Source organism: Calonectris borealis, chromosome 3, assembly GCF_964195595.1.
Source record: "Calonectris borealis chromosome 3, bCalBor7.hap1.2, whole genome shotgun sequence".
Classification (NCBI taxonomy): Eukaryota; Metazoa; Chordata; class Aves; order Procellariiformes; family Procellariidae; genus Calonectris; species Calonectris borealis.
In genome coordinates, this window is record NC_134314.1 from 108,250,423 (window position 1) to 108,393,583 (window position 143,161).

General features: G+C 39.3%; 6 protein-coding genes and 1 long non-coding RNA gene across 29 annotated transcripts; 4 read left to right on the top strand and 3 right to left on the bottom strand.

Moving 5' to 3' along the window:
- Positions 1–11,154: 11,154 nt before the first annotated feature.
- FBXO28 (F-box protein 28) lies at positions 11,155–25,042 on the top strand. 7 transcript variants are annotated; one of them, XM_075147209.1, is made up of 8 exons: positions 11,340–11,413; positions 11,873–12,013; positions 18,309–18,418; positions 18,676–18,819; positions 19,441–19,579; positions 22,109–22,304; positions 23,503–23,610; positions 24,115–25,042. In XM_075147209.1, the coding sequence occupies exons 2-8, from the start codon at positions 11,939–11,941 to the stop codon at positions 24,507–24,509; spliced, it is 1,167 nt and encodes a 388-aa protein (XP_075003310.1). In that variant the 5' UTR covers positions 11,340–11,413; positions 11,873–11,938; the 3' UTR covers positions 24,510–25,042. The 7 variants fall into 7 exon arrangements, with proteins under 7 accessions (XP_075003309.1, XP_075003311.1, XP_075003314.1 ...); XM_075147208.1 differs by lacking the exon at positions 11,873–12,013 and having other exon boundaries at positions 11,155–11,413; XM_075147214.1 differs by lacking the exon at positions 11,873–12,013 and having other exon boundaries at positions 11,242–11,413; positions 18,676–18,874.
- Positions 25,043–25,941: 899 nt separating this feature from the next.
- Positions 25,942–30,794, bottom strand: LOC142080930 (uncharacterized). 3 transcript variants are annotated; one of them, XR_012673170.1, is made up of 3 exons: positions 30,439–30,794; positions 29,909–30,047; positions 25,942–28,936 (listed from the first exon to the last, which is right to left on the bottom strand). It is a non-coding gene; the product is annotated as an uncharacterized LOC142080930 (long non-coding RNA). The 3 variants fall into 3 exon arrangements; XR_012673171.1 differs by having other exon boundaries at positions 30,161–30,794; XR_012673172.1 differs by having other exon boundaries at positions 30,368–30,444.
- A 44-nt stretch (positions 30,795–30,838) lies between these two features.
- DEGS1 (delta 4-desaturase, sphingolipid 1) lies at positions 30,839–43,434 on the top strand. Of its 2 annotated transcripts, XM_075147216.1 has the most exons (4): positions 30,839–31,105; positions 32,066–32,808; positions 34,965–40,533; positions 41,057–43,434. In XM_075147216.1, the coding sequence occupies exons 1-3, from the start codon at positions 31,024–31,026 to the stop codon at positions 35,109–35,111; spliced, it is 972 nt and encodes a 323-aa protein (XP_075003317.1). In that variant the 5' UTR covers positions 30,839–31,023; the 3' UTR covers positions 35,112–40,533; positions 41,057–43,434. The 2 variants fall into 2 exon arrangements, with proteins under 2 accessions (XP_075003317.1, XP_075003318.1); XM_075147217.1 differs by lacking the exons at positions 30,839–31,105; positions 41,057–43,434 and adding an exon at positions 31,131–31,304 and having other exon boundaries at positions 34,965–36,859.
- On the bottom strand, positions 42,384–85,199 carry NVL (nuclear VCP like). Of its 11 annotated transcripts, none has more exons than XM_075147204.1 (24): positions 84,740–85,199; positions 83,735–83,827; positions 83,085–83,158; positions 81,880–81,932; positions 81,695–81,791; positions 80,742–80,796; positions 79,990–80,256; positions 78,336–78,462; positions 77,969–78,045; positions 77,546–77,680; positions 75,818–75,919; positions 73,773–73,890; positions 73,145–73,289; positions 70,316–70,586; positions 67,785–68,003; positions 67,045–67,149; positions 66,179–66,241; positions 64,680–64,799; positions 62,758–62,857; positions 54,824–54,930; positions 50,539–50,615; positions 48,971–49,059; positions 44,377–44,447; positions 42,384–43,284 (listed from the first exon to the last, which is right to left on the bottom strand). In XM_075147204.1, exons 7-24 carry the CDS (start codon positions 80,242–80,244, stop codon positions 43,240–43,242), a joined length of 2,226 nt encoding a protein of 741 aa, XP_075003305.1. In that variant the 5' UTR covers positions 80,245–80,256; positions 80,742–80,796; positions 81,695–81,791; positions 81,880–81,932; positions 83,085–83,158; positions 83,735–83,827; positions 84,740–85,199; the 3' UTR covers positions 42,384–43,239. The 11 variants fall into 11 exon arrangements, 9 of the variants coding, with proteins under 9 accessions (XP_075003305.1, XP_075003299.1, XP_075003298.1 ...); XM_075147198.1 differs by having other exon boundaries at positions 79,990–80,236; positions 83,735–84,178; XM_075147197.1 differs by having other exon boundaries at positions 79,990–80,236; positions 83,735–84,226; positions 84,740–84,782.
- A 16-nt stretch (positions 85,200–85,215) lies between these two features.
- CNIH4 (cornichon family member 4) lies at positions 85,216–92,389 on the top strand. Its single transcript, XM_075147220.1, has 5 exons — positions 85,216–85,363; positions 86,822–86,890; positions 87,954–88,066; positions 91,451–91,591; positions 92,188–92,389. The coding sequence occupies exons 1-5, from the start codon at positions 85,295–85,297 to the stop codon at positions 92,213–92,215; spliced, it is 420 nt and encodes a 139-aa protein (XP_075003321.1). The 5' UTR covers positions 85,216–85,294; the 3' UTR covers positions 92,216–92,389.
- Positions 92,390–97,102: 4,713 nt separating this feature from the next.
- WDR26 (WD repeat domain 26) lies at positions 97,103–129,195 on the bottom strand. 2 transcript variants are annotated; one of them, XM_075147206.1, is made up of 15 exons: positions 128,834–129,195; positions 127,140–127,239; positions 126,950–127,006; positions 120,147–120,283; positions 119,457–119,554; positions 118,480–118,636; positions 116,683–116,739; positions 113,586–113,724; positions 110,329–110,469; positions 108,862–108,981; positions 107,955–108,100; positions 107,344–107,422; positions 106,629–106,758; positions 105,109–105,211; positions 103,700–103,832 (listed from the first exon to the last, which is right to left on the bottom strand). In XM_075147206.1, exons 1-14 carry the CDS (start codon positions 129,193–129,195, stop codon positions 105,141–105,143), a joined length of 1,794 nt encoding a protein of 597 aa, XP_075003307.1. In that variant the 3' UTR covers positions 103,700–103,832; positions 105,109–105,140. The 2 variants fall into 2 exon arrangements, with proteins under 2 accessions (XP_075003308.1, XP_075003307.1); XM_075147207.1 differs by lacking the exons at positions 105,109–105,211; positions 116,683–116,739 and adding an exon at positions 97,103–102,100 and having other exon boundaries at positions 103,647–103,832.
- LOC142080928 (uncharacterized) lies at positions 129,194–139,262 on the top strand. Of its 3 annotated transcripts, XR_012673169.1 has the most exons (4): positions 129,818–130,215; positions 130,754–130,925; positions 136,624–136,708; positions 136,965–139,262. XR_012673169.1 is itself a non-coding variant. In XM_075147219.1 (3 exons), the coding sequence occupies exons 1-3, from the start codon at positions 129,194–129,196 to the stop codon at positions 137,225–137,227; spliced, it is 603 nt and encodes a 200-aa protein (XP_075003320.1). In that variant the 3' UTR covers positions 137,228–139,262. The 3 variants fall into 3 exon arrangements, 1 of the variants encoding a protein (XP_075003320.1); XM_075147219.1 differs by lacking the exons at positions 129,818–130,215; positions 130,754–130,925 and adding an exon at positions 129,194–129,448; XR_012673168.1 differs by lacking the exons at positions 129,818–130,215; positions 136,624–136,708; positions 136,965–139,262 and adding an exon at positions 129,379–129,448 and having other exon boundaries at positions 130,759–130,926.
- The last annotated feature ends 3,899 nt before the right edge of the window (positions 139,263–143,161 follow it).

The following is a 143,161-nucleotide window of genomic DNA, read 5'->3' on the forward strand; positions in this document are numbered from 1 at the left end:
ACAAAATCTTAGAGACCCATATTAAGGTTGGGCTGTCCAAAAAACAACCCCACAAATCTTTTAGACCCACTTAAGAGGGGGGAAAAAAAAGTTTTCACTTCCCTGGACCAGAGTGCGGGATACATAGTTCAAACCAAGGTACTTTGCTAGCAGCACTTCAAAAGCTCAAGGAAGGCTTGGAAGGAAAGTATGCTAAATCAGCACCGTTACAGGGCTCGCTCTCTGCAGCAAAACCAGCTCCATCTATTTTTCCTACTCGTATTAAAATCTTCCCAGTAATTAAAAAGGATAAAAGGGAAGTGGATTATAAGTTCCCAGATGAAGGGAGAACAAAACTCGGACCTAATTTGTATATAAAAATTATTTTTCTAAAGCAGTAAAGAGACTTTAACAGTGCTGATAAAAACCCAGGGAACTCCTATGCAATGATCCAGTATTGTTTAATACAATACTGTTGCAGCTGGGGAGGGGGGAAGCTGAAAAAAGATCAAAAAGCTATTTTTGTAGTTGTTTAGTTACAGCAAAGAAGAACAAAAGACACTTTTTTTGCTACAGCGCTTTGAAATACAGCAATATTTAAAACGTGTCCCAGAAGTGTCTCGCATCTGCTTAAAAGTGCTGTACAAAGTCTCCCCGCCCCCGGCTCCCACCGACGGGAGCCCTTCGGTTTCGGAAGAACAACCCGCAGAGGCGGCGGGGGCCGAGCCGGGGGGTCTAGCCCGGCCGTTTCCCTACGGCCGTGACCAGCTTTAACTTCCCGCCCCCCGGTATTTTTTCTTCCAAGCGAGGCGGCTGCTCCGGCCGCGTACGCCCCTGCGCAGCCCGAAGCCGCTCTCCCGCCGTGTGGGGCCCCACGCCCCCGGGGGCCGCTCCCGCCTCTCTCTCCGCGGACCTCGCCCCACCCCCGGCCGGTCCCCGCCCCGCCGCCAGGGCCGACCAATGAGGAGGCGCCGCCGGCGGCATGACATCACCTCCCCCGACGCCTATTGGGCACCTGGCGAAAACAGCGCGCCGTCTCCCGGCAACGCCGTGGCGTCACGGCACCGCCCCGTAACCCTTCGCGCCCCGCGGCCCTCCGCCGGCTGAGCTGCGGCTGGCCCCGGTCGCCTCCCGGCCCGGCAGCCACGCTGCACCCGCAGGCGTGCTCCTACAGCGCTGCCTATATATTGCCGGTAGAATATACACTGTAAATACCAGCTCTTCCTCATGGCCCCCGCTCACGTGCGGCTCGCTTCTCCACTGCCCGGACATATTGGCCAACCTACCCACAGAAGGTTTATAACTCCAGTTTTCATTTGGTAGTGGTTTGTTTTGGGTTTGTTTTTTTTTTTTTAACTCGGACTTTGAATTTATTTTACAACATAAAAATGTTACAGGCCAAAACACGTGGCAATGGAGAACCCAAATTCTTCTGCAAATCTCTGCTGAATTTTTAGGAGCATCTAGCTGGTAAGGGATAAAGTAAGGGGTATGATCTTTTAATGTATGCCCCAAATACAGGTACAAATTATTTCTAATAATAATAAGAATATTAGAATAAAAATTTCTAAGCCTGTAAAATAAACCTGGAATTGTTTAGATAAAAAAATCAACGAGAAAAGAGGTTTCAGGTGTGTCTATGCGCGTGGTACCTGTATTTTGCTAGTGCATGCCTCCTGCAGGTCAATCCACGAAGTCTCTGTTGGCACAACTTCTAATTTTTACATCTTCCACACAAAACTACAACCCCATCCCTGCTAAGGAAATGAAGCTTCAAGGGGTGCACGTATTTTTTCCCAGTTTTTGTCCAGGCTCTGTGACTCATACGCTGTGGTGGAGGCTCTCGATGCCATCTGGCCACGCACTTTAGATCACAGCTTCACTCCCACAGAGGAGACAACACTCGCCAGGTTTGCAGGTAAAGCAGGGTCAAAACCACGTGCATCCGTGCATATCTCAGCAGCATTTCTTGCCTTCCCTGTGGACTTCTTACTTTCCCTACAGCATCACACATTTCTGCCTCTTACAGCAAATCGGACATGATTTCACTAGATAAGCATGAGATGAATTACCCACAACAGGTTATTAATTATAGGAAGGATTTTTGTTTTTACGAGTGGGGAGTAGATGGTTCCCCCCCACAGCAGGAAGAAACACGTGAGGGTTTCTGACCACAGGTTCAGCCTCCAGAGTGTCAACAGTTGGAGGTAACCAGGTCATGCGCAGGGAGATTGGCAAGGGGCAACGGTTCTCAGTCCTGCATATGCAGAGCTATCACAAAAAGGGAAGATGAGATCTGCAGGATCTGGAGCCAACAGCACAGACAGCTGAAGCTCTGCATCTCTTCCCTGGTTCTCACTACTCTTGGCGGCCTGTCCGGAGCATGCCGCAGTTGACTAAGACTACATGCAGTTCCCTAGAAGCAGTCACAGCAAGGGTCCAGGGGAAGTTAATACTCATGGAATTGCTTGAAAAGCATCCAAGAAAAGGAAAAAAAAAAGTCACCAAACAAAAATGTAGCAGAATCATTCTTCTTGTCTCCACGAGAGATCTATTTGATCTGAACCACAGAAACTTGCAGTAGCAGAAAGACATTACAGGCAAGAGTGCTAATGACAGTCAGCAATCATATTTTCTTGCCATTAGTCTTGTCATACAACGGGATCGGGAGGAGGGGGGCAGGGAAGACACTGCTGTATTTCATGCCTTCAGCACACTACTTACAACTCCAGAACTTCAGTTAATTCTTTCAGTGCTATATCTAAGTAATTTTAACAGTAACTTCTCATTCTCTTCTCTACCAGCCTGCCTAAAACTGCCTCCACACCAGCCAAGTCTTCTTTTACAGTCCTGACACAATTAGGAGGATTATCAGGCAACAGGCATCAGGCAACATCTCTTTTGCAATACCTTGTAATAATTAAAAAAAAAGCTGTACGTGCCAGTCTTTTATATTTTAATAACCCTTTAATTCTTCAGCAAAAAGATGGTGAACCCGATTCTTAGACTGTTTCTAAGACAGTAATTTCAGAGGCAGTTTGTCAGAAATCAACACAACAGCATCAATGTAAGAGGAGCAGGAGGCCAGCTGGTTTAGATTTGCTGTCCGCTGCCACCTACTGTTAAAACTCCACCAAGTCAAACTTCTGAGCCCTAGTTTGTGAGGGATATGGCTTAAGAGTGCAGAAAGAAGGGAAAGCTTTCCTATTGAGATTGCTGGGGAGGAAAAAAAAAAAGAAGAGAACACGCCAAGAGAATTGGTCACCTAAACTCACTGGGCTGGGGCACGGCACAGCAGCTTCACAAGTTTGGATTCTTTCCAGCAATGTTGAATTTCTGGCACCTAATTTATACAGCTAGTCTCCAACTCAAGATAAGGCTTTTCCAGACAGTGATTCAAAGCAAAGGCCTCAACTAGTCAGTGTTGTTGAATTTCCTCACAAAGAAAAAAAGCAGCTATAGAAAAGCAAACTTATGGTTTTATACCTTCACCACCTTCATACGGTTCCACTAATGCACCAGCTGTCCTCCAGTGGTTGGTAAATTAATTGTCACTATTTAACACTGCATTTTTAGTATTTAATTTGTTTTAAAATGTCAGATCACAGGACTTGTAGTGGAAACAATTTTGGCGAAAACGTGCAGCAACGACTGAGTCTACCTCCCACGTGGAAAAAAGAAGTTCTCTAGTTCCAAAGTCTGCAGCTGCGATTCATGACATCCTTAAAGGAATCTGCTAAGCACACCAGCTAGGACATCCCATATTATCCCAGTGGCTGCTTCCAAACCAAAAGCCTTTGCTATATGCCACATTCAAAACACTACACGAAGAAGCGTTTAGCAGGTGTAAATTTTAAATTATGACATGGTGGCTTGCTACAACTTCTGTCAAGTCCAATTCTTTAAGTGGAAAGCTTTTCCTAGGCATTGAGGAGTGATATAATACGCATACCTTCCTCCTGGTGATAAGCTATTTCTTTCTAAAACAGATTCTGAGTCTGGCAACTGAAATGACTCTCTTCAGCTGTAATCCCCTTCTGGGAGTTTATCACATCAGTGCGTGCTTAATGAACAACATCACCAGGCCCCTACTTGAATGGTGTGTGTTTTGTTGAAAGGTATGTTTTGTTGTCAGATGAAGTGCATTTTGGTTATGATGTATATGTCCTATTCACACACAGGTGACCCTAATTTAAAATCTAAACAAAAAGATTGTATTTTGTGACATTCCTGTGCCACAGCTCAAACAAAAACTAAATTTGCCTAACATGAGGAACAGCTGAGTTACATTTACCTCACTCAAAGGAATGAAAGCCAGTCTCTTGCCTTGTGAAAGCATTTACTTTTGTACAAAGTGAATATAAACTTCGTTGGTCACTGTATACATGAACTGGTAACGCATGTAAGCAACTACATGAGACAACAGAGGTTCAGGTCCAGATTCTGTAACCTTAAAGTTAATTAAAAACTATTTCTTGCTTAACTTGCATCCTCTCTATAAACTAATCCCATTATCTAAGTTGTGAGAGTCACACATGCACCCACTGCACAAACTACATATCAATCACATTACTCAGTAAGCTTAATAATTATACAGAGCCAACAACACCCAGAAACCAGCAGCACTCAGAAACTACTTTAGAAATTTGCATCAATTTTGCTGCAGTCTATTCAGCTCTTAAGCTGATAATTTAACAACAGTTTCAAAGTTTTCTATAAAAGTAGAAAGTGACATCAATACCACTGTACGCAAGCATCACTCACAGTAAACAAGTCTTCCACTTATTCCAGATCAACCAGGAATTATTTAACTTCAGTAAACTAAGGCTTCTCCAACTTCTCAAGTTACTTGCTAGAAGAAAATTCTAATTTTCTCACTCAAAATTCTTTTCCATGTAATTTAAATTCAGATTTTTTTTTTCCACAAGTAATTTAACAACCAGCCAGCTAAAGCAAGTCTGCACTGTGTCTTAAAAGAGAGGAGAAATAAACTTCCTCTTCCATTAGTCTCCAGCATATTTGAACAAAACGTAGGCTGGCACAAATTAGTGTTCTGTATGCATCATACACAGCTGCCATTCTTCTCAATAACTAAATTATATTCACGAGACTCACTCTCGATCCCTGTCAATTTATCTCAGCACAGATCCTGCCAGAAGACCCTCTGTAACAAAACGTCTGTTTAAGGCAATTACAGCAATGCGAGAAAGCCATATCTGCCTGCAGCCACTCACCCAGCCCCATAAGGGAGTTGGTCAGTGAGGAAGAACAGGGAAGAACTAAAAAATATGCTCATTAAGCACATATACATTCAGCTTTTGCAAACAGCAATTCTGTGATCACAACCCCATTCCTTACCAGAAACCTTAAGACACTGATTGGCCACACAGTGCTGAACCTTCATCCCAGCTGGATGTTTAGAGAATGTGGAGAGTTAAATTAACACTGCCATTTTACTGTTGCCTCGTCCCTATTTCTCAGCTGCCAAGAAGCCAGCCTTAGCTCATGCTAGCAGTCCCTCTGGAGTCAAGAAAGAATGAAACCAGAAGGATTTAAGAAAATACAAAATTATTTCAAGATCAGGACCCCACAATTTCTTTCTTTTTGTAAATAGACTGCAGGACTGAGCAGCCCACTTTGTTAACGTATCCTCCTGGTCAATTTAGCTATTTCCTTTGCACATTCTCACACAGAGCTATAATCCCGTGCCTCAGCAAATCAAACTCTGCTTTCGATAACCCTGGCAAACACAGGTACATGGTCTGTAAGAGACAACAAACACTTCGGGAGCTCTCTTTTTCTTACACATAAACATTAGTGGTGCAGTTTATCATGTCAGTGGTGTTTCACTGAGCTGAACTGATGAGACACAGAGAGACATTACAGATATCTTCACCAAGTTCTCTTTATCATACTGTAAATATACGGTAATATACTAACATCAAAGGAATTCCTTAGAACTTACATCAAAGTAACCAGCAGCGAAGCTGAGACCCTCCCTATGGTGGAAACTGATTCTCCATCCTAGGGCTTGCAAACATCCTATAAGAAAATAATACAGAGAATTAGCAAAAGTCATGTAATCTAATTAAAACCACCTTTTTATTTATAAAAGCTTTTTCACTGAGCTTACTTCTGAGTACAACTGTGTGAGGGTATGTAACCTGACCAAGAGAACATGCTAGCCAGTACTTGATCCTGCAGTCCTCTTTCAGGGAAGACATTTTGACTCCAAGAAAATAGAAAGGTTATTTTTCTGAACCCTTGTCCTTTTTATCCCCCAAGTACATCAGTTTACCTAATAATTACATTATATGTCTATAAACTCTTACTTTCTTATGGAGTTGAAAATACCTTTAGTTAAATATTTTTTTAAATTTAAGGCAGAAAACTATATTTAATGAAAGCTTGACTGTGCAACATGCCTAGCCTACAAAAGCTACTCGAGACTAGTCCGGTCCCCATACTTTTAGCTGAGAAAAATCTGCAGAGATTGTATTGTCTTTCATCTTGTCTTTTACCTGTTCTCCTTTTGCCACTTCCTCTAATTTCCCAGGGAGCATCCCATGCTTCTGCCTCTCAACTTTAGCTTAGGATTACTATCAGATATCTTATGCTCGGTATTACAAATAAATTATGAGGTAGATGTACATTTTAGAGGTGGTTTCTTAACCAACTTTTTGTGCAATATGTAGCACTACTGGGCCCAAAACTGGTTAAACTACAAAGGATCCGTTTAAATATTTCTATCAATTTAATTAAACTGGGATTGCATTCATATCTGAAGCTATGACTCCACAAGACAATAAATATTAAGTTACCTATTAATGGATCAAAAGTCTCAGCTACAAAACATGAATCTGTGCAAATTTACATTCCTGAATACATTTGTTAAGAACATTTTAACAGGAAATTTTAGTATGGCTTTTTTTTCCTATTTCTTTTTTAATGCCTCTCAAAAAAAGACTTTTGAGCAAGCTGGAGACGATTCACAGGGACAAGAGCGCAGACTCTCTGTGCATCTCCCCCAGCTTGCTTACAGGTCTCTCCTTCTTTTCTGGCTCAAAAGTCATGGTCCCTGGACATGCCCAGATGTAACTGCTCTCCTGTATGAGCAAATCCGGGCCGTGTGTTTTGTCTGGATCTGGCCTTGCACCAAACTTCTGCATTAGATTTAGCCTTAGACTTTACTTCTCCTCAATGTCTAGCAGCCTGAATGAAAATATGGCTGTGTGAAGAGTTCTTTCAAATGTAGCACCTCTTTAAAAAACCCTTAATAGCCATAAAGTGAGCAAACTGCCGCCGCCCCAGAGAAGAAAACATGCCATGTGGGAAGGCATTTTCTATTTTTCTATTGATTATACTAACTTAATAAAACAAATCTGTTCTCCTCCCACCCAACTTCTGCTCTTATCCCCAGTTTTTGAGCACAACTCCTCTTTGCTCTTATATTCCTCATTAACATGGCAGGTTTTGACCTAGTTACACACCTTCCTTCATCTCCAACTCCTGCTGCAAGATTTCTTCCCCTCATCCCTATCCTCCCAGACGTCTGCTTGTTAGCTCCTGCTTCTCACTGTCTTTCTCCCCTTCCCTGAATTTCTTCTCCTTTCTCACATTTGATATTTACAACTTTCCTTGTATTTGAGCCAGGCTCCTTCCTCTTCATCACGCCTCTTGGCATTGCGAGTCGCCACACAAAGCCCAAATAAAATACTCTACGTACTTCCAGTAAAATGTCACAGTCCTCAACAGACCACAGTCCAATCAGTTTGGAACACGATATATATACGGTCTTATAAGCACATAGTAAGCTGTGAGAGGCTGAATCTGCTCAGTATAGATATATCTAAGAATTTCACTGACAAATTTTAAGACAAGTAATGAGATTTTACAAGGATTTATGACATCAAAAAATTTTGCAGATTACCACTAAGAAAGCAAAACAGATATCCTTGGCCCAAGTGGCCTTCCTTTTAAACCTCATATTCCTAGTCCAAAGTACAGAGGCATCAAAATTTCACCACCACCACCCCCCATAAAAAAGATCATGAAAATTTTTGCCTCAGTGGCAAAACAATACATTTCCCCTAACATCTTCCTTGTGAGTCGTTTAGATGTTCCCCAAAAAATTCAGTCCAACTATACTTATCATTCTAACATGGTATAAACAAAACCAAGGCTATTTCAAGATTTGTTTTAAATCTTAGCAGCATTGCAGAAATCTAAGTGGGTAGTAACCCAAATAAGGCAAATGAGGTATGTATCCTGCATGAGCTGTAAAGTATTGACAACAGAGTTTGCACGTTACTTGACATGCAATAGACTCTACATAACTTTATTTCATCCCTTTCAGGAAGTATTATCAAGTTACCCGGCTTCACACTATCCCATAGTAACTGAAAAGTCAAGCCACCAGAGAGTCTGTGATGGGGATTTTGTGAAAGTGTATGTGGTCTGTGTTTTCGCAAATTAATGTGAAGTGATGCATGTTCAGAAAAATCACACAAGATACATTGGGGAAGGATGTGAATCAGAACCTGGAAGGCGGCAGAATTAGCCTACTTACCGAAGCAGACTTATTAACTATAAAGCTATTTATATAGTTGTAGTTAATAATATAAAATATGTATTGTGCATATTATTAATATATTCTACTCAGTAATATAATAAACATACAGAACATATAGCTTATATTTATTAAACAAAAACTCAGATTGTTCAAAACTGTATCTTAAAAACTCAAATTGTTCAAATTATATGACAAAACAAAAAAGCATTCTTGAAACTATCTTAAATTATATATGCTTATGTAGGATGAGAAAAACGACTTGCTTTTAAAGCATTAATGGACTGCCAGCCCAAACTTTGTGTGCCAAGTCACAAGTTTATAAAGAATTCTCCTGAGTGTGATTTAAACTGCTGAGTGTGCATGTGAAAGGAGATCAGGTCCTAAAATCATGCACAAGAATAAAACCCTTGTTCTAAGATAGCCAGATCATTTTACAGTGGCATCGATGAGTTGAGGGGCGGGGGGAGCAAAACACTTCCAAATCCGTACAAGGCACACAGTGTTCTGCTCCCAAAAAGGAAATATTAATTTCAGTGCACATTTTTGGAGTGCCATTAGGATGACACACATAAAGGCTTACCCTTGCATTTGCCCTGTTCCCAAGTTAATTCTTTTCCAGTTGCAATTTTTTTTCTTTTAAGAAAGAGGTTGCAGGTGGGTTTCCGAGGAAAGAGAAAAGTTGCACATGAAAGAAATGGGTTAAGATAAACCTTCAAAGAGAAGAAGCATGGCTGAAAAACATGTACAGAGATGCTGCAGGCAGCTCATGCTTTAGTCCTGTAATATTTTAAGCTGTGCTACCTTGGTGCAGGTACTGCAAGAAGTGGTCCCATTCTCCCCAAACATTTTATGGCTTTTTCCTATACACCTTGCTACCGTCACTTCTGGCATTCACCAAAATGTGATTTTCTTTGGCAAGTCAGTCTTCAGCAGCACCAGTTCCCCAATCAAGCACACACGCTCAACGCTACTGACGTGAAAAAAGCAGCAGCAGCAGCAGCAGCTGAAGGCAGAGGATACTGGCACCATACTTTTCAACGGCTGTGCCAAGTTCTGTCGGGCTGAAATGGTTGTGAAACTGCAGTGTAAGTGTCTGCGACCATGCTCAGAAGCACCAGGGAATGTTCTAGAAACAGCCCTTCGTCCCATCCCTTTGCTGCCCCAGCTATTACATCCAAGAAACCTCCCTAATATACACGATTAAAGGCAAATAAAGGAGCAGAGTTTGTTTTATTCTGGATGTTTCGCCTCCTCGATGATGTCTGGTTCCAAGCAGCGGTATGCGGGCAGCTGTAGTTTTTGCCAACAGGCTCTGACCCCTAAAGGCCGACAGCAGACCTGCACACCCACTGCTCACCCCAGGCTGCTGGGGCTCACCCTGCCCGTCCTGGCCAAGGGGGTGCAGGCCCAGGTTGGACACAAAAGGGGGGTGCTCACCCGTCTATACAAAGAATAGAAAGGCCTGGATTACATTTTTAAGTATGTAGCTGCGCCTCACTTATGAGGACGTGGGTATTTTTCCATCCTGTAGCTGCCTCACTGTAATTCAACCATATTTTCCTGGAGGGCCACTGTGCCCGTGCAGCCAGCGCTGTGCCTGCTGTGGGGCGGGACCACTTCCATACTCCTGAACAACAGGGATGAAGTTTTTGGCAGCCCTTCTCGCACAATTACCTCAGGAGGGAGCATGGAGAGGGAGGCACTGATCTCTCCTCTCCGGTGTCCGGCCACAGGACGTGAGGGGATGGTGTAAAGCTGCCTCAGGGGAAGTTCAGGTTGGGTATTAGGGAAAAGCTCCTCACAGAGAGTGGTCAGGCACGCAAATGGGCTCCCCATCGAAGGGGTCATGGCCCCAAGCCAGTTGGCGTTTAAGGAGCATTTGTATATATATACACACAGTTTAACTTCTAGGTTTAACTTCTAGGTTGCCCTGCGTGGAGTGAGGAGCGGGCCTGGATGATCCTCGTCGGTCCCTTCCAGCTCACGATAGCCTATGTCTCGTGAGCTTCTCCTTGGCCGCCTTACTCTTGCATCTCTTTTTCCCGAGAGTGGGAAGAAAAAAGCCCTGTAGCTTCACAACTAAGACTAACATGCAAATACCCATGTGTGCGGAGTTGGACTGCTGGTGTGGGGAGCTCAGGGTGCCATTTCCAACCACAGCCAGTGGCGCTGGCTTGTGTACCTCATGTAAGGAACGCACCAGGCACACGGTGGTATTTCCCAGTGCATGCTGGGACACCCTTATCAAACCCTGCTTGTGCTTTTATCCTCCATCGCGTTCGTCCACAGTGAGTCTCACGCTTTCGTTACACACGGTAGGAAAGATTTATTGCCAGTCGCTTGTTTTAAATCTGCCCCTGGTGGGGTGCGCAGCACCTGGGGGAATTTCGCGCAGCCTTCCCCCGGCCTCGGGGCCCTCCCTCGGTCGGCAGAAGGCTCTCCCACAGCGCAGTCCCCCTCGGCCGCCCCACACCGCCCCTGCGGCCGCCCCGGTGCCAACGGCCGCGCCCTCTCCCGCGCGCTGCCGCCCCCAAGCGGCCGGGCGGGGCGGGGCGGGGCGGGGCGCCCCGTCCGCTACAAACGGGGGCGGAAGTGTCGTCATACGAGGGCTCATTCCCCTCCCTCAGTGGAGGAAGGACGGGCTCCAAGATGGCGGCGCCGGAGGAGCGGCTCCTGTCGGACGGGGAAGGCGGCGCCCTGGGCTCGGCGCGGCTCTCCCCGCCCCCGGTCTCGGAGTCTCCCGAGGCTCTGGCGCCCTTGGAGCCGCCGCCTCAGAGCAACACGCTCATGGGGCTGCCCATCGTGGCGATCGAGAGCATCCTCAGCTTCCTGTCCTACGATGAGACGAGCCAGCTCCGCCTGGTAGGGGCCGGGGAGGGGAGGGAAGGCGGCGGGGCGGGCCGGCGAGGAGCCCTGCTGCGGCCGGGACCCGGGCCCGCCGGGGGAAGCCCGCCTGGCTGGCCGGACGCCGCCGGCCCTGGGGCGCGAGTAGCGCTGGGAGGAGGTGGGGAGGTGTCAGTGGTCCCGGCCGCCCCCCGCCGGGCTGCTGCTCTCGCCGGGGAAAAGGCAGGATGGAGTGGGGTGGGGTGGGATGGGGCTTTCTCCCTTCTCCCCAACAGCCCCCGAGCCTCGGTACGGGCGTGTGGGTGTGTGCCTCCGTACACGCATTCCTAAAGGTCTTTTACCATCTTTTACTTCTTTCATTCCGTTTGTCCTCTGTGAGAAATTACTGGGTTGCTGGAGGCTTATTTCTCCTAGTGACTGCTTTTCTTGGGGGACTAGTCTATTGTGTCTCGTGTGTGTATTTATTTTTACTTACAGAGCTTAAGCCTACAAGTGTAGGAGGTGAGCCTGCTGTTCCAAGGACCCTACCCTATCTAGAAATAAATGTGGGGCAAAATAAGAAGATGTAAGAAAGCCCTTGTCTGCCTGAAAGGCTACCTGCTTCTTCCAGTCATAGTAGTAGGTCTAATAAAAGATATTATCTCTAGCTCTGAACTTCATAATGCCAAAAAAAAAGCGCAGCTGTCAGTGAGGAGATCAGTGTATATCAATCTTTAACTGCCTGCATAAGGAGCCTGATGTAAACTATGACATAATATGATAAGCTGCTGTCTTACTGAATTTCTTATGAGGTTGTAAATGGAATAGTAGTGAGGGAATTAATGCATAGCTTATGTAACCCTCAGTAAACTTGCAGGTACTGTACTGTTTCTATTTTAAGAACTCTATTAGCCTAAACTGGATAATATTACAAGCATATTTCTGCAGCAAATTAGACTGCATGTGTCCTGGATCAGCAAACCTGAAGTGTTGCATCCTGACTGTAACTTTAAACTGAAAGCTCGTCAAGCAGAAAATCTGTTCTTACTCATAGTGCACCTAGTACACCAGTACCTAGATATTTCTAGCATGCTGTCAGTCCACTAAAGACTTATGCTTCTTCTGTGAGAGTAGGTAGTGGATCTGTGAAAAAGATGTAGTACTCCCTTTTTGGATTGCAGCCTCTGCTTTTGATTACTTACTGTTTGCGTGAAGGGAAGAGAAGTACGTATACTGTTTGGGTATGCTTAGTGTTGCATGGTCTGTATTGCAACGCTAGACATAGCCCTTTGCAACTTCTCTGTTGCATTTTATAAATGGTAGTACCCGTGGGATCTATCAGTAGTCAATAGAAGGTTTTTTCTTTCTGTAGGGCTAAGTTAATGTTTGTAAGCAATGCTTTGTCAGCAGTGAAGTTGAGAATAGGAAAGATGGTGGTGTAAGGACTAAACCAGCTGTTTAACTCTCAGTGCTACTTAAGAAAAATGTAAAATGTAACACTTTTATGCTCTTTGCTCTCTCCCCTTCAAGTTCATTTTTCCAGAAGATGACTGCCCCTTTCAGAAGTTTCAGAAATCTGCAAAACCAGACTGGATAAATATCAACTTTGACACACACATGGAACAATACTAGATGTAAAATGAAGGAAACTTTTCAGTTGGTCTTTCCCTGTTTTTAATTTTTGAGTCAGTGACAGCCAAGAAATTTAATCTCCATCATATTCCTTACTGTTCCCTTAAGCACATCAGAAGGCATTATAAGCGTTCTTCTGAGAAGAAAGTACGCTTGTCTTTGTAAGCAGTAATGTAAAGAATCAAAGCCTTTCTGGTTTGACCTAGTGCAGCTCATAACTACATAAGCTTGATCAGCTAGGTCTTTCAGATGGCCATTCAGAACTAAAGGTGTTCTTTTGGCAATGCACTGAGAGGAAGAGACTGGATGTTTTATATAACTCCAGATGCTGTTGACAGAGAATTAAGGTAGCCTTTAAAAATAACAATGCCTAGGCATAAATTCATAACGGAATTTCATCACTTTCAGATTTTTAAAGGCTACAAGTATCCTTGGGAGACACTTGTATACTCCTGCTCTAAGATCTGTCTTGCACAAACAGTAAATCTTTCTTCTCTATGAGAACTGACTTGAGCTGCTTATCAAAGATGAATGGGTGTATCTTATAATGAGTAGTATTCTGCTAAAGATACATTGCAGAACCACTTTAATTGAATGACAGGGATTAAATTGCTTAGGTCTCATGCATATTAAAAATGTGCCCAAAAGCAGCCTCATTAACCCCTTAGAATGTGGCATTCCATGGGATAAAGCATCTTGAGGAAGATAGGAAGATATGATCCAGGACATCAGTCAACCTAAACGAAGTTTGATCAAAATGTGGATTCCCTAAACTGATCACTTTGATGCATTCTCTGGATCCCAGCATTGAAGGAAATGGATGCCCTAATCCCTTTTTCTGGATCACTTTAGCTCACTGATCAAAAAAAAAAAACCCACCTTTGAGTTGAACTGGTGTTGGATCTAGAGTGTGTACAAGACAGACTAAGGAGTTGGCTGGGTGGGAAGACATAGAACATCAGCAAGTTTTCAGATTAAAACAGAGATAGGGACCTGTATTGTTTATATAGAGCATAATGAGGAGCATAATCTATGGCTTAAGATCCATAAGTCTCTTTCTGTCACCAAAGGATGAGCTAAAGAACGTTTCCTGCTTACGGTGATTGCCATCAGGCAGGGCAAGACCACGGGCCCCTCATTGTGCAAAGAAGCACTTGCTTTCCTGAGCATAATGCCTTCTGCTATTCCTGGTGATACTGCATTTAAAAGCATAAATGAAGCACCTACTGGTTAAGCAGTGAAGTATATCTAAAGTAATGGAGACTAAACAATAGGTATTCAGAATGCAGTCATGTCTGAAATTATACATCAGTGCAAATCTTGAGTTATCAAACTTTTGTTTGGATAAAGTAAATGAGAGGAAAAGCAGCAGTATCTTGCTTTCAGCCCTTTTGAGTATTTACTTCATCTACTTCCTCTGATATGTCATCATAAGAGAAACACAGAAAACCCAAAAGATCGTTATGTCTGAAGCTGTAATGTTCTGGACAAGCTGCAGCCGGGTACGGAAGCTGGCATATCTTCTGGTTTTTGAAGGCTGCTTTTACTGTCATGACTTAGAGCAGCTCTGGAATTTTTACCTGAGTGGGATAATAATGAAATTCTTTTCACTCACATGTCTGAGCTTAGAAATGCACTTCCATTCAGGCTATTACTACAGCAAGCATGATTAAAAACAATCAATCTGTAACCTCCTTCCATGAACACTCTGAGGAGAAGGTTATCTTAGATTCTGACACATGTCAGAAGTGTCTTAAATTCTGCAGCAAACTTGTGCTTATTTTCAGCACAGCACAAATAAGGACTGATAGCCTTTGGATAGCACAACTTTAATTTTCCCATAGTTTCAGTAAATCTGTATTTACAGGAATTTCTATTTTAAAGTTTCTTGCTGAAATCATCAATGTTTTCTCACTTACTTATACTTCACCCTAGAAAGACATTATGAAACATGGCGTAGCCTCTAAGAAAAATAACATGTATTGAATCTAAATACTTTAGGATATTTTTATCTCTGTTTTTATATTGGTTGTCTGTTAGTGAAGCTTCGAAAAAATAAGACATGCTTGAGGAAGAGGAAGCTGGTAGTAGTCCTCTAGCAGATTGTGCCAGTTTAGTTTGTTTACAAATGAAGTGGAAAATTAGTTCTTTCATAGAAGCTGTTGCCGCATATAAGTCAGCATGCTAAGAAGCAGCCACCTTTTCATTCTGCTTTTCGCATGGATTTGGAATAACTTTCTAACACTGAAATTTGAACAGAGTGTCTGGTTGGACTTGACACTTGAGGAAACTTGGGCTCTTTCTGCTTTATGGCTAGAATAAGACAATGTTCACAAAAATTTGCAAATACAAATATGAGCAAATTTAATTTTTTACCTTCTTATGGTCCATTGAATAGCTAGTATCAAACTGTCTTGGACTAATATGAACACGTAGAAGTGTAATAATGCGACTTTGCATATGACTGCTGACTACGCAGTCTAAAAGAGGATATTGTTCCTATAACTTCAGGTGCCATATGGTTTAAATGGTGACATCAGAAGCCAGCTGAGAATTAAGAGGTGATTGGTCAAATAAGTTGCAAACACTTTTGGTTTCTGGTGGTACCTGTTATCTGTTCGGTGTTTGGGTTCTAGACTGATTATTGGCACAAATATGGGTCATGTCCAGAAACTGCAGCAAATAATTCTTCATGCTGCGTGGTGGAAGCAAATGAGTAAGATTAAAAAATCCAGTGTTTAAGAAATGTAGTGTTACCCATTGCGGTCTACTCTCTTGGGTATGGCAGGGCTTCAGCACACTGAAAGGTCCTTGCTGCCACCAGGTGTCAGTAGGCACATGGCTAAAATCGCTCTTTCTGTGCTTCCTCTGAATTTCTACCTAATAATGTATCTAGGATTGGTTTTCTTTTGTGCTGAATAATTGCATAGCTAACAAAGCCCTTGTGGAGGTACTAGTTCCTAGTTCAGGGATTTGGTGGCATTAGAACTACAAGTAAGCTGTTAAGTCTTGTACTCAAAAATGGTATCAGATCTAGGCATCCCTAATGCAGCTAATGTCTTAAAGAAATGTGATAATTTCCTCTTTCCTGGAGTTGAAGGGCCAGCATTATTTTTTTTATACACTAGAAATGATTTACCTGATTCTAGTGAAGTGTACTGAGACTGTACCTCTGTAGTTAGCCCATCTGATCATTCTCCTTTGACTGTTAACGAGGAAGATACAAACGAGCACTGACAGATCGACAGCAGTTACTTAATGGTCTGTTAATACAGATTCGTTTGAAAATGGTCAGTTCTTACTTGCAGAACTTAAACTAGCTGTGACTAGAGGAGGACTCACAGAAAGTAGAACTTCTTTAAGTAGTGCCTTCCATATAAACAGAAAGTAATTGCAGGCTTTTCTAGGAGAAGTGAGAATCTTCTTCCTCAAGGTATAAATTTACATAGACTTCAAAGTTATTAAATGAGTATAGTGTAGGGAAGGGAGGAATGTTTATTTTTTAAAAAAAAAAAAGCAAAGCTAATCCATTGGAAGGTGGGGTCACAGTGGGACATTGTGCACTTTAGTACAAAAAAATAACAATTTCAAAGGACAGTTGATTCACAACACTCTTGCATCTTCACAACTGAATTAAGGCCATTGATGAATAATATCTTCATCAATGACAGACAGTGGGATCAAGTGCACCCTCAGCAAGTTTGCAGATGACACCAAGCTGAGTGGTGTGGTCGACACATCTGAGGGACGGGATGCCATCCAGAGGGACCTGGACAAGCTCAAAAAGTGGGCCCCTGCGAACCTTGTAAGGTTCAACAAGGCCAAGTGCAAGGTCCTGCACCTGGGTTGGGGCAACCCCTGGTATCAATACAGGCTGGGGATGAAGGGATTGAGAGCAGCCCTGCTGAGAAGGACTTGGGGATACTGGTGGATGAAAAGCTGGACATGAGCCAGCAATGTGCGCTCACAGCCCAGAAGGCCAACCATGTCCTGGGCTGCATCAAAAGAAGCGTGGCCAGCAGGTCGAGGGAGGTGATTCTGCCCCTCTACTCTGCTCTGGTGAGACCCCCACCTGCAGTGCTGCATCCAGCTCTGGAGTCCTCAGCACAGGACAGACATGGAGCTGTTGGAGCGGGTCCAGAGGAGGGCCACAAAAATGATCAGGGGGGTGGAACGCCTCTCCTATGAAGAAAGACTGAGAGAGTTTGGTTTGTTCAGCCTGGAAAAGAGAAGGCTTTGGGGAGACCTTATTGCAGCCTTTCAGTACTTAAAGGGGGCTTATAAGAAAGATGGGGAGAGACTTTTTAGCAGGGCCTGTTGCAATAGGACAAGGGGGAATGGTTTTAAACTAAAAGAGGGTAGATTTAGACTAGATACAAGGAAGACATTTTTTACGGTGAGGGTGGTGAAACACTGGGAAGGTTGCCCAGAGAGGTGGTAGATGCCCCATCCCTGGAAACATTCAAGGTCAGGCTGGACGGGGCTCTGAGCAACTAGATCTAGTTGAAGATGTCCTTGCCCATGGCAGAGGGGTTGGACTAGAGGACCTTTAAAGGTCCCTTCCAACCCAAACTATTCTATGATTCTATGAGTTGCAACTGCTTTAAACTTTTGTACAAGTTAGCTTTGTCTTGTAACTGGTTACTTTGTGAAGGTTTAAATTTAGCAGTTTATTATGTCTTCTGCAGCTATTAATGTCCTTTCTCCCTAAATCTGTGAAAAAATTGAGGCTATTGGTATCCAACACTGCAAATAAAGGAATCTGTTAATCAAAGAAGAAAAGACTATTTTATATGAAAGGGAGTCTTGCTTCACATGCACTGTATTGCATTAATTTTTAAATTTAATTTTGGCCGTCTTCAAAAACATAAGCCTTAAATGCTGAAGGAAAACCATCATGATTTCTTGTTTTTAAAGGCTTCTTTTACAAAATATTAACTTAGTCTACCAGGATCACTCTGGAGGCCAAGTTAAAAGCCAGGCACAGACATTTGCAACTTCCATTAAAATCAGAGGAAATTGTATCTGCTTATATATGAGTGGAATTCAGCCTCCTGTCTCTTGTTAGGCAGTATCAGGAGATTAATTTTTGAACTGTGTGGAACATAGCTGCTCCTTGTTGGAGTATCGTGATCATTGTTAGAGATGATGATGCTTTAAGTTCAACTGCAGTTTCTGCTTTTTGAAATGGAGCAAAAACTGATACAAGAATCTTTTACTATCCAGCAAGTATGGATAAGATAATAAGAAGTGACATGTGGCCTTAATTGAGTCTTAAGTTTTTCTTTTTACTTAAATACAGGTTTGTAAGCGAATGGACTTGGTTTGCCAGCGAATGTTAAATCAGGGATTTCTGAAAGTGGAAAGATACCACAACTTGTGTCAAAAGCAAGTTAAAGCTCAACTTCCAAGGTATGTACCTGTTAAAACTGTATTAAGTAAACTTAAATGTGCTAGATTCTTTCAAATAGAATACTGAAAAGGAATTTCTTGCTAGCTAATTCAACTTACGTATCTTGAAAATTTGAATCACATTTGGTTTAGTTTCACTTTTTTTCCAAAAGCACCTTGAACATAAGATCTAATTACAAAATAATGGTGTGGATGAATGTAAGTTGTTGTATACTAGGAACTGGAATATTGGAAAGTGTCTCTGGTATTTTAAACAGAGAAAAGAAGAGTGGGTCCAGTATTACTCAATTCTTCTGGCAAATCACGCAAGGACTCCTAGGAATGAATAAATGCCATTCCTTTTCAAGACTGACTGCCTTCACTGATGATTTATCTACGACTCTGCTTAAAAAACAAGCAAGGTTTTTCAGTGCCAAGGATTAAACAGGGGAAGGGGGCGGGAGCCGGGGTTGACACGTGAGTGTTACTGGGAGCTAGTTTCTCATTAAAGCGATGTCTTTTCTCCTCTTTCCAGTGAATAAGTGCAGCTGCTGCTGTGTCCTATTAGATTTCCCAGTCAGAGTGAAGAAACTTAATGCTACTTACTGTAGAGATACTTTGTCAAAAGAGCTTATATCTCAACTTAAACTTTGTAGCAAGCACTAATAACACATTAAATTTATGTCAGTTGCATTGAAGTACTAACTGTAGGAATATGCAGGGGGGGGTAAAAATATTCACGCTGACTCCGTGTCTACTGCTAGTTAGTACTGAAAGCTTGTTTTAAATAGTCCTAAATTACATACAGAGTTTATGGATGTAGCAATTATTTGGAGAACAAATTTTGTCTAAGAAAGTCTAGTATGCTATTACTAGCTGGTTATCAATCTGTATCAGTTTTTTTCCATAAAGACAGAACTAATGTTAGTGGTTACATTTTCAAACCTCATAGGGTTTTAAGGGTGAAATTAACTTGAGCGATTGTGAGTTTCGTTTTGTTGACTCATTGGTAAATCAGTGTCACTTAATGGTCTGTCTTCTAGACGGGAGTCAGAAAGAAGAAACCATTCATTAGCTCGTCATGCAGACATCCTTGCTGCTGTAGAAACGAGACTCTCTCTGTTAAATATGACTTTCATGAAGTATGTGGATTCCAATCTCTGTTGCTTCATACCTGGCAAGGTAAAATGTAGACTATATTATGTGAATGTATATCTGTGTTTAAAAAATATGATTGTGTAACTTTACTTGGGACAGCTGGGACAAATTTATATAATGTGTGTATATATATACTGAAACTGTGTTTCAGATACTTGGAAACAAACACACAAGCCGATACTCTGCTATAACAGGCAGTCTGAAATGAATGCACCAGACTATATCTAAATATTAATTATTTTAAACTTGATTTCCATTTTCCCTTAGATTCTCTCTTAATTCTGACATTTGACTTGTGGCATATACCTCCTATACAACCTTTTACAAGAAACACATGATACGTAGGGTTTAATTTTGAATTTTAGTTGTACAAAACAGCTGAAGGCCAGGTCATCAGAAGATGTAGTAATTTAGACTACGTATAAGCTTAAGCACTCAGTTGATCAGGAAGATTTTAGGCACCTTTCTTAAGGGTTTGAGTACTTCAGATTAATTAAATTAAGATATTTAGTATGTGGTAACACTGTTCAGTATTACAGCGGATGGGGTATTTTTGTACAGTAGGTGGAATTAGTTTTAAATGTAGATAAAGTGTCTTAAATATTAATACTACTGAACAATTCTGGTGTTTCAGAATACTCCCCTAACATAAAATATAAATTATTCAAGCGAGATGTACATTGGAGAAGCCACTGTTTTATAAGCTGTGAAAACAGAAGTGCACAGGAGAATTGACAAAATCATGATCTGAGGAAGACTGGTACAGCTCAGGGTTGAAACAAGATCTGTGAACATTAGCCTAATGCTCTATACATTGATTTTTCCATGTGAGGTTTGGGTATATTGGTATTAATTTTTCGTGGACAGATAACTAAACTGCACTGGGATGAATGGAAAAGTTAGCTGTTGGATTCAGGTGAAGCCTGGCAGGCATTTTTAGGATAGGCTGTCAGCATGAAATGTATTTTTATCTTGAATAGGTAACTTGATTTCTGTACATTCTTGTTGACTTGATATTTAATTAATTTTAAATTAAATCATAGTTTAATGTATTTATGCTGATTTGACTTTATATTATATTTTTATATATACCATGCATTTTAAAAAATGTAATATAACATAAAGTCAAATAAACATAAGTCCTTGATACTCACATAGTGAATGGAATACTTAAAAGAAATACTGCCATACTTTTTTGAAGAGTAGACGGGAAGGCAATACTCAATCTAGACCTGGGGCATGTAGGAGCTGGGCAAGTGAGCTTGTCAGCCATTTTCCTTGTGGGCACTGAGTCATAAGGACCTTGTTTGTATTCTGCTATAACAGCTAAAAAGTCTTTTTAAATTATTTACTTAGCGTATGAGCTCTGCTTTCTCAGCACGGTTACCAATTCACCAGAAAACCCTATCTTGGTTGGGCAGATTCAAGGCTTAGTGTTCACTTACAGTCTGTGGTTTCCCCCCGCACACCTGCCCTGCTTCCCTCAGGAAATTTCGTTTGAATGAAGCTGCCACAGAATTGTCAGGAAGTGAATTTGTGTTAGAATATGCGAATCCTGATTTGAGGTTTGGCATACTGTGTGAGGGTTCCTGGTGATAGCAGATTGCTGCTGCAGGATTTTATATTGAGGATGGCAGGAGAATGCGTTGAGGACGTTGTTGCTAACAGGATATAATGTGGGTAAAATTAGAGAAGTCTTTTGTAAGCTTGTTGTGTGATGAGACACTTCAGTCTTGTCTAGCTTTTGCAACTTTTCAGCTAACCTTCCTTTATTAAAACATAAAATGCAACTGTATTGTCTTATCTATGATTCTGAGTCCTTGAGATCTGTGTTTTTCAGGAGACTTGTGCAAACCACCTGTGTCAGTAGTTTTGGTAATAAGAGACCAGCACTCCTATCTTGACCTGCCTCAGATTATAATTCATAGATTAGCGAGACACCTTTCATCTCTCTGTATCGCTCCTAACCAAAGGGTTTGTTTGTCAAACCTGTTAAGAGGGTGCTTATGTTCTCTGTCAGTAGTGGATTGATGTTTTATAAATTAGTATATTTCAGACTTAATCTGAATTTGCAATATTTTGGGTGTATGCAAGTGGACTTAAGTAAATATTTACAGCTCTTCAGATTGACATAACGATAATTCTTGCTGTTCCATTCATGTGTTTTATATGCCTCGTGACTGGCTGGGGGAGTGACTGCTCTGCAGTGTGGCTTAGAGTATCTGGCTTCAGGTTCTCCAAAAAGAAATGATTATGCTCTGCTGAGTATAGGTTATATAACTTAGAAGTCAAGTATGGATGTAGTAAAACAAAATTTCACACAGTGAGCATTGTTTCATGAGTTTGAAGAGAGTTGTTGTGATAAATCAAGTGAATAGCTTCTCTGATGTATCACAAACAGCACTTCATTTCAAAAAGCTGATCTAGAACTAAAGTACACAATGGTATGCGATAGTTATGTAGTAAAAGCCCCTGAATACGCCAGCACTTCTAGAATGATCTGAAATAATCTTGCCTTTATCAGAAAATCCTAATTCTTCTTAAATGTTTTAGGTAATAGATGAAATTTATCGTGTGCTAAGGTATGTAAACTCTACAAGAGCTCCTCAGAGAGCTCATGAAGTTCTTCAAGAACTAAGAGACATTTCCTCCATGGCTATGGAATATTTTGATGAGAAGATTGTTCCAATACTGAAAAGAAAGATGCCTGGGTCAGATGTATCGGGACGTCTGATAGGAACTGCCCCAGGTATTAATTCCAACATATAGTTAAGTTTTATTAAGTTTTTCTGTAAAAAAAAAAATCTTTTTAAAGCTCCCTCCCTTAAATGTGAGCTTTATTACATAAATATTGATGATACTTGTTTCTTAAGTATGCTAACTGAAATTCATTTGCTTTGAAATTTAAGGAGCCTTTGTACTACTAAAAGAACAGTCACTTGAATGTATGTTAGAATTATGCATAGTGTGTATTCATGAAACAAACGCTTTTGTGCCACCAATGAATGAGACTTTATCATTGCACTTGGTTGAAATTTGGCACGAGATGGCAACTCGATGCCTTTTATTTTTAGGATGATGAGCAATGAATTAGCCTAAGATGTTGTAGTGCATAGACAGCTAGAACATACTTGTATGTGCTTTTTTTACTTTCCTGGGGCACTAATGTATACGCTAACAAGCAAAATACTTATGGGTATTAGTGAAAAGGCAATTAAAATAACAGTCTATAAATGAACAATTAAACTGGTCTTTCATATACTCTGTCAGACTTCCCAGAACTTTTGTGAAGCAAAGTCTAAGGTAGTTGCCTTATATAATGGCCAAAAGCAAAAGGTTAGTAGAACTGTAGTGTTCTCCCTGTGCTGAACATCTTAACACTTCTTAGGAACTGTGAGATTCACTCTCTGAAAGGATAACTTAATAAAAAAAAATTTTAAAAAATTACATCTTAAGCAAAAATGATAGGCCTAACCGTAGGAGCTGCTTGTTGTTTCTGGTATGTCCTGTCTATCCTTTTAGCCATAAGTGTGTATACCACTTCTCAATTATATCCTGTTAATTATACCTCAGTTCCATTGAGTCTCTCAGTTGGGGAAGTACTGCCCAAAACCATAGTTAATGTCCGTTGGCTTTTCAAGGCCAAGGCTTTTTGTGGCATAAAAATGCCTATCTTGTGTTGAGGGAGGAGCATAACCTCTCTAATGGCAACCCTTTAGTGTCACATAACTGTAGCTATGCTGGCATCTTAAAGGGGGAAAAAAAGAGGAGGAGGATGACTGTTCTAGGCTGTTCCAGACTGTTCTGTCTTTGTAGCGCTTAAAAGTTGCATCTTAATTGCACAGCATTGCTAGAAGAGTAAAATGATGGGAAAAGTGATAGATATCTTTTATGATAGAAAAAGTGAAAGAAATTATACAGTAGCTGTTAGTCTCCTTGATTTGCAGGAACTTTATTAAAATCAACATTCCCAAGCTCAAATTCCAGTATGGTTTTAGTACTTAGGAAGAGTGATTCTAAAGAAGCATGGAAAATAAATTCCTTTCTTCTAAAAAGTAAGTTAAACTGAAATATCTTGTTAAGCCCCAAACCACAAAATTTTAGAACTTTAGCTGTCTACAACTAATGACAGCAGAGTTGTACTGCTCTATTGAAATATACTTATTTAATATAACTATTCTGTAATAAGTAATTTATAGACATGTTGTGGGTTTTTGACTTAACATCTGTGACACTAAATCTAGATGACAACATAATATCTCTACATAATTTTTGATACAGCAAAAGGAGGGGGGCTTATATACAGAAAATGAATGATGAGCTGTTTTCCAGACTACTGAAGATCTAAGTATTTTAAATTAAACTAGTTGTGCTCTGAGATGCCATATGCTCTAGTTAGACACTTAAACGACTGTAAATCTGTTTACATGTTCACATAACTTGCAACCAGTATTCAGAGTCACGTTTGGGGAGTAGGGATAAGCAAAATATGAGAACTGGGACACAATTTCTACCTTTGTCTTAAAGTTGTAGAGGATTAATCACAGTTTTCTCTGAAGTTCCAGGGCCTTCTGCAGCACTGACAACAATGCAGCTGTTCTCCAAGCAGAACCCTTCCAGACAGGAAGTCACCAAACTCCAGCAGCAAGTAAAAGCGAATGGCTCGGGCTTGACAGCGCTAAAGCGGGAAATCTCAGAGCTTCGCATCAAAGTGCAAGAGCAACAGAAACAACTCCAAGATCAAGATCAGAAACTGCTAGAGCAAACCCAAATCATAGGTGAACAGAATGCCCGATTGGCTGAGCTTGAACGCAAGCTGCGAGAGGTGATGGAGAGTACAGTAGGAAATTCTTCAGGTTCTGGCTCAAATGAACAGTCTCCTAGAAAACGGAGGAAGGCGGTTGAATCCACAGACTGTCCTAGGAAATCTAAACGCCTTCGAAACAGAAAATAACTTGGGAGTAAATGACACCTTCAGGAGGATACACTGCTTTAGTAGCCCAAGCAGGTCTGCTTGTTCGGATACTGTGACTAGCTTCATGGTGTCACTTAGGCTGCTGGCTCTTCAAAACACCACTTAGACTTGAACAGTAATTTTCTTTCATTGAGACTTTTCCCCTGCTTTCTGTATGGGTGGGCCTAATGCACAGAATCTTTAAGATTTGCAATAGATACATACTAACCAGACCTGCTCTGTTATGTTTTGAAGGGTTAATCTTTTTTTCTGTGCAGATGTGTTTAAAGTAAACTTATTTGTGTTTATGCATATGTTCACATAAAATCTTAAATAAATTCAGTCTTAACTGACTAAAAAGTTAAGTGTAAAAACGGATGTCCTGTTCACTTGAAGGAAAGATCCACTTTTAAAATCTTGTTTTAGAGAACTTGACCTTTTTTGTTACAAGTGACCTTGTCTGGAATGTCTGAAAAGTAGTTAATACTTTTTGGGGATCTCTGTAATGAGTAAAACTGACTTCTTAAGCTACAGTATTGGCTATATATTTTTGTAAACTTACAAGGAAGGGCCTTCTATCCAGTCTTCACATGCACACACCCTGGTTCTAGGTCTTGGGAGCCATATTCTACATTTGCATGGATAGATGCATGTACAGCTTAGTCAGCCTGCTAAAAGCACTTGCCTGAAATTGTTCTTAACTCTGGGAGAGAGTACAGAGACCTGTAAAGCAATTTCTTTGTTCCTCAGCCATAACTTAGCATCTGCTTTCAGCACAACTGCTTTCTTACAATGAGGTGGTCTTATGAAGCTAGTTGCAGGAGGGTTTGAACCCAGGCTATCTGCCACTTTCACTGCCTGTAAATTGCAGGTATTGTTAGCCAAAGCTGGAGAATTGAGAAGCTGCCTATGCATTACTCGATTCATAGGCCAACATCTAATAAGTGTCAGACAATTGTCCCTACAGTAACCAAGCTCAGGGGGACACCATTTGAATGAAATGCTGTATTATGGAAAAACTTAAACTATTTTGTGTGTATGTGTTGGGGGTGGGGTGGGTGGGATGGAGATTTCTCTGTAACACTGATGACAATATTCTAAGCTTTCCTTATCCTAACAGGTAAATCACTTCAGACAAAGCTTTAATTTCTTTTGCACTTCTGTTTTGAGCTTGTAACTGGAAAAGCATGTCTTGCACTGTTCAGTCTCTCTGGTCACTTTAACAACCTCAGAGTTGTGTACAGTGATTTTTTTTTTCCCCTCCATCTGTATATTTTTGGAACCTTATACAAATACATTGTCCTTGTTTTTGTTTTAATGTACTAAACTATGTAGCTTTATCATTTGACTTATGTTTTCTTTTTTTAATCAGCTGCTGCTTTGGGTTTAGGTGGCACTGAATTCAACTTGGTGTGGCACTGAAAATGCAAATGCTGCATTTGTAGCTGTTCAAAATCTTGGTATTATTACCATGGGTTAAAGTGCAAGTTACTCTTACATTTTGTATGGCTGTCAGCATAATGTAGTGGTTGTATTTAAACCACCACACAAATGAGAAACTGTCTGGTCAAATGTTACATAATTGTGGGAAAACTGACACTTTTCCTGAAACTTCAGCTACAATTTTTACTTCTAAAACATATTAGCTCATATCAGATGTAACATTGCAAATGCCTGATTTTTGGCAAACACTTAATTTTCAAATAAACTTGTTGGGTAGTTTGAGTCTTTTAAAAAGAAAAGGCATGTTTCTTAAGAAAAGCATCAAGGAAGTGATAAAAGGTTATCTGGGGGAAAGGTTAAACTTTTAAAGGAGCATTTGCTATTACTGGTCTTCCATGGCTCAATTTTTTTACTGTTAAAGATCTCTGTACGATACAGAAGATATCTGCTGTTCAGTGCCATATACTTTATCTTATAAAAAATAATAATATTGAAACAAAGGGTCAGCATGATAGCTATAATTATTGTGTATCATTTGATACAAATTCATTTAATGGTCATTCATTATGACAAATTCATGTAATGGTCTCATTACCAGATATTTGTGGTTAAATACTTATAAACAAGTATAAACCTGTGAATTGCATTTACTGAAAAGGTTTATTCATACATCTCTTAATATCTTTCACTTTAGTTTCTTTATTCGTTTCTAGAAGATGCAAACAATTTCCCCCCCCTTCACAATATACAAATAGTTTCAGGTTATTTGAGAGGACCATTTATTTGTATGTTGGTGAATCTCTAGCTGTGCGTAAACTGAGCTGGAAAAAACAACAACAGCCTGTTGTTATGTGAAACGTTCTCTGTGAACGGTGCCAACTTGGCACCTTCAACTCCAGGAAGCATCACATGCTGCAAGTTTGCAGGTGCATCCTGATCCTCTGCGTGCTACCAAGTATAGTGAAATTGAACAAGGCCCACCAGACTTAAGGGGCAGAGGGGATGGTTACAAGCAAGCGCTGAGAAATGCCACAACGAAGGTACACCACTATTTCGTTTTCACTTCCTGGGGAGGGAGGGAGACATTAGGCTGGAATATATACCAGTGGTAGAGTTAGAATGTAGAAAACAAATAATAGTTTAGAGAAAAGAGCTGGAACATTAACTTCTGACACTATACTGTCCCTTATGAAATAAAAAAGGATGCATTTTGCAATATATGAACAAGCTGATAAATAGCCTGAAGTAAAACTAAATCACTTCTGACTAAATTTCTATGCAAGTTTATGTAAGTTAGTATATGGACCTCAAAGTACAGTGTTAGTAGTGATTGGTGATTGTATAATCTGTTCAAGGGAGAATCTCAAACTAATGAGACTAAGATGTAGTTTACAAAGTTACATGAAAAATCATTTTTTTTGCAGCCAACTATCAGATTGTAGCGTTCAGCTTTAGTGCTTATAGCAAGGGCTGAAACTGAACAGCTCAGGGTTGAAACAGAAAGCAATAATACCTGTCTTTTATAGTTAGTTTCTTAAAATAGCTTCAAATTACTGAGGCAAGCTTTCCTTCTTTTTGAGCTTTACTTTTTTCCTAAAAACAGCAGCTTGCTTTGTAAACTGCTTTTTGTTTCATAGTAAGGTTGGGGATTTTTTACATATTTGTCTATCTAGTGAACATGGTGAAAATGGTATCAGAAGATACCACAATAGTACTTTTTTGAGGGAAAAGCTGTTTGCAACCAGGTCTTTCTCCCCAAACTGAACAATTTGTATGTAAATGCAATATGCAAACACCTTCTAAACAAGGGCTAATGGATGCAATAGGTGGAAGCCCTGAAGGAAGAAAGACTACTTGCTTAACAAGATAAATTTCTCAGATTAAAGAACAGATAGAAAACAAATGTTAACTTCTTCAATCTCTGACACACTCTCAGCACAGTAAATTAACCTCAATAGTTCATTAATGTTACGAGGATGCCGTCACATAATTTCTTAACGTAAAAGATAAGACCTTATTGAACAGCAACTTAGTTGCTCTCACTGAGATCTTCTAACAGTGAATTGTGGGAAGCACTAAGATTGCCTAATTTTTAACATCGAGGGCCTCTTGAAAATAGGATGACATAGGATGTAGTTAAATGTGTCTTCAGGAGGACTACCTGATTTCTTGGTGTTCCTGATGGTTTTAAGAAGGTAACTGGCAAATGACAGTGACAGATTATTATTTCATTCATCAGTAAATTCAGTTTGGAGTATTTTGTAGTAACATGTCTATTAGTTGTGAACTGTTCTGATACTTCCCAATTCCATTCCTGTACTACTTTGCACCGTACCTGTACCAGCTCACTTGTCCATATGCTCTCTGCTCTTGCAGTTGTGCTTACTGGATCTCACTTTCCTGGCTGGACGGGGCTGTGCTGCCAACTTTGGTTTACGTGTAACTGAACACTCTAGGATTTTTGTTCTAGCCTTGTGCCAGCTCAAGACATGCTAGGTACTGGATCTCTTTGTCTTCGGAAGGGAAAATATCAGATACAAAAACTGTTACCTTGCTGAAGACCTAATATACCTGGATTTGTTATATGGGCTGCTTAAACCAGAAAGACTCAGTGATTAAATAGGAAAAACACTTTGCACCCCAGAGCACTTGGACAATTACATTTTCCAAAACTTTTCTATTTAATATTTTTCTTAGTTGTTTAAGCCTTGTTTGGCTGCTGTGGAATGTTTAGTTTATAAATCTGGGATCTTCTATTTAATTACCCTGCTGAAACTTTCGACCATTTACAAACCTATATACATTTGCAGTGCCGTAAACCTGCCTCTGTGTACTCAACTCTTGATACTATGTCTCTCCTCCAATGCTCCTGTCGACAGCTGCAGCCTTTCTTATCAGCAGACGCATTCGTTCTTTTGGCAGGATCCTTCCCATGGGAGAGAAGATCTTTAGCGCAATGATGGATAGCAGTGCTAATATTTGAACTACAACAAGAAGGGAACATTTTCAGAAACGTTACGTACAGTGTTTAGAGTGCAGCTGAGTGAAACACTTGTGATCCTGGCAATTTTGCTTCTGCACTGGTAACTCAAAAGCACTTCCTGGTTTATTGTGAAGCGGTCACTGAGCAAAAAGTAAAACTGAACATCCCTTGCAAGGACAAAATGCCTTGATGAAATCTAAACATCTGTTTTACCTCTTATGCTGCACAAGTCCTCACAAAGTCTACAAAATTCAGATCGTGTAACTAAGGAGGGAAAAGCTGTGAATAAACTTTTCCATCTCTCCTCTACTTGCTCACTTTTTCACTTCTAATTCACATCGTAATACACACAGATTAAAAATGCATGTAAACAAAAATATTTGCGAAGCTGTTACGTTTTATAGATCCTGTGCTTTGTCCATTACTTTAGATTGTAAACATTTTCAAGTAGGGATTGTGTTTCCCCTACATTTGCACAGCTGCATATGGGGCTTTAGCAGCTAGTATGTATTAGCCTTTTTTATTCATTATTACTAATAAATTTTAAGTGATGCATCATAACCTTGAGATATTCATATTACATTAATAGATAAGGTATAATGTACTTTGTGATAACTTCCTCTGTTGTTTTTATCACTATTATTGATTTAGGTTATTTTAATTTGAGAGGATTTATGGACAACTAAAATTCCAAGCAAGTAGTCATTCAACTTCTACATAAAGTAATCTTTGTAACTGAACTGCCCACAGTCAGTATTATACAAGAAATAGATGCAGGGACAGATTAAATGGAGTTTAGTTCTTACAGAGGAGTTTGTCAAAGAAGTTCTTAAAATATCTTACCACAAAAAGTGAAGAAAACAGAGACCTTGGCACAGGCGTTTTGAGTTGTAGTTAAATATCTTTAGGTAGCTTATAGAAATTTAGGTTTTGGACAAATGATAGCTAGTCCTTTCAACCACACATCTCTTACCTTTGGAAAAGAAAAAGTGTTCTTTAAAAAGCCGCTGTAAGACGCTGTTTCTGTTTCCAGTCTCAAGAAAGCGAGTCGGGTGAGACTGCACGGCCGTCCCGGCCGTCTGCAGTGGCTTCTGGGCGGGCTGTCCCAACAACTGGGAAGGACAGAAATCTCAGAGTCAGTTACGGCTGTATTAACATCATTAAAGGCAGCAGGAAGGACGGCAGGGGTGGCGGGTGGGCGAACACAAAGCTGGTGAGGCTTCACCTGTCCAGCTTCCTGCAGGACAGGTCGTCCTCGCTACCACGGTGAACGCTGCAGGAGCTGCTTCGGGTTCCCTAAGCGCCTCGGCGCGGGAAGGCTCCCGGAGGCAGGGCCAGCGCTACAAGCCGAGAATTTTCTCTCCCTCCTTAAACATTAGTTATGCAGACGGCGCGTTACTAAAGGCGCCCACAGCGCAGGCAGCCGCGTTACCGGTCTGAGAGGCTCGCTCCCTCCCCGCGCTCTGCTCCCCTGAGGCGGCAGCGCACCGCGGCCCTTCTCACCCGACACCCCTGCGGCCGCCAAGGACGCGGAGGGCGGCTGGCGCCAGCTGCAAGCCTGCCACGCCGCGGCAGGCGCGGTCTGACTCAGTCCCGCCGCCTCCAGCGGGAAGGCCGGGAAGCCGCACCGGGCGGTCCCGGGGCAGAGCAGTGGGACCTCTCCCCTGAAGAGGGGGACACACGCGACTGCCCTCCGGCAGAAGCGGGGCCTGAGGGGCAGCCCGTGCCTTCCCGGCCGCCACCGCCCCACCACCGGGCAGCAACGCGGCTCCGCCCGGCGGAGCCGCCAGGGGCCGAGGGGAGCCAGCACCCGGCCCCTCAGGCGACGGCTTCGCCGGGCGCCTCGCCCCGCCCGGCCAGGCCCCCGCCGGCGGGCGGGGGGCGAGACGCTCTGGCGGGGGCGGGGCCTGTCAGCCTTGACAGGCGACAGTAGCGAATGGGGAGAGAGGACGGGGTGATGGGCGGGACGCCCGCCGAGCCGCCTCCGCGGCGCTATAAAGTGCGGTGCCGGGGGGCGCGACAAGCTGGGTGGTGCGTAGCGGAGGCGAGAGGACGGACTGGGCGGTCGGGGGGCGCTGGGCTGCCGGGATGGGTAACACCGTCGCCAGAGAGGATTTCGAGTGGGTCTACACGGACCAGCCTCATGCCGACCGCCGCAAGGAGATCCTGGGTGAGGAGGAGGGGTGGCGACGGTGCCGCCGCTCCTTGCCCGCCGGCTGCGTGGCGGGGGGGGGGACGACCCCACAAAATGGCTGCCAGCCGCCCGTGTCGGGGGGCGCCACGGGCAGGCACCGCGGCGGAGGGCCGGTCCCTCGCCGCCAGCCGTTAGAGTCGGCCCGGTCCCGCGTGAGGGGAGCGGCGCTGGTCGCGTACGTGGAGTCGGCAGCCGCCGCCTTGGCGGCGCTGGCGGGGGAGGGGCAGGGAAGGAGCGGGGGAGCGGCTCGCCGCCTGCGGGGGCAGAGCCCGGGCCCCGAAACGTGGGGCGGGCGGCCTGGGCTTCCATTTTGAGCTACGAAGCGAGCGCTGAGCAGCTGCGGAGCGGCGCTGGGGTGCGCCTCGCTGCCGGACAGCGGTGCGGGCGGCGCGGTTACCCCTCCCTGCGGGGGCTGCGGGCCGCTCCCCGCCCGCTGCCGGAGCCGCCCGCTTCCGCAGAGCCCTTCGTGCGGGTAGGAAACGAGCTGAGTAGTTGATAAAGTGTCTGCTGGTCGGTATAAATAGATCGTGTGTCGTGCGTAGAGGTCATCGCGGTACTGGTGGTAAATAACCGCGTTTCAAGTAAGACGCCTAAATCGGACTTGAGCTTACTCGAGCCCTTCTGAATTAGTGGTGGGTTGTCAGTTCAAAGCCATTTCCTTCCTGGGTAGGCTGGAGGTGGTACTGGTGCTTGCCATATACGTGTCTAGTTGCTGAGCAACAGAAAAATGTTAAAATGATTTAATTCTAGAAGATTTATTACAGCAATAAACGTCGCAAGTGGAAAGATGGTGCGTTTTCATTATCTTTGCAGACAAATCCTAATTGGGAGGAAGAGAAGAAATGACTATATCTGCTTTTGTAATCTAATTTGGATAGTTGGCTGTGAGGAGAGCTTCTAAATAATTCCTTTTTCATTTAATTCTTTCCCATCTAGCTAAACATCCAGAGATAAAAGCGTTGATGAAGCCAGACTACAACTTGATCTGGGTGGTTGTGCTGATGGTTCTTGCGCAGTTGACTGCATTTTATCTAGTTAAAGACTTGGACTGGAAATGGGTAATCTTCTGGGCATATGTTTTTGGAAGCTGTATTAGCCACTCCATGACTCTGGCTATTCATGAGATCTCTCACAATAGTGCTTTTGGCAACAGCAAAGCAATGTGGAATCGATGGTTTGGAATATTTGCCAACCTCCCTATTGGTCTCCCATACTCCATATCCTTCAAGAGATACCACATGGATCATCATCGTTACTTAGGAGGCGATGGAATTGATGTGGACATTCCTACCAACTTTGAAGGCTGGTTTTTCTGCACCCGTTTTAGGAAGTTCATATGGATTGTTCTTCAGCCTTTTTTCTATGCTATTAGACCTCTCTGCATCAATCCCAAACCCATTACTCGACTTGAAATAATCAATTTGCTGGCTCAACTTTCCTTTGATGTCGTGATATATTATTTATGGGGAGTCAAATCCACTTTTTACATGCTTGCTGGTTCAGTACTTGGACTTGGGTTGCACCCAATTTCAGGACACTTCATAGCTGAACATTACATGTTTTTGAAAGGACATGAGACTTATTCCTACTATGGGCCACTTAACTTGCTCACTTTTAATGTTGGCTATCACAATGAACATCATGACTTCCCCAATATTCCTGGCAAGAGCCTTCCACTGGTAAGTTTATTTCCAAGTTTATTACTTTTTCTTAAAATAAGCCCTACTTTAACTTGAAAATCAGGTAGAACACCGATAGAAGAACGGAAGTTGGGAGATGTAAAAAAAACCAAAAAACCCAAACCAACCAAAACAAACAAAAAACCAGAACAATATCTAAGTTGAGTGATGAAGGGGGTAATCACTTACCATTTTAGTGGTATCCTGAACAAGGATGCTGGTTGCTCAAGCCTCTTCCATAAAAGGAGAGGGGAGGAAATGCATGTCATGCTTTGCACTAACTTTAGTTTTCTGTAATTACAACCAGCCTTCTGTCTTCTTCGGTTTCTAAATATGCAGAAAACTAGTTAAGAAGTTGCAGATACCTTCAGAGACTTGTCGGCTCTGTCTTTGAAATCTTAAGGACAGTATTGTAATGCATGCTTATGCTTAAGTCTCTTCTATCACTGACGTTCTCTGATGTGGAAAAGAGACAGTCTGAGGTACTGCTAATGTTTGTTGTACTGTTGACAAGTGTTTAATAGCTTTCTATTTTGGAGCAGCTCAGTTTCCTATAGTGAGAACCTTTGAACCCTAAATATCAGCTGTACATTGACAGAATTAAGGCTTCAAAGCTAAAACTTAGATCTGTCACATCTGCATGAGTAGCAGCTGTGAATTTTCAAACTGGTTTCTCCCCACTTCAATCTTTGCTGGTTTCTTTTTAGCAGGAGCTTAATTCACATTGTATGTGTGTTTCCCAATTGGAGCATGGGAACACAGGCTTCCAGGGTTACACCTAAAATGCATCTTCAGCGAAAAGCGTTTTTCATCTGACACTAAATTTGCAATTTGACAGCAGCTGTGGTGTTGGTCTTGTAGCTTTGTTACTGCACTCAGTAATAGTAAGACCTTGTAAGCTTGTGCCTTTCGTGGAGTCTAAACTTGATTGTTATTTCTGTTGTCAGTGGTGGAACTGTAGATGAAATAAATACTCCAGCACTTTAGCAGGGCAGTTAAATTCTGCGATTGGTTTGTTGAGACTTTTTGAGGTTTTTTATTTTGTTTTTGAAAAAAGACAGATCATTTATTGTATTCATAGATTTTATCTTTCAAATACAGCTGAAGTTGCTTTAACTCACCTTTGATACCTAGATCTGTGCTGGTGAACCAGCATTTCACTTCTTGCAGCAGTACTTGAGTTTTAAATAGGAAATAATTTTTTTCAAGTATTTAATTGCAGAGGTAGATACCTAGCTCTGCTACAGGACTCTTAATCCACAGCTCTGATAAGAAAACAAAGCCTTCTTTTAGAACAGTGTAGTTAATTTGATTGGACTCTGCTATGCTGTGTGCTAAAGATCACTGAAGTACTGAACACTTGATTCCAGCTGGGCTACTGGTGAGCTGAGGATAAAAGTAGACTGGCTAGATGCGGTATTCTGTAAGTGTGATGACAGATCAAAATGATCTTCAGCTCCAAACCAGGCATGCAAATATCTTGGGTTTGTTTGTTGCTTATACAGATTACTATTTTTCTTCTGTCAAAAGCTATGGAATTTAGTTCTGTTCAGGTTTTTAAGGCTTTAAGTGGTTGGCCTTAAATATCAGTAAGGATATCTAACTGAAACTAGCTCTCTTAGTTTAAAATAGTGGTCTAGTCAGCATGTACATCTGAGAATAAAGTCTTTGGAAGCAGTTTATCTTCATTCTTTAACGTCTGTCCTCAGAAACAATATGTTCCTCAGAAATAAGATTTTTTTTTTTTCCGAGTGCTGAGGTTTGAAACTACATGTAAAAATAGCTGTGTTAAAATCTCTTCCTAGAACTTACAACATCCTTTTTAGTGATACTCATCTACCTATGAGCCAGCACTGAACTGAGTCACCGAGTTCCACTAGTAACCAAACCGCTTGCTTTTGTGAGCTACATCATTCTGTAGGTAGCACAGTGAATGGACTTCAGAGTGTTAGCAGAGTTTGTTCTGCTTAGCTTCAATATAAAAGTTTCACATGTTGTTTACTTAACAACGAGGGAGTTGCTTTTTCCTTCAAGAAAGAATCTAACATCTAAAATGGAACTTCTAGTGCTCTACATTAAGTCACAGGTTGAGGATTGTAAAGTTGTCATGATTGTTGCTAATATAAATAGTAATAAACCTCGTATCTCCTCTTTAGGTGAAGAAAATAGCAGCTGAATACTATGATAACCTGCCACAATATAACTCTTGGATAAAAGTACTGTATGACTTCGTGATGGATGACACAATCAGCCCATATTCACGCATGAAAAGGCAATTAAAGGGTGAAGTGAAGCAAGATTAAACTTCTGGCAACCAAAAAACTTGGAAATGTCTGCTTGCTTTGAAGTGGCTGTTATAAGGTTTCTTGCTAAAGATGTTCACCAGTGTCCTGAATTAAGACCTACAGCAACATAGCAATGCATCCTTAAGGATTTTGTAGCAGCTATAACATTCCTCGCAGTCCTCAGATTCATTGGTTTAATGTGTATATGTTTGCCTAAGGATCAGTGTTATATGCGTAATGCTAAATCACTTTGTTACAGAATTTACTTTAGCAGGTGTTAAATCTATATAAAATCTCTCTGACTCTTAATATTTTAAAAGTTTTCAATGTAGTACACTGCTCACAACATGCTATTTAGATGACTGTAGTGTTAAAATGCTGTACTTAACCTGTTAATTCTAAACTAACATGATTTGTTAACTTAAACCTTCTGTCAAATCTGTTTCCTAACTTATGGGTGGAAGAACTAAATTTGCACAGAAATGTTACAGAATGCTTTTGTTTAAATATGTAACATGTCATTTGAAGCACTGCTTTAAAGTTCTATCTTTTCTACTGAAAGTACCTTAAAGGACCAATCTATCTGAATGAAATCGGCATCTTTGAGATGGCTGTGTGACTTCCTTGTAAAATGGTGGGGAACTTCCAACTTTATGGGTCCCCACCTACTGCCTAAGCTGCTTGTGTTAGCATGTAGCTTGAGCAGCTATAGCATTTAGAATTGTATTGTGTAAGCCATTAGGTAATATAACTGATAGTGTTTTTTTTTCATATTTGAAAAATCTTGTTACAGTTTGGTTTTTTTCTGATCTGCAAAGAAAAATGATTAGGCTTGTCCTAGTTGGTTCTGCTGGTACCATGGTTTTAAATGCTAACTAATATTTACACTCATTTGGAAATTTGGCTTATATGGAAAACGGAATCAATAGAAGCAGATACTGTTCTGGCAAACAAAGCTAGCTACAACCCCTGACAGCTTTACCTATTAAGCATATTAGTCATTTGTGTACACAGAAAGGTGTTGCTAAATTATCTTGATTTCCCATTCCTTCCCCCAACCTACAGTACCCTACATAAACACTTGTCTGTCTTTTATATTAAAATGTGGTGAAAGCACAGGTGGCGATACCAAACTCCCTGCTTACGAAGTTTTAAAATTGGGAACAGAGAATGGATAGACTTGCTGAACCCTGAAGAATGAATCTCTACATACCTCAGGACAGTATATATGCCTTCTATCAACTAATGCATTGATGATGGCTTTAAGCTGTCAAAGATAGCTATAAATCACCTGTAAATCTGAACTGGTGATCCTACAGTATGTTCTTCACTTACCTGAAAGATGGAATCTGATGAAGGTGGAAGTCTCAGCTACTGTCAGCACTGGTTTGCTGTAAGTAACTTAATTTTTAGATGCCTGCAGCTCCTGCATTTTGTGGGTTTTGGTTTTTGTTTTTGTTTCTGTTTTTTGTTGTTGGAAGAAGCTGAGTGCCTGAGAAGAATGTGTTGGTACATCTTAACCCTCACTTGATTGCAGTCCTGTTTCTAATGTGTGTTTTTGTTTTTTAAGCGTGGGCCCTTATATGTGGTTAAGTAATAGAAATGGTATGAAAGTGTGCCAAGCACTTACAAAGTGACTTATTATGATGCCAATAACATGCTAGCTAGCCAGCATATTGCTCAGGGTATAGTGTAATGTCAAATATATTTTATCCGGTAATTTTACATGTAATTAAAAATCAAAGATTAAAGTAACATTGGGTGAATTTTTGACTGGTACCCTAATGCTGAAGGATTTAAGCTTTAGAGAAATACGGTATTTTTAAAGCAGATGCAAGAGCTGTTTTATTGAGTAGTGGTATAGATGAACTGTAAAGAATCACTACCTTGCCTTTCTACTGGGAGGAAAACTGATTTTGGCTGAAGACTTGAATAGGCTTAACAAGTTGCAAAACAGTTTCTTTCTAAGCTGCTTCTGCATGACTGTTTCTCAATTTAAGAAGTGAATGGTGGAATTAAATCTCTTTGCTAGCTTGCCGTAGCTGAATGAAGGATGGAAAGTGTCTCCAAAAAGTTGTACAGCTAAAAGCTAAAGTTGAGAAACTTCTTACCTGACGTATTCATCTAGGATAACTGAGAGCCGAGTGTTTAACTTTCATACTTAGGCTTAAGTACCTATTTCATAGAATCACTGATGCCCCTTACTGTCCTCCCAATGGGTAGTGCAAGTGTGAATTCCTGCTTTTAAACAGGATTGAAGTTGCCATCTCTCTTGTTTAAAATTGCAAATATTGCTTTAAGGTGTCCTGACTAGGATCTTCCCTTCCAACTCTGATTATAAATATCCCATTTTCACTTCAAGAGCTGCAGAACAGTGGGGAGTTCTGAGGGAGATATCTATGCTTGCCATAATCTTTCTGAAACATATGCTACGGGCTACCTATTGGAGAACACTTACTGGACTAGGTTAATCTGAGCCAGTGAGATTTATGTTTGGATCTAAACCATGGTCTGATTCTTGCAAGCGTTGGTAGCTACCATTCTTAGGCATACAATTACTGTGTAATACCCAAGAAGCTTTGGCATCTAACTTCAGTAGTAGGGATTTTGCCAGAAGCAGATCATCTGAGTTAACCTATATTGTAGCATAGTTTCATCACTAAAAAAACAGTTAGAAGCATTTCTGAACCACTGGTAAAAGGAATTAAGACCAGTTGGACTACTTGGCTTGTGTTTGATATATTCTAAATGAATAACGAGTTTTCTCCAGTCATACTTACAACGTGGTGTTTAGTCCAAAGGCATGGCACAGAAATAAGAAACATGAAAATTTTTTAAAAATACATATGAATCATCCAGTTATTGTTTTTAAGGAACTAAATAGTTTTCATTAACGCTATTAAATACATCTGGCAGAAACAGGTTAGTATAGTTTTTGAAATACTTTATCTGAAAGTTGGAGGGAGCTTTGACTAAGCAGTGAAGAACAAATTAAACCTAAAGAGCATTAAGAACCCTGACAGTTAACCTAATTATAACTTTTTTATAAATCTATTCAGATGGAATGAGTTAACTTTGTCCTTTCTATATGCTTGTTAGTGTTTGTTCCTTTTTGTGTAACTAAAGCATCTTACTGGTTTGTCAGTTTGGCAAACCTCTGCTTTGTGTAAAATCAGCCAGGAGTTTGACTGTCAAAACACAGCTGACTTTGGGTCACCAGTGTTAAACATGTCATCCAAGTATTTTAGCTGCAGTTAAATTGTGCAGAGCTCTGAATCTCCTCTAGGGCTTTCAGAGTAACTTAAAAGTTTTCAGAATAAACTGCCTTGCATGGCTTGGGGGGGAGAAAAACCACCACACAGACCTCACCCCCCACACCCCCCCAATTATTTGAAGCTGCTTAAGTGGAATAAGTAATGCATCCTGGAGTCTGATCATACTAGGCATGAGTTTTCCCACAGGACAGGCGTGGGTATATCCCTCTTTCAAAACAACTCTTGCCTCTGGCATTCTTGTTTTGCTGTTGAACCTGTCTGTTCCACAACAGTGGCCAATTAATGTGTTAAATGGGTGCATCTTCTGGCTACAGAGCTCCATACTTTCAGATCCAGGAGAAGACTTCCTACCTGGAACCAGAGGCCAGCTGAAAAGTAGTTAAGGTTTTTGGTTCTGTCTCTCAAAATTCCTCTGGTTAAATCTTTAAATGTAGCCAGAAAACATATAACACATACTTAAAGTCTACAGATGTTGAGAAATGGGTCTGTTCTAGGTAGGCAGACACTGTTACCTAATGAGCTCAGTGGTTCACCTCTGCCTCCTTGACATTTATTCTTGTATCAGATAAAGTGGCGTGCCACAGTAGAACTTAAAGCTGTTCATTCCTTATTTAATGATGGGGTTCAACAACCAATGATGTCAATGCTATAGATTGCAGGCTGCCATACTAATCCTGTTGGACAAACGGGAGAAAAGTCGCTTTCAGGTAATGATCTTGCATAAGTGGCAAAGACACGGCTTTTGGACAGTCTACTCCTCTGTAATTTGAGAGTGTCTCAAAAGACTAAGGCAAAGCAAGTTCTGCTGTTCTAGCTTGCACATTGCAAAGCACAGGAGCCACTTCTGGGTCTGCCAAGATTGCTTCTGCAAGCTCCTAGGAAAATGATCTGACAAATAGGTGTGTCTAAATCATGTAGATGTGGCTTTAGTATAGCAACCTGCAACTCTGTGTACACATTCTCTCTTCTCTATCAAATCCTCTTTTTCACAATGAAGGCTGCAGTGGTATACAAGACTTCAGTGAGGACAAAAATGTTGAAAAAGTTTCCTCTTTAACCAGGAATGAAGACAGCATTTTTTTTTTCTGCTGACAGTTCCTTGCACTGCTTCTGCCCCCTATCCATGCTTAAGTTAGCATCTAATATGCTCTGGGACAGAATAATTATTGTGATTTAGATATGTGGCTAGCCTCAGGAAAAGGGAGAGAAGAATGGCATGATGAACGATTTCTTGATCTTGTCCCAACAAACTAGATGACTAGAGGGAAAAACCTCCTCTAGGCATGTCAGCTAGGAGGGGTGGTAGGTGCGTATGCAGAACAAAGTAGTGGTCTCTGTATTGCATCAAAAGGCTTGTTCCTTAAAGTGATTCCCATTTTCTATGTACAGGGGATCTTGCAATTTCTCTCTCATAAAGTTCTTTTTTCAGTGGTAAGTGCTATAGCCTAAGCAGAATTTTCCCCAGGAAAAAGTAGCACTGTAGGTGCAGCACTTCCTTGCGTGAACAGTCAAAGAGAGTTCAGTTGCCTACCCTTGTCTGCGCCTTGAGGCACATGCAGCCCAGACAAGGTAAGCAAACAGGATATAGATATTTGACTGACCTGGCTTTTTCTGCCTTTCAACTTCAGATTTTCTTGTAAATTCAAACCCTCCTGCACCCCACTTCCTCTTCCACTATCCCATGTTAAGGAGAATGATCATGAAACACTTTGTATATTAAACATACGTTTTGTGTTAGAACTCTCCTCAAGACTATATTGTTACTCCGACTTGAATAGTAATACTGTTATTACTACTACTTTAATAGTATTTCCTCTTTAATCTTGCCTTGCAAGTCTTACCTTGCTTTCTTGCTCCATATATACACAGGAATAATACTATCATAACATGAAAGGAGAAAATTCTTAAGTGAATATGCCAGGGCTTGAGGACTTTACTTGTTCATAAGCTCATTAACTGCAGCTATCCTTAAGTATGGTAGCAGGATTTTCCTCTATATATCAATAAAGGAGAAATCATTCATGTAGTTATTTTCAACTGTAAAGAGTCACTTACTTGCCACATCTTTTTCCCAAGAAAGGACGACAAATATTTCAAATTGAATCACTGAAGTTGTATCACAGTTAAGAGACTTCTTTTATTCCTGATTAAGTTTTTATATTGTCGTGGTTTAACCTGGCAGGCAGCCAAATACCATGCAGCTGCTCACTCACTCCCCCCACCCCCAGCGGGACGGGGAGAGAATCGGAAGGGTAAGAGTGAGAAAAACTCGTGGGTTGAGATAAAGACAGTTTAATAGAACAGGGAAAAAAAGGGAAAATAATAATGATAATGATAAAATATACAAAATGAGTGATGCACAATGCAATTGCTCACCACCTGTGCTGACCGACAACCAAGTAGCGATCGGCACTTCCTGGATCACGCCTACCATTCGTATACTGAGCATGATGTCACATGGTATGGAATACCCCATTAGCCAGCTGGGCTGGCTGTCCTGATTATGTTCCCTCCCATCTTGTGTACCTAGCTCAGTCAGTAGGCACGGGAGCTGTCCTTGGACTAGGAGGGCACTTAGCAACAACTGAAAACATCAGTGTGTTATCAACATTCTCCTGTACTAAATCCAAAACACAGCACTAGGAAGAAATTTAACCCTATCCCAACCGAAACCAGGACAATATACAGTTTATTTGTTTTGAAACCAATGGATGCTACAGGCAGGTAAAAAACAGTGATGGCCTTTAGAATTATTGTATCTAAAGGTAAAATGGCTGAGTTTCAAAATTGATATTTGAGGTAGCATATACTGTTCTCATGGGGCTCCTGCTTGGTTCTTTTTTCATTGGTCAACTCTCAAACACTTGTGAATCGAGTGTGGTGGTGTACTAAAAGGGTTCACAGCTTACTTCGACACAGTTCTAGCTTCCTATAAAGCAAAAGCCTTTTATTTAAGAAAGGTGGTAAAAAACCCCAAACTGTAAAGTTGTAGATGTAGAGCTAAAACAGGAAAAAGTATGGAACATAAGTGATTCTTGTATAGCTCTGTACATGACAGCTAGTTATGTTTTTACACTAAAATTAGTCACTTGACTGATACACACTAATTTCACTGCCTTACAGTGAACATCCACAAGTGAAACTACTGAGATGAAATGATGATCCTTCATCTTGGATTTCTGGGAATCACAGAATTCCTAAAGCCCCAAGCCTGACTTACAATTAAAGCAGACACATCATTTTCTGCTTTATATACAGGGACTTCATTTGTTAGTCATATGGGCCACAACTTGAGTCACTGAGTCTCAGGCTTCCCTAGAAGAGGAAGGGAATATCATAGAGTGTTGTGCAAAAATCACAGTGGTACGTACAAGCTGTCATGAGTGTCAGTATTTTTAAAACACAAGTCTGTGGTGATTAGTTATTTGTAATAGCCTTCCACATTTACCTTCAGGGAAAAATGTGCAAGATCTTTTGTCAGATAGCAATTCAGATAAGAATTTAAGTTGTAAGGCACTGTTCCCTCTCAAGGCAAGGTCAGTCTTGAAGTTAGATCAGGTTGTTCAGGGTCACATCCTCCCTGTTAAATGTTAAAAGTACGTAGGTGGTATGCTTTAGTATAGATGCTGCTTACAAAAACTATTTTACACTGTTTTGTATGACTTTAAAAATTATTTAAAAAGTTTGGTGTTATCAAAATTAGCAAATTTCATGGAAAGTCTTTTAGCAGAAACCATCCATTTCCTGTTCTGATCCTTGACTGATGGTTGCAGTGCTTTTAGGAAGAGTAAGACTGATCAAAGATAGGAACTGAGATTAATGATTAAAGAACTTCATAGAATCATGACAGTGGTAAAAAAAATCCATGAAGGCTTGTAGGTTTCAGAAATTAGTTGCTCATTCAGAGTATCTCAGTATAAAACATCTCGGTGTTTTGTCTTAACTCAGTACTTCCTAATTTGCTGGTGCTGAAACTTATGACCCTCTTTCCAACATGGAATTTGTTGTATTTAAAAAAAAAAAAAAGCTTGAGGCTCTTGGCCTGTTTCTCAAATCAGTAACATTTTCCTTCCTCCAGAGGATATCAAAACACTTGAGCTAAGAAATTCAAACCCATAATAGAATTTTTTGTTGTTGCAGATTTGTCTGTTTAAAAAAAAATAATCAAGAACCAGCTTGTTAGATAACTCTTACTGTTTCAAATGTTTCTTAGGTGGCTATTAAATCATAATAACATAGCACTTCTCAGATTTCCAAACTTTACTCTCTCCTAGATAACTTTAAGACAGCTTGCCATCTCTGGATAGTTTCTTTTGATCGGGTGAAGGGAAGCTGTTAGAAGCCCTAAGAACCCATGCTGGCACAATCATCATGTGTCACTGTATTTGGGAAAGACATGATTAATGGTATGATAACATACAGTGCAGCACTTTCCCACACTACTTTTCACAGCTCTGTTCTCCCAGAGTCCTTGTTCTTAAAAACAGCTATTTTCATTTATGGTTGAAAACAGCTATTTGAGCATAGTGAGTAAACACTATGAAGGGTTAGTATCTCTGCCTCTGTGGGATTCCTGATTAAGGGCACCAAATATATCGGAATGGTATTACCTCTTTAGCACTAAAAGCATTCATTGTTAAAATGTAAATGGTGATAAGCAGGAAGCGTGTATTGTATCTTTTATTCTGGAAATAGTTAAATTAAGGATGGTTTAGAGCAGTAGGTTATGATGACCTTTTTTCAGGTACAGTTTAAAAACCTGAGGGAGATCTAGTACAGCATTTTTCCAACTTGTCTCTCCAAATTAGGCACAGGTGTTACAAAACTCTCCACGAATGTAGAATAAGTCTTTTGGGAATTGTCCAAATGTATCACCTGCACAGTGACTGACGCAGTTCTTCATACATTATTTGATCCTAGCAGTGCCAAGATAAGAGGAAAAAAGACTTCAGACAATGGTAAAAAAAATCATGCAATGTTTAAAAGTGACTTTATATGTATAATGTAACAAAGTGAAAGAAACCAGCTATATGAGCCACTAGCTCTATTTAAAAACATTTACAAACCAGGAGTATGTCCTAATACTTACCAGTGATTGCTATGTTAGAGGAGATGTCTTAAGTTTTTGTGGCTGTTGCTTCTGAACTGTTTGCTTAGTGAATAGCAAAGGGGAAGAAACCAACAACCAACACCATCTTTGGCTCCAAGACCCTTTAAAGATCACTTTTAAGTTTTAGAAAAGGTCACTGACCATCAATGTACAATAATAATGAAAAGCAATAGTTACCTTCTCTCTGGCTAGTTTTCAAAGTGAAAATATAATAATGTATTTTGGATGCAGTACACCCTTGGCAACAGAGACCTATACAGAAAAGCTCTGCAGCAATAACAATTCCTATATATATTAACTTCTCAATTATAGTAATTAAGATGATTGAACAGCTTTCCTTTCAGTCATTAAAAAGAACAGGTCATAAGGAAACCTTTAAAACAAACTTCCTTGATAAATACAAATAATGAAAAGACTGATAAGAAATAACTAAGATGATAAAGCGTGTATCTCAAAATGTTGTCTTTTGCACATTAACAGAAATGGTTGAGCATCTTTGGGTGTCACATCCATCTAGGGAGGAAAAAAGGTGGTGGGAAGGTGTAGTGCACTCTAAAGGCCTTGACTTACAACTGAAAATTCCACAGACGTAAGAGGTTACAGCCAGGTCAATAACTAATCTGGAATGTCAATGAGAAGTCCAAGGTGCCATACTAAAAGATAACCTTGATAGCATGGTAATCCATCTACCTGCAATGCATCATCTGCAGCTGAAAAGGGAGACTTTAGTTTCTGAACTTGTGAAAAACATCAGGCTTGTTCAATGCAGAAAAGGTAGTGTCAGTTGTCTGAACTACATGCAAGTATATTGCAAACTTAACTATTCCCAGTCTCCAGCATAAAAAGAGTATCCTTTCCAGGGGAGTAATCAGTCTTACATACTTGAAGCTTATCTTACCTTTTTTGATACTGAAGATTTCACTTTCCTAAAAGCTTCTTCAAAGTGTTTATGGGAAACTTTGATTTCTCCTTAAAGAACAAAGCATAATATATTACTAAATTAAATTGCAGGCAAGTGACAATCAAGTGATTTTTGCATGTATTTCAAGGTAGTATTCATGAAACCTAACTACCTGCATCTGCTAGTCAGTTGAATGAGATCTAATTCAGTAGTGTTATGAATGCCTGAACTCTTACATTTTATGTAGCCTGTCTATGGTCTCAGGCAAGATCTTCATCCCCTATCCCTTGCACCTTAAGCCAAAGAATACTTACTTGTTTCAGAAAGTTATTTTAGATATTAACATTTCCACCCGCAGATTGAGAGTTTCATTCTCAAAGATGTCAAGTTAACTGCAGTTTACCTCAAATCCAGTTAGAATTCAAGTCCCTTAACCCTTCCAGTTCTGGGCTTTATTTTCTATATATATTTCATATTAAGCTTCCCTACAGAGTGTTACTAAGTACCTAGAAAATATTTTTGTTATCATTCCCATTCTACTACAGGATGCTCAATTCATAAATAATTGACTTTATACCATTGCCTTGTCTGGCCTTGCCCAGAAAGCTTTCACTTTTTCAACTCCCTGTCTTTAAGTTTATGCAAATCCCCTTTTTGACCTTAATGCAGCTATCCACAGTAATTATTCCTAATCATAACCTTTTGAACAGGCTTTTTTTTTTTAGTATGCTAAAGCATAAGCATACCTCAAATAAATAATGGATTCCTCTGCTCTCACAAGCAAGTGCCTTGTTTAATCGAGACTTAAGAATCCCAAAATACCACTACTATACAGATTAATTACAATGCTAACATTATGCCCAGGTATCAGATATGACAGAGGCACACAAAAGTACGTCTTTAGAGTCAATTTGGTGCATTTTTTATGTATTTATTTCATTAGGGCACTTTTTCCTTCCACAGATATGTACTGCCACTACCTTTGCACACATCTTTGTAATGTGAAATGGGATGTGCTGATATGAAAAAAATTCCTCATTAATATATTTGATGTCCGAGTTTAACAAAAACATTCTGCTGATATAGCAAAAGACTACAAATCAGATGGAAGGCACTAAATTAAAGATGGGAGCTTGATTAAGGTATAAAACAGAAAAGCAAATAGTCTACAATTATTATTACTTGCTTTAGAAGTAAAGATGAAAGTTAAAGTTCACTGAACTAAACATACAACCTTGCTGCTCTTTCTCATCTCAGTTCTCCGAAGCTCTTATTCAAGATTCCCATTACCATATAAAGTTATGCCAATATAAATGAAGATATAAATTTAAAATATCAGTATTTTAACTTATTTCCCCAAGGAAACACTACTTACGGAAACAAAAAATGGTTCAACTTGGGTCTTTCACAGAAGCCAAATTACTTTAAGAATGAGTCATCAGAACTCCATAAAACAATAAAATTAAGCTATGAGAATTTAATTTTGCTTTCACTTTTGTTTTTAAGCCTGTAACTTTTAAATCAAATCGTGAAACAATATATAGCCTCAACTACAAGGAGGGAGGAAAGGGAAGGGAGAAACCAGCATTAATCAGCTAGGAAGATCAGTATCATTAAAGACATGATTATCAGAAAAAGTAAAGGTGAAACAGTCTATGATACTAATCTAAGAGTTAGCTATGGCAGGGTACAAGCATGCTGTTACCTACTGCTAGGTAAAGTAGTTTACCTCTCATTGAAAGTAAGTTAGGCTACTTCATGCTCATTGCATGGTAAAAGCAGGCACAATGCTTGATACTGTGGAGAATTTAGCTGTCCATAATCTATACCTTGGCTACTTGCATTAACATAGTTTGCCTTGATTTCTGGTGACAAAGCCATTTAGTCTGAATAAGTATGAATGTTTTATTATTTAAAACAATTTATCTTGATAAATTAAAATAATGACATATATAAACAGGTATAGTAGTCTTAAAATAAGACTACTTACTGTTTTTTTTTTCCCTATTTATACAGATGAGTGAAGGATAGCTGGTTCCCTTTCCTCTTTAATTTTAAAGTATCAAACAAGGAGCAGATCTTGCTTTTCAAATTCAACTGCAAAGATACAAAACTTTAATTAATCTCACTTGTTAAACCACATTTGCTCTTAACTGCTGTAACAAGAAGTCTCAGACTTTGCTTAAGAAAATCAGCTTTACAGACTGTGCAGGTGATGTGGGGTCACTGGCTATCTTTTAAAAAAATTAATATACAAAAAGACACATTCAGGGATAAAGTCATAGTTCAGAAGGTCAGTGAATTCTCTGCACTTGTCTTTGTAGCTGAAAATGTCAAGAGATTCTCATACCCTATGCATTCTTTGTAACTAGATTGAAGTAAATATTTAGTATTAAACTAAAACAGGTCAGTTAGGATGTTAACAGTAAGTCAGCAGGACCAGATGGTGTTCACCCAAAGGTTCTGAAGGAACTTGTCTATGAAACTGTGGAACTGCTGGCCAAATCTTGTAACCTGTTGTTATGGGCACCAGAGGATGGGTAAACTCCAAAGAATTCTAGGAACGATCCTTTGGTGGAGTGAAAGCTAATTAAAGGATATGAAGTAGAGCATAAGGCTTAACAGCCACTTTTCAGGATAGGGAACAGGCAGCAGTAGGGTCTTACTCTGGCATTGGTGCTGATACCAGTTTTATTCAGCGTCTTCATCAGTGGTTTGGAAAAGGGAGGCAGAAGTGGAAACTCCAAGTTTGCAAATGATATTGAATTCTTCTGGGCAGTCAAATGCTGGGCCAATAATGAGGAACTCCAGAGGAACCTGATAAAACTGAAAATCTGCCCAATCTTCCCCCCTCCACCCCCAATTGCAATATCTGGCTATTCCTAGACTGCAGCGTCTAACATGATCAGCTTTCCTAGGACTGTTAAAGTTGGAAGTAGAATTTATGGATTGTTACAAGAAATACCACTATAAAAAAAAGTCCCTTTAAGCAAACCACTATTGAGTGTTAAAAAAACCCACGACCCTAAATTTATTCCAGAGGGAAAATAGAATTTCTACACAATAGAAAGGAGCAGGCTGCATCTCAGCCAGTACTGACTGATGAGGACACACATCACCCACCTACAGTCACATACAGAGCGTGGGAGAGGCATCAGTTGTGCATGTCCTGTGGTTACACTGACAGAAGAAATTATCCAGTCTATGTACACATACTACGCTTTTGAAGATATAAATGAACAAGGTCTCAAATCAGAAACCACCTTACACGCTTTCATACCAGCCAGGGCTGACGTCTTGGAAATCCAAACCCAAGGACATCCCAAACAAGCAGCTGCCATAAACATGCAGATCAAGCTATGCATATATTATAGACTTGCTGGCTGCCAGCACATCCATACAATAAGTGCTCAAGCTGCAATCCTAAATGTGAAGGCTGAATTCAAGTGATTAACATCTTTGATCAAGCCTGCTCTATTCTGGATAATTATAAAAACAAACAGGATAAATTCAGAAATTTCCATCTCAAATCAAGAGCTTTTTCCATCTTACAGCAAGCAAAATGTGTAACCAAGTCATACGACAGTGAAGGTTTTTATAGTTTGTTTTTTCCCTCCGCTAAATGAACATGCTAGTTCCCTCAAAAGAAGAAATACAAACATTCCGCTCTGTTAACCTACTGCTGTTAAAAACCAGGTAAGACTGGATATGTACTAGATCAAAAGGAATGATTCCAAGTAATTAAAATTCCAGCGTAGTTCTTAGAAATCAGAGCCATAATGAAAGCCCAATATATTTTCCAAGGACATCATCTGAAAAGTCACAATTCCATCTTAGCTTTGCATTCTGACTTAAGGGTAAAATAACAAATGAAATTACTGGAAAAAATCTAGATACACACACATTTTATATAAGAGAGTTTCAATTTCCAATTACATTCTCCTATCTGCACAGAAAAAATAATAATTTAAAAAATAGGAAAATACAACTTAAAAGTGCAGAGAAATATGGAAAGGGCAGACATTGTAGTTGAAACAATTTATAACTCCCTGTTAAAGTCCTGGCAAGAGCCACTGATGAGCTAAACACCTAAAATAAAAAATGGCACTCAGATTTTCCTATTACTACTAGATGCATGTATTCAGTTACACAATACAATTGTGTGCCAAAGGTATGTGATCAGTATGTGTGCAGTTACAACTGTACTCAGATCCGCAAATAAGTTGGTATAATTAGTCTTTGATAGTGGTGTGGAAATTTGGCAAAGATGTATTCAGTCTAGTATAAAAATTGTCAGTTTATACTACTATTTAGCATAAACTTTTAAGGTTACAAGGTTCAATTCTTTTAGAAAAAAAATTTATGCTGAACCTCCAGCATAACGATTTTTTCCTGTACTCTCCCCTACATCTACTTCAAAGATGCTTGTATGTTCTTGAAACAAATCTGACTTAATTTTTTTTGGCCCAGAAGTCATCAATCATTTATGTACAGTATGCATGCCTTTATGCTTGTCCTGAACTACCGTAAATACTTTACATTCCATTTATCTTCTCACTGTTCAGTTAAGGTTTTTGTAAAGCTTTCTTACCTTTCTTATTTTTAGTATTCTGCAGGGCCATTTCCTGTCTCAAGGCGCAAATTGAAGCCTCACGCACTAGAGCGGAAAGGTCTGCCCCTCTACAGATACAAACAGAATAGGTTATTTTAGGATAAATTTCTCTCGTCTTTTGCTGATGGCATATAGAAAGGCAAGACACTACAAATGATGGTAAGAGACTGGTTGTGCTGTCATAAAGGTTCATCTTGAGAACACTGGAAAGAAGTCTGAGGACTACCCAGTGCGGCAACCTTTATTATGGAACAACATTCTCCAGATTTTAGCCACAGATTAAGATCAAATAAAGGAGAAGCAAGGGAAGAGGCAAAAACCCCACGAAGCATCATTGAAAATGCCAAAGGATTGATTAATATTGTGTCACTTGGTGGGAACATGATACATTTTTTTTTAATCAGTCTTATGAAAGATTCAAATGGAATCACCCATTATTGCCTTGCTCAAAGCTGGATCAACAGTTAAAGTTAACATGCTGTTAAAATAACAGTATCCACAAAACATGGTCAGATCAGTCTTTCCAAATATTTGTTTCCAGTTTCCAGCTCTTGAACTTTTCACAAGCCTTCAAACTGGTGCAAGTCATTGAACTAAAGAAAATTTTCAAATTAACTCCCCATGCTTCATTTGAGGATGCTAGGAATACTGCTGTATTTAAAAAACAAAACCAAAAAACAAACAAACCAACCACAAAAACCCACACCACAAACAAAAGAAAGAAAACCCCAACAAGCAAAACCCAAACAAACCCAAAAAAACAAAAAAACAAACCAAAACCCAAAATCCCAAAACCATCCCCCCCTCCAAAAAAAAGACAGTGAGCGAAAGGGGGAGAAGAACAAAAAAGTACTCATCTTTCCCAAGTATGAAACAATGACAAACTAAAAATCATTACTGGTAATAGCCTCCATTTCTAAGATTCAAAAGCAGCATTGCGACAAGCAGCATGTCATAAACTTTATCTTTTGTGAACTCCAGAATATCATTAACTATTAATAAATCATTTAATAGAGTAAAACTTTTTGAAGTTTTGTAGAATGCAATTGCAAATTATTCTGACAGATATGGCTATCAAGCTTTACTAAAAACCACACCTTGCTATTGCCAAGGCAAAAGTTGAAATAGGCCCTCATTATTTTGTCAAAAACATTGCTTTCAACTGTGTGACAGAACAAGTTGGTTATGGTTGTTTAACCAATTTGCTTTCATCATCATTGTATATGGGTCCACAACTTAAAGAGGGCTCTTTTATCCTCAGATTATACAAGAATTATAAAATAAAACCAAGCAAAGCCAAGAGGCCTTTACTGATTTGTATTTACAACATGAAGAGGACTATTCCAGATGAAAAAGACTTTAGCATCCATCTATTCCTACCAATTCCTTGGAAAAAAGCACAAGTGAAAGCAAGAAAAATAGTGTAAGGGAAAAGGCTTATAAACCCTGAAAGTTAAGAGATCTCTTAATAATAACAACACAACACACATCAGAGGACTGTTTGCACTGCATATTAAATATTAAAGTCAAAACTAGAAGCTACTCACGTATAACAATCACAATGTTGACTGTAAGCAATTTCTTCAAGGCTTACATCAGTATCTAGTGGAGGCCGGGTGCCATCCTAAAGGAGTTGAGATAAAAAAAAAAAGAAGAAGGTAAGAAAACATTATTTTTAATCATTTCGGGGATGGCATGTGTTAAGTTTCATCAATGAGGAATCATATAGGGGTCTGACAAATTCCCTGAAATATCCACAAATATTAATGTTGTTTTTAATCTTAAACCGATAAGAAGGACAACCAGCCTTAAAAACATTTAATTATGAAATAATAAGTAATGCTAAATTTTAACTTCCCACCAACAGATTAGATTTTCTTTAACAAATGATGGCCAGCCTGTCACAGGGCAATAGCACTGACACTCTTCCATATATATGCCTTAAGTAGCTGGTTACATCAACAGCATTGTTTAGCTGAACTTCCTCTAGTTTTACTATGTGTTGAAATCAAATAGCTAAACAATAGCTAAGCAATATGTAGATTTAGTCTTATCACCTTTAAGACTGAATTAATTGTATATCTTTTATGTTCTAGACATACATTTTCAAACTTAGAATTTTCCATTCTGCTTTTCATAAAAGTTTACATATACCATAGACATTCCTGTAGACATTTTGATTTCCGTATTATTACTGCTTCCTCCACAAAGATCCCAGAAGTTGTTTCTTTTGTTATTATTTTTGCATCTCCAACAGCAAAAAATACTGAACAACATTAAAAATTGTATTTGAAACTACCCAACAAAATTTTCAAACACTGTAAGCATAGAGATCTCCTTATTACCCTTAGACAACAGTAAAGTAGTATCATGGTAGTACAGAGATTCTAGATGTCTATAGTATCAAACAACACCTGAGTTTAGACATGAAAGGACACTCTTTGATACAATTGATATATTTCTGCCAGAAACTCATTTGACAGAAATGCACAAATTCATATAATTCTTTTTGGACTTCTTCAGGTGATCTAATACATCACATACCTACAATACCTTCAAGAGAAAAAAAATAAAATGTATAGTAACTGGCAATTTAAAACCCTTGAATACTTAACAGACAGTAGAATAATCAAGGACTAGGTAGAGTAAAGGAGCAATCTTGAATGAATCTTCGGTAGAACACCAGTTAGATAGGGGAGAACAACAAAACAAAACACAAAAACAAGACAACAAAGGAACAGCCTGATTTTGAAACATCTTGAACGGAAAGACTTTAACCTGGAAACAAGGAAGCCTCATACAGTTTCATACAGGATACTTTAGTAATTGTTGTACAAGACTGCAAGCCAGAGAGACATCTTGTCTGCTAACAAGAAATGTTTTACCTATTACTTTGAGTAGCAACATGCGTTGGGACATTTTTTGAGTGGGATGATCTGGAGACAAGCTCAGCAGTATGTGCACCAGAGAAGCTGATACAGCTTGCAGGAATGTAAGTACCCTAATAACTTAAACATGTGAAAACATGCTTCCCTTGCATAATTAATATGCAATTTGAAAATGACTGAACAAGTTAACTGAAATAAAAGTCTTTCACAACAAAGCTTCAACCTACACCTAGGCTGTCTGTCTTCCTTACAACCGATTCCTCCCGCTAACTCCCTTTTCTACTCCTCATGCTGCCTTTGTAAGCATCCATGTTTCCTCTTAGCAACGATTCTCAGTTTCCACATCCTGTGCATGTATTTCTCAGGGATTTCTGGGAATGCATACCGTCACCCAGAAGCCACTCACATCTGCACCAAACATTTTGTTTCATCTAGCCCTGAACACATATTTAAGCAAGTGTTCCTGTACACAGATTTTTCAAATTTCCTTACCTAGAATGCATGGATGAAGTCTGACAAGAAATAAGGTATTTCAATTAATTTAACATATTTTCCTCTCTCCATAGCCCATGTTCTTCTTGCAGATAACTCCTATACATTTTTAAAGAAAATAACAACCTATTTCTTGTTCTTAACACTAGAAATAAAAATCTTTGCCTAGCTTTATGAGAACTCTGGTGACTGCAGAAGTAGTAAAGTGAGAACAGCACCAGCCTCCTCATGGAATGAACACAGAAACATGCAAGGAAAAGACTCATTCAGAGAGTGTATCTTATTTCTGCTGGCTTCTTAATTAAGAGCTGAGAAAAAGAATCCATTAAATACTTAACACCTCATTCACTACAAAGATTTGTAACCAAAATATTAAGACTAGTATGAATTAAGTATTCATGGAAGTATCTGGCATTCCAAAAATAACATGCCCTGATAACCAAGGACAGGATCCACAGGAACCAAGCTGGTAAACACTATGCAATGCATTGCTTATATCACAAGAAGGCCCATAATCAGATAAGGCCATAGCAAAGGTGGTTTGTCAGCAGAAGACAAATATGCTCTGATAACAGGATAATGACAAGGTTACCACATCACCTGTGCCACTCCTCTTGTTGTTATCCCAACAGGAAGACAGACTGTAGCCTAGATTCCCAGAAGGAGGGAGCAAAGACATTTTTCAGAAAGCTCGCCCAAGATTTATGGCAGCTGAAGTAAGCACGATTCTGAACTGTTTGATTCTTAAAGGGAATCTAGAAAACAGTTCTCTCTAACAACCAGTTTGTCATCACCAGTAAAGAGGAAGCCAAGAGATCAAGTGAGGACTCAAGACAGAGTTCCTTATCCTCGATGTTGCACCCAAGTGATCCTGGCCCTACCACTTGGATGCACGCATCTTGGTGACTGTATGTGGCTCTGACAGCATCAGCAAGTGAAATCTGCGAGAGTGAGAGAAATCAGTTTTGTTTAATACCACCTTCCACTCCCATGAAGACTGGCACCAAGCTTTGCTGCACTATTTTCCTATACCACTAATTACAGTGGAGCACTTGCAACAGTTATAAATCTCAAGATTCTCCAGCAAAAATTAGGGTGAGCAAGGCTCAACACCTGTATTTTAAAAAACAGAGCAGATGTAAACTCTGTACCAGAATCCTTCTGCTCTGTTTAGACAGTCTAGAGACTGACCCTTACTACCAACTTCTTCCCGAACAAGGTTGTTTGTATTAAGTCAGAGAAATCATATAAAGCCCAATTTTTAAAGAACCATTTGAGTTATCTTTAAAAATAAATTGGTAAAATAAAAGATGTAATTCCTTACAGTATGTTTGAAAAATGATTCATGGATGTTACACTCAAATTGTCTAGGTCTTTTAAAAGGCAACCATCTTCAAAAATAGGATTGTAAAAAGTTTTAACTGAAATATTTTTATAAAACTTAGAAACAATAAACTGATCTACTGCTAATAGCAAATGGGGGTGTACTTACATTTTTTTTTCTCTATGAAGTAATGCATAGAACAAATGAAGGAAAGTCTAACATCCTGAATTTGTAATGAGAGCCTGACTTTTGAACAACTATTTTGGCATGAAAGGACATGCTTGAATGACTCCTCACTTTCGGAATTCTCCAGTGGGATTAACTACTGCCTACACCACAACTTTATGCTTATGCAAGTCTGAATTTTTTTTTTTTACAAATTTGCTAAATAATTTTTGCCACACCTTTCATAATACAGTGCTATCTTTTCTCCATAGTGAAGACTTGGTCTCCTTTGCAGCTCAAAAAAAATCTGATAGGACACCTGTTCTTAACAATCAATGCTGATCTACTGGAAAAAGTAGGAAATATCTGAGTAATTCATAATGCTTTGTATGTTCCTTCTTTACGGCCTTGATTACTGCTGTACTGTACTTAGAGAAATACTCAAACACAATTCTATAATCCAAATCTCTGAAGTGGCAGAATGTGCCATTAACCATAGGGAGGACCCACAAAGGCAGGTATTTTACATTTTCACATTCACTTGGACCCACAACCTCTATCATCACAAGCTTCCTTTAATCCTAGAGGCAATTAAGTGTCACAATTACTATTGAGCAAATACAGCTGGAGCTAGTGAATCATTTTGGTGAATGTGTGGAACTCCCCCCAAAAAAGCTTACAAAACACTTCTAGGTCCATTACTCACACAGATAAGAATCTTTTAATTAAATCTGTTCAAACTGTGACTATAAAGGCGGCAGTTTCTACGTTTAACAGGTTTGCCTTACAGGATTTATCAATCCCTTGCAGTCTCGGAGCAAATTTAATTGCAGATGTGGCTGATGGTTTATTTTTATGACCTCGTGTTTCATGAGACAGAATCCTGCAATTCTCTGTAAAATTTAATTTGTGTTAAATCATTCCACCAACCTTCAAGATAAGGATTTATTTCCAAATACTCACTTTGGTGATGGTCTTTAAAATAGCAAGTCGATCTTCAGGTGGTGGCAAACCCACATAAAGTGTTTTATCCAGTCTACCAGGACGCAGGATAGCTGGGTCAATTATATCTTAGGGAGGGGGAAAAAAAGAAAAAAGACAAACTTATCCAGAAACGAGATACACCCTTAGGAAAGCGTACACATGCATACTTGTACCTAGATTCAAAGAAACATTTGTGCTGTGATGTGAAGCTCTGACCGTTGAAATAGCTGATTGAAATAGTTTCATCTCTGTCAAGTAGGAGCCTCTACTACCTAGTACAGTTAAGCCGCATCTGCTCAAAGATGGCTCATAAATAACAATTTCATCTCTTCACAAATGAAGACAACTCTGTCTTTGGCAACAGAGTACTAGAACATTTTACTGTCATACCCAGCATGGTCAAGTGAGGAATTCCACATTAATTCATAACAAGGGAAAAAAACCACTTCCAGTTTGTTCTATTGGAAGGAACTCTACTCGTATTAACCGTTGCGAATCTGCTTGAAAGGCACAATGATAAATTAAGAATAAGTACACAGGGCCAATCATAAGCACCCATATGTAAACTTAATTTTCCTGGTCATTTGCATTTCTACTACATATTAATTTTCAAAATGTTAAAACAGGAAACCCAAGAAAGCACAAAATAAAGCTGTAAAGTACAGAATTTGTTTTCCAGGAAAATCTACGGACTCCAAATTTTATTATGTGTAGAGAAGTAAGAAACCAAAAATCATCACAAATGTTTCTAGAAAACCATTCAAAGCTTAAATGTAATAGAAATGTCTAGCAGCCTTTTAGCACTACGGGCTTCAACACTGAACTTCCACAAACAATAAGTCAGGATATAAATACTGAGGACTATTGGTATAACAACAGATACAAACAGGGCACATAACCTGGGAAAGACCTCAATTCCTGTCCATGTTTCAGCATGAACTGCCTGGATGACGTTTCTAAATGCTTCTTGATGCCCTGTTTCCCCAGCTACCAAAAGTGATGATGGTATTACTTGCTCTATTTCACTAAGGGATTCTAATAATCCATATCTTACATACCACAGTAATATGAACAACAAAGTCACAAAAGCATCCTCAGAAGATATAAAGAAAACTGTACTTTCAGTATAACAGACTTTTTTGAAGTCTGTAAGTTCTATAGATGTGTTAGGTAGCTATTGCAAGAACCTTATCCAAAAGTAACAGTTGCAAGTTACACCTAAGCCTTAAGCTGGAAACTATCAAGGACTCCAAATGAAGCTGTCAACACCCTTACAATCATTACATCCTCTTGACAAAATGCAGCTAACAGACAAATTACATGCATTCATGTATATTAAAGGTGAAGAACTGGGAAAAGTTAAGCTGTTAATCCTTACTGTACAGATGTTTAGAAGAAAAAAAAAAACAACAAAAAAACCCCCACCCAAACCCCAGAACAGTAGCATGGAAGCACAGCTATTCCTTTTTTGCAAATGAAAAAAGTTTGCTTAACTCTGTCAAGACTCCAGCCACCTGATCCTACCACAACGTAGTCTTGATTCACTTTTTAAAGATGTGCATAGTTTTGTTCAAGTTACTCTCTCATCTATGCTTGAAGGACAAAAAGTAGAATGAGATGCATGCATTAAAAATTGCTCCACTATCTTTTTCTTCGACAAAAGCAATTTTTTTTTTCCAAGATACAGCAGTCATGGCCAGAGGCATCTATGTAGGCAAAAATCAGCTATTGTGAATGTGACAAGAATGGTGAGAAAAAAAAGAAGAACTTGATGTGTTAATTTAATCCAGACCAGATAAAACAAGGGTTAAACAGGAACCCTGCCATGGCAGGCCTAGACAAAAACATCTTTCTTATATGTCTGTGCATAGTGCTATATAATAGTTTATCTTGCTTTTGGCACAAGTGTACTTTCCTGTTTTTGTGTCTCTGTGGACGGAAGTCTTGCCACATTATTAAGATTAGATGACAAAGTTCACTCAACAGATCAATTACAAACATAAAAACAAATACTCTCAATAGGGATTGCATTACACCACCATGCACTTGATTAACTTCCCCATTCTAAAGTTTCAAAAGCTCTTTAAAAATATTAAGCTTGATACGGAAAAGACTGTTTCCATTTTGCATGCTGAGAACATGGCACTTGCCATGCTATTTGTCCAATGATACACAGTTAGCGATGCAGTCTAAAGATGCATTCATCCATTTGTATGTAAATGATTACATTGCCCGCATTCAAAGAGTTACCACATCTCATACTAACTCAATAAGCTGCCAGTAATGGTGGTTTACAATGAGAAGACCATATCAAAGTTTAAAACACAGATCTACACTCCCCATCCACTTCCTTATAAGTCAATTCACTTCACTCTGCTGGTTCAGGCCTGGGCCTGAAGTTCTTGAAAATTCAAGTCATGTAACACAGAAATTAGTATTTACTCATTGGTCAAACTCACTCATTAGATGCACTTCATACCTGTTTAAAGAATTGAATAATGCTCCCCTTTTAGGAATTTCAAAGCATTCCATCCTGATAATCATAATGTTCTCTCCATATCTATTATCTCGAAACTTATCTAAACAGAAGAGAAACGTGATAACACAAAATACTTCTTTTCCAAGCAGTTGTCTCATGGACAGAATATACTTCTATTACGAGAAGTATCTAGTTAATCATTTTCTGTCTTGGTTTTCTGATGTAGTCAATGGTGTTGACTACAGTAGTACCATTTTCCAAATAATTTGGCAAAATTGCATAAGACGACATTTAGAGTACATCCATCCCTTGCTTTGTTTTTAAAGGTTAAAACAGGCACTTGCCTCTAGAGAATTATGTGATACTTCAGTTTACTACATTGCTCTCCAAACTACTGCAAAATTTTATCCTCTTCATTAAATTCTATTGAAAATACCTTTGCATGCCTCCCTATAATATGACATTCTATTGTCCTATAATAAAATCTATTAGTCTCACACTCATTTCCAGTTGATTATTCATGTCTTATCTCAACTGTACAGGAGTCAACAATGTTTACAAAAGTTCAGTGCATACCAGCAACAACGACTATTGTGCTGAGTCCATTAAACTTCTCCGATATTCACTACAGCTTTTAAAATTGTATTTGAAGTATACAAGATCGAGGTCCTCACATTCGTGATGTTCTGGAACGTAGGCACAGAAGCCCTAAAAGGTTTTCTGAGACTCCAGATGAACACTGCAGTTAACAACTTTGCTCCTACACAACGAACGAACTCCACTAAAGTTACCGTGAAAGATACATAACATTCAAGGGCTGGTGAAACGCAGAAATACAATTTGTGTGAATTAGAACTATGATGAAAGAAATTGTTCCATGCCAAACATATCAGATGTTTTTCTTAGATCTCATCTTGCCTTTAATTCAGCAACATGTATAAACAGGTATAAACATAACAAACAAAAAACCCAAACCAAAACTTTAACTATTGTCAGAGACTTAAGATTATTTTTTTACTGAGTTTTAAAACATGTGGTTCAGGTGAATAGCTCTAGAAAACTACCATAAGCTTGCTAAAGAAAAACAGAACTCACTGAAACTAGGACCATGCTCTAAGGTAACAGTACAAGGGGAATTTTGCAAGAATCAATTTTAAAAAGCTAGAGAAGACAACCATCAATAAAAGCAAAGACATCATCACAATTTACATCAAGCTTAAATCACTATCAGTTTGTAGTGTTTCACTGATTTCTTGTCTGTTTCCTCAGGTTACATACAGTTCCTTAGATCCCATGGTAAATGCTGCTGATGCCTTGGTCAGCATTTCTCTAAAGAGTTTATAAATGTTCAAAGCCTGGGGAAGTAAGAAAAGAGCAGAAAGCAGCAGTATCCAATACAGAAACTCACACCGGTAACTAGAAAATTGTGGGAAATTACAGACTTTAGTTAACAGTGGTGCTTGATCATTTTGTAAGTATTTAGTCTTGGATTTGGGGAAGGAAGTAGACTGAAAAAGAATATAATTATTCTGACCCATAAAGTTTCTAACAGAACATGACATTTCTGCCTCTTTTTTTTTTTCCTCTTTCTCTTTCTAATGACATTGAGTGCTTTAAAAGTTTAATCCTCTTCAGACAGTGTTTGTCATTGGTTGTGCATTTAGGTGGAAAGAGATTGAGTTGGGAATACTGCATCCCTGCTAATTTAGCAGTAGTCAAGAAAGATCTACAGAGGACTTCCAAAGTCACTGAGTAAGTGCAAAAAACATTCAAATATCCGGCTTTTAAGGACAGATCAAAGGCTTATTTCAGTACTGCCAGAATAAGAATTACCACTTGCAGACTGTATATGATAAACAAAGGAACCAATCTATTGTGCCTGCCCTTTTGGCAAAACGGGAATTAGAGTGTTCCAAGTCCTTAAAGGCTATTATAAAAAAAGAATTTGGCAGTCTTCAGCCATGGGGTATATAAAATACCACCATTTCACAGTAATACCTTGTCACAGGTGCTAACACTTCACTGGAACAACTGTGCCAGGAACATAACTTGATGCTAAAAATTGAGCCACTGCTACCCTACTGCTAGTACTATTATTCTTTATAATTATAATATTTTTATGAGAGAAGACTCTTCTTTTGGCACGATGGTCTCTGAGACTACAATGCTGACAACCTACACTAACAGTCATGAGCAGTAACAGCAACCAACTACAAAACCAACCATGCATGCAACCACTCTAAAAAAAGAAGCATCTTGAAAAGCCGTTTTCTCTCCCATTAAATTATACTAACACTGATTAAAAAAGATGAGGTCTCACACTTCACAATACTGGCCCAGTGGAAGATTTCAAGAAGTTCTGCTGGGACACATATATTATTCAGATTTATATTACACAACCCCAGCACCTCTATTCAACATAACTATGACAGAAAAATCTTTCATACAAATGTCAGACTCATAAGCAAAAGAGCTTTTCAGGCACCGCAACTTTTATTGTTTGCAGGAATCATTTAAATATACTAGCCAGTATAAGCTATGGTTCTCCTATAGGTCTCTGCTTGCACATTTCATTCTTAGGGTGGTAAGAGTGCTTTACTAGCATAGACTTCACTGTTCTCTACCTGCAATGTGCTCCTATTAAGTACCCAGACCATACTAGCAAAATTTAATTTGGTGAACACTGCCTCTTCCTAAGCCCCATAAACGGTGAATAAACACCACAAGAAAAAAATCAATTTTCCCAATTTAACCACAACTTCAGTAAAAGTTGTTCTGATAAAAGCTGCATCGATTGGAAACTGTATTTCTTCACACTGACAAATGCAGATATCGCAGCAAAAGTTTGTAGTCTAACCTATCCAAGGTGTTATTCATCCACACAGCTGATATCCTTCTGAAGCAAGAGATCCATCCTATCCAAACTGCATAGATAATTGCCTCCTCTACCAAAAGTTGGATGTGCCAAGCTTTGCCGTTCAGAAAAAAATATTTTATCATGTTGGCAAAACAACTCCTTTATCAAGATACAGTTCATTTCCATTTACAGAATTTGCAGATACATTTATACCCTTCAATTTGATAGGTTATATTTGTTATCTCTTCTTTGCATTTTCTTTACCTTTGGCATTTTTACCTCAAATTCACTTTTTTCACCAATGTCACTGGCTAGTAATACACCGCTGAGTTCATGCCTTACAAATTTCCCAGCTTCCCTCAAATATTAGTTCAACCCTCATTACTCATGAAAGTTTTGTAATTTTAACTATTCCCGGTATAGTAAAATAGTACATCTACTACTGCAGCTGAACAAGGCCATAGTGACTTTTTAAAACTTGGGGGGGGGAATCCCCAAAACCATTACAGACGTACTTTATACCAACATAATGGTAAAACTGCCTCCAGTATAAGGCTTATAAAGGGATGGATTAACAATTGCACAGATGTCTATTTCAAATATGCAAGAAAATGAGACCCATAAGCAAGTACTGAATCAGTGTAAATCTAAACCCAGCAAAGCTGGGAATTAGGACAAACCTGCCACACACAAGTATTCATATCTTGAAATTAATGTCTGAGCAACATTTGCTCTAAACTGGCCCTTGTAAAGCTACTGAACTACTTGCACCCAGCTGCCTCTATAAGAGGAGTCATTAGCTCAGAACAGTGCCACGAACACAGACTGGCCCGAAAAGCATTCGCCCCGTGTACACCTGTGGTACGCCCGAGGTGGTACTGCAGGAAGTCAAACTGGATGTCTCCTCAACTTCAAAAGCGTTGGAATTCACACCCCAAGCTACCAGTCAGAGATAATGACGAGTTTACCATCATCGGCAATTAGTTATGAAGCCCTTGAGAAATACTAACAAATAAGGCTGCTTGATATAAATACTTGCACTAGCATAACTAATTTAGCGAGAGATCCCTTTCCTAAAGCAATTTGATGACACTAGTACTAACACCCTCGGTACATCCAACTGCATCTATATATAGATGTGCTACATTGTATAACCTTATTCTCCTTTCTATATTGGATTAGATAGGTCAGAATCATCAAGCTCATGCCAGGAAAATTTACCACGTTAAATCAAAGAATTTCTACAAGCAGATATAAATTTAAGCATCTACTGCTCATACTTCACCATGTAGAAGGCTTGATGGTCTGTCATGGTGCAAAGAATTCAAGAGACAGGAAAATTTTCCTCAAGATCTTTGAATTTTTTGATCATTGGAAAAAACTAAAACCACCTCATATTTGCCTATTTTAGGTGATTTCAGACCAAGTTTTCCGTAATGTATAGGACCCAAGCAATCTGTCAAGTATTTTAAGTTTCTCATCTTATATCCAAAGTAGCTATGCTACTGTTTTTCCCTGTTAAGCCATTTCTCATCAGAATTCTACATCTTGCCCTTACTTAATACATGCATGTATGAAACAACTAACTGTCTTCTTGTTACCAGTAATTTGCCAAATACATCCTCTAGGTGCAAAGGTTCTTTCCAAAATTCTAGTACCTACACCAGTATGGTTTTACCAAGATAGACAAGTAACCCTGTATTTAATTTCAGTTGCAATATTCAGAAAAATGTTCATAACCCAGGAAGTACAACACCTTCATGCCTATGTTTTTTTCTATACTGACACCAAATTCCTTTACTTCTAATTCTCAGCATCTAGATGGAGTTCAAATTCAGGAAGAAACACGTTTCTTGCTATGTATAAAACACAAGACTTGTCCATAATACAAAAAAAAAAGAGGCAGAAAGTTGGTTGTAAAACACATGATGTTTGTAAAGTACATGTCAGTGTTTAGCTTATTAATTAAGAAGATGCTGCGGGAATGGCAAAAGCTACCAAAAATTGACGAGCCAGCAAGGGAGCGCAGATAGCAGTCAATATCAAAGCTTGACAGAACATCAGGGAACAACAGAGTAAGTTCAGGCTGAGGAAACCAAGTTTGGAACATGAAGGCCAGGAAGCAAAAAATAAGCAAATGGAAAAATGATTTAACACGAGACAGATGCCTCAAGGGAAAAAGAATTAAAAATAGCAGAAAACTATAAGGTTGCTTTGAATAGAAAATCAATGCAAGCAGCAAAAAATATATAATTTATGTTTTAGTTCTCTTTTGCTCTTTTATGTTCCAAGGAGATAATCCAAAGTCCAATTAAGTCAAAGGTCTTTCAAAGCATTTTACAGCAATGGTATCAGGTGCTAATTAAGACACATTTTAAAGATGTTGCTTCATCTCACACTGTGACAAGAATGTGGAACAGACTAATTGATCAGAAACGGTATGGATTTGAGGAGGCATTGTAATTTTAAGTACAGAACAAGGTTAGTTATAGAATTCAAATATTTAAGAACACATGATTTCACTAGAAGAGACCAATGATGCTTGATTTCTCTAGTTTATGATTTTTGGGTCCTTACCTGGCCTGTTTGTGGCAGCCATAATGAAAACCTGCTGACGATTCTCCAGACCATCCATCTCTGTGAGTAACTGGTTAACTACTCGGACACTGGCTCCTGACTTTAAAAGGAGAAATTTGTCAACAGAATTGAGGAAACAGTGGGAATGTGAATATTTCAAAGTAAAAGAAACAAAAGATCTACTAGCTCCCTGCCCTGAAATACTTTTCAAAGAAAAAGTTTCTTAATATAGCTGCATTCTGGATTTCTACTGTCATATTCTTAGCTTGTTTCCACCCCAAATTTATGCTACATATACACCCACACACATTTTAACATGTGGCAAACCCTTTCTTTCCCATTAAAGATGAAGCACTCACTTGAAGTACGTATAGATATTTATACTAATCATTCTCCCATCTATCTCAACAAGAACACCCAAAACTTCTCAATATTCAGTTTTTTGTTTTTTTTTTTTTTGGGGGGGGGAAGTTGGAGGGGTGGGGTGGAAAGAGTTCTCCAAATATTTAAACCTCTGAAACAATACTTTCAGCAGCTGAGCTACTCATAGTTAAATGTTAACTCCATAGTACTGACATGCTATAACCAAACTCAATAGCTTAATCTGAATTTCAATCTAGAGTTGGGGAGACAGAGAAAGAGAGAAAGCACAGGAGCTGGAGAACAAGAGTTCAATTATGCAGTAAAACTGCTTGATGATTTTCAAGAATGTTGTTTTAAATGTTACTGTTTTATTTTAAACATACAAAAATATAAATCCACCTACGGATAATTAGAATATGTGGTGAAAATGCACATAGGTCTCAAAAAGCCAATGGAAACACCAAATACCCCCAAGTTTCAATTATGAATCCCAAGGGTTGTCAACAGTATTACAGCCCGAGTCAGTCACCAGTTTCCTGCCCAGACAGTACCTCTACATGGTTAAAGGAGGCTGTGAAGAGCAGGGGTGGGCTTCTAGGCACCAAGTTGCTGCCTGCTGCTGCTGCCACAGAAGTGAAATACAGTGAGGCCAAAGCACACTTGCTCCCCCTCCTTGGCTACCAATCTACGCCTACTGCGGTTCCTAGTACTGGACACCTTCTTTCATGGCTCTGTGAGAACCACCACCTCAGGACATTCAAGAAGTCAAGTCTCATAGGAAGTGAAGTGTGCAAATTCAGAGGACAAGATATGACTCAGAAACAGTTGATGAAACTTCCTCTCTCCTACAGACTGGAACTACAGTCTTTCTTTTAAAGTCATTGATGGCAATATCTGAACAGTACTGTACTTAAGTTGTCTGTTGGAAAAAAAACATCTTTTCTTTCAGCCATCAACATACATGCACCAGTACAGTATCATAAAACAGATGCACTTCCTCTGCATAAAAAACAGAGCAGCTTTCCTTTCAACACTCTAACAGTTTGTGTGCTAAGAAAATAATCCCCCCAAAAGCAGAAGTTAATTCTAGGTGTAGGTAGTTCCTATTCCAAAACAAAAAATCAAGACAGGGAAAACTTCACAGGTGGAATAGCTCTGAAGTCTAATGCATTCCACTTAACACTCCTGCCCCAAATATTTTCATGACCCAGTTCACGGTGTTCAAATCAATACATACTTCATGCAAGCATTACAGTTGCATGCAGATATCAGGTTTTGGCCATAAATTAAACATGATATTAAACTGCACTCTTTCATCTTTTCGTAGAGCTCTACACAGCCAAGTTGGTGGATATACACACATTCTCTGGATATTATTTTCTATATATACATAGATAGTAAAACCATATTTTTCCTTCAATATGAGAAAGCCTATCGGGTTGTTTTTCTTGGGAGATTCTGAACGTAGTACCCTTCCAGTTACTTCTGTTGCTAGCACAATGCCGCAAAAGCTGCAACTGAGTTAATTTATTCATGGAGATATTTTAAGATGGACTCACTTCACGGTCAGACCTCCGAGGGCACAAAGCATCGACTTCATCAAAAAATATAACACAAGGGGCTGAATTCCTGGCACGCTGGAATACCTGACGTACAGCACGTTCACTTTCACCAACATACTAAAACAAATGACAAATCACAGTGAAACAATGTAAGACATGAGGATTTTGCTTGGAAAGAAAAAATAATCACACTTTTAAATACTATTTGACATGCTTTGCAAGGGAGAAGTGCAACCTGCTAACCAGTTTACTTCTGATAACAGTCTGTTATCTCTATTTCCTTACTGATCAAGATTTACATGGGAACTAGTTGTCACTAACTCACTTTTGACAGTTTGCAGTACATTCAGCGTTTAATAGAATTCCTACTTTCTGGGGAATAAATCTAACTTGCCATCATTCTGCCGATGAGAATTAAAAAACACAATCTTCATTAAGGACTTTGTTGTTCTTCAACTGTTCATAAACAAACCCAGTGAGCAATTTGAACACAATGAATATCTGAAGTTCATATAGTAGTTGCCTGAAGACAGGGGGTTTGGCGGTAGGGAACTGAAAAGTAAGCCAGAATTTCACTTTGAATGGCAAATTGCAGGGGCGGGGGTTGCCAAGTTGTAAATGCAAACACTTCTTTTTTTTCCAAACAAACATGTTTTGATACAATTTATGTCTTAACACAGTCTCTGAACCATAGCCAGACATCTTCTCTTTACTCCACAAGGAAGTAGGGCTCCTCATTAACTTAAGAGTTCTATTTCCTGACTGTATCGTACATTAAAAAAAAACATTTGGGAAAAGAATAATCAAATCCAGTATTTTGGTTTTAGCTTCCACATTATTGATAAACAGGTAACTGCCATGGTCTTCCGAGATGTGGGCTGCAGCTGTCTTGCTCAGTTCAACACATTCTCTTAACTCTAAAAGGGACCGAAGTTATATCACAACACTTCTAAGTCCAGTGCTTCAAAAACTCAGACTACAGCACTTTTATCTGTTAATATTCAAAATCTTTAAAAAACACTGTGATCAACTAAAAAACCACATTGCTTTCCAAGGTTTCAAACTTCCATTAAGAAGCTAAAATGACTGGCAAAACATGTTTCCGAACTTGAAAGTTGAAAATTTTATTTTGCTTAGTGAAAGCTGCTGATTTGCAGTTACTGATCACTAATTGTTCTCACTGTAGATTTGCATTTTTCTTCTTTTTCCTGATCTACATAAAAGCAATGATGCATGTAGTTGGTCATTTAGAAATCCTACTTCAGTCAAGAAGGCTCCATTTGCCAGGTAATTTGAACCAAGATATATACTTAAACTATCCAGATAGCTTTTTTCTTTTCACATGAACAACTTCACTGCTAAACACTTTAAGCAGAGGTTAAATGAGGCAACCTCAGTTGCACCACCATCAGTTGTGTAATTATCAGGAATTTTGCTTGCCCCACGGTTTGGGCAAGAAGTCCATAAATAACAAAAGCACAATGATCAATGCATACCATATTTAGCAGTTCAGGACCTTTCACAGATATGAAGTTCAGCCCAGACTCATTTGCCACGGCCTGTCAAAAAGGGAAAGACAGATGTATATATAAACCACACATTTTTCGTATTTTCTTTGGTTCCGTCCATGGAGCAATAAACAAAATTAAGGGAAGGAGCATAATTATCAACTGTTTGTAAAATACAGAAAACAGTACAAAGAATAATTATATGCAATTAAGAGTGGGAGGGGGGCAGGGAATTTAGCAAGGTGTTCTCTCCCTTTAATAAGTTCCAGATTCACACCCCACCCCCTTCCCCCATATTAGCTGAAGAATTCTCAATAATTAGTGGGAGTTAAAAAGATATTCAGCTACATAAGAACATCTGAAGACAAAGATGAGTGACAATCTGGAAACTTGAATATTATCTGCATTTATATGGGGAGGCCATAAGAACTGAAATGGTCAAGGAGAAGGAAAACAGAAGTATTTTTGGTAAGGTAAATATAATAAATAAAAATACATAAATATGATAGAGAGTAGACTACTTTCAAATATATAATTTAGTTACAGTGAAATATTCCATAGAAGCGGTTATCTAATAGAGTTTCTTCCTATCTTAGCTACTTTCTTCTCAACCAACTTCATTCCTTCAAGTTTTGCAGTAATTCCCTCTCAATTCAAGCAAAATTGTAACGTTACGACAAGAAAATCAAATAACTTTAGCACAGAGGCCCAAATTTAATCTTCTGATGAGAACTGGTGCAAAAGCCCAACTTCTAGTTGTTTGGTATCCTCTTCCAGACTCAGTCATTCCTACAAAAACATCCATTTTGAGAATATCCTCCAGTATTTTTAAACATGTTTAGAAAATGTATTACCTTAGCTAACAGTGTTTTGCCACACCCCGGAGGCCCTGCAAGCAGGACACCAGCTGGAGTAGTCAGGCCCAGAGCTTTAAACTGCTCTGGGTTTCGCACAGGTGCCTATAAAATAAATTATCATAGTTATCTGTGACAAAAAGCTAACATTAAACTTTTCATTTCAGTTACAGTTGGATGAAAAATCATTCATAAGCAAGTTCTTTATTCCAATTCTTTATAGGCTAAAAGAACAAACAGTCGATCAGCATCTTACTATCTTGCACTGATAAGTACCCTAAAATGGGAGAAGTATCATTCAGAGGCAAAGATTTTATTTATCTAAGTTCTCATCTTAAGGTGTTAGTGTTAAGTATCCCTCTGACTGGCAGCAAGACTGCTAACCCTCCAGCTAAGTAGTCTCCAATTCTTTGTGTGGCAGTTGTGTAACTAAGGTTATTGGTACAAAACTTTTAGAGTACCTAAGATTCAGCAATAATGAACATACTGAAAACTGAAAGCATGAATACAATAAGTGAAACATTAAATACATGCACCAGACTAGTAACAAATTTGAAAACAAATTACAGAAGTGTGACTACTTTAAATGAAGATGTTCCAAAATTTCTAGTTTGTAGCATCTTAGAACTCACGGGCAGCACATTATACCTTAAATAAATATTAAAAAACAAACAAGCAGAGTTTCATTTCCTGCATAGGGTGAATTGCAAAAAATCTTTGAAAGTAAGGTTAAGACATACCAATATTGCCATAGTCAGCTCCTCCCGAACATCCTCCAGGGCTCCGATATCTGCCCATGTCACATCAGGAATTGTGACAAAGCCTTCTCTCTTGGCAGAGGGTTGCACTGATGACAGTGCAACAATAAAATCATTCATCTCAATGCACAGCTTCTGCAGCTGCTCCTCGGGCAAGGGGTCTTGCTTCTTCAGCAAGTCCAAAAGTCTCTGCAATTCATCCTTAGGGTACCCAGAAAAAGGAGAGAAAAAGATTATGCACTGGATTAGATTTTAAGAACCATTTTTTCAGGGCTTTTTCAAAGCAATACTTTCTTCAACTGTAGTATTAATTACTATAAAACAAATTATTATGTACAATACACATAAAATATGTAAAATAACATTAAAAATTAATATTAATGATAAAAATGTACATAGTGCTTTCCTGGAACATTTAACACTTGTGAAAGCATTGAGCTGACAGACTACAATCTTGATTTAGATACTACAGAAACAGAGCTAGCACATGTATTTTGTCTTCAAATTCTTCCTACTGTTTCTCCCACACTGATTAGGAGAAAGTTCCTTCCATGCTGAAATTTCCAATATATGTATTAATTATGTTTTTAATAAGAAATTGCTCTCAAGAGAAAGTGAACAACTCTGCTGAACAGCACAATTTCAACAATTTGTGGAATATTCCGAAACATATAAACCTTTAAAACTCTTAACACACACTTTTTAACATAATCTGATTTCAAGTCATCAACTCATTTCCTCAGGCTGATCAGACCCTGGTTTTGTAACCAGGCCCTGAGAAAGTTTGAGCAAACAGAATAGGGATACAGGGTAATGCTTTTCAACACTGTCCCATCTTGCAGACTACAGCGCCCCAGGCAGGTACGTTCCAATTTCCCCAATCAGTTCCTTATTGGGGAAACTGAGAAAATACTTGATCAAAGAACTTTATACCTTCACAACATAAATACATCCCCGTTCTAATACAGAAAGGCAGTATCAAAGCAAATGGAGACTGTACCACAAGTAAAACTATACCAGGATTTTCATTGTAAGATAGAGGGAGAAAAAAATAAATTGTAAAAACTCTAGTAAAGTTTCCACATTTTTCCTACAGCAGTACATGGAAAAAGTATCACTTCCTATTTATTGCAACTAAGATAGCTCTACAACTGACCACAAAGAAATAGTTTATAGTGCCTGATATTCCTTATAAGCCCTCCCTCCACTTCTTAACAGAACCATTAGGAGAAACTCTGAAATAGCCTAGACCACTGGGCTTGTTTACTTGAATTGTGTGAATGATTTTTAAAGGTTTTGTATGTTTATTTTTCCATTATAAACATAATATTACGGTTTTAATGACAATACCCTGTATTGGACTATGTCAACCTCCTGCCAGCTATCAAAATATGGCTTTGTTAGGATTAGACTTCCTCATCCTCAATAACCCCTTTGATCACGGTGATGTTGATAAAAGCTGCAACTACCTGCCCCTCCCCGCTTTCCTTTGGCTACTTCAGGCCCCAGGAAACACTGGGAGGTTTGCAGTATGATTATGTTACTCTAATACAAAGACTTATTACAGCTTTTTACACTGATTTTTGTTAATTACAGTAACAGTTTTCTTTGACAGTCCTTCTAAAACCAGAATCTGAGTACAATGTGGATTTAAAACCACTTTGTTTTACTTCACCAGACAAATCTTCAGGAAGCCTACACATAATGAAGGCACACACACACTCCAGATTTTGAGAAGTAGGGCCAAGAATTTCTATATAACGATGTTCTGGTTCACTGACCACAGCATGTTACTTGGGCCACAGAATAATTCTAGCACTGGAAATGCTATTTTCTGCAACAGAGTTCCAGCTGTACTGCACATTAACAGATACTTTCTCCGCAGCTCAAATCACATTGCTAACCCAATTTTTCTGCTGGATAGACATCTCTTCCTCAAACTTGCTATAGGTACTAGACACCACATGCAATTTACCCCAAGTAATCATATAGCTAGAGGGAAAATGTAGACTGCATAAATACTTCCAGATTTTGGCTAACTGTAACTATACCAGGCCAGGGAAGAGCCCCAGGCATCATAATAGATATTTCACTGAGGGCACAGCAAACAGCTTGGTAAAAACTCAGTGCAAGTCTGGTATTTTTACAATTCTCTTACAGTCGATACACTTCTGAAGAGAGATATAGACACTATTTTAATCTCTGGTCTGCTAGAAAACAAGACAACACACACAAACAACAACAGCAGCGAAAAACCCAAGGAAAAAAAACACACCTTGCATAAAATATTAACATGATTTTTTAGAAAGTGGGGGTTTTGGGAGTCACTTATTTAGACCCATTATATGGGTCATTAGGAGTTAAGCTTCTGGCTTAGGAGCTGATATTTCTAAATCTAGATTTAATATTATGTTGGCCATAGATGTTTAAGGATTTATGAGCAATGATTTTCACAACTATAAAATGGCTCAATTCTTAAGATATTAAAGGCACATGCTTCAAGGAACAAATACCTTATGAGGAAGTTCTACTTGTTTGGTATCCTCTTCCACCAGGATGCCTGTTCCTATTCCCATGCTTTCTTCAGCTGTGTCTCCTCCAGCATGTATGTGTTTCCTTTTCTGCTTCTCAGATTTTATGAGGACCCTGTTCACTGTGCACATAGCTGCCTCACGACAAAGTGCCATCAGATCAGCACCTACATAACCCGGAGTCAGCCGTGCTAAATGATGAAATTCAAAGGATTCCGGGAGCTTAAGTTTTCGACACAAAGTCCGAAGAATTCTAATCAAGTAGGGAGAAAAAGAACAACAAAATAAAGATGAAGCTGTGGCTTTTTTTATTTTCGTATGAAAACAAACAGCATTGATTCCAGTCCACATGAACTGAACAGTTTTCACTCAACTAGGAAGAAACCAACACTGAAACCCACAAAACTATGCTATATATTTCCTTTCAGTTCTTAAACGAAAACCAACAGCATCAACCAGGCAATGTCAATCAGTGGGTAAAAGCTAGTTTTGGTGAATCTACATGTTATAGATTCTTTAAACCTTAGTTTATGATTCAAAATTGACAGAGTAGATCTCAGAGTGTACCACAGAGACGCACACAAATTATCCACTGAGATATTTAACCTTGTATGCCTAACAACCTCAGTCTGCATTGTCTGTTCCATCCCACTTCTATTTATTTATTGAAGAACATCCACAACAAACTATTCTGCAAGGAGCAAATGAAATCAGACTGTGTGAGAAGCTCTGTCTTTTAATCTTCAGTATCTTTCCCCTACCATTGTCAGTGGAATATAACTGCAGATATTTCGTGCGTCCCCAGTAAAATTTCCAACAGGCAACACACAGCTTATGTGTACACTGCGTGTGTTACCTCATCCTCATTCAAAAGCTAAATTTACACCTACCTATGCAGTTCCATCACTAATGCAAACAGCTCTATGTAACTGACAGTGAAGTGCTATGCTTCACACTTTTTTTTTAAAAAAGTTTTCACTCTGTATCAAGGCTGAAGCTTTAAGAACCTCCTTCAAGGTCCACCAAGACTTCCAGCTGTTCTTCTAAGCCAAGGACAACTGAAAACTACATGCATAGTCAAAAAAAGACAAAAGCCAATGTCATCGCACAAATACTGGCGCTGAAGAACTCTGAGCAGAGGGATCAAATCAACTTGTTTAAAACAGCAAAACATCACTTCATTGGGAAAATATTTTTAAAAGGCAGCACAAACCAAGGAAGTGAAGATCATTAACATACTTTCTAGCTCCAATGAAAACTAGTTTAAATTATTTCCAGATCAAGTAACGTAATTATAGAAAAGTTACGAAAAGAACAAGTTATTAAACTATTCAAAACTCTGAAATTAGAATACATTTCATGTTTGCCTCCCCCACTAACAAGTTCCATCATCTCTCATTTAAATCTTTATTAGCGATATTAGCTTGGTTCTCAAGAATTTTTCAACCTGTCTGACAACAGCTGTAGCTAATCAAGTGACTCAAAAGTGTAAAAAGTTAAGAACTGTAAATGGCTCATTCCGAATTTGTGTCCTACATATATTATTTTCCTTCATGTGCTTCATACATGCACAAGAAAACACTGCAAGTAAAGCAAGATCTCCAGGTACACCTCATCACCCCACTCTACCCCGCTAAGGCTGCAGAACCACAGCTAAGCAGTTCAAATCATGCCTTCAGCAAGACTGATTTAGTATGTGGTAAATCAGCACACTATAAGGACTTCTGTTTCTATATGACCCTTTTATTTTTAAAAAAGGAACAAAACCCCCCATCAAAAACCACCCCAAAACCAAAACAAAACAGAAAAGCGGGGGGAGGGGGTAATTTAAAAAAGAAAATAAAATCAACAGTTCCTGTAAGCCCACACCTCCACGAACACAAATACAAACAATTGTACAAAATAATAATATGAACGAATGTGACTACACTCTAACTTGTGAACAACCTCTACACACTACAACGGCTTTCCCATTCATGACTCTTATCCTTTGAAAAAGTGCTCTTTCTGGGAATATCATATTTTTAACCTGAACCTAAGAAATGTCATAGAACCAGAACTCTCGTCAGTCAACTCTTTAGTTCTACCTCTAACGACTTGCATGCTTTGCCACAACCCAGAGGAACATAATTACTACAGGGCTGTAGATCTGCAGGAAGAAGGAAAAGAAAAAAAAGAAAGTGGAGGCATGGCCAGAAGGGAGGGGGGGGAAGGTGGAATAATGGCCAGTAGTGCTGACAACACAAAGTGAGCAATGCTGCAAGCAGAACAGTTTGCTTTTTCAACCTAGAAATCAGATTAGTTGAGCTAGAAGGAACTTATCCTTTAACCTTTCTTTCCTTCCTGCAACAAGATAAGCCACAGTTGTTTTCACACTTCCCCTCCCGTGTTTTCTGCTGTTGTGGAAATGAGTAGCAGTTCCTTTTTAATTAAAAAAGCAAAAATATTTTTTTTAATCTAGTCTGATGGTCAATGGATCTTAGGTGTAAAAAGGGCCAGTTACGCAAAACTGGATGACTGCAGCTCAGCTTAATGCCTGGACTGGTATATTTCCATGAGAAATGGAATGGAAGAATCTTGGCCTGTTGCTTAAGGTACGTGCTTCAGAGGACTAACAAACAGGCTACCGAGACAAAGAGTAGATGCACACTTCATGTCTTCTGCACTTTCCAATATGTGTTGATCCATAGGTACAGGCACAAATAGGACTAAACACAATAAAGTACTATTCCTTAACTTGTATTTTAACTTACACATTATTTCCTTATTTATTAACTAATCAAAAAGAAGCTTAAACTTTATAACACATACTTTTCTCTTGCCACTTCATCTGGGATCCCTAAACAAATTTCTCGATCAAATCTCCCAGCTCGCCTCAGGGCAGGGTCCAGTGAGTCAGGTCTGTTAGTTGCTCCAATAACAAGGACCTGGGTAGTGGCAGCCACGTTATTCAAATCTAAAGGAAGGAAGGAAGGAAGGAAGGAAGTTAGTACTCACACTTACCATCTCAACATTGTTCTGATATCTATGTGACTCTGTTTCTGCAGCACACAATAACACTCAGAACAGCAGAGATAAACTAACCAACAGTTATACTAAACTGCTGTTCATCCTTGTTTCTACTACCTAGAATTTGCATTTTGCACAATCAAGCAAAAATAAGCATTTCAAATGACATTTGATACATTGTCTCATTATATCTGTTTATACAACAGACAGGCTTATACAACGCTGTACAAACCACCATGAAAATAATGTAGTAACAACCCCACAAATTTATTAGAATCTTCCCACCACCCCCCAGGTAAACTGTGCCAAAATACGAAAAATTATTACCACTATCTCCACTAAAGTAACCATGAGTCACTACTGAAGGAAAGCAGACAGTGAGCCTGTTAATTAGAAAGTTTAGCTTAGTACAGATGTTCCTGAAACTGACCATCCATACAAGTTAGGAACTGAGCAACAATTCTCCGCTCCATGTCCTTCGATGCAACTTCTCTTTTGGGGGTTATTGCATCAATCTCGTCAATGAAAAGGACACATGGTGCACTGGACTAGGAACAAGAAATATTAATAATTACAAAATTACACTGACATAGTGTATTACGAGAGAGAAAGAAATTTTTCAGATGTTCTATAATTATTTCTGTAAGTCTGCTGCACAATCAACCTGTCCTGGAACAATTCTGTTGTTCTTACTGCCTATCTGGAGACCTGCCAGACTATGAAACTGTGCTGAGCTGAAGCTATGAAATAATTAAGGCAAGACATTCAAAATGTCTCTATATATTGTTAAAATTTAAGTGCACCTCTGTGTTTCTTTATGTTTTCCATAAATATTTCATTGTGACTGCTTATTTGGTTAAGTCCAAAAAAAGAAAATCAGACAAGAAAGGTCTGGGGTTTTCCGTTTGTTTGTTTTGTTAGTGACATTAGAGCTGTGGAATTTCAAGAGCTAGTATTACTGACACACATAATGAAATAAAAAGAGCAGTAGGTGGTCATGAAAAATTATCTGCCAACATCAAGATTACTATAGAGCCTGACCATGTTCAAACAGTAAAAATGAGCAATGAGCAACTCCTAAACTCCATGTGTTCTAAAATTCCATGTACATCACGTTCATAAAAAGCCAACACAAATATAGAATAATAATTAGTGTAACTAATAAAAGAGAATAGTGTTTAACTGACATAAGATTATTAGTACCCTCAAAAAGCACTAGTAGTGCAAACGAACACTTAAGAAAAACACTAGAATCATCTTCAGAAAAAGTCCCATATAAAAAAAACAGTATTTTAAACCCCAAGCATTCTGTGTTATCAGGTAGCAACTGCGCCATCTAGTTGTCATTCACTTTTCGTCTACTTGATAGAGGGAAAAGATGCAACTAAGCTGTAAAGATTCCACAGTACATGCACAAGGTACAGTGGAACTATGTCTTTTTTTATCCCCTGCACAAAAATTGGTACAAAAACTAAGTGGAAAAGCCACTTAAGTGAATGTGAGGGACTATAAGAAAGGCAACAGACTTTTATTTTTAAACAATTTTATACATTTTTTCAAAAATAATTTTTATAGCAACCTCCCCTCAATCACTATACATACAAAAGATATGTAATGTCTGAAAACTCTATACAATCATTTATTTAATTTTATTCTAAACATCTTAACAGGGCTTTCTAAAAATTAAAATGACGTATGAACCAGAAACATAATAATCTAAGAGCTTCACAATCACTCCTTTTGCCCTGTTTAGCATCCTTTTATACAGGAACGTACTCTAAGCACCTATATAGTTGTGGGGGAGAGTAGAAGAATGGAATAAAGTTGGAAAACCAGAACGTTCTCAAATGTCAGGCACAGAAAACTGTCCTCATGAAATAAAACATTAGCCACATACTAAAAAAAGAAAAATCTGCATTTGTTTAAATTAAAATTATCTCAACCTGTTTGGTTCTCTTTCCTTCTTACTAAGTCTGAAATTTGCACCAAAGCAAGACTTCAACTGTAACTTGACTCCTGCTCTTACAATATTTGTCCCAAATTTCTTACTTTATACCTAAAATTCCTAAGTCTTAAGCCCCTTGCATTCACTCAAATTCCATTCTGTACAAAAAGAGCAAAAAAAACCCCTTGTAACAAAAAAGCACAGTAAACTGCTCTTACATCTTTTCTATTTTTATAAATCAAGCCAAGCAGCTCCAAATAGGTAAATAATTTATGTTGCTCCCTTTACATTGATACGATGAACTACCTTTTGTCAAGATTTCAGAATAGTAATCTTTGTGTTCTATAACAGCATGACACTTAGTACAATGAAATTCCAGCCACAGAAGGAGAGACACTATGACTTGTGTGCAGCAGTATAAAGATTCACTCACTAATATTCACTCAAATTCAAAACACAGCAACCAAGTATGAATCTTTACAAAGGAAAGGACAAACAATTCACAGTGTTATTTCCAATGAGTGTCTCACCACAGCCTGCTCAAACAATTCTCTCAGTTTCTGCTCAGATTCCCCTGACACTCCAGACACCACCTCCGTTGCTGCCACTTTCAGCATTGGGAGCTCAAGCTCCTGAAAGAGACAAGGAATGCTGCATGATACATCCAGAGGTTAGAAATTTTGGCTGTCCTAGAGGACAAATATTTTCCAATACGACATCTTTTACACCCAAAGATTATATAATCAAGACTAAATCTTAAAGAGTTTTTAAAAAAATGAGTAGCATCCTCCAATTTAAAATGTGTCTGAGCCATTTGGCCAAGTGAACAGAAATGGATAAAAAAATCAGGTTTCCCTAATTCAGTTTGAGAACGACTGCACTGTCAAATAGCTTTGCACCTTGGTCCCCAACCCAATCCTTTACAACATATATATTTCAGTTCATGCTTGGGCTCCCTTCTTGAGAAAATTGTCTGTTTCCATCTGTAACAAAGCATTGCTTAGCAGTGTGGATGAGATCCCCACCAGATTTGGTTCCCTTAGTCTTGCTCCAGAAATATCTAAGCAGGACCGTACAATAAAATATTTGTAAAGCTCACACTCAAGGTTTTCTGCTATTAAAATAAATAAATAAAATTGTAACTTTGATAGACTGTAGCAGAGTAATGCTACAGGTAGTTGCAGCCTATTTCAAGCTCTTTGAACTACCTATAAAAAAAAAAAAAATCATAATTTATACAAATCACAGCCACCAGAGGCACTACCTGGGGCTTGAAGGAGATAATTTGCCTTAAATAGCACTATTGAAAATCTCTTCTTTAAGAAAAGTTATTTAAGAAGTAGTCATCAAATTTATCTCATCTCTGAAAATTTTTCACTTGTGTCATGTTTCTTTCCCCAAATCTAGTAACCTTCCAGGATACAAATACACACTGCAGTATTAAATACCACAGATTCATTGAATGGGTACCGTTTTACAGTAAGGCATTAAAAAGAAAAAACCCAAATCTTTTTAATTAAAACAGTTGAAACACAATGTCAGAAGGAATAAGCATCAGTATTTTCTTTCAAAGATAAAATCTGCACTATGAAAGTTCATAATTTACATATATCTAAATTTAAGGTTATGAACTGTGACATTTAAGGAACAACTGTATTAAAGAAAAAGAAATGTCTATGGTTGTCACTGAACAGTCCTAAATAGCCCCTAGATTTATATCCAAACCAGGCACATAGCAGTACGGCACCCTCACCACACACCAAACTATTAACACCAATAACGTCGTATGCTCTGAAATCATTAGTTTGACACAGGCAAGGCAACATCCAGTTTTGGAATTCAGAAATCACTGTTTAATGGATGCCACCTAATAGAATCAATGTAATGCCTCATAAAAGATGGTAAGATTGAGTGCAGACTTAAAACAAAACACTATGGTAAATTTAACCAAAAGTATCTTCCATTTATAGCCTTCTCAATACCCATGCCTATACTGCTGCCCTGGAAATGCCTCAAAATAATTAAGACAAACATAAAACCTTGTCACTATGTCCCCTCTTCATATATGAGGTTCTATCAAGTACAGATTCAGATGGAATTTAAACAAAGGAAGTGAAGGTGAGTATGTTTTAGATAGGATAGGAGAGAAGAGATAAAAAAAGAGGAAAATATCTAGTCTATCATGAAGAAGGATTATTTTTTTCCTCTCTAAATACAATTCAGAAAAAGAAGAAACTGTAAATTTAAAGCTATCTCACCCCAGCAATCGCCTGAGCAAGTAGTGTCTTTCCACATCCTGGTGGTCCATGTAAAAGAAAACCACGAGGTGGAACCACACCTAAGTGGTTATAGACTTCGGGATGACGGACATGAATGAGCATCTTGCATATTTCCTGTTAAGAACAAGAGAGACATCCATTTAAATTGCAGAAATTAGTATTATAGATTGCTAATATTATAGACAGGCCAAAATAAAGCAAGTTCTTTTTATTAATGTAATTTCAGTGACTGCTTTCAGAAAGATTAATCAAAGGAAAAAAACCCAAAACTTTGTTGCTGTTGGTATAAGCAGCTATTCTCGGTGCCATGCAGATGAATTCTGCCAAATTTCTTCTTTGTCATTTTTCATGCAACATTTTATTCAGTGCATTCTGTATCCCACAAATAAAATTTTAACTAACCTTTAAAGTTTCATCATTGCCTCCTACATCCTCAAACTTCACTGAAGGATGGTAAAGCTCTGTTCTCTTACTTCTAACTGTTAAGGAGGAAAAGTCAGGCAAATTTAGACATGGCATAATAGTAGTTGCTAACACTGAGCAAGAAAGTACTCAGCCTACACAACTAGCTAAGTACATGGAGTAGTATTATTTTTTGGTAGTAGACACAGGACTGGAATACTTTTTGAGTACAACATTAAGGCTAAATTTCTTAACAAAACGCTCAAGGTCACTTCTGTGCACCTCAGAAAACACTTCTCTAGTAACAGATTCCATGGTTAAATACCATCTCTTTGTTTGGAGCAGCACCCCAAAAATAACTTCTCACCTTTCTCTTTAAGTAAGATGGAATCAATTTCTCCATCTACATTTGGAAATTCTTCTTTTTTCCTTTTTGCTCTCTTACCCTTTGTCTTCTTTCTTTCACTCTCCAAGACAGAAAATTCTGTTGATTTCTAGGGCATAAAACCAGACTCAAATATACAAAACCTTCCAAGACAGTGAATTTCTAAAAATACTTAGAAGAACAAAATGTATATGTGTTTATGATGCTTAACTTGCACACATTATATGAATAAAGACAAGCAAGGCAGGAATTTAACCCCTTCTTTTTGTAGAAAATCTTTTTTTCTTTTTACTTAGGATTTGGCTTTTTTTTTTTTTAAAGGGTTAATTACAGCAGTCACTTTTTTGCTAAAAGTACATACTTATAAGCAAAAAAACCCCAAACAACCCCCCCAAACCACTAATCAAAATCAGACACAAAATCAGTTATTTGCATACCACAGAGCAATCTACTTTGGGGATGAATAAAACTATATCAACATATTTACTCCAATGGAAACAAATTTTTATTACTAGTAAGTCATGAGCGGCTGTAAGAAAATATTCAGTGCTGACACAAGTTAACTGCATGTAAGAAAAGGACTAATACAGGAAAAATTAAAAAAAAAACAGGTTCAATGAAAGTTAGTTTTTTGGGTTGTTTGGTTTTTTTTTTTTAGAGTACAGTATTGCAAACATTTTACAAGTTGAAGATCTCCCTTTTATTCAATTTCTTTATATAAGAGGGTGCAGTACTACTAGGATAAAAGGATTATTTGTCAAATGTGCCTATTCAGTAAGCATTTTGCGTAATTAGAAAGGTAGATGTAAATGTCGTTCTTCCTTCACATAAAAAAGAGCATCCTGCCAAAATATCTGGTCAGCCAAACAACATAAGTGTTAGCTCCCATGCATAAATGGAAATTTTTCAATAGCTGAACAAAGTTGTTTTTTTCTAAATAAGAAAAAAAGTTGGGGGGGGTGTCACAAAGTGGGCAATATGGATGGGGAGTAGGACCTATTTTTAATCGCTTTATAAATCAATGCAATTTCCTTTCAACTTCCCCAACTCTTGTCCGTCCAAAAAACTTCAGCTTTCCCCAGGCTCACTAAGACTTAACCACTGGCTAAGGGAGACTACATGCTATGGCTACAGCAAGCCACATGCTTCCTGACTAGTTAGGCTGGTCACTGGCAAACAGAATAAATACCAGCTAAGTTCCACTATCTTCCTCTCAGTACGGGCAGTAATCTGGGTCTCCCTAATACCGAGCACTACATTTTCCTCAAAAAATGTGGAGGAAATTCATAATTTTGTGACTTTTTACGCCCCATACAAACATGCTTGAAATGGGCCAGAGGGTTCAAAAATCACTTCTGACGCAGCAGAAAAATGAGCTAAGCCCTTTCTTCTTCAGAAACCAAGCTAAAAACAAATACCCCACTGAGCTTAAGCTAATCTTTCCCTTCTATTTAACATGTTCACTATCTTTAAACACAGCATGCATGTTTGTGATAAAAATGATATGTTTTAAAAATCCAGAAAGACAGACAGTGCTTTTGGCCTTAGTATCACCCTTCAAAAGCCTGTCAAATCACACAGGAAATTATATTCATACTTGCTACTTAAATCACATTGAGTTTGTAAAACAGAATACCTCAGAAATCAGTTTCTTCTCATCTCCTTCTCCATCCTCAGAAAGGTCAATGAAAAAGTGTTTTCCACATGGAGTTTTATCAATGAACCAGCCCGCTTCAGAGATGCGTGTTTCAACTCTTGTTCCTGGTGAGAGGGTGCTTGTTTGAGGAGGTGTTCGCACAGGAGGGGGGGTTTCCATTGGGTCATCTTTTGGAGTGGTTGGAACAGAATCGGGATTTCCTTTCTTGTATAAGCTCAGCAGGGAACTGTTCATATGATTTGTAGACTGCAGATTAATATATTTTAAAAGAAAATGTACAAGTTATAATTTGGATTATTTATATTAAGAGACCAATGAAAACTTTCATAAACCTCAGTTAGCATCCTCGCTGGAGAAAGTAGTCCTGGATCTTCTAACCCACTCCTCTGCAAATCAAATGACTGCATACAAAACTACACCTTCTGGTTGAAGAGGCAACAGCCTTTGCCAGTAATAGTCAGATGTGTCAGTTCCTTCAATCATTTCATTCAATAGCCAAGTCTTTTGGGCCCCCAGTGTGCTTTCCTCCAAAGTGAATCCCCACCATAGGTTCTTCCTTTTTCTTCAGAAAATAGCCTCCTTTTAGCTCTATAGATTCTCAGTTGGAACTGCCAACTCCAGCTACACCTCATGTTCATCTCCACTTTTAAACTCTACAAGTGCATTACAATTTCATAACACAGAATCATGTGTTATGCAAATACAAACAATCACAATAAAATACAACTTACTAGATCTTCTGGATAATCATCATAATCAGAGACATCTGTGGCACTTCCTGCAGTCCTTTACATGGAAGGAAGAAAAAAAAAACTAAAGTACCAGAGCAGAACTGCAGGTGAGACACCCACAAAAATGAACAAATGCAATTTCCACAACACAGTTCCCCACAACCATGATATGTAGCCTAAGACGGGAGAAAAACTCCTGACCAGCATGCTTTAAATTTACTACTATGAAGAGTTTAAAATGCATCCTTTCCAAGGATGAGTTGGATCAACTTGGCAACCTGGCTGAAAGACAGTCTTAAAAAAAAAGTGATGTCAGATCAATCTGATTCAGTTCACCAAGAGATCACACAATCACCAATGCTGGCACAAGGGAAGTGGTAGGAAATCACTGCTGAACTAGACTAGTCCTTTTGATTACAATGTCCTAATTGCCCATGAGACCCTTAATATCTATCACAGGTTAGAGAAACCAGAATGGTCCATGAGACTATGCACAGGGTTAAGAGTTAGGAAATCTTAATTCCAATCTCATACCCAGTAGTGATTTACTCTGAATAGCCTGTCTTGTAGTCTTATCTCTCAGATTTAGCTAATATCTCTCACACCCAAGAAAGATTAAGAACAAAACAAAACAAAGGAACTGAATCACATGAGGATTGGGACCTTATGTGGAAAACTATCAAGGAAGCCCCACGGATATCCACTAATTCAGGGCTGTATGTTCCCTATAACAAAGAAATCATGACTGGCTCTAGTATCTGCTTGTCTTCAGTGAAAAGAGTGCTTCTATTAACTACAGGTAACTTCTGATGAAGACAAGCCTAAGGGAAATCAAGGATCTATCTGTAACCTTGAAACTACCAAGATTTAATAATATGAAGACAGAAAGCTTTAAAGAAATGATAATACTAATGGCACTGTTAAAGTAATCCAATAATAAAAATTCTTATTACTCATTTTTCTCTTGTTGTCTTGCTCTTTTTGCCACATGTTCAGCTTCTAAAACTGCTAAATCTTCACGTTCTTTTTCATTACTGATTATTCCAAACACTGAAAGAAAAAGTTCAAACACAATAAGAAAACAGCCAAAGCATAATCAAAGAATTTGGCATCTTGGACATAATACTAACAGAATTACCTTTTTCAACTTGTATTCTAAAAGCATTTCTTTTTCTTCGTCCATATTCTGCACTGAAAAAACCAAAATAAACAGGTTACACCAACTGCTTTGTCCAGCAACATATTGTCATTCTCAGTGGAAAAAATACATTGTAAATTGATACTCAAGCTTCTACACAAGTTCTTATTAAAAACCAACTATGTGAAAACGTGATGTTTCTTCTTAAGCCTGGAATAGCTCAATCACTGGAATGAAACAAAACCACTAAACTGTACTGGTCTCTAAAGGGAAGTTTAGTGAAAATTATCAAGGTCCTCTTTTAACTGTAGATATAGAGAAGCAACAAGGTACAAATGAGCACACTGGATTCTATTTCACAACGCTACTGATTTTTTAATTTTAATTCAAACAAGAACATATGAACACAGGACTACGGTCTAGAAAGGACAGTCTAACAAGGAGTAACTGTGCTAATATGGTCACTATAAGAAAATCTCATTCAATAAGCATCCTTAATTGCAAACAAAAATCATCAACCTTTTACCTTCACTTACTGAGGGTATATTTTATTTATTTGTTTTTATACAATAACTGTCAGAGGAAAAACAAAACAAAAACCCAAGACCTGCAAGCAGCCTAAGCAAGGGATTTGGCTCCCCTTCTCCTACAAGGCGCAAATAAATAGAACATGCAAGCATAAATGAATACACTTCTCCACCTTCATTAACCCCCGCACCCACCAATGATCTGCTGAAACACAACCTTGCTCCCCACCCAGAAAAGCGTAACAACCTAAAAATAATTAGGCAAGACTGACTGTCCTGTTTAGCAACTGAGCAAGATTTAGGGTCTTACTGAATCCCGTATCTCCCCCATCTGCCTGCACTGAAGTGTTATGTTCCCCTCATATTTTAAGCTCACTGGGGCAAAGACCAACATGTTGTAATGCATCTGTAGCAAAAAAGCTACCCACAAAAAACAAACTGCAACGAGATCTTGCAATGCCAATGCATTAATAAAATATGAATTACTAGACATATCAGCAGAAGAAAACACTGGAGTGGAAATGATCTTATTGTTTCAATCAACCTCAACAACTGGTAATGAAGTTAACACAAAGAAAATTAAAATTTTGATTAAAAATACACAAGTGCAAAATAACATGGTAATTGTTATATTCCATATTTTGAATGTGGAACATAAGAATACAAATCTTTGCTCACCTGTAGGTTTTCTGCAAATCAGATGCTAGAATTCCAATGTCAACATACTGGCCACATTTACTACTTGCAAGATACTGAAATGAAGAATTTTAAGCAGGGAATAAAATCTTTGTCAATCACTTCACCAGAACAGCTAGATCAAATGTACCTATTTCAAACTCTACTCTTCTTAGATGTCAAAGTGAAAATCAGAAACAGCTTTGAATTGCCTTGGACAGTTAGCAAGTATTTCCCAATGAAGTGGGAAATGCTTATCAAGACACAGACAACTAGCTAGCTATGTTTCCTGGGGAAAAGCAGCATACTGTATTTTGGTGCTTCGGTGACTTCTGCTGCTGCAACTCCATTGTTTTTATTTTGTAAGAAAGATGACTTTGTAACCCACACACCATCTTATTGTCAATCCTTCTAAAGTTCTTGGTTTCTCTCAGTTAGCCTCCTTTTGTTTTAGATCTTCTACCTTAAAAATGAAACAATCTACATCAATTAGTATGGATACTGTCATAATAGGAACTTTGCAAGATGTTTCAAAGAATACTATAGAAAAGTATATAAATGAAAGCGAATTCTATCAAGCCTTTTTTTTTTTCTGACAGCAGCTGATCCACTGCATTTTCAAACCACAATTACGAAAGCGTGAGAAAACGTACCAGATTTCAGGTACAACTGTACTCCATTTGCTTTCTTCCCCCACTCTCCAAATTAGGCGTGAGAGGGAGTTTCAATACTGTAATGGTGGATTCCTTCTTAAAAAAAAGAAAAAGGAGACAGAAAATCTCCCTAAAAGATATGGTATCACAAATGTCACAGCAAGGAGAATTTCAAAATCTCATTTAAATTAATACTTCTATTTAAAACAATCAAATTGCTTACAATTGAATACAGAATTATTTTTTAAAATGATGTTACACTTCGCATCACCCATAGGCAGGTACTGACCTGCAGAAAGTATCAAGCCTACCGTAAGTCCAGCTGGTTCTTTCATTTCAGAATAGTCAAGACATAGTAACTGTGACCTTCCACAGGAAAATAAGCAAGCTCTCTCAAGCAGCCGCTCACATTTTAAGGAGTTAGAAGCGGAGTACACTTATACACTGACACAGAAAAATGGTGTTTAATTTGCAAAGTCACCATAAATATTCCTAAAATAGAACACAGGACTATGCCACCTGAAGGAATCGCTGTTCTCTTCACTCTTCACATGTGTATTATGGAAGTTATCACATTTTTTCCCTTTCTTCACTCATTTAATATAATCGACGTACATGTTTCCAAATGTAAATACTTCCAATTTGCCTACATCTACCCAGAGTGGGTTTTTTTTTGACTATTCATTTCAAACTTGAAATAGCTGCCAGCTTCAGGATCAGAACTACTGAAGAGGATGAAAGAAAGTAAAAAAAACAAACAAAAATAGAATAAAACAAACAAAAAGACCTTTTTAAAGGTCTTTTAAAAGCCTTTTTAAAGCCCTGAGAGACAAGGCGGGGTTTCGGCGCTGGCTGCCGTTCCCTCCCGCACCTGAGCAGGCCGGATGCTCAAGGCCCCTGTCAGCGAGCCCCGCCGTGCCGGCCGCCGGGAGCCCCCCCGCCGGCTGCCGCCCCGCGGGGACAAGGGCCGCTGGCCAGCCACCGCTGCCTGCCCGCGGCGGGTACCTGCTTCACCCGCTGCTTCAGCCGCAGGTCCACGAAGTGCCCCGGCCGGCTCCGCATCGCCGCTCGCCGCCCGCCGAGGCCGAGCGCCTCGCCGCGGGCCAAGCGGCTGTCCAAGCGCTTCGCCTGCGCGGGGCGGCCGGGCGGGAATTGTGCGCAGGCGGCGCCCGGGCGCGCCTCAGCCGCGCCGCCGCAGGCCCCCTTCGAACTGCCCGCCTAGTGCCGGCAGACCGCCCCGGCCCGGCGGCGGCGGAGGGGCCGTGCTGTGGGCGCGCTCCCGTTTCCCGCCTCTGACCCGCCGGGCCGCTTATTAAGTTTCAGAACCGGCGCCCGCGGTCAGGGCTGCGTGAGATGCCCGGCAGCGCCGTCACGAAGAGCAGGGACGTGCCCCGGCTGCCACCGCCAGGCCGCGACCACTGAGGAGGCCCGGGCGCGGGCTGCCGCGGGGACTCCACTTCCCAGCATGCTGCGCGGCGGGGAGGGGCGGGGCCAGGCGCGGCCCTGCCCGGATGGGGGGGCGTGGCGTACGGTGGCCGGGAGGGCGGCGGCCGTGGCGGGATGGAGTCGGTGGTCTTCATCTTCTCGCTGATTGACTGCTGCGCCCTCATCTTCCTCTCCGTCTACTTCGTATCCTTCTCCTCCGGGGCTGGGGGGCCCCCGGGGCGGGTAGGGTTGGGGCTGCGCCCACGCCCGGCGGGACCGAGGTGGGCCGGGCCCGTTGAGGCGCCGCTGAGGGCGGCCGGCCGGGCGGGCGGGGCCGGAGCCGCCGGGCCGGCGGTGGGTTGAGGGTGGCGGGGCGTGAGGGCCTGTGCTGGGTAACGGCCGCTGGCGGGGGTTGCCCGGGGCAGGCTGTGGAGGCGGGGAGCGCCTCGCTGCGGGGGAACGGCGGGTGATTCAGTGCCCGAAATATGCTGGCTCCTTCAAGGGCTGGAGCTGGGGTGGCTGCAGGCTGCCGCGGGCCTCTGCGGCCGGCGCTACGGAAAATACATCGTGCCTCGGCAGAAGTAGCATGTGCTTGGCGTCGGTGTAGAGAAAAGGGTGCTGAAAGCAGGCTTCACACCCTCAGAAACTACACAGGCTTGAAAAGTAGGGCCAGACGATAGTCTCTTAATTGTAAGGTTACCTTACTCTGTTCTAGACGTGAACTCTTAGCCGGGAGACTGTGAGTTCCTCAACAAACAGGATTTCCATATTCTTTATTACAAACTTCCCGGCAGTTGTTGCTCTCTGGTATTGTTAGAATGTCAAAGCACTGGTTTGGCTTTCTTTTTTTGTCTGAATAAAAGAGAATTGGCTCTCGTATTCTTTCAGTGCTGGTGCTATTTCAGAATCGACTCACTTCTCCTAACAGAAGAAAGTATGGAAGCACTCGAAAGAAATTCATCCTAGAGCGATAGGTTGTTTGTTGAAAAATGAAAAGACTTACCTATTTTTTAGGGATAGAAAAAATCTCGTGCTTCTTCATTTTCTTGGAGAAAAGGAGCATGAACTTTACAGGACATAGCATGACGATGTGCACACATGCACGCTAAGCCTTTTTTCAGAGGACTTTTCTGTTTGAAATCTTCATATTTCAATTGCTGAAAGTTCATTTGATAATGATGTTACCCTCTTATTTCCTAGTAAAGTATGAATTAATCCAGTATTGCTGTAAATGTAAAAAAAGTAGATCCACTTCCTAAAACTGCACTATTTAGCTTTATTGTGACGAGAATTCAAAAAGTGCATTAACTTTTTCTTTCTTTTAAGTTCTGATTTCAAGTGTTGTAGTAATAATTCTGATGCTAAAAATACTGCGTTTGCCTCCCTGGTCTGTTTTAAGCGTTGAACTGAACTTTAGCATTTGTGCAACAGTTGCCATTGGAAAAACATCATAAAATCACTTGGCCTGATGCCAAAATGTGGCCTAACTTTCTACCTAAAGTAGGAATGAGTTGTAACTAATTGAAATATGCCTTTGGCAAGTCAGCTGCAGAACAAGACAGTCTACGCTGAGAGCAAAATGCTCTCCTCAACTTATTGGATAAAAATAAAGCTTTGTGTATTCTGAGTTACCATACAATTTTTCCTTATCTTGGACTTCAGATAATTACACTATCAGATTTGGAATGTGACTACATTAACGCTAGATCATGCTGCTCAAAACTCAATAAAGTAATTATTCTTCTTTGCATTTAATGTGGTTTAAGAAAACAGTCCTTCATCTTACCGTCACAAATAACAGGGATGTAATGTATATCTGAAGAGCCTTGATTGGCAATATTTTGCATATATCCTTCATTTCAGTGTGCTTGTCTTTTTTGGATGCCCGTCTTTCAGCAAATTCAGTCATGAATGGCTGCTCTTCTGATCCTTGGTGCTCTGAGATGGGCTGCTACTCTGAATTCGTGGGACTGAGACTTAACTCTTTGCAGAGCTCTTGTAGGTGTGCTTTCGTTCTTGTAGGTGTGCCACACCAAGGATGTCTACTCGTGGCTGAACTCTGGGATCTTTATAGCAACTTTCTCTGATGCTTCTGTATAATTTCTAACCTCTTGAACAGTAGGGAATTTTACTGTGACAAGGAAAAGTACCGTTTTGACCAAATCTGCTTAAAACTGATTTCATTAAATCGATGTGGCTTTCCTGCATGGGTGTTCACTTTGATTTAAAGGTATTTTCTTTCTTAATGTAAGAGAGAATGCTGCAGGATGCTATCAAGCCAAAAATATGTTATTGCCAGGGGCTGACCCAAATTAACTATGCCAGTTTTCATATTGATTAACTTTCTTATCTGTTCCAAGCCTGAGGGTGTTTGTATGTCCTGTGTCTGTACAGATTTCAGTTAGCTGCCTCTCTCATTCCTAAATCCAATGTTCTCTGCAGTGATTTCAGATGAGCACTGTATACTTTCTTAACTCACTTTCTTAAATGCTTATGTAATATAGTTGTGTTCAAATAGCTGCTGTGCTTCTATCTAGAAATTTTTGTAATACTTAGATAAAGTACCTCTGTTGTAATATCTTATGGCCTGATTTCTGGCTTACTCATGTGGAATCTGTCTGAAGCTATTAATTTCCCCATATTGTGATGAAATCACATGAATTTTCTTCTTCCATGAATTTTCTGTCTGAGTTTGATATGATTAGAATCAGATGATAATTCCATATAGATCTTTTTCAGAAAGGAATTTACATTTGTGCATATAACTTTTTTTTTTTAATTTCCTTTTTTACAGTGGGTGGTCCCTGAGGTGATTGGCCATGCTGTTGTAACTGTATTAATGCTTATTTCATTGCACTGGTTCATCTTTCTCCTTAATTTGCCAGTAGCGACATGGAATATATATAGGTAAGTGCAAAGGGTTTTGTGTGCTTTTTTTTCACTGTTACTAGTTTAGCTTTAGGTGTGGCATGAAGATAAATAATATGTTATGATGAGATGTTTCAGTTTTGTTCTTGAGCTGCTAACAGTCTTCATGGATCTAACTAACGTAAAACTGTCCTCTCCTTGCAATTAAAATGACAAGAAACCCAACAGTGTAAAGGATATGAAGCTTTTGGCCTTTCCTTGCATTCTCTCTAGTGCCCAGGAATCTTGATTTGTGAGTCATTCTCAAGTTCATAGGAAATAATAGCATGTTAATTGGGATTATGAAGTACTACTGCAAACATAGTTGTTAATGTTTTTCATGCTGTGCCTACATGCCTGATAGTGATATCAGCGTAAAAGTACTTAGGTCAGCATGGCTGATGGTTGTAAAACCATCGGTCTGTGGTGTTACCTCCCGCACCTTTCTTCATTTATGGTCTTGTCTTTGCCCCTCAGTTACATTGTTTTTGGTCTCCCGTCTTGCTTCTTTATATTTGGAAAGGTTTGCGGACTTTTCATCTTATGACAACTGTCAATGTTACTGGTCTTTGTATGACTTACTGGCCGTCCACCACTTTGAAATGGTTTACTTGTAAGTAGGGGTTTCCATGTGGCAACATTGGGACTGTTGGTTCAAAAATGTTCTTTTTATTTTGTATCATTTGATGTGCAGAGAATTGAACCTTTACAGGTATTATGCTAATGAAAACTGGGTGTGCATTTGTCGCAAATTATCTCTAATCACTGTACTACAGGAAGTCCAAAAGACCAAATGTTTAAGATATAGATATGAAAAGTTGGCTGTAATTCTTGTTTGCCTGAAGCTGCTGGGGCTTAACTATTTGCAGGGTCGAGCTGCTGGTAAAATTAAACAAGTGGTTTCATAGCTCTCATTAAAAAGAAGTTGAGGATCCCTTTACTGATAACCTCGTTGTTCTTGGGCAAAATAACCATGCATTTATTACCCTTGTTTTCTACAAAACTGCTAGCAAAGCCTTCAAATGTTTCTAAGCTGGGGTAACATGAGACAGTATAACTTTTATGCTTAATAAACAAATGTTGCCTAAATGCACACAGATAGGGATAGTTTTGTTTGGCCATTGGTATGTACAACTGTATACACTGTTGCACAAAATGACCAGTATTCCCTTTGGTATCTGCTGGCAAGTATGGAGTTTGCATTTGATATTTCATTTAGGCTAGACTGTTTCTACAGAGACACTAGAGAGAGAATGCATTTTCTTTGAAGGTTTGAAGATCTCTTCAAACTGGTTACCCCTTTGCTGCTTCCTTTTGCTTACTTATGTTAATGCTTAAAGTAGCCACTTGCTTTCCCTTCTAAACCTGGTCAGAGAGAATTTTAAAAGATAGAATTATTTCTATTTCCACACTTCAGGCAATAAGCTTTGACTGCTGTTTTGAATTGACAGCTCTCTTTTTATATTTGTCATACATGGGGTAGGCATTCTGAATGTCCTAAAATCCAGGATTGTTTCCTCAATTTTAGATGGGCAGTGTGGGCAATAAATGAATATGACAGTATGATAATTTGCTCGTCCTGCCACAGGAAATCAAAATGTTAAGCCTGTGTTGCTAATCCTCCCTTCTTTCTGAGGATTGAGGAGTTTCACCCCCATTAATAGCCTGGAATATCCTGTCTGTAGTGAAGGAGTTAAAGGTCTGCAAAAGCAAGTGTGTTGTTTAGCTGAAAGTTTTCTTGTTCTGTGTGGTTTTGCTGCAGAAGTTTTTTGCTGTTTAGAGTATGACAACTGGCTTGAGTTGTGTCTGTCAGCATCTAGCATCATTGTGTCCATGACTGCAGTTCCTTAGATGTATAATATAAGCTGTACTAGCTTGTGGGTCTTTTGGAAAAACTACCTCCCAACTTCCGCAACCTTTAATTAAGTTGCATCATTTAAGAGTTATCATTCTTCTTAAAAAGCAAAATCAATAAATACTACCTTTATGGCACTCATATCCTAGCGATGTAAGAAAACTATGCATTCTATCTCTATTTCTAGGATAAATTGGTACAGGAGACTTGAGTTCTTCCTTTTATTCCAATAAAACGCATTACATTTCCAGTAAATGAACAATAATTTGTGTTATAATACTAGAAATAGAACAATCGCTTAAAACTTCAAATTTAGAAGAGACTTTCAAACTGTAATTATTTCACATGAACTATTTTTAATGGGACATAATTGTCTTTGTTATTAATCAAATATGCTGCAGTGCTTTTTAATGCCTCCGTGAAAGAAAGACAAATACTGTGGGTTGTTGGTTTTTTTTGGTCTCCTGCTGCTGCTAGGAAACATCCTTGTTTCTTGTTCCCTTTCTTCCCCTCCTATTACTGAAATGAATGTTGTAAGAGGTGGGGGAGCACCTTTTGGGGTACAAGTGGTGCCATTCTTTGAGTATGTAAAGAAAATGAAAACGTGTTCTGTTCTGAGACCTTTCTTTTGCTCCAGGTGTAAGACCGGGAGTTAAATTCCTGTGTAGAAAGAGTGTTATTCCAGGAAGGTAGAGCCTGTATGACATTTTAAGTGAAATAATACTACTGTTCTAGGCTGAGCTCAGCTGGAGTGAGAACTTCCCATGGTTGCATTTGCTCTCTTGAGATATGTTTATGACAAAAGAACATGCTGCTTGTTGAATTTTCACAGGACATAAACATTCGTTTTGCTGGTTTTGTTCTTCCTTTTACTTACATTTTCACTTTATTTCACTCAATTGTTGTTCTTATGTGGGTTTGGACAGCAGTAGTTAACTTCTTCAGTTCTGCCCAATCTCTCATCCTGTCAGCCTCAGTGCCTCTGCTGAGGTAACGCAGGATGGTTGTGACAAAGATGGGAATCATACACGGATCCTTTGCCTTGTCTTATGCTATCTCATTTTGACCACTGGAGTTTGTGATTATCCATGTGGGGTTTTTTGTAAATAAATCACTAATTCATAGCTAAATTAATTCTTTTCTAGTACCTTTCATCTAATGCATCTTTCCACTGTGGTTGGACGTTTCCTTCATAACACCAAGTAACCATGAACAGCAATTAAAATGAACTGGAATTGGCTATTACCTGGAAACTCTCCCATTTATACATGGGAAGCTGGGCTGATGCTTTTGGTACTTCTTGTTCTCTTATTCTTTGTTTGTGGGTTGTAGTGGCAGAGATATACGCAATATCCTGAAACTGAAATAGAATTAAAAAAGAGCTCCCTTGTGTTGAATTGTGAAACAGCTCTTTAGATAAAAGTCCCTTCTGTGCAAGCTCTCCCCCTCCCCTTCCCCTCACACTCCCTGATGTTTTGATGACTATACTTCTGTTGTTTTTTTTTTTTTTTCTCCTCTTAAACTTTCAGGTACATTATGGTGCCAAGTGGAAACATGGGAGTATTTGATCCCACAGAGATCCATAACCGAGGACAACTGAAATCACACATGAAGGAAGCCATGATTAAACTAGGCTTTCATCTGCTCTGTTTCTTCATGTACCTTTACAGGTTAGTTTCAAAAATTGCTCCCAAGGAACAAAGGAATTGTCTGCCAGCTATTTTTATCTCTTCTATTCCTCTAGTGTAATTGCTGGTATTTGTAAGTGTCTTATCTTTTTGCATCCTGCTAAGCCTCAGTAATATATTTTGACAGCTATCTGCGGGCTCATTATTATATGCCTTTATTCTTTCTGATCAAACATTGTTTGGAAACTCAGACTTCAACTCAAACACACTATAAGTACAATATAGAGAGTTATATGATTTCAGCACCTAGAATAATTAGACTATTTAGAATGGAAATCATCTTGAGAACCAAGTTTATTTTACAAGTTCTGTTTTAGAAAATAAGGTTGATCTGGTTAAGTTAGAAACTTAGCCATGAGTTCTGTGATGGGGCCACTTACTACAAGATGGAAGAACTACTGTTCTTCTACTGCAGCATTACTTCTGCAGTCCCTTGTCTTCGTAAGCAAAGCACGTAGCATAGTTGCCTTGACTTTCTATTTCAGAATCAAGTGCAGTTCTCTCATGAAAGCCATAGCTGTTCCTACTTGCACATGCTTCAGTAATCCACTGGTATCATGTTTTCTGTTTTGTCACAGTATGATTCTGGCTTTGATAAATGATTGAGAAGTTGAAAAAGAACCATTAGCTGCCAAATTGGGTCATCACTCCAGTGACTGGTTGTGGAGCCACAGACACCTTCCGAACATACCTAGATCAGTGTCGTCATGCAGTATATTTTTCCTCTTTGAACAAGAAATATTTTTCTGTATTTTTAACATAAAATATTTTCAAAAGACATTGGAATTGTGTAGCACTTGTTTTTGTTCCTTTACAACCCAAACTGCTGGAGCTGCTGCTTCTGTAAGGTGAAATCTTGCTTAAAGAACTGATCTCATAGAATTAAATGGTGAGAAGGGAAACTCATTTCAGCAGCACAGGCTGATAATAGTGGTAGCTCCAGAACAAATTTAAGTGCAGCTCTGATGTCTGCTTCTTACTGAAAGGTGTCAGGATGTGCCTCTGGCTGTCAAGCTGTCCTGTTACAGCCTAGTTTGAAGCAGCACTTGGAACATAGATTTCAAAGTGGAACAGTAGCACAGTTTGCATCTTTGTGTCAGTGTTTTTTTCCAGCTAAAAAGCAATGGAATAAAAGTTACGTTTTTCTTCCTTTCCACCCCTCCCCCCAACAACCTATATCAAGTCTTGTGTTTGGATGGATTAAGGTCCCTTTGGTGAAGGTGACACTTGTGTGTAAGAGTGAAAAACAGATAAATAAGAAATATGATTAATACTTGCTTTTTCCCTTCAACTCCTATTTTGTCATTGAAATACATCATAGACCTCCATACAAAGTAAACATCTCATTGCACCGGGGTTGGAGTTGGTTGCGGAGCAAAAGACTTACCTGCAGTCACTACTCCATGAACCTGCTGTTTCTATATCCAGTCAGGTGAATCAAGAGGATGTCTAGCTTGGGGAGGTGGTCTGGTAAACCATAACCCAGTTATCCCGAGTCTGATGTAACTCTGCTTCAAAGACACCGGGAAACTAAGTTCTCGTTGTGCAGCTCTTGCATCAGTGATAAGTATATGAACTGAGTTCGTACCCTCACTGTCTTTCAATTTTTTGTATGTGCATAGAAACAGGTTTTTTGAAACAAACACATCAAGTGAAACACTTCAAAAATACAGTTCTGTAATTAAGTCCTAAAATTTATGAGTTTTTCCTTCTTAAGTACTTGTTCTTTGGTGTATAGCTATAGTTAGCAGATTGTTTTCATGGCCAGCAGTGAAAAGACAACACTGAATCTTGATTTCTCTAGATACCTCGTGTTGAATGTTTGTTCTAGGAAAAGTTTGGCTTTAAATTTATGGTGGATGGAGTCCAAGTTCAGCTGTTGCAAAGATGAAAAACAAACTGCTGAAAATTATGCTCATTAAAAAATAACTAGGGAAATAGCTACCACAGCTGTATGCCACTGACTACTTGACACCACAAAAATCAAACTACAGAAAGTACTGCCTTATAAAGTGAAACCCAGACAGGATGTGGGTCTGGAAAAAAGAGAGCAAATAAAACTTTAAAAGAGGAAAGTCAGTAACTTTTGTAGCAGCTTACATAGTAGGCAATTAAGTTATCTTATTTGTATGTGAAAAAACATGCTACACATATGTTGGGTTTTATCTATTAGAAGAAAGGGCAGTGTTAGTAAACTGCTTGAGTTAAGTCTTTACTGTAGTGCTAACAGTAGATAAACTTCATTAATGACGTTTCACACTGAGAAACATGATCATTAATCTGTAAATCCACCACTTAGACTAGCAGTTTTATATCTTATTCCGAAGACGTGATTTTGAGATAAGAGCTTTATTATTAATGAAAATGTTTGTAAGATACGTTGTCTTCAATGATTTCTAACTACTAGCACCTCAGAATTACACTGATGACATTAGATAGGGTAGGCCCATTCCCTAACAGAATTGGTAAAATTTATCACTCACTATGAAAAGCTTCTATTCTCCCCTACTGAGGGAAGTGTTTCTTCAGAGATGGGAGCAGGACAGGGAAGGATAGGGGAAAAGAACAACATATCTGAAAAAAAAACAAATAAAAATGGGGGTAGCATATGTTTCAATTTATATCCCAGACCTAGAGGGGTGTTATTGTGGATTCCTCCTTGCTTCCTTCCTCAAGAATGAATTATTGACCATGATAGACTGACAAAAAAATACAGGTATGTTTTCTAAGTGGTGGTTGTCAAATATTAAACATGCTTTACTTCTATATGAATGCAAACTTCCCACTTCACTTTTTTTATATTAAAAAAATTCTCTGTTCATGCATATCTAACAACGTGTTACAATGGTTGTAAAAACCTCAGTAGCAGGCTCCAGAGACGACTATTCTGCTGAGTAATTACACTGGTAACTTTGAAGCTTTCCTTACTGTACAGGGTCATTTCCTGCCTTAACAGAGATCTTCACAGAGCTCAGTGTCAGCAATAGGAAAAATGTATTTGTAATTGCTAAAAATGTAATTCGTTAGCTGGAAATAGGGATCCTACCGTCATCTATCTCATGGGAGATCCACAGAGCAGAGAAATTTTACACTAGTAAAAATTAAAACAAACTCCCTACTTTCTGAGTCTCCATCAGGGGAGAACAGGGTAATTTAAATCCAAGCTTACTATACAGAATTCAAGACAATTACAAACTTCAGACTGATTTTAAATAAAAATTCACCTAACTTTATCACTATGAATCAGTGTTGAGAACAAAACAAAGATTCCCTCCTATTCACACACCAGAATATATTTCCCTTTGGAACTGAGGCATCCAAGTATAACTTCATGAAGGGACCATTAGCTTATCCTTCAAATGATTAGCTATGATTTATAGAAAGCTCTTAATCCATGAAAATAAATCTGAAGTTGGCCTACAGGGATTCTAACTTTTAACCAAGGTTATTAAGCTCTTTTCCTCACCCCCAGGCTAGAGCCTAGTCAGTTTGCTAAGATATTAATCATTCAACAGTTTTCAGAGATTAGGTAGCTGTTATAGTACTGCACGTGGGATGGGGGGGATTAGTTAATATATGTACGATAGCGTATTTCCCCCTAATTAATCATTACAGTTACAGACTTTGTTATTTATCATCTTGTTTTATTAAAGAATATACTTATGTCCTCATTCTAGTAAACTACTATTTTATTCTAAAATAGTTCTGTATTATGGAACATTGTAAATCAGTGGGATTAATAGTATGACCTACATAGTCCTAAGAACAGTTCTACTAGTTTCAGGTTAACAATCAACCTGAAACCCTGATAAGCCCATAAAAACAAATCTTCATCTGTTCAGTATTGGCATAGCTTTAATCTAATTCTTTTTCTCACAAGATGCTCTCTAGGATTTTGTACAAATGGTAAGAAAAGACCATTTTTGCCTTTTAAGGATATTATGGTAATGATGAGACAGAAAAATTTAGGCTATACGGACCACCATGCAGTTATGCGTACATTAACCGCCTTATCTTTGGCAGAAACCTTAGAGGCATACAAACTTCAGTGGTTACTCTTCAGAGCATTATAGGTCGTTTAAAGTGAGGAGACAACTGGGACTGCCATCCTTCTGTAACGAGTCGATAGCCTAAGCATGTGCAACACATGCGAAGTAGCAGAGAGATGCGTTAGGCAGCACAGAAAGCGTAAGCCAAGGTGTAAAGTGAGAGAGTAAAACCGAAACTGTCCCTCTGGGGAAGTATCCTATCTCAGGCAGAGTTTGGATTTAAGCTAATTATGAAATGCTCATCTACTATCAGGTTCCTTACGTAATTTCTTTTAAATAATGCGAAGGGTTTAAAAAAAAATTACAATTAATTTTAAATCTTACATATGCTGAAATTTCACAGGGTTACAGAAATCATACCTGTTTCTCTTGCAATCTTCTCACCAGTTAAAGGCAGACATAGCCCAGCAGATGAAACACAGCAACAAAGCCAGCCAAAAAACTAGCTTCCTTCCTCTGCTGCGTGGATCGTTTGTGGCTGAAGCAGGTCTGCGATTTAACAACCCTCCTGCAAATACTAATACCCAAGGGAAGGGGCACAAAGCAGCACATGGAAAGGGATAAGGCATCCCCCTTCTGTTCACACCTGCATTTAAGCTGTGATTATCTAAACACTGCTCAAGGGGTAATAATAAGGTTAATACAGAGGTGCTGCTAGAGGGAGGAAAGACCTTTTCTAATCTTCTCTAATAGAAGCTAAAAGAATTTAAAAATTGAATGCATTTCAGCAAAAGGTTTGAGTTTGGAAAAACTACAGGAAGGGCGCGGCAAATTTAGGCACAGCTTTTTATTTAACAGAACATTAGCTAGAGCTGAATAAAAATGCCTAAAATCCAGGACAAAGATGAGGTTCTGTTTTAAGGCACAGGGAAGAGGGACACGAACGCAGGGTTAGTTGGAGAAAACAAAGCCAACAGTTGAGAGGTGTCTTTAAGAGCTCTCAGCCACAGAAGCCGCTTCTATCTGAACAACTTCAGATAGAAGTCTGGAGGTCCCTGATCTCCCATTTAAGAAAAGTCTAAGCAAGATATCTAAGCAAGAGATACATGAAATATCAAAAAAACCCCACAAAACCCACCAATCACCTAAAGCAACCTGTGCCTGGTATTTAAGCAAGCTCCAGCATTGAGCTTTCACTGAGCCTCGAAGGAGCAGACGTTCAATGAGTTCGATAAGCACAGAACGGGACGCAGGCAACTCGACTGCTAAACGTAGTGAAAACACAAGCGTGAGGTAGATTAGAGCCAAACATGAAGAACTGGAAAGCTGCAGAGTTTTCAGTGAGTGAACACTGAAGTGAATTCATCATCGGCTGACCTGCCGCAAATTAATTTTCCTAGTGAGGAAGTGAAATACTACAAATATGGAAGAAGTCTATAATTAATGATCAAGAAATGAACATCCAAGTCATAGTCGTGTAAGTGAAGTTAGGGAAACTAAGAACTATTCATTCCAGTTATTTATTCTGTTTATTGAATTGAAAGAAAGGGAATACAAACATTTCTGTTAAGTGCTGTGCACCAACATGGAAAAAGTGTATTTTTTTTTTTAAAAAACCTAATAAAAACAAATCAGAAGTTAATGTAGTTCCAATTGAACAATTTTTAAAGATATGTTTAAAATACTACACATTTATAAAATAAAAAAGTTAAAACGGTGTTCTGTAAATAATTAGTAAAACAAGTGAAAATAAATACGAGACCCAAAGTTCTTATGTTTTTAATGTAATATAGCAAAGAAATTTTTAACTACTTAATATAATCCGAGGAGAGTAACAAAAATCCAGAAAGTTTAAGAACGCAATCCTTTGAAACATTTAATATCAGTCCATAGCAAATAGTCATTACATACCAAAAGCTCTAAGTGTTAACTAGTTCCACCACAACTCCATATAAATCTTGACAATTTAGAAATCTTGAGATCAACAATAAAGTTCTTTTCTTGATCTCTACAGCTTGGTTTGTAAGTACATACATGCTTTGAGGATCCATTTTGTCCCATATGTTTTCAAGGAGCCAATAACTTTTTCCATCTGTGCCTAAAAATGTTAAGATTCAAATCTAGCACATATACCCTAACAATGAAAAATGTTTAAGAAAAAAGATGGGGCACAATGAATTTCAAATTTATAAAAATATACTGATATTAACCAAAACCTTCTGGTCAAAGGACACTTCACATACACACGACTTAAAGTATGCAATAAAACATGACAAGTACCTAGAACATTTGGTTCTCTGTCTGTTTATGGAACACATGCACACGCACATTCATACCAGATGGGAGGAACACTCTCACAGACATTTTATTGAATCCAGATTACCTGGATTAATAGACAGAAAACTTGTCTACAGTTTATTTCAACAACTAGAGGCAGCTACTGCAGCAGTAGTTCAACACTGCACACTTCAATTAAGTCCACCCTGTTTAAAAAAGTGTCAGAGTTAATGAATTTTTTTCTTTCTAAACATCGTTAAAAGTAGCAGTTTTCAAAATTAAGTATGGCAGCTGAAAATGGACTCAAGCCAATGTGGGAAAGACAGGAGGAGGTCAAAAGGAAGATTAGCCATTTATGGGATGGGTGTTCCCTCTTAATAGTTGTCTCAAAAAAAAATAGATACGAGTGTATTTTGTAGCTAAAAACATGGACCAACTATTGAAAGTGCATTTTTCCTCCTCCCCCTTGAGTTACAGTAGTTTGTCTGTTGGTCAGTAAATCCTGCTTTTTATGTCCATTCCTCTTCCTCTACCTCCCTCCCCATTTGGGTCTACAACATCTCCCCTCAAACTACGGCTAATTGTACAAGTCCTGGTTTCCTGCTAAGGAAGCCTTCGAAACTGATTTTGGGTGGGAGTATCACTTAGCAGTGTAAAAGTATACAACTAGACACAAACTCCCAAGAACATACTGAGTTTTATTAAACATTACCTGTTCGAAGCCAAGTTGAGAAGTAACTGGCAAGATCTGGATAGATTTCTAGCTTGCATCTTTGCTCTAACCATAAAAAGAAGTTAACTTTAAAGTTGGAGAACTTTAGAAAAGACAGAGGGAATTTAAAAACAAAGGTGTCACTTCCCCCCACTACCCTCCCCTCCAAAACAAGGACAGATCTAGCATTTTCCCTTTTGTGCTCCATTGTGCCTTGAAAATTACTTACCTGAACAGCTAAAGAATATTCAAATAATAAAATGCTTCAGTGTATTTTTTTAAAGATCTGCCTTGTCAATAACCTGGGGCTACTGTGAATATTTTAAGCCAACAGCTGACCAGCGAAAGTTTCAAAAGGAGTACACGCTTACAGTATTTTCTTCTCTAAAACCATAGGTCTGTTGACTAGAAATACAGTAATGTATTGCGGGTGTGTACTTGTTCCAGCCTTAGATTCCAGCCTATGAACATTTTTAAGCACATGGAAATCAACATGTTGCAAATGAGCAAACTTATTTGTTTTTCCCCCCATAGTCTCATTTTATAGTCTGTGCACAAAAAGTATTGGTACTTTTCAATTCACATATTGTGAATACGTGACACGTTAGAAATAGTTTAGATTGCTAGACCTATAGTGTCAGTTTACTGTGGGACCAAGTAGTGTGGCAAAATGAAGATTACTCTCACCTTTCTTTCATCTCTGCTCATCACCTGTGAGAAGCAGACACCTATGCAATATACTGTTATTGAGGCACTCTGGAATAGCGCCGTCTATATGGAGCTTTCCTTTACACTGCATAGTTGCACCATGAAACTAAAGTGGAAATATCAAAACATGTTCTCCCTAACTCTGCTTCTAAATACCTGAAGTGTATTTCAGAGGTACAAACCAAGTCCAGAAGACAAACCCCAGAATGGAGGGGCAGTATTTTGGCAAAAGTACTAAGTTTAAATTTCTAATTACAATGCATTGCAGTGGAAAGTAGGCATCAGCCCATACACACCCTCACACAGCTTGTACCAGGTAAGGAGTCTCACTTTGTTTAGGTATGGCCACCACATTAAAAATGCCTGCTGAAGTGCATATGAGACTTTAAATCTAAACTTGAGATTTGATCCAGCCTTCACCACCTGCCTAAAGTTCCCACTGAAGTCCCATGAGTATGAGGTAAGCAAGTAGTGCCAGACCATTGTATGAGATGTTAAGAGACATCAAAACCAGGATTATTCTCCTCACTCTCCCTAAATAATGTTTTGTTTGAAGACATAAGCTCCAGAGTAAGACCATACTAGGATAACTTCCAAAGATTCACATACTGGCATTGGTTATGAATTATACCATGTTTTGAACATATAAAACACTGTTTACAATTTAGGTATTCAATTTTTATTTAAAACCTAGAAGTTTAGCTTTACTCAAATCTGACCTTAGGAAGTTTTCTGTTCCCCTGCAACACTGATGCCACAGGAACAAGCCCTGACTAATCTTACGCTGTCTGAACTAGGAAGAGAAACAAACAGCTTCCTCTAGAACTAGCTAATGGAAGAAGGAACTGATTTGTAGTCTTAAGTTTACACATGTATTCCCAGTACTGTGGAACAAAAACTGCTATCAGAGAAATTCACCTTAATTTTGAGACAAACATACTAGATCGAAGATAAGAACGTTAAGTTCCTACTTCATTTTGGAGGTACTAAGAAAGGAGTATGTCAGATTCAGGGCTGGTCTCAACCAGAGTATCAGAATCTTAAATCATGTTTAAGTTTACACACAAGGCAAGAAAAAACCCCACCACCTGATGGCTAAAAGCTAAAAGAAAAAAATCTAACCTGCTAAGCTTCACTTTGTTTTTCTGGGAAGGAAAAAAGCAACTGTTTATGTCAAACACCACATTCCCATTTATCAAAGTGGCTACACTTCTCTTCCCAGGAACTCCAGCAAACCTTCCCCCACCCTTCTTCCACACATGACTAATAAGGACACTAGATTATTATCTCATTAAAAGATGAAGTCCACACTTCTGTCCACATCAATTCTTGGTGGCATGCCTTTCCCTGCCTTTCCCTTTAATTCACAGCAGTACCAACACTACCTTTCCACCCAAGGTGGCAAAAGGGAATCCAGTGCCATCCCATAATGAATTTGTGTGTAGTGCAGTAGCACAGAGATGCCAAGCCATCTGTTTATGTCAAAAAGAATAAATACTTAAATTATAAATGTCTTTCTCTTTTCTTAACACGGGATATTAGTGGAACTATTCCTAGATGTGTCAAGATGTCCACAGCACCAGCTTGCAACAAGGTCTGGGAGAGGCATTTAAATCTGCAAAGTTAAAAGTATATTCTCAAAAAGAAAATCTATATACCTTTGTTTATCAAACAAAGAAAAATTTCCATCGCAACACAAGTTGTTTAATTATGATTTGTATGTTAATTACTTTTACAAAATGTTGACTTTGTGAAGAAAGGATTCAACACATTCTTCCCTCGAGGTGTGGTCTACCTTTTACCAGCATTGTGCATATATTTATGTAATTAAAAAGACCAAAAAGACCTTGTCTTGTTTAAACTCTTAGTCTGGCGGTGCACTCTGAACGCTTTTTTCCTAAATATCTGTAAAGATGGACAGTGAGTTTCTCCTCCTAAAACAAGCTTCACTGCCTACATAAAGCTCCTTCCAGCCACTGCTTTTGATTGGGTCTCAAGACACTCCGGAAAAGCATCAGTGATACCGTGTTTCATGACACTTCTTGCATTGTTTTAATTCCAAATGTATACAAATGAAGTCATTTTAATCCTATAAATAATTTATTTTTAAAAAATTGTGCTGTTAACCCCTTTGCAGGGCAACGAGCTATGTGAAAAGTACAAAACTTTTTGTCAAATGTGATACTGAGAGTGCTTTTGACATAGTTCATTGGTTTATCATCTCAATTTATATATACTGCGCAACGGGCAAGGCTAGAATCCATGAACCAAGCTGCAAAGATCTCAAGCTAAGTAAGGCGGAGAGAGACTTGAGAAACAAGAGAAGGAAATACTTTCCTATCCAATGTATACTCTTCAGACTAAAGCACTCTTTCTATCAAGCCTTCTAAACTGTTAAATAAAGTGTTCCAAACAAGCATTTAAACTTCATTACACAGAAGAGCAACAAGAACAGTAGCCTGCCAGACAAAAAGGCAGGAGGGAAAAATATATATACTGAGTTCAATGGTTAGCCTGAATGTAGCACAGTTCTTCACAACCGATGGGGGGGGTAATTTCAACACGGTGTCCAACAACGTTCTAACGACGTGCTTCATCTCGACTGGTTACTATGAAGCAAGGTGGTAAATGTTTGGCCCCAACCGGGCTTCAGAAATGGTTCTTTTTCATGACGAGCATGTCTGTCCAGCTATCAATCATGTTTGTTTGCACCAAATCCCAAGCCATTTAAAATACGACTAATTAAGTTAAACTGAAGTCGTCTGCTCCAAATTCGCCATCAACTATCCATGCTACTGCATTCCTCTGAGCAAAAACAAAAACATAAGAGAAAGAAATCACACCTTGAAGATCTTATCAATAGTTAACATTTCTATTATAAGGTCATTAATACAGTGTATTTACATAAGTTTTACTGAACATGCAGTAATTAATGGATCTTATACTGTCACTAAATCCCATGCTAAAAATTACTTATTTTAGATATCATTATTCATATTAATTTAGAGATTAATTTAGCAAGTTAGGTGTTGGTACATAAAAAGTATCTCTTCCAAAAAGAAGTAACACACATTTGCATTCAAGTTCCAGGGGAGTGTGATAATTACAAAGCTGTCTGTCATCCATTTAAGATTCCTAAGTTGTTAGGTATTATTCCGTGCACCTACACCTCTTGTGGAAGCACTGCTGTGAGAAATCCATTTTCTATTGTTTTGATTTTTATGGCGTTTACTAGCTCATTTTCTGGAGGAACTAAGAGTGAGCAAGCAGCTAATTGGAAAAAACAAACAAACAAAACCACGAGCAAAACCAACTGGAGGATAGGCTCTGAGTCCTTATGGGTGCATTCAAGGTTTTACAAACAGGAGGTTGGCCAGGCTGGTCCACCTAGTCCAAGACCAGAAGCAGATGCGTCAGAAAGCACAGGAGCAGGGAGAGGAGGTAGTTCTTCCTCCTAATATCCTTCCAGCTTTCAGCCATTTTCACTTAAGGGACATTCTGAACTAGAGGTGTTTACTTATCTAGTAGCACTCAATGGATTTCTCTTTCATTACTTTGTCCGGGTTCCCCTTGAACTCACGTCCACACCTAGTATCCATGAGGTCCTGTGGCAATGGGATATACCGTATTTCATTTTAATCTCCACTGTAAATTTTTACCACAAGGTTGAATGTGTACTGACAGAAGTCTATGAACTGCAGAACAACCCCCCGGTGGTCGTATCGTTAACAATTCTGGGGAGGAGGTAAGAAGTGTTGGGAACAAGTATGCATTTTGCCAGCAAAAAAAGTTGCATTGTCTCTCTCTCCCGGACACAGATGATTGCTGACGGTTAGGAAAGAATCAATTGCATACAGACTTTACGGTGGGAAACTTCACTCTCTCCAGACTTTGGAGATTCCTGTTGTAAGCATTATAATACCATTATTCAATTTGCGGTGTGGTCAGAATGCATTATTTAAATTTTAATAACATTTTATGTTTTTAAACCTCAAGCATTGGAGGCAAGATTTTTAAGAATTCTACATAAATAAGTGAATAATTAATTCTGAGGTCTTAGTGACACCACAGTCTTCTATAGGGCCATGTCAGAAATTTGGGAATCATTTTGGAAATACCAGTTGTTTCCTTTTTATTCCACAAACATAAATAATATAGATAAAAATCAACAGCCATACATAAGAAAAAAAATCAGTAACTTCTTTTTTTAGTAAAAGTAATGATTCTAACCCAAGACTAACCCTTAAAAGCATTTTTCTATCCTATTTATGGTAAAGAAAATCCACCGAATCAGCTGACTTTGATGTAAGCTTTTAGCGATTAGAGAACACACATACACGCTGTTTTTTACCTTCAATATCCTGGTTGTCTACGAAAGGCGCTGGTCCCCATATTCTAACAGTGCCATCATCAGAGGCGCTGGCCATCATGGATGGAATCTGCGGGTTCCAGCTCACACAATTAACAGTACGTGTGTGCCCTGTCAGCTCCGCAATTGGCAGCTCGCTACGCTTGTGCCAAATATATACTTTGTGATCTAAATAAAATATGCATTTAAAAAAACAATGAGAAACATTGTTCTGTACAGACCAATTTGTCATATCAAACAGCACTTCCACACAAGCACTGAGCAACTAGAAAACCCATTAATGTTGTAAAACCCATGTCTAAAACCCACCTCTGTTGAATGTGCAATAGCTCTAACAAAATTTTTCTTCTAAAAGTGATCAAGAGAATATGGGTAAAGCTCTTCTACTATAAGGCACGTTCCCTTTTAACACTTGCAAGTCTACTATGCTTGGTATTTGAAGAAACACATTTGACTACAATGCAAATAAGCCAATACGTGGCTAAAGAGAGAAACCAAGCTACTCTTAAAGATACGGAGTTGTAATCTTATTCAACAGGAAGTCTTGCAGATTGTTTTTTTTTCCCCTCAAACAGTTGTATTTACAGATTAGTATATGCATTATAAAGTCATGAGTACTAAGGCAGAATATTTACAACCACCACCTGTTGATGAGCATTAGATAAGATCACAGCTCTATAGTTCATGAAATACATTTTAATAGTAAAGACTTAAAACATTCCAGTGAAAGTGCAAACAGAGCAAATGAGGGAGGGCAACAAAGCTTAATGTCTCAAATTGTGAGCTATTACTGTCTTTGACAACAATTAATTCTTGTGTGGTATTTAAAGATATGAATGTGTACATATTACAGTAGATGCAATAAACAACTCTACAGATCTTATTTCGTGATAGGAAGCTTTTAATTACTTCTAGCAACATGCTAGAAATAGAATAGTGAACTTGTCAGACACTCCACTGCAATTTTTAGAGAAGTGTTACTGCTTTATAACCAACCATATTTAAGAATAAATGAGTAAAGGTGGGGTTTTTTTCTCCCCAACTGTAGACTAGCAGCCTTTAACAAGTCTGTGGGTTGACCTCTCTAGGAATGTCTTTGGAATATTCCAAATAGAGCTATACAAACCAAACAAGTATATATTACTAGTATTACACAAAAGCCTAGTATTTAGGTCTAGCATATCAAATGAAAGTATTTTAATGTATTTGAAAGGTTTTAATGTAGATGTCATTCTGAAGGCTTAGCAAACAAACCAATCTTCCTCTATTCCTCCTCCCAACCCCTTACAAAACAAACTTGCTCTCTGACCTACCTGCTAGAATAGCATCATGGAACCATGTGATAACTCAATTGTCTTCTGCTGAATCAGCTCATTTGAGTACAACACCTTTATATATACTTGTATTGATGCAAATGTTCTGGTTGTGTTTACATTCCACTTACGATTTCAAGAGACTACATATCCACGCTATTCATCAAACAACACAATTCACTCTCTGCTTAAACACTGGACACGCAAGCCTCTGCTGTCTGGGAGAATCAAAGCCTAAACACAAACCAGTATTTTGGTGCTTGTCAGAATGCCTGTATTTTGTTTTGGAAAAAACAAGTTAGCTCGATTAAGACAGCAGTCAATTTCCCTCTCAGAAAGAGACCTCCACTTTCTTCCTTTTGATGCAAGTGTTAGAAAAAAGCCTACCTAGCTACAACATACCTTAATTTTAAGAGGTTATGACAATGTAATTCATCTATTGCTTTTTTTAAAAAGGCCATGACAATGTGATCTGTTATTTTTGTTTTGTTTGCTTGTTTTTTTAAGATACATAGACTTTTTCAGTAGCCACATCTACAAAAAGAGGCAACAGCTTCAGACAGTCCAAATCTAATTAGGGTGCCATCAGTTTCAAGTACTGCTCGGTAGTTTTTAGACAATGAAGACAATAAAGAATAAATAGGGGAAAAAAAGGACTGGTGCACTGTAATATCTACACCTACACATGCACATCAGTATGGCTCAACATAAATCCCAAACTTTTGGGTACTCAGGTCCCAAACCAAGAACATTGTTCAACCATGAAGAGGTTCACACTGGATTAGAGAATTGGAGGTTCTGTCCTTCAGTGATTATATTCAGTCATTATATACCACTGGGTCTGGTCAGAGGGTGAAATTTGGTTTTACTTTAGACATGTTTAGTATTTTTCAGAAAAGGATAGTAATAATGTCCTGGCCAACCTTATTTCTTAACAGCTGTGAGTTACATAGTACTAATAGTGATTGCTTACATATTCCAAGTGTAATTCTTAGCCCTGCATAGGCTTGAATCTTAAGTGACCTCCATGGGAGGTGATGGCACTACATCAGTGACAGAACTGAACCAATTCAACATATAAACCATTAACTAATTTCTGTTCTTGCCACAGACAGTTGAATAAAAACATACCACGAAGCCTCTGATCACCAAGAAACCCTACCAGACTATGTCAACAACTGCTTAGTTTGAGACTATGCTTAATTTTAGACTATTCCTTCTGTAGTTAAGCTGACGACTATTGAAATTAAAATAACCTCACCACACCTATATCTTCAACAGGCAAATGAAGCTGTTACTCCCCAGAAGTATTTTTGATTCAAACCATAAGCCTAAGTATTATACCACAAAAAGAAAAAGCCTCATGAACACCCCACCCATTGCTAATTAAAACTGTGCAAGATGCTTTTGGCTTTAGAGGAGCAACACAAAAGATTCATTAATACTTTCTGCTACTACCATCCTCTCAAAAGATTCTTTCTGCTAGCACACAATTATTTCTTGAAGTATGCCACAATCTCAGTGCTCCTCAAACTTACTTAATGAACCAGTTGCTTGCTTTTATAGATGACAGCTGCTAACAACATTATAAAAGTAAGGTATAGGAAGGATATAGCGTTCCAGTTTTCTGCACAAAAGGGAACGATGTTACCTTCGCTGCCACTCGCGATGAAATCTTCATTATGACCTCCAAAACACGAGTGAATTGTGTAAAATCCTTGTGTAACACCTTGATACTTTCTCACTAAAACTCTGTCTTGTAAGTCCCATAAGTGAACTCCCTGGGAATAAGTAGTATAAAGAATGTTATTTTATCATTAAACATTATTCATTGCATTCTTTTGAAACACTAAAAAAAAAAAAATCAAACATGATGAAAGCACATTACTTCAGCCAACTTCAGTACTGTTACTAGATCAAGAGAGTAAAGATATACCAAATCGCTAGATTAAACTTCCAGTCTGTGGTTCCTTGCATTCTGAAAGCTCCTATTCTTACCCAAGGTTCCAAAAGTAGAAATAAATAAATAAAATCTAATTCTCACGCCCCCAAACATGTCAACTTGCCACAATTCTTGCTGTACCTGGCTTCTCAATGCTATAGCCAAACATTAACATTTAATAGTACGTATTTCCTAGTATGAAACCCTTGGCTACAAATCAGTCAAAAAAATAAAGTCAGTCTCAAGAATAAGACTGCCTTCTTGTCAGAGAATGCCGTGTTATATTTATGAATATTAAGGCCTTCATATTACATGAAATACAACTGGTTAATATCAAACATTCCAATCCACATCAAAATATTTAAAAAGAGGTAGCAGTTGCAAGCAGATTTATTTGCATTTCCATTTATCATCACCAACTCACCTGAGTTGCTACATTTAACAAAGCTAAACGGCCATTTTTTGAAATAGTAAACGACATAATAGGGTGATCTTCTTGTACTCTGAAATGATAAGGCACATCAGTGTTAACACTACACTTAACGAAACAATGATGCAATACCAAGACAAAAAGACATGTCCTGTCTCTGTAATATTATCAGGGAAAGACAGTTCTGAATTTGAAATTAGGTATGTCTCTATGTCAGTACAAGCCAGATCTGCAATTGTTTGCTTATACGTATGACAAATCTGAAGACCAAAAGGGACTTCAGACCTCAAATCCAACTCCTAACTTTAAGGTGGGATTTACTAAAATATGCCAGGAATTGAGAGGACAACAACTCTCGATGAGAGAGACGTCAAAACATCCACAAGAAACCTACTCCAGTGCTTAAGTAGTCATTTCTAATACTTGATCTAATGCTTCTTGCTGCAACTGGAACTCAATAATTCTTGTCCCATGTTATTCTCCTCTTCTTTTAATACTGAGAGCATTTTAATCAACTTATTTCCCATCCTGCCCCACAAACCCTTCCTCAAATTTCTTCTGACACCAAGAGCCAGGAATTCAAAACCAAAGAAAGAGGTAGTTACATGTTCCTGTCTGTAAGATCCTCAAAGTTATAACCCCGAATTCGCTGGTGTGTGTCCGATGCTAGAACAGTTTTCCCATCACTCAAGCACCAAAGGCATTGTACTCTCACCCCTTCCCAGGAGTCAAGGAGATTACCATCTAAATCCTGATCAAAAGAAAAAAAAAAATTGAACTGTTAGTCTCAGATTTCTGAGGAGCCGTGACACAAGTATCTTTTTCACCTTCTGTTCAGACAATTGTTACAGAAAGCAATCTTACCCTGTAAAAGAGAGGACTTAATGAATTAGGACTTGGTTGTCTTAACTGAGAGCTTGTGTAGGTGTCTGTCCTGGAGAGCTTAGAATCCCTTTCGTCACTTATTTTCTCGTGCGTGACACATGCAATCTACATCACGTCACAGAGCTCACCTTTACAGTGAGTGAGGTTTGCATACTGCACTATTATTCTGGGCACCAATTCAGATAACAAATAATCAAGGGTAGGGTAAGACTCTGGACCACCACCCAAAATCAACACTAGTCAAGTAACGAGGGTTTCAAATTTCTGTTTACACTAAGCAAAGACAGCATGCAAAAACAAAGACAGACATAGTCAAAATTCTGTGGAATAAACAACATTTGTGGACAAAGGCACTACTTTTTATTAGTGCATTTTCCAGAGCAGCTAAGAAAAAAATTCCCAGCCCACAAATCCTTCTTTAGGAAGACAAAAGATGCTTGAACCCTTCTAACTGCTACATACAGAAGTGCTGCTGAAATACTAGCATTAATGTATTGCTTCTTTGAATTACAAAGGATCAGAAATTTTAGTGGACGCACGCATGAAAAAACATGAACCTCAGATTTGACTGTGACAAAACTTCCATTTCTTGCTTTGTTTTCAATGCGACAGATGCAGAGAACTTACACACTGATAGAACTGTCCACGTTGACCTCCTGTTACAAAACGCTTCCCATCAGGATTCCAGGCCACGCTTGTTAAACTGTCTTCATGAGATTGGCTCATCTTTGTCCTCAGCTCCCCAGTCTGGAAAATGAACAAAGGCAGCAAGGCCTTATACCAGAACCCTTTCCCAAAAAGACATCGATAATTTTATCTGACATGCATAGAGTTTGCAAGTGCATATATTTCAACACGTTTATTAAAAAGCAACACAAACCTATGAATAATGCAATAAAGAGGCAGAACTACTGCAGCATCTCCAGTGACCCTGGACTTGATTTGGGACAATTTCTCTTGTCCCTCAAATCAAGAGGGATGGACTAGTTGGTGTGTCAGACAACTGGAAGATTATGAGCAAAGAGAGGAATTAAAAGAAGATGGAAGAACACGTAAGAGAGAAAAGCAATATGAAATAAAAAAAAACCAAACATGGAAAGTAAAGGCTGGAAGAGACTAAAAGAAAAGAGATGACAAAATACATTTTAGTAAAAGGTTGGAAGTATCAGAGTACTTACAACTTTTTCCTCCCTGAGTTGGAGCGCTCCATGCCAAAATTTAGCTTTCAGCCCTAGCTTATAATGCTACTGGTTTCGCAAGACGGAGTGCCAATAAGTGGCTTACCATTGTCAAAACAGCAAGGGCTTCTCTCTATTCCCTTGTGCCAGCTCTAGTGCTCTTCACTGAGCCAATTTAGTCAATTAAACAGAAGAAAAGTATTCCAAGGGTGAAAAAAGGGAACATTTTTGTTTTAGGAAACTAAATTAGTTCAGAGTCCAAGGCAGCACAAGAAAGACTATACAGCCCACAGCTGAGGCAGGGGAAGCTTTTGTATCAACTCAAGTGCCCATAAAAATCAACAGCAGAAAAGGATTTTCAAATTCATGGAGGAAATGGCAAAATGCCCTAGTGTCTGATTGAAAGATGAAGATCTGAAATCGTAAGTTTAAGCCTCTGTGGATCTTCCACTAACATGATTGGGTTACACAAAGTAAAAATTGCTTATATCTTTTACTTTTGCTACTTGTTAAAATCTTCAGTGAGCAATTGCTGCCCTTAGATGCAATTCTGCCCTCTGTTTCTCTTGATTAATCTACTGTTCTTCTCTTAAGTAGCTCTCTAAGGTCCTATGGATTTATGCCATCCCTTCTCAGAAATGATCAGTAACCAGATACACTAGAATTGCTGCAGTCCCAGGCACTTAGACTTGAACTCTAATTTCAGTTCTGTACAAACCAAGTACAGAATTTGTAGTAGTCATTTTTTCAAATTGAGGGGGGTGCAGGGAGATCAGCGTCTCTTCTTTACACTCACACCTTTGCATAACAAGTTTGTAGAAATGACTTCTTTCACGCTTAATGTATTTAGATATTGAAACAAAAGCAGTAGGCTGACCACGAAGTTTTTTTTTTTTTACTCTTAGTCACCACTTACTTGTACATTCCAGAGCCAAAGCTCAGAACAATCATCTGGGCCACAGGCAACAAGATAGTTGTCATCTGGACTCCAGGCAATATAAGAGACACCATACGCATGACCTTCTAACGTCTTAAGTAGTTTTAGCTGGTGAGTATCCTGAAACAAGAGAGATTCTGTTGAGACAATGCAAATGAATTCCTAGATTTCACATATACAGTGTGTCCAAGTACAGCATGGCAAGTTTGCTATATGCAACTTTGCACCTGTATTTTACAAGACATATGAATAGGTTCTTACTGGAAAAGCAATTCCTGGTTTACAGAGTAGGACCATAAAATGAAAGCTTCTAAGTTTCAACGTGCAAAACAAGAACACTTGTAGGTATTTTTGTTCTAATCTTCTGTGATCCCGAATGTGGAACTCACAAAATACTGTTGCGTACAGAGTTGTACATCACATTACACTTGCTTTAATATAGAAGATTTCTGTAGTGTCAAGTCTGTCTACATCTACTGGTACCCAAAAATACTATTATCCATATTTTACAGAATTAAGTTACTTTCTTAAAAGTAAAGACATGCTGGAAGCCTGTTATGGTTAAACAGAGAACCAAAACCTTCATGTACGCTAAGAAAGAAAAACCTCCAAGTGCCAATGCTTCTATAAACTTGAGCGTATCTTGTGTGTGCTGCTCAAGAAAGAAGTTTTACAGAAAGATATTTTTAAAAGCTTCCTTGAGAGGTGTTCTTATTTCAGAAGTGTTGCCTACAGCAAGCTGTTGCATCTTTCCTGCCAGATTTAGTGAATGAAGCATACTTCGCTCACGCAGAGTATCTTGTATCACCTTTATGCTACAACTGTTCTACTGCTGCCTTGTCAGAGGAACTTGACTTTCAAGCAGCTTATCAAAATAAATAGTACAGCTAGATACTGTGAAACAGCCATCCACTGGCTTCCTACATACAGAAACATGCTTCAATACAATTCAAATAGCACTTGACAATAACATGCATCTACAGAAAGTAGAACCGAGCTTGTTAAACTGTTGACAATGATTTTTGTGAAGCCTCTTGGAAAAGGGCAAATGGATTTTCCTCCTGCCCCCCCCCCTTTTTTTTCCCCTGCATAGGGAACGTTTATACCTCCTACTTCTCTTCAAAAGGAGTGACTCATTTGAAAATCCAGCTTGATTTCTCAAATTGTCCCTTCTCTTTCTTTTGTTTTAGTATTAATCAGCAGAGCACCTCTTGATTCTAAAGAATGTGGTCAACAGAGGAACCGAGTGACACAAAGGACTGTTTCCTGGGATCAGCTGCAAGGGATTTGGTGACTCTCAGCCAGCCTGCAGCTTTGATAGTTCTGATGGCTAGAAAAACTAAATTCCTCAAAAGAAAATGGGCTAAGAATAATCTTCAAAGCGCAGAGAAAGAGGGGCAAACAAATGGACCTCCTCAAGGTCTCTCTTCCATTCTATTTATTATTCCTAGTCTGCATTAGACACTGCTGTGTCCGTAGCTAAACTGATCGGCAAGGAAAGTGAATCATGTCTGACATTATCTCACATCCTGGAGCTTGCCTGCAACTGATGTATTTCTTTTTACATCAGGATTAAAGTAGCCTGTCACTTCTGCATCACATTTGAGACTCACGAGGAGCAAGATACATAGGATATTCCTCTTCTAATGATAGGACTTTGTGGCTGTTACTATCTCTCTGCTTCTCTCCAAATATAGTAAAATTGCTACCATGTTTTGCTCTAAAACAGCAGTCGATGGTATTTCAGGAAAATGTCCCGAGATTTAGTCAATCTGCTTCCCACCCACCACCAAAAGAAATCTCAGCACTTCTATCCCTTACATGTAACTTCCCAGATTTTTATTATGTAGAAGAAACAACTACTCAGGTATCAACTTAAGTCTGCAGTAGTTTAGCTCCTTGGCTGAAAAGCCAAAAACCTGTCAACAGTTTTTAGCGTGTGCAGAAAAAAAGAAGGTTTCTGTAAGGAACAAGTTAAAGGAGAGCTCCATCAAAGATGATGCATGCCAGGCAAGATGATGCGCCTACTGTGCTTATCCTTTGTGCTCTAGAGATTCTGCCACACTTAGTAACAGTCAAATAATGCATTCCACACACAAACCTAGTTCACTCAAGACATTATTTAACGCTGCTGAGTCTGTGCAAGAACTTTGAAATGAACAAATGAAAATGAAAACAGAAGCATAAGTTAAGACAGCTTAGACATGCAGCTGGGTCTTAGACAGGGAGAAATGAAGGATTCTCACACACGTGAGAATGTGTGTGGAAAGTGTGAAGTGTGCGTGGAAAAAGAATACTGTTCACTTAAAACAGTGTTCTCCCATCACTTGCCCAGAGTTGGATGGATGTTTCCCTGTAGTTTTTATATACAGATTAGAGTAATTCTAAATACCTAAAGCCTTGAAAACCTGATTAAACTTATGGTTGAAAACACATTGTCAACTGCTACAGGAAATGTGAGAAGCATGCTCTGGCAAATATGAAAGTGAACCATTCAAGTTATGTGGCCTAATGTTATTTAGGCATCCACCTCCTTGAAAGGGTTTCAATTTTTTTTTTTTTTTAAGTACTCAAATATAGGAGATAAAACTCTACAAAGCTGCTTTCCCACTAACTATTTATTCGAGATTTTGTTCCTTTAGCAACCCTTGGCCAAAAGGGTTAGCCTAAAACACTCAAAAACATTTAATTGGTTTGATTAACCAGTTATTAGCTAACAATTCACTATAAAATGTGCTAATCAAGATGTCGGGTATTAAACCCCATCAATATAAAAGGAAGATGTGCCTCTACAATCAAGTGAGAAGTCAGCAAAACCATTTGATCCTTAATTTACTTAGAATTATTCTGTTAAAAAAAAAAAACCACAGATAATTTCCTAAATAAATAACAGAAGTCATCTTATGCTGCTATGCATCTCTTGGCCTAGAGCACACTGGCTCCAGTAACAAACAAACCACAGTGGTTCTATTCCTGAAAAATCCATAGCACTTGCTGTTAGTTCAGGGGCCAACAGTTCAAGGGTTACACTCATGTATCAGGTTTTCAAGTGTCCTTCTTCACTAACTTACACTGACCGTGATCTTCAGCCTTTTACATCCCAGAGAAATACCCCAGTCGGCAGGCTACAGTACCTGTTAGCCTGTCCTACAAAAATCAAACCATCCCAGCAAGAGAAAGTGGAGAGGGAAGGGAAAGACAAGTCATACACATTTTAACGCATGTTGCACACTTACTGGATCAACCTGCCATATAATAACAGTTGTGTCCTTAGATCCTGTTGCTAGTTTAGTGCCGTCATTGGAGAATTTACAGAACCACACTTCATTACAGTGCTCCGTTAGTATCTGCTGTGTATAGCATGGAAACTGTTTCCTGGGAAAAGAAAGGGATGTATTCACAGATTAGTAAGAAAGCAGTAAGAGATTTTTTTTAAATCGACCTAGTAAAAACTAAAACAAAAACTTATTTAAATACAAGACCAGACATCTTAGAAAATTCGTCTATTAACAGCTGCTTCAAATAAGTACAGAATGAAATGTCTTACCTGGTAAAAAGCTAACACCAGCAAGTGAGCGTAACTAATTGTAAGAACTTAGAACTATTCTTATTCCACTCACATAGTTTGTTATGCTTTCATATAACTTGGAATAAAACTGACCTCATTAGGGGTGTAACAGCTTATTACTACATACTTCTATGATGTACAGAAAATACTGGAGTCCAAACCTCTTTGAAACCTATATGCAATGTTTTATTTACATGTGAGTTTTTTTGTAAGTATCCAACTCACTTCGCTGTATCTTGCCAAATCTTTACATGTGATTCTTACATAAAAGTTGAGTAAAAGAAGAGTCTTGTTTCTTTCTTGAATGTGATCTTGCAATAAGTGTTTCTTTGCCTTCATTTTGTGCCATTTTTCACTTTCTTTGCAGAGTATCACATACAATAGCTAAGCATAATTAACATACCATTACGAGCTTTCAACTTGATCTGTTTTCCCCTCACAAAATCTATGTTATTTTGTAGAACATTAAGTGTTTATCAAACACAATTTTATATGATAAACTACTGAAGGAGAAGAGTCAAACATTTCTCTAGAGCTAATATTTAATCTTCTAGTTACACACCAAGGAAAAGCTAACAGTCAAAATATTAAGTTAGGTAAGAACTGGAGACAAGTTTTATTTTATTTACAGCTTGCCCACTGTATAAGAATTAGAGAGCTAAGCTAAAATAAGTGTAGGCTTTTACAGCAGATGACTGCTTTTGTAAGTAATACTGCAGTTAACTACAAGTTCATTGTTCAGATGCACGAAAAGGCAGTCTCTAACCACAGATATTTTTTCTTGAACTGCAGGGATCCTGAAGTGGTTTAGTCTTATGTTGAGTTTTTATGGTGCTCAGTGCAACACGGCAAGACAACTCTAATGGGACACAACAGTACAGTGTAACAACAACAGTCTCTGTGAATGTACAGTTGTACTTATCACTGGAGAAAAACTGGCCTTAAAAAACCCAAACTACTTCCTTTAAATTTGTGTTTAAAAATATAGTTTGGTGGTAGCCAGGCTGACAGACACCTGAAAAACTACTTCTTACCAGAAGCTAGAAAAAGTTCTGCTTAATACAGTGTCTATATCCCCTCAATCCATTTTCTTTTACTAGAAGATGCTTCCTAGTCCATGCTTAAAGACTAAGAGCAGCACTAAACAACCATATATCCCTTATTTCCTGTCTTATGGTAGAGCATGATAAACAAAACGTACATATACATATCTGTAGTTGGCTTCCTTGGGTATGTCTACTTACTCGTTTATAGAGAAACACAAGTCTGTTCTGCTCCTGCTTTAAGCTGACCAGGAGCTGTCTAGTTGCCACTGGAACAACACTGAGCCTAAGGTAAAAAGCCCCACCCATGAAAGAAGACTTTGTTTTCCTTGAAGTCTAGAGGGAGGTAGGCAAGCCCTTACACAGATATGTGCACCTACAGGAAGAGCGTTTCATTATTATTTAGCCATATTGTAATAAGTTAATGTTTTTCCTCAGAGCAGCAATTTACTCTAGAAAGTGAAAGAGTCTTTATCCATAACTCATACAAAGTACAAGGGGCACACTGTGTCCCAGGAAAGCCTTTTCAGCGTATTTCATTAAAAAAATACTCTATAGAACAATAGCGCTTGTATTTTAAAGCTTAAGAAAAGCAGCCAAGGTTTTGTAGACATGAAAAGCAAGCAGTAAAATGCTGGAATACACAATTTTCACAGTAAGGTGGCCTTTAGGTTCCTAAAAAGGGTAATAGGCACAGCTGATATAGCTGCTGCAGACACATCCCATAACTGAACTATGCTATTCACAATCCAGTCAGATCAGAGCGCTCTCACAAAAAGTTCTCGTCACTTAACTAATGAAACATACAATCCAGCAAGCTTGACTTCACAGATAGCAAAGCATACATTAAATAACCCTTCTGCAGAAGGAAATAGCAGCAGTCTCAAAACAAGAAACCAAAACCAGTTATCTAACAGTTTCTGGTTTTGGTAATCAGATATTATTGTAGCCCACAGGTTTTTCTTTTTTTTCCTGTTTTGAAGTGTTTCATTACAAATTGTTCTGTTCAGCACAACACACCTGAATCATGTTGTTCACATACTGAAATAAAGCATCTAACAAAGTTCTCTGTTGTTGTATTTACAGAAGTTCAAAATTCTAAACAAAACACCAGACAGCTACTTTTTTTATTCCCTGTACGTATAATGGAAGATTTATTCCTCAATTTCCACAATGGTTCTTTTTCAAAAATGCTACATTAAACTAGTACCTAAAAAGCAGCAGCATTCACCCCTCATTTGGGCTTCACTGTTTGTTTGTAAACTCAGACTAAAGTTTATTTGCATGAAAGCAAGATGAGAGAATTCCGGGGCAGAAGGAAAAAAAAAAAAAAAACCAGAAAAAAAACCAAAACGCCCAATAAGGCTGAAGGTTCTCAAAACCAAAAATGACCACCCCCAAGAACATCAATTCTCTATTATCAAAATCTCAGGCACAATAAGATTAAATCCCTCACGTTCACTCCCAGCAGTTTCTCCCTCTTATCTCCCACTCTTATGAAGTGATTAAGTTTTAGTTAAACATTTTACCTATTAGTGCAATTCAAGCATGCTTGATCAAGATATTGCCAGAAGTCCAAAACAGATTAGTTCCAACTAAAAAAGGGAAAGTTGTCAGTGTTCTATCATGTAAGTAGTACAGAACTTAAATTGTCTAAGCTATTAGACTACTGTTACTTCTGTCAGTTTAATCAAAATTTGGCTTCCACTGTCTTTAACTCACCTCATTATGCCCAAGCATGGCAGCATGTACAGCGCACCACATACTGATCTCAGACCCCTGCAATAGGTAGGTACAATAGGTTGAGTTGAGGACAGAATGGAAGCCTTTATTTTGAAGTGGCTTTTTACGGAATTAAAGTAGTCATGAGTATGTATGTATACATACCAAATATGCAAGCTTAGGAAGTACCACATTAGATGAAAAAAAAAACAAACCAAAACCAACTATGGCCAACTTATGTCAGCAAATAGATTCAGATGGGTGAAATTCAAGTCCTGATTTGTTGCATATAGTATCTTTTACATCCGGCTCTAGCTAGTCCAACTTCAGTAAACCATGCTCTTTACAGTTGGCTTGAATGCTCTTTGGGGTTTAATCAATCACATCAAACCCCTACAGAACACCCAATGTTATTTATGGACTTGTAGAAAGACTAAAATTAAATCTCTTTCCGTTAGTCTGATTTTAAGACTCACTTCTGAAGTAAGGAAGCCACAATTCCAGTATCTGATCATTTCCAATAGTTCTTAAAGTGGGGAACAGTCAAATGTCCGCACACACACAAAACTGCTGCAACAATGTGATGTAGCAAAACTGCAAGCTATACAATAGTCTAAAAAAGTTACTTGAATACATGAAGTGCCAAGGATATTAATTTTAAAACCTTAAGATGGCTACAGTGAAGCACTATGGAAATCTGCATCTTTAAAAAGAGATTTCAAGTAACCCAAGAACATAAGTCAAAGCAGCTGAGTTCAGAAAGCTTCTAATAAGCAAGTTTATCAGTACTTCACTTCCTCAGATGAGCTAACCTTAACATGAAAAAAATTCCCCTGTAAGCCCAAACGTTGGCCTGCTACATGAACAAACATATAAGGGTATCATATACAGCCCTGATTTTCTAGGTGTCCTAGCCCTCATTCCCTTATCACACCATGCACAGCGGCTTTCCATAAAAGCTACACTGAGTTTTTAGGTCCTTAGCCAAGTTCTGCAGGATGAAGAAAAACCACTCAAGTCAGCCATTTGTTACAAACAAACATCTTCCTGCTTGATGTCTACTAGAGTATGGCATTTTGAAGATTCAGAAGTAGCATTGGTTTTGTTAAAAAAGTTACCCAAATAGTCTTAAGAGCTAATACGTAGGTATAAGAGACGTTCAATTCTTACTACCTTACAAATCTGAGAAAATAGTTCTTTATATCATTCATATTATATATTATGTAAAACAGAAATGTCTATTGCACATTTCTACTCTGTTTTAACCTTTGTGTCTAAAAGCACCTCACTGCCCACTATTAAAAGTTGAAGCTGAAAGTTGACTTCATGAAGTATGCTTCAGTAGGCTTTCTGCATTCCAGCAAGTTTGAAGACAGAGTCTGGATAAGTAACATACTAGTGATGCTTCAGTGAAAAAACACAGCAATCACGTGTTGATGAATAAACAGACTGGCTGTCCAAAATTACAAGAAACAAGACTGGCTGTCCAAAATTACAAGAAACAAGTGGCTAAGGATTATCATAGTAATATATTCTCTTCATACCCATCTGCTTAAAATGTTAAAGCTTCAGTCTGACCCCATTACCCCATATCCAGCTACCAGTGTCTCTTATACACACCTTCTCTACTCCTCCCCCACTACTCATTTAATGAGAACTGTCTTTTCCCAGTCAAATCCTATTAAACCAATTCAGAATAGTTTTCATGTTCCTTTTAACAGTAGGTAGAATTAGATTATTTTAAAAGACACAGAAAAGATATTGTTGCCCACCTTAAAAGTAGCAATGGTTTCTTACCTACTACAAACATGATCTATTAGCAGCGATACAGAATCTAGATTACTATCTAGTTTGGTATTATGATATAGGCACCGGTCCCGTTGTAGTTCCACAGCCTGACGTAGCAGGTTCTGTAAACGCCTTGGAGGAAGCATCACTGATGGGGGTAGGTATGCTTTAAAAGAATTATTAAGAAAAACAAAAAAAGAAATATCAAAACCAAGTTACAAGTAAGAGCATATCTTGATTTGAGTGTTTTTGGAAGAGACCTTAGTAAATAAAGTTTAAAAGCTACAGGAAAAGAGTGCACACAGCTTATGAAATTTACAGCTATACATCTGGAATTAGAAGCATGAACTTCTGGAAAGCAGAGCTGTATGCAAGGTATTTTAGTTATAGCATATGTTGTCCTGGCCAACAAGCACCGTTTACACAAGCTAATTTAAAACCTAGTATTTAACAAAATCTGTAAAATTATAAAACAACAGTATCAGCTGTGTTCCTTTAAGGAATTCTCTATTAACACTATCAAAATAAAGAATACCATAGGTTTTACAACTCTGATACCTAGTATTACACCAGCCACAAGAAAGAGAAAGGATAAACCATAATTCATAGCAAAGTCTGAGACCACTATAAACCAGTACTAGTATCACCAGTGATTATAGGCCACACTCAGTTTCAACCTCTTAGTATAGCTGGCATTTACAAAACACTCCCCAACCCGAACCACACATTTAATCACCAAGTTATACTATTACTGCATGCAGCAGAGCTAAGAAATAAGAGCTCCTATTACAAATAGTTTATCAGAGACAGCAAAAGTTTTAGATACAAAAGACCGAAGGGTAAAGGCACCTAAAGGCATACCCATTAACCAAGAAATACAAAACCAACAACCAGCAAATGCAGTTAAAGTCGATTCCCTGGAATATGTCATTATATAAGATGTATTGGATTTACAGAGGTGGGAATAAATTCTAAACACATCTTACTCTGGAGTTTGTCCAAAAGTTTAGATCTGGAAGCTGTTCCTTTCCCTTCCCACTCTGCTTTTGCACGCAAGTCTTCTGCATGGCTACACATCAGATACCTGTTTAAAAAAGCGCACACACACCAACAGACCAAGTCTTTCTTGAATCATGCTTTTCACTTTTAAGCATTATCTATATCACAACATTCTTAATGAACTGGAAATAGGTGATTTAAGCTTGAGACCGATAGGAAAAAAGCCAGGAAACTATTCCACACAAACACGCATCTTCTTCAGAAGAAATGTCTACAAATTGGCAATAGAAAAAGAAAAAACCCACAAACAGATTTTAGGGAAGATAGAAATGTCTTATTTTCATCTAAGAACAAGGCTATATTCACCTACTTATTCAATTACAAGATAACAGGCTAATAATTTTCAAGATCAGATGACCATACATATGTATGTATTAATTTGGATTCTAGTACTATAAAAGTAAATCATAGTCAGGTTATTTTCAATCATCTGAAACAAAACATTGTCTACTGAATAGTCATCTTTACTGACCATTTTTGCATATCTCACTACAGCTTATTAATCAATGGGACAGTAGCTTTAATACAGTTTGAGTTTTTACAATGTCAGCTATAAAAAGCTATAGAATTCCTTAGAAAAATTCCACTGGAAGAGCTCTCAAAGTCCAAACACTTACCCACTGAGGACATGAATGCGTTCTGTATTATATTTCAGAGGCGTCAGTTCACAGCGTAGAACTTGAAGTGCCTCCAGGACCTTGCCATCCTCCAGGTATTCCAGGTACTTCTGCTGCAGCAGCAAAAACTTCATCCTCTGACATGACAGAAAGCAGCAGTCAGGGGAAAAAGGTTGACTGAAGTTTCAGAAAACGTTTGAGCCTAAACAGAACAGTAGAAACCATTCTACTATGCCCTTCAGAAATACAGCTATATGTAATGTTTCATTACTCAATTTCTTTTTGCTGGGTTTTCAACAACATTGCAGCAATTAAGTTATCCATGAACTTCCTTCCTGCCTTATGAGGCTCCAAGTATCTTCCTACCTCATTTCTCAGATCCCCCCCCCTTCAATTTGTCTCATTTTCATACTCACTCCCTTTTCAGTCACCATTTTTCAACCCTGAATTAGATAGGCTTCCCAATCTTACATTCTATCAAGAAAAGCACCCAAAAGCAGCTAATCACATATTTAAGACTGCAGGACAGCACAGAACACAACAGGCCAACTCAACAAGTTCTCATACTGCTTACATAGGAGCTGACATAAATTGTTTGTACAGCTGCATAACGTATAGCAATAACAAATTGGCACTGCCTGAGGTTTTGTTTTGTAGTTCCATGTTAAGTTGTTTTCCTTGGGTGTTGTATCATTTTTCAGGATTACAGAAAAATATAGTTTCCTATATTTAGGAATCACTTCACTTCTCAGAATTAATCACTACTATTTCATAGTGTTCCTTTCATCTTGTACAGTTTTGGTTGTTTCCTTTAAAAAATTCAGCCTGCTATTCTAACAACAAATGTCTGTGGATAAAAATAAAAATCATGCATTCATTTACTATATTCAGAAACCTGAAGTCCTAGAAATTTCTAATACTAATTTATTAGAAACACAGTTTGGTTCTTTCTGGATGAAACTAACTACTCTGTGTTTGCACATCTTCTTTACTGCTAGCAGTTATCAAAGAGGAAAGACATTTCTGGTCCACAAGATTCACCAAGTTAAAGGGAAAATGTACATTCTTAGACACATCAGTGAGAAACAGAATGACAATTAAGTGTAGCAAATTACATTTGCTTTTCTAATGAATACACCACCAGTTCAATCACTGGTTTCCCTTGCTTTGTCAGACCTCGAGCAACCTCGCTGTTTTCATGCTCATATTTGGTCAATGTTTACTCAGTTTCAAACACACTGCTAGACTCCTTAAGTAGAGGGATAATCGGGAAGTTTAAGATGCTCCTGTCTTATTAAAGCTTGCATGAAAGTTTAAGGCTTACTATACGTAAAATCTAAAGTTAAAACATAAAGCAGTTTTAGCTTCCAGAAATGTTCAGTTCTTCAAAAGAATAAAGTTTCCACATACAGTGCTGTTAGCTTACCACACAGCTTCATGAAGCATAAAACATTACATAGTAAAGATGATTTACGTTCAAACATGTCCGTAGTAGTCTATTGTCCTGTACGTGACAGGCAAATCCATATTACATTCCCTATCCAGCTCTTTAGTTTATTCGAATTTGGAATTGTTAGAGCATCACTGTACAGTTTTTCCAGGTGAGACAACATTTTTTGGTGTCCTGACATGTAGAAAACCGAAAGAAAGATATCCCAATTATTTACAGCTTCAGTGGTTGGTTCCATGCAGTAGGGCAGCAGACCTCACGCTGTTTGCTTATACACTAGCAGCAGGAGGGATAAGAGCTTCCTCTCCCAGCTATGCTCATGCTCACAAGAATGCATGGAGATGCTCAGGTAGTAGTCACAACCATATTTCACTCCTCTTGGTCACCTCACACTGATGATCACCACCAGATACAAAATAGTCTGGTATTTCCAGTTTGTAGTAAGAACTAAAATCCCTCCAACTCTTCCTTCTCCATTCACTGCATATAATATGTATTAAATTTATATCATCTTTCCCTTAAATATGATAACCGTATCTGTATCTAATTACTCTTGTTCCCTCCGTACTTTTAGGACTTGGCATGTTGATTTCATTTCTTTAGGGGAAAAAGTAAAAAGAGCAGAAAACCCTAAACACAGTTTTTGTAACACCAGTCCCAACAATTCCACAGAAGCATTACAGGAACACTACTGTGCAGAATGCTGTTGCCACGTTACCCAAAGAGGTATAACTTCAGTTTGGGGTTAGAAAGTATAATTTCCAAAAAAAGTCACCAGTGCCATGTGTGACTCTGGCATATTAGGAATAGAAAAGCCTCCAAAACAACACAGTACTGTATACTTCATGCAAGAGTCTACTGTTAACATAATGGAGAATTACAATTTAAAACTGCTTATCTTTTATTGTAACTTATCTATAGCAAAAGACAGGGACCAGAGTAAAGTGTTGATAGAGAAATTGAATTGATTTGCTAGGCTATTTTGATAACTGCTCCAAAACTTGCCCTACAGCATTCTCAAACAATGGCATGAATACAGCCTCCTTAAGGCAAAAGTCACATTCCAGTGACATCATATTTCAAGTCATTTTTTATATCAGGACACTCACAGTCTCCTACTACTTATTTTTGTGCAACTATTGACTTTGCTCATGAATAGATTTCACTGAACAACTGAATTTTGTCTTCATTTTCTCTTAACTACTTACATGCTCTACTATTAGTACTGCTAATTACTTCCCACACCACCTTCTCATGGTAGACAAGACCATTTTGAGTACATCATCTCTTCTAGAGCCCAAACAACCTCTTCTAGAAAGAGAGAACTGTTTATAATATTGGCAACTGTAAAGTAAAAGCACAAAGCCCACTATTTAAGTAGAATAGAACAAGTATAAAACTAATCTGATGCAATGCACCCACAAGAATAGCTTACTCATTCTCCATATTCTTTAGCTGCCTTCCAAAGAAGGGAAATAATTATCATAATCCAAATTATACCATGTACAACGTACTAGAAGTGCCTGGGATTTGTTGTTATCATCTCAGTGTTTGCAATGGAAATTCAACACCATCACACTCTTTACTGCTGAACAATTTAAATCCAGACACCACCATCCCTTAGCTTATAGCAAAGATTCTTCACCCTGTAAGACCCATGGAAGAGTCCAATACAACAGTTTCAGCACTGCAGTCTGGCTGGTTTTGTTCAGTTATCACTACCTCATCCTGTCTTTCAACTCTACAGAGAGGATGAGGATAAAGCACATTACTCTGTTGTTTCAAGAAACTATTATTTAAGCGCAAGTTGAACCTCTGATCACCCTGGGGCAAAACTAAGACAGAGTTAATAGATTTACAGGGACTTTTTGTTTGTTTTAATGCATGTACTACTAGCACTTTGCTTTCTTCAAACTACAGCCTTCAATTACTAATGTGAATGTTTAGTACTTTATTCCTTCATTATCCTAATTGTTAGTAGGTAAGCCCCTTGTAGAATATTAAATTCTAGGAAGTTTTGCATGCACCATGATTCACCAGCACTAAGTAACCGAAGGTGAAAGCCTCAGCAACACAACATCCTACTACAGTCAAGAAATTGGGCCATTTTGATCACTGGTTACCGTAGCAAATTTGCAGATGTTTAAACAGTAAAATGCATAACAACCTAATTTTAGGTTTAAATTTTGGTGTTATTTTTGACCTGCATATCTTAACAAGCTCTACCACAGTTTTATTACCGTACTAAGAGTTCCAAATAAATAAGTAAACACTGAAACAACTCTTCTTAGAAATGAAGGTAAGACATGCTGAAATTATCAGCTGATGTTTCAAGACATAAACTCAACACAGTAGCTATCTGCTTACAGCCTACAGAACTAAGACCCCAATTTTCATTACTTCATAGTCTTTAGCACTTTGATAGTCTTGTAAAACACTGATAAAAGCACTTAAAAACCATCCAAAACGTAAATGTAAGATTTGATATGTGAAGGGCAGAAAATATTCCGGCCTATAGAATTTAACAAGGCTTCAACCATACCAAATCCTGTCACTTAAAGAGTAATTCATTCAAATAGGGAACTGCCCTTAATGCTGGTAGAAAGACAGACACCATACAGGCAGGTGGAGCACTTTGCTCAAATGACAAGATATAAATCACTGTTTTTGTTGTATTGCCTGCTGCAGGCTGTATACTTCCAAAACTGGGGGAAAGCCCCATTTAAATAAATGAAAATAAAAAGTAAAGAGGACAATTTGAAAGTATATTCTACATGACTAGAGAGGAATAGTCTCCAGATTTCTTCCTAGGTTCAATTAGCTACCCAAGATAGATGCCATAATATGCTTGAGTAGCCCTAAAGTAAGCAAAACCTTGGGCTGGCTTGAAGCTGATATTTTCTAAGCGTTACTCAAGGAAAAATAACATGCTTAAACCAACTATAAAGTTTTCCTACAGTTTGTCTTAAGACAGCTCTATCTTATATGCTGGAAAAGTAAACATGACTAATCACACACTATATAGCACTCAGTTGTGTTGACACAAATAGAAATAGCAGACTGTCCTCCCCACCCCCAACATATCAACACACAGCATCAAAGGTTTACAAATTGAGATCAGCCATTTCATGCTTAGTGTTTTCACCTGTAGAACTTACAGCACTTTGTAGAAATAAGGAAATTAAAACAGGAGTAGAATTTTCAAAATACGTATGTTACCCCCTTCACTGACCAGATATTTCAAAAGCAGCTATATATCCTGGTTATTTTGGCTTGGTCATATTAACTATAAGGAAAAAAAAACCCACAAACAAACCACAAACCAAAAACAAACTACTAAACACACACACACACCCTACTTTGTTAAATACTCTGTGTCATCTAAACTTCTAGGTACCCATTCTTCTTGTATGCACACATTTTTGAAACATCTAGTCATACAGTATGAATCACAAGTCAGGAAACCCAAAAATCCGATTTTCTGTTTTTAAAGAGCTATTTGCAGCAGCATCTTGTTTGGACTTCCCCCAATCAAGACATTTATCATCTTCATTAGCTCTGACTTTGCTGCAGTCGGGATTACCTACAGAGCATAAAGCATCCCTCCTTACCCGTAATGATCTTTCACTAGTTTTCCGGGTGCTGACTATACTAATACTCACCCAGAATCTCAACCATGTACAAAAAAGCCGGGCGGGGAGGGAGGTGGAGACATTGTGCACGCGATGAAGCATGCATGAGCTCAACTTATCCTTGCAAGTCAGTACTGTCTTACTAACACACGCATGTAAGACATTTAACACTGTTATCCATTTTAAATTATATGAAGTTCATGTAAAGGAGAACAACTTTAAAAAAAATAGTTAATATTCAGTTCAGGTAAAGTTCAGTCTAAACCAAGTATTTTTATTGCACCCAGTTTTATTCAAGCAGTTAGACATCAACATTAAAGAAGAGCATACTTTCAGAGCTCTCCAAAACAACAGAAGGAAAATGTCCCCTCTTTCCTCAAATTAAGTTCTCCAAAAAGTACAATGCTGATACTCAGTTAAACCTCTTGACTCCCAGACATGTAAAACACTAACACTACAGAGAAACTTGATAACTTCGAAGTTAGAAACATGAGAAAATCTGCTTCAAATGACCATTCATATTCACATACAGTGATTTCATACTCACAGTCTCCACAAACTACTGAAAGCTGCATGCAATATTCTAAACTATTTGAACAGTAAATCTCACATATATCAAGTCTTTGAGAAAAGAGAAAGTGAACTACTAGTCTAATTAAGAGGTGCTAAGCTTTGACCAAATTAATAGAACAGAATGTAAACTTCTCTCAAGTACCCTCTGATGTTTTGTTAAACATCTGTTTTTCCTACTTCACTTCCTGTTCTCTCTTTCTCTCCCTCCCCCACCAGACAGGAAATTGTCTTGACAACAAATGAATCAGCTAGAAGTGGAGCTAAGCAGCCATCAGCTGATTCTTCATTGTTTACAGTCACAGACACTTCAAAAGCCTTGCTACTGTTTTCTTCCTAAGTGATGGTAGTTGTTATAACTTCATTTCGTTAAAATAAACGTTTAAACCCAACAGAACAAGCCGTTTGAAGAGCTAAGTAATAATTTTCATCTCGAGATAGAAAAATCAAACCAAGAAACACTTTCCTCAAAGTAACTGAAATCATAACAACACATACTGTAATTGCCAAGTCACAGGATCTACCAACCTTTTATTTCTAGGTTCATCTTTAAAATAAAAAAGCCAGCCAAAGAGAAAAAGCTCTAAATAAAATCGCAAACAGCAATACAAATGCATTCGCTCTTTAGAAGCCATCTGGAAAAGCAACAGTATTGTTCATGGTCTATAGCAGCCTCTATATTCTTGCAATGTGCTATTACAATGCCAATTCCACATTAGTATTATTGCATTTTATAGTATTATTGCATTTTATTTCTAAACTTCTCTTCCCTCAGGAAAACCTAACTCCCATAAACATAGAGATGGTGAGAAGTATTTCAAGTTTGAAATTAGTATTCAACATAGGCAGTTTCTACAGAAACTGATCCATTTTAGGATTGTTACAGGATTTATATTTTATCAGTTAAGTATGTTTAACAAAGTTTAAACATTCAGTACACCAAATATTAGCCTCAATACTTTTGGGCTTCCTATCTCACAATCTAAAAAAGAATAAAAAAGTTCAGATTAGTATGACGTTTGAGATAGCATGCAAGCCGCTTAAAGTAAACAAAAAAGAAAACAAGAACCATAGTGAACTCCATAGTGAAAGATCACACCACTACAATTAGTCCAACTATACAGCTCTGAAAGTTCAAGTGTGCCTCTTACCACAATTGCATGCGGAGAATGCACTAAGGCCTTAAGTTCATTCAGGTCGTTCTCAGCCTGCAGAAATCGGCATAAGAAAAAACAAACAAACAAACAAAAAAAAGTATATAAGGAGGGTGGATTTTGAATTCTCTCACAGATACTATAAATTTAAACAGTGGTTAATACAGTCCTATAAGCCCTACGTTACCTTATCCCATTCTCCTTCCATGACATGATTGCGGAATTTGGTAGCAGAAGGATGTTCTAAACGACATCCTGACTCTTGCATGAGAAGATCAACAGTCTGGCTGCAGGAGAGATACAGTGTAAAAAAACCCGACCAGTTTTACCCTCACAAATATACTGCCTGCTATGATAACAATTAACCATATTTAAAAGTAACTTTATTAAAGTAAGAATACTATGACCAGATTCAGATGCCTGTCCAAAAAGACTATCTCAGTTGCTCGAGACATGTAACAGCTACCTATATCTAAAGCAAGTTGTCAATGAGCTTGAAAGCTTCGCTGAAGTACCATAAAGTATGTGACTTACCAGCCACCACAAACAGCCATCCCTGCACAGAAGATAAACTTCATGAAGGAAGATACAGACTAGAAAGCTGTTAGCTACTGGCTACTATCCCCTGTCCCCTCCCTCCCCTTCCCCCCCTCCCCCCCCAAAGAACACTGAGAACTACTACATCTGCAACAGGCCTAACTTTTTCTTCTTCCTCACATATTAAAAGACTGGCTCCTTAAAGTAAAATAAACAAACTCATGAACCTGTAGCCCTCCCTCCCTTTACACTAAAAATAGCTTATTTACTGTGGTGTCATCTATGAACAGTCACGAGTTGTCTGCTGCTGTAAACTTGCCTCTTGTGTCAGAGGCAATTTATTTTATGTGCTAAGTTCTTTATAATTGACCCATTCCACAGTGTTTTGAAGACTTCTTTTGTCGTAGCTACGTGAAGACTTTACAGGAATTCTCTAGCCTCCTTCCAAAATTATGACGTGTTGGCTTTAGCTTTACTCACAGAGTGTTGTGATTAAATTCTTAGACCTCCCCTACTCCAACTGGGAAATTATTTTCCCTATTTTGATTTTAAGAAAGAGCCAACATACTCGTTTCTTGCCTACAGATAAGATTATTATCAAAAACATGTGTCCAGCACAAATCTGCAGAGGCCTTCACCATTTATAGGGACGAAGGTTTTCAGAGTGAAACCAAACAGCCTATTTAAGTGGCAGTTTGTGCTCGCTTCCTCCGAGCTGACAAGCCAAATCTTGGAGCTCATCTGCAAAAAGCCGCCCCCCCACGCCCAGCTGCGGGCTCCATTATGTTTACCAGATAACTTCTCCCCCACTAACACATTTGTATTGATCTACCCTTATCGGTGTGCAACTCGACTTCCATATTGCCATCCCTGGCAGAGGAAGTCCCCGGCCTGTCCCTTCGCAGACACCGAGCTGACCGGCACAGGCTTGGAAAACACATCTCCGGCTCCATTTTTTTTGCGAGCGGGCCTGCCCCGCTGCTCTGCCTCGCACCCAGGCACTGGTCTCTCCTTGTTGGGGACTACTAGCCTGCGACAGGGCAGTACATGTCACCAATACCCCCCCCCCCCCCGGAGGTCCCATTCTCTCCCCCCGCCCCAGCCTCTCGCTTCGGGCTGCCCATCCTCCGCGGGGACCACCGGCCCCCTGCGACCCCGCGCCGGAGCCTGCCGCCCCCTCCCCGCGGACGACGAGGAGGACGGCGGGGCGTGTGCGGGGCCTCCCCCGGCCCCACAGAGGCCCTTCGGTCAGGGCGTCCCGGCGGGGAGGGAAGGAGCCCCCTCCGGCTGCACTCCCCCTCGCCCACCGCGGCCTCCCCCGCCTCCGCGGCCGCGGCCACTTACTTGAGGCCCAGGCCGTGGAGGTGCTGCCCGATCAGCCGGATCACGTCCTCGTCGGACTGCGAGAGCCGCTTCTTCTTCTTCAGGGCGCTGCCGCCGCCGCCCCCCAGCTCCGCGGCGGCCGGGCCGGGGCCCCCGGCGGCGGGCACCCCGTTGTTGACGCTGAGGCCGCCGGGGCTGCCGCCGCCGCTGTTGGCCGAGGGCAGCAGCCCGTTGGCGTGAGCCAGCTGGTCGCCGGCGGCCGTGCCCGCCGAGGCCTCGCCGTTCTGGGCGCCCAGGCAGCCCAGCTCCGGGCCCGCCGGCCCCTGCGGCGGCTGTTGCTGCTGCTGCTGCTGCTGGCCCCCTCCTGCCCCGTTGGCCTGCATGGCGCTGCCGACGCCGCTGCTGCTGCTGCCTCTGAGCGGGGCGGCGGCGGGGGCGAGCCCGGCGGGGAGCGAGGGGGACTGGGACGAGGTGAGGCCTGCTCTGCCCGCGGAAGCCCCAGGCTCTCCTGCTCCCTCCACCGCCGCCGCCGGGGAGGCCCGGGCTTTCTTCCGCGGGGGCGGGGAGGCTCCGCCGGTGTCCGAGTCGGAGGAGGAGGAAGCGGAGGCCAGAGTTTCCTCGCCGAGAGCGGCCGTGGTGGGAAGCCGGGGGGGCGAGGAGGGGGAGGCGGGGGGCGGCGGGGGTGAGGGGAGGCGGAGCGGGGCCCTGTGCCCCCCGGGGGTCCCGGAGGCAGCGCCGCCGCCCGCTCGGGGCTCCCTCTGGCGATGGCGGCCGCCGCTGCCCTGAGCCCCCGCCCGGCAGCCCCAGGCGCCCGGCCCGCTCCGCTCGCTGCCCGCTGGGTTTGTCTCCTCTCAGCCCAGCTGCAGCCTAATGGAGTCCGGGCCGGGACGTCACAGGAAATTCCTATACTGCCCCCTACACACACTTCCGCCGCCCGGGGCTGGGGGTGGGGTATGGGCCCTATAGGTGCCGGGGGGCGGCGGCGGGGCAGGCCGCGGGGTCGCCGCCGACGCCCCACCGGGGCCTGCCGGGCTGCCGCCGGTCGCCCCGCGCCGCGCCCGCCCGGCCTCCGGGGCAGGAGTCCACCGACGCCTATGGGGGCCGCAGGCGGCCTGCCCGGGGGGCTCCCGGGGGTCCTGTGCGCGTGCCCGGCGTGTGCCCGCGCCTGTCAGTCCTGGGGCGGGAGCTCGATGGCGGAGATGTGCGAAGGCGCGCGAGGTGGGCACGCAGGGCGTGTGGCGAGCGCCCGCTGCCCGGACACGTCTCGGTGGGACTCGCCGTCCCCGTAAGGCGGCAGAGGTGACTGGGCAGAGGAGGGTTATGGTAATTTCCTGAAGCAATCTGTTTTTTTAAAAAAAAGAAGGGAGAAATGCTCAATGAAGTCGCATCCTGTTGCGGCCCGGGTTGGTTACTGGAAGGGTTCAGACCTGCTGCTGGTCTTGTCTTTTGTAGTAGCTGCGTGCGTTGGCACGGAAGCGGTGGGAAAATGGCATTTTTTGCTGTAGATCTTCTAGGAATGTTGCGAGTTGGGGCACATTTGTCAGTACAGGCTGTCGGAAGACACTGGGTGTTTTGGGGGTCCCAGTCTCTGCTCTGAGGTGTCTCCCTCCTGTCCCCTCCTGTGCGATGGAGGGGAAACTCAAATCCTCAGCCAAGTCTCTGGTCAAAAGTCATGAGACAAGTGAAATCTCAGTCTTTAAAAATAGTGTCTTGAAATAATACGTTGTGTGTTATTTGGTTTACAGCCTGGAATTTTCATTTTTTATATTCTCAAGCTTTTCTCCAAAACCCAAAGGGAAATAACAAAACTTTTTTTTTCTTAATGAAAGCTGAGATTAACATCTCATCATCTTCGCCTTCAGAAACTGAGGTTTTAGGAGCACTGAATGTTACCAACTTACGTTAAAATGATAAGTTTGGACAATAATGCTTTCTTTCAAGTGCAGCTTTGAAGAAGTCTGTCTGAGGGAAACCATGGGCCCAAGACCAGTGGAGAAGTCTGTGAAGAGACAAAATCTGTGAAAGGAATGAAACCAGAGGAGATGAGACCGCATGGAGGCCTGGCCAATTGAAGTAGATACTGTACCTTGGCCCTGTTTAGAGGCCTCAGAAGGTATTTGACTGATACCAGCTGAAGCACTATTACATGAGCGCTGCCCAGGTGTGGCTGTAGGGTTAAATTCAACATTGGTCTTCTGGAGAGAGGAGAGTGTTGATTTTGTGTTCCTTAGCTCACCAGCCATTGCTGGAGAATACGTTGTTTGTGTTTTAGCCACTTCACCACTGCCATATCTCCTCTCATCTCCATTGCTCTGTCTTTTCATCGTTCTTGAGTTCTTCCTCAGTCCTCCCCCTTCCCAGGTGCCATCACAGAATCTATAATTCAAAGATTTGGGTAAAGATGACAGGAACAGTACAGAGAGCAGCATAGAGCCTGTGGAGGCACCTTACAAAGTGAGCTCTAAAGAGTAAGACTGGGTTTTCAAGAAGATAAAGTTGCCCATCATTCTTTCCTGCTCTGTGCCTCAGTGTCCAGGGTAGAAACCCCTTCCTGCCATACCCGTCTGTGCCACTGTCCCTCCAGCTGCTTGCCCTACCGTGCTGCCTTCCCGCTGCCTGGAGAGCCTGGCGTTCCCTACTCAGACACTGCTTTGAGTACCTGCATGTAGCCTGCTGCTCCCATGCACCAGCTCCTGTCTTGATGACTCTATGAAGAGTGTATCTGTGATGAAAGAAATCTGTAGCTGGACGGTATCACATGGCTCTGTATACCCATCTGTGGTAGAAGAGGGTCACACAGAGTCACAGTATGCCCCATTCATTTCAGTGAAATATTCTTGGAGTAAGAGTAGTGTTTGGAGCTGAAAAGAACCTAAAAGATCACCTTTAAGAAGTACATCTTGCTGCATTAATCGCAGTGAAAGTCCTTTCCACCCCTACCTCATTTCCCTCCTCGGGGGAGGAAATATCCCAGCAGAAACACAAAGAGCTGGAGGAAGAAGCTTGGTATTGCTGGGATGGCACAGGCCCTGGCTGCTGTGCCAGGGGGAGCTGGGACACGACATCTGAAAGTTTCTCAGGATCCCAGCTGACGTGAAGGTGTAGAAAGGGAATGATTCAGAGTCCCAGGTGTGAAGAGCATGCCTCAGCTAGGTCCTAGCCCACATGTGGAAAGTTCCTGCAGCAGTTCCTGCTCCTTTCCTCCTTTGTCACCTATAGTTTTCCTAGTCATAGGAAAGGCTTTTCATTCACCTAGGCTTTTCCTAGTCACCAGGAGGGGGTCCTGAAAGACAGGTCTGTGACTAGCAGACCTTCCTCCCTTTGCTGCAGCAAGGTCAAAGGGAATCAAGAAAGGGGCAGTGGGACTGTGCTTTGGCAGTCTTTCACCAGCTGAGCCCTGATTTGGATCCTAATTCTATTCCACACCCTTATGAGAGAAAGCAGATTTAATGATGATCCAAATAAGCGTGCAGCTTTTTGAGCAATTGGACGAATCAACTGTTAAATACAAAACACATCTCACTTGTAACAGAGGACTTTATTGTAATAACAGAAGTATGCATTCATCATATTCAGACATCTTCAAAGTTTCCCAAAAGTAGAGAATAAATGCAGCAATTCAGCAATAAAAATTGACAAACTTACAAACACTCAGAAGAGGAATTTTAAAGACAAATTTTGGCAACTTTAAATACAGTCATAATATCAACCATGTTACTGAAGTACAGAGGTAATACATATCTATGCAGAATATGTACAATTCTGCAATCGTAATTCAATTTCCTGTTGTATAGAGCTGTATCTTTAATAGAAAATGTTTCAGAAACACTTCTTAGTTATTGTGAAAATTTGGAAGACTGAAGAGGCCAATCATTCCATATCAAAAACAACCAATGAAATGACAAAGTGTAGAATATGTTGAACAAGTGGTATCTTCATGTCTACAAAAACTGTCTTGGGATACTCTACACAAAATATAAGTGCTTGAAAAGCAAGAAAAACCTCCCTTTTCTAGATCTGGAAAGTTAAAAAAGAAAAAACACCCTTGAATTTATCATTTATGGGCTGCCTACAACTAAGAAAACTTCGACTAATTTATCTCATTCTTTTTTTTTTTTTTTTTTCATTTTGCTTTAGAGGAGGATGGGGCAGGAAGTCCAGATCTGAATAATAGGAAGGAAGTCTTTCATTAAGGGGCTGGGTTTTTTTATGATTATCATGTGAAGTTGCTTAGACAGAACTGAAATATTAAAAAATATTAGAGAAAATCTTGGAGAGATGGATTAACAGTCAAATCTGCATGATGAGGGTAACGAACTGTTTGATTCCCTCCTATCAGGTGTATGTGTGTATATTTTTCCTTTTCTTCTGCACTGAATTTGAGGTTACTGGAAACAAACCAACTAACAACAAAGAACAAAGGAAGAAAGAATAATTTAGAACAATGGCATTTTCCGCAGTACCAGCTAAATAAATGCTTGAACAGGTACCTACATATGCTTGCAACTTTCAAAAGATGAGATACAGATGAAAAACAACCACCTTCCTTAAACAGCATTTCTAGAAAGCATTCAACAGATAGAGGATTTGCAAGCAAACTACACTGGGCTGCAGTTCCATCACTTCATGCAGAGGGTGGTTGATATTTTAGTAAAGGAGTGGAATCTGGAAAGCCAAAGCTTGGCTGGAGTTGCAACAGAAAGAGAATGTGAAGGGCAACAAAAAGGGCTTCTACAGGCCCATCAGCAGCAAAAGGAAGACAAGGGGAAATGTGGGCCTGCTGCAGAATTGTGTGATTGACCTAGTGATAAAGGTCAAGGAAAAGGCTGAGATACTCAAGGCTTCCTTCACCTCGGCCTTTACTGGGAAAAAACCCACATCTCCCAAGCTTCTATAGCTAGTAGCAGAGTTTGGGGGGAGAGGGAGATGACCCACAGTAGATCAAGTTAAAGTCCACGGAATCAAACTGGGCATATACAAGTCCACTGGACCAGCTGGCGTGCATTTGAGCATTGAGGGAGCTGGCCAGTGTTACTGCGTGCTCACTCCCTATGGCATTTGAAAGGCTGTGGTGGTTGGGAGAAGAGTGCCAGTGATTGAAAAAAGGCAAATGTTATGCCTTTAAGTTCAGTTATGTCTGACCCAACCTCACTGACTTCTGGCTTAGTGAGCAAGGGGAAATCAGAGGATACCATTTAAGCTTGACTTTATTAGGGCTTTTGATAGGGTTTCCGTCAGTAACCTTATAACTGGGGAGATTTGTAACTGGGGAGGTGTTCATGGGGTGGGCAGACTATGTGTGTGAAAAGCTGGCTGTACCACCAAGCTTGAAAGGTAGCACCTCATCGGTTTGAAGTCTGATGCCCAGTTAGGAGGGATCAGGGATCGATACTGGAGCAAGTCCTGTTTGATATGTTCATCAGTGACTCAGGGGGTAGGACAGAATGCACCCTCAGCAAGTTTTCAGCTGATCTCCACGCCAGACTGGGGAGATCAGCTGACGTACTGGAGGCCACAGCTGCCATTCAGAGTGGCCTTGGCAAGCTGCAGGAATGGGCCAGCAAGAACCTTGTGATGATCAACAGAGGCAAGTGCAAAGTCCTGCACGTGGGATAGACTATCCTCATACAACGCTACAGGCTGAGAGCCAGCTGGCTTGGGAATAGCCCAGCACAAAAGGGCCTTCCATCCTGGTGGACAAAAGAAGTTAATCATGGGAGTTCAACACCTACAGAGGTGCATTTTCAATATACGCAGCAGGTATGTGCTCTCTGTGCAGCACTGGTGAGGTCACATTGGATATCCACTGACCAATTTTTGGGTCCTCCAGCAACAGCCTAGAGCAAGTTGAGTGGAGGCTGATAAGGTGGTATGGGCTGGAGCACGTGATGTACAAGGAGAAGCTGAGGAAGTGAGTTTGGCTACAGCAGGATCTAATTACAACGTTCACCTTCCCAGGGGAAGTTATAGAGAAGACGGCAAAGGCTTCTCTCTGAGGTGTGTACCAACAGGACAAGAAGACAAAAGGGAGAAGTTGCACCCAGAGAAATTCCAACTGCATGTAAGAAAACAAAAGTTCAAAGTGAGAGTGGTCAAGTACTGGAACGTTCCCAGAGTGGCTGTGGACTTTCCATCCATGGAGATAAAACTCAACTGGACAAGGCTTTGAGAAACCTAATTTAGCTTTGAATAGCCCTGTTTGGAGCAGGAGGTTGAACCAGTGACCTGCAAAGGATCTCACTCAACTTCAGTTTTGCTGTGATTATACATACACTTCCTAGAAGAATCCCAGTGGGGGGATGGGGGGAACAATATTGGTGACTCAATAATTGTCATGTCTCAGGGGTTACTGATGCTATGTCCCAAAGCTTCAGCAAGGACATCGTGTTGCCTTGTAGATGAGCTCGTGTGGCAAGGATAAGGGCATTAGTGCTATTGTTGTAACCTAATTAAATATTAGGTAATCACACTGTGTCTTCTGTCCACCAAAGTCGTGTACGTACACTGATATTGACCTCTGTACTCTCCTGGGCAATCACAGCATGGCATGGTAACAAAAACAAATGTCAGAAAGTGCTGAGGATCCCATGTAGTACGGAATATCCTGTTTAAATACAGGGTGTGTCATGTTGTTATATGGTCAATACAATTTCTCATAGGAAGAGCACACATGGCATGGCTTTCCCTGTATTTCTGTTGCCGTAGGTGTCTTTCTGGATGTGCAGGAGGCCATGTATTGGGAGAAGTCAGATTTATCCATATGGGCAGATAAAGCATGCATGTGCAAGAGGTCTGATGCCAGACTTGTACTTACTATGCAACTTCTCTGAGCGTGTACAGCAAGACAATACTGCATATGCTGTGAATCTGACATGTCAGACTTGCTTTGCATGCATGATTTATCTGTCTGGGACTATCCTAGATATCAGCCTGCAAAATCTGGCTGTGTGTACCATGGTATATCAGTCATTTTGAGATATATTAGAAAGTTATGCATAGCCACGATTTGGAAAGATGGTAAGCCACGATGTCTGTGCTTCAGAGAGATGTTTCCACACTTGCAACCGACGGAATAACAGCGTGCTTGGACATTTTTTTTTCTTTCCTCCGCATCTTGTTAGGCATAAATGTTCATTCCAACACTTATTAAATCCCCTTCTGACCATTGTGTGCAGCAGGAGCTGGCAGGTATTCCATGGAAAAACCTAGCACTGATTTTGTCCCATGGGGCTTTCCAAGCCCGTTGTTTAGACTGTCTCCTGTAGTCCGTGTTCCTTAATATTAGTGTGTCGATTTCATGTCCAGGGCTCAGATGGGTTATCGGTGGTTTTGTGCGAGATTAGATTTATCCTTTTATTGTTGCAGTTATTTTACATTTCCTACTGGAGGGCTGCTCCCCTGCCTTTTACTTCTTGCTGGCTCTCAAGGCAATTGTTATTTCAGGCTTGTTAATTGTGTCTGCTGACTCCCGCATAGCTCCTAGAACCTAACCCTGAGTGGGGTAACACACCACTTTCTATTGCCTAGCCATTGAATTAGGCCCTGCCTCTCCCGGAATGACATGTACACTAGTCCTTTCTCTCTGCTTTTTCTGTTTTCTCTAGAGGGTTATATTGCAATGAGCTCTAACACCTGGAACTAAAAATTCAAGACCGGGCATGTAGACTGTAGTATCTCATATCCACTCTGGAATGGGCAGAGAGGGGAAATTGTTACGTAACCACCAGCAGATTACATCTTAATGTTAAGCTTGTGAATAACTCCTTGGAGCCCTGGGATTACTTAGTAATTTTTTTTTCCTTCTTGATCAGGAATATATGGTTTTCCCAAGTCCGTATTTAAAAAAGCAAGTGAACCGCCAGACCCTCCATACTTGCTTTGGACAAGAGATTAAAGGTTAGTGTCACAAAAATGTCATTGCACTACTATTTAAGTGCCCCTTATTTTAAGGGTAATCACTAGGTTTTGTTGCAACTATATCTTTGCTTAAAATCCAACTTTCTGCACAAGCTTCTCTATCCTTGTTGGTGCATAGTATTTACATGAGAAATAGAGTGTCACAAAATTAGAGAAAAGATTCCTTCATGTGGTTCCATACCTTTACATAGTAAAAAATCTTCACCACTTCATCTCATTTGTCACTGTTTTCCAGTACATCAGCTCTGGCATCACTTCTCATACTTAAGACTTCATAAAGTTTCAAATAGCTACTGTAATAAAGAACAGAAGACACCAGCAATAACCCAGCACAAAAATACTTCTGCATGCTTGAAAAAGGGTGTTGTTCCAGAACTGTATTGTCCTGAGATGCAGGAGGAGGAAACAAGAGTCATGGCACAACAGTATTGCACAGTATTGAAGACTGATCATTCAAGCTTTCAGGACACTCAGGCAAGACAGAAGTTCCTTCTGTAGCTAACAGCAAGATGTTAAACCCATGTGATCTGGTGACCTTTAAACGTTACATTATGATTTCCAGAAGAGTTTATTCAGATCCTTTTCCAAAGGCTCCTAGTATCTTATAGTTTAAATTTTTTGCTTTTGACTAGTATATTTGGGTCTTTGGTACTAAACCAACCTGGTTTCTCAAATAGAAAACTTAACATTCCCCAAATTCTCTAAAATACTTGGTTTTTTGAAGAGGGTACAATCTGTGGAATATAGGCGAAGATGGTTTTTACTGACACCTGTTTAGGGTGACTAATATACCTTATTTGAATCTTTGCCTGACAAATAATATAGTCATTTCAAATACATGCAGATTAAACCTTTATGCTTTTGTGGCTTCTCTCTTAAAGAAGAGTGCCGAGAGGGTTTCTGAAGCATGGCGTGGTAGGTAGGCTTTACTGACATTCATTTGGATGCATTACTCATTACCAGCTTGACTAATGGGAAGGGCACCCTATATATTGTCATTCCTATTTTTATCCATCAGCACAAGATGATACAATATACTCAATTATGTCCGTCGAATTTTCAAATTAGTTCCTAGTTTTCTATAAATACTAACATCTTCTTTGTAAGTATCTCCTATTTAAAGGCACTTCTTCAGAAGGCCACATCCGAGAGAGGCGCGTGTCCTGCTGGATACACTGAGAGCTGGGAGGAACAGTGGGAAGTAGTTCCAGCTGGAAGGAGGAAAGGGAAGTCTTTTAAAATTAGGATCAAAGGCTTGGTCTTTTAAATATTTCAGTGCACGTGTAGACATAATTCCATGGATAGTACTATTTGCCGCATTTTCACAGTTGGAACCTGGTATTATGAATTATAACAAATCTGTCACCTTGAAGTAGCTAACTATATCTCACACCATGGCCACTCAAAACCTCACAGTGCATTCTGAAATTAGCTCAGGCTTTCTCTCCTAAAAACAAAGGCTCCTATCCCTGAAGCTAAAAGAATCCCCCTGTGTTGTTAGAAGTCCAGTGCCAAAGACATATAGTGCCAAAGACACAGCTGAACAGGACGAATTCCATTTCGCCAGGAGTGTCGACACAAATGCAAAGTAGGTAGCTTGATAAATCTGCTTTGCTGTTACTGTTGTAACAATGCAGGAAAACCTTGATAGAACTTTATTTTTAAAAAACATAGTTCATGATATTCATTTAGCCTGACTTTATACCTCTATAAGTTAAGCATCTAGCCCAGGCTATTTTTCTAGGCTTCCTCTGGAGAGATGAAGGCACGTGCAAAGGTGATTCATTCCAGATATTTATCTTAGGACGGGATGAATCACTTTCTGGTGCCTTTCTCCATTGACATTAGAGGAGCGTAGCCCAACTATGGTAGAGTATATCACTAACTTCTAGGTGAGTACAGTTAAAAGAGGTAAATTCTAGCCTAAATTCTACCACTCTAATGGTAGATTTGAAAATGCAAACAGTGTCATCATGGGTGAAAGATGCCAATATGCCATTGACAGTCACAGTAAGTTATGACAGTTGAATGCCTGCTGCCATATTACTGGGAGGCCAACCTCTGGCTCATGAATTGCATGCAGCTCACAAGCCAAATTGGAGCCATACTGTCACCATCACTTCTTGGGATCTGTCATCATCTGTCTTCAAGTTCATAATGGTTTCTAATACTCATCTGTGGGAGATTACTAGCCGGGAAGGGATGCTGAGGCCACTGTTGATAGATCACCTGAAGAAGCAGCAGGTCTCTAAGGAGATCCTTGGGTAAGATCCTAGGATGACCTTTAGAGATCTCTGAGGATCTAGGCCTACTATCTCTTACCTGGAAGCTGCTCCCAGAGCTCGCCATCCTCTTGGTTCTTCAGGGTGTGTGTCTTGTGGCTCTTGGGCCTAGCTAGAGTCTAATATATGCAGTTCATTAGATAGTAAAGGGTGGTCACTGCTGCTCAATTAGTTTTGTGGCTTTAAAATATGCAAATTATTAAACTTCTTATAGAAATATTATGATGCTTGCACAGGAGCAAAAAACAAAAAAGAAGCTTAATAACCTTTACTGATTAAATGCAGTAAACATTCTGAATATACAAAACTGCTAGCAGTTTCTCATTATTTCCAGTCTCTTTTCCTTGGTAGAAACAAGAAAAATTACAGGTATCAGCTATCCCATCTTGGAAAAAAAGCTTTCTCAACAAAACTCTAAAATATGGCCTTTTGTTCTGTAAACCCATTCATTTTTCATATTAATTTTTAAATTTTATAAGGTCACTTACTCCATAACAGATACTTGCAATGCCTTCTTGTTTTGGTAACATTATTTCAACATTGAGAAGAGACTTAGGATCATCTACTTCATTGTTAAAAATCTTGACCATGCAGGTATCTTAAAATGTCTGGTATCAACACATTATGACTTCACTGAAGTCTTATGAGATATTTGATGTGAAAACATCCTTAATCTGTGTTCTACACAGAACTAATATATTACTGTACTACTTACCTCTATAATTTATTAAACATTAACATTTTTAATCAATATTTTTAAAAAATATTAATTAATAATGTTAACAAAATAAATGCCCACTATTATGTGAAAAATAAGATTATGCTACTTTACATATGTTCTGAAGTTTGTTATAGGAATGACAATTTTAGCTATGCCTTTCAACATCTTTAATGGGTTTTATCATTTTACCTACATAACATATATGCCTATAAACATTAATTTAAATTGTAAATAATTTAATGTATGTAACAAACCCTATGGATATTTGGTCTGTATTTTTTCAGCTACAGATATTCTGAATACGGTAAGTTGAGGCAGATTCAGATTGTCAACAGAACTGCTTCTATGACTTTGCTTTTGAAACAAGTCTTCTTGAATAATATTGCATAGTTATTGCACTATCAGGCAATTTCCAAACATAATTAAAATATTTAATTTTTTAATGAAGCCTTCTAGCAGGCTCAACCTGCTGAATTTTATGTTGGGCCTTTGTAATCCTTAGGGAACAGCGCTACTCCATGTTTCAAAAGGCAGCATTTTCAGGGGCAAGGCAATATAAAGCCTCTGAGATGGGGGAAGTTTTGCTGCTTGGACAAATGTAATCAAAATAAGATGTAGAAATCATGTCTTCAGTGGTATTTAGCCTCTGCTGATTTATGCTTTTCTTGATCAGTGGACATGTATCATTCTTCTCATTTCTAAAGATGTTTTCATCAAGGGTTGTCAAGTTCAACCGTCATTTTTATTTGTCATTACATTGGATTTCTGTTTGTACAGATCAGGCTGCAAGTTTTTCTTTCCTTTTTTTTAGAGATTTTCATAGGCAGGAAAGAATATTGTATTGTTCTGAGTGACACTGACATGCAAATAAATAACACTGAAACTTGGAAGAGTGTTAATTAGAAATGATTATAACCTGACTGACCTGACTTGGCATTATGGTATCTTGCCAAACTGGCTTTTTATTCTTACGCGTGTCTGATTTGTGTTTGTGGCGGGAAGCTAATGATTTCATGGAATTGTTTGGCTTATTCTTCTTTCTTTACATTGCAGAAGTTTTATGTGAGGAAGAATAAGTAAAATCGGAATGAGGTTCACTGGGTATGACCTATGGTGATTACCCCAAATAATATTTGGTATAGATTTCTATTTTAGTAAGTTCAGATAGGTGATATATTGGGCCTGTTATTTGTTTACTTAAATTAGATTTACATTGGTTTAAGATTGGCTGTGTGCAGTTTTTTTGTAATTCTTACTGGTGTGAGGTCACGGTAGGATCCATTGAAACAAATTAGCATTTATTGAATGACGTAATTAATCAACAACAACATAGAATTATAGAATCATAGAATAGTTTGGATTGGGAGGGACCTTTAAAGGTCATCTAGTCCAACGCCCCTGCCATGGGCAGGGACATCTTCAACTAGGTGACCCAACTTGTTGTAACTTCTGATCACATTGCCTTGTAGCTCTGCAGAAGAAGAGCAGTTTAGGCGACTGTGAACAAGAAGGACCGCTGTGTCTAACTGGACCAGAATCTCACTTAAAGAGATCCCTCAGTTAAAAGAGAAGCTGATCTTATCTTTACGTCCATATGTTCTACATAGACATCAAAAGGCTATCTCTTGAAGTCTTTGAAGACTCAGTCTTGAGACCCATCTTGAGATGGGTCTAACACTTGGCCTACTCCTCATTCCAGTTCCCGCACTGGAAGAGACACTGGAGACACTGGACTATGGGCTGGGGCTGTGGAAGCCACAGGTCTCCCGCCTTAGCCTGCCTTCCCAGCTGCTTGCTGCACTAATTAGCTGGGGTGGAGCACCCTGATGACACACCTATACAGCATCTTGTTTTGGAGTTAGTCTGGTAGGAGTGCTGCACTGAGCTGTGCAGTCATATCCTACATTTAACTATAGGTTTATATGAATAATAAGTCATGTAGCTAAACCAAAGTTATTCAGAATATGTAGCACAGGTGATGCAAATACCAAACAAACACTGTGGGACCCCACTCCGTGGCCAGTACTGTATTCAGTAATTGTCAGTGTGGTTCGACATGTGGGGTTGTAAGCAGCACAGGAGCATTCTCAATATGATGTATCATACTGTCCTTTTTGCATCTCCCGTTTTTCACAATTTTTTGTAATATTTCAGGAAGAATTCCTGGAGGTTATTTTTTCTGTTTCCTTAGGAAGGTATGTGGTAGTAGCCACAATCCGACATTACATTACATTGCATTATTTATAGTACATAAACACAGTATTTTTAACATCCATGTACCAGTAATCCCTATAGGCCCAGGCAAGGTGAACCCTATTTTTGTAGATATTTAGTACGAGCATAAAATGAATGTTTGTCCATGCCCCAGTAAGTTTACACTTTAGAAAGAGGAGACAAAATGGGAAGGTAACATAAACAGAACAGTTTGAATAGGGGGGCTTCCACTGTAGGTTTTTTCTTAGCGTTGGCATCAGTCTTTCAAGCTATTGGAAAGGAAGTTTTTACTGAGAAGTGATGGGAAGGGAAGAGGGAAGACAAATAGTGGCACAGTAGTGTGAAGGGAAAGGGCAGAAAGAATAAATTTGAATCAGAGAAGCTTTTGGTAACTGACTTCATAGAAATAATATGGTAAGAAGGGGAAAAAAAGTCCACGGTCAAATCACATGAGGAGTGAGTCCAAAATTTCCAAATAGGTTGCTGATGCTTGCTGGCAGCTTTTAACTTCAGCTGGAAGAAAAGAACCTCTTTTCTCCACAACCCAGAATTAATCTGTAGCACTTTTCTCCTCCAACTCAAGTGACTTGTGTTAAGGGAGCAGCTTTCAGACAAGGACCCTGGACCAAGTCCTGTTTGGGTACAGTGGAAGATTTCCAGCTGTATTTTAAAGCACCATTCCCCTCTTGTGTCTGAACTGTTAATTTGCAGTGGGGTCACTCCCAACTTACACTACTGCTAGGACATTAATGGTCTAAATAACTGCACCTGCTATGTTAATGAAAGTGTGCCTAATAGCTCCAGTAATTTAGAAAATTACGTATTGTGTTGGGGTGGGGAGGAGGAGAGAAGGGTATAAGGGGTGAGAACTTGGTCAAAAGAAATACAGGTTTTAGATCGCTTGCTGTATTATTGCCACAGTGTTATCAGTGCTGCTGGTATAAAGCTTTCAGTATTTTACTGGCTGTATTCAGCTTTGCAGTTGAATGTGTTGAAGAGTGGGAGGGCTTTTTGAGTAAGGAGAGAGGGAATCGGAATAATGTTAATTAAAAAAAAAATCCTTCCTATTTCTTGCTGGCAGTGTTTTAAGATTGTGGGATTTGTTTAAGACCGATCCTTAGCAGAAGATAGGCCATTAGACATCCTTGAATCATAAAATCACAAGAAGACAGGACTGGAAGGGACTTTGAACAATCCATTCCTTGCTCCAGTCTG

Coding starts and splice junctions, on each gene's coding strand:
- FBXO28 (XM_075147208.1), top strand. CDS start 11,201: ATGGCGGCGCCGGAGGAGCGGCTCCTGTCGGACGGGGAAGGCGGCGCC. Junction 18,820..19,440: donor CTGCTTAAAAAACAAGCAAG/GTTTTTCAGTGC, acceptor TCTGTCTTCTAG/ACGGGAGTCAGAAAGAAGAA. Junction 19,580..22,108: donor GTTGCTTCATACCTGGCAAG/GTAAAATGTAGA, acceptor TAAATGTTTTAG/GTAATAGATGAAATTTATCG.
- DEGS1 (XM_075147216.1), top strand. CDS start 31,024: ATGGGTAACACCGTCGCCAGAGAGGATTTCGAGTGGGTCTACACGGAC. Junction 31,106..32,065: donor CCGCCGCAAGGAGATCCTGG/GTGAGGAGGAGG, acceptor TTTCCCATCTAG/CTAAACATCCAGAGATAAAA. Junction 32,809..34,964: donor CTGGCAAGAGCCTTCCACTG/GTAAGTTTATTT, acceptor TCTCCTCTTTAG/GTGAAGAAAATAGCAGCTGA.
- NVL (XM_075147196.1), bottom strand. CDS start 84,796: ATGCGGAGCCGGCCGGGGCACTTCGTGGACCTGCGGCTGAAGCAGCGG. Junction 54,931..62,757: donor GGCTGCCACAAACAGGCCAG/GTAAGGACCCAA, acceptor CCCCTCCCTAAG/ATATAATTGACCCAGCTATC. Junction 49,060..50,538: donor CAACATTGTGATTGTTATAC/GTGAGTAGCTTC, acceptor TTGTATCTGTAG/AGGGGCAGACCTTTCCGCTC.
- CNIH4 (XM_075147220.1), top strand. CDS start 85,295: ATGGAGTCGGTGGTCTTCATCTTCTCGCTGATTGACTGCTGCGCCCTC. Junction 86,891..87,953: donor GCTGCTCAAAACTCAATAAA/GTAATTATTCTT, acceptor CCTTTTTTACAG/TGGGTGGTCCCTGAGGTGAT. Junction 88,067..91,450: donor GCGACATGGAATATATATAG/GTAAGTGCAAAG, acceptor TTAAACTTTCAG/GTACATTATGGTGCCAAGTG.
- LOC142080928 (XM_075147219.1), top strand. CDS start 129,194: ATGGCGCTGCCGACGCCGCTGCTGCTGCTGCCTCTGAGCGGGGCGGCG. Junction 129,449..136,623: donor CCTCGCCGAGAGCGGCCGTG/GTGGGAAGCCGG, acceptor CTTCTTGATCAG/GAATATATGGTTTTCCCAAG. Junction 136,709..136,964: donor CTTTGGACAAGAGATTAAAG/GTTAGTGTCACA, acceptor ACTGTTTTCCAG/TACATCAGCTCTGGCATCAC.
- WDR26 (XM_075147207.1), bottom strand. CDS start 129,195: ATGCAGGCCAACGGGGCAGGAGGGGGCCAGCAGCAGCAGCAGCAGCAA. Junction 118,637..119,456: donor ACTTTTGGACAAACTCCAGA/GTAAGATGTGTT, acceptor ATTCTTTTAAAG/CATACCTACCCCCATCAGTG. Junction 103,833..106,628: donor CATCGCGAGTGGCAGCGAAG/GTAACATCGTTC, acceptor TATTTTATTTAG/ATCACAAAGTATATATTTGG.